This window comes from Dipodomys merriami, unplaced genomic scaffold (genome assembly GCF_024711535.1).
Source record: "Dipodomys merriami isolate MVZ:Mamm:240054 unplaced genomic scaffold, mDipMer1.0.p SCAF_148, whole genome shotgun sequence".
Lineage (NCBI taxonomy): Eukaryota > Metazoa > Chordata > Mammalia > Rodentia > Heteromyidae > Dipodomys > Dipodomys merriami.
In genome coordinates this window covers 1,843,348-1,987,526 of record NW_027202804.1, presented here as the reverse complement: position 1 = coordinate 1,987,526, position 144,179 = coordinate 1,843,348, and the positions used below count along the sequence as shown (strand labels likewise).

Sequence of the window (144,179 nt, the reverse complement as noted above, 5' to 3'; positions counted from 1 at the left end):
GTCACCACTTCCAACAGAGCTGAAGTTCCTTGGTGCCTGGTCCCCCTCGCCAGCCATCTCTTTGATCAACCTAGTCACCATTCTAGCCCTTTCCACTTCCACTTGGGTAATTCTTATTCTCAGCTTAAATGTCCTGGCCTAACTCAAATGACACCTTGAACTTAACTTTCCAGAACAATCTTGCATGGTAGAGTAATGGAATGAACACCTGTGCACCTGCTCTGTGAGGACAGACAGAAAAGAAGCCATCTTTATTCCAGTAGCTCCAGTACCCAGCTTAGATCAGGGTCATGCTCCTGGCCCAACGAAATGTCTATTGGTGAATGAATGAATGAATGAATGAACGAATGAATGAACACACAAGTGCTTACATAGCCTTGACCGTGGCATTTTGTCACTTGTTTTTTTTTTGTAACTGGTGTCTTCACACAATTTTGTTTAAACACCTAGACTGGCAAAAACTTTCTCACTGGTAAATAGCCCACAGTTAAGTCTCTGGGTGACAGAAATGGAGGCTTCCTTAGGCACCATTATTTTGAAGCCAAGAATAAAATAAGGTTTAGATTGGTAAAAGCATCTGCCCAAGTCTAACCACTAGTTTGAAAAGTTGGAGCTAGGATCTCAATCCCTCAACTCGGACCTGGGTTCATCCAAGTTAATTACACTGTAATCTGTTTTGGTTTTGTTTTTTTTTTTTGAAAATACAGAAACCTAGGAAAATACAGAAATCCTTGAAACCTAGCATATAGCCATGCCCATCTAGGTGTGCTGATTCGAGCTACCTCGAAATAAACTCTCCAGATGGCATTGCAGACACATGCACTTCTAATAACATTCAAATAATGCAACTCATGCTATTTCCCCAGTTCTCAATTCTCTTGCTTCCAGTGCCTCAGGCCCTCTTTAAATGCATTTATTTTTCTGTGATTCCAGCAGGAATTTTTCCATCTCTGGGCTGTAGAGCTATCCCCATGTGCATCTTTATACCAATGTGCAATCAATCAGAGTTTGTTCTTTTCAAAATAGTTTTCTTTCTAAAGACCCAAAGTCATTTTGGACATTTTTTTCCCTCAAGCTCTTAAGTTTTGAATTGCTGGTTTGAATGCATTGGTCACTTAGAAAGGAAATTAACAATCTTTCTAAGGGTAGCAAGATTTTCTTTTTGTGCTGTAATTGCTATTATTTTATCCTGAATGCAAACGTATTCTAGTGCTGTCAAATTATAAAACAACAGTTTGGTAATGAATTTTATATGAATTGCTGATACACGGCATGGGGAAGGAACTTCTGAGAGAACAACTCTTCTAAAGAGAGCAAGAGTTGAATAAGAAACAATAATAAGATGCAGATGTGACTGGAATACATTATGCATGTGAAATATTGTGATCAAAATATTATGCATCCATGTGCATTATGAATGAAGGCTCAATAATTACCCACATTAACCATCAATAAAAATATTACTATGTTGCTTGACATTGAGAGCCCTGTGAAATTGTATTTTTAACACCTCTGAATTTCTAGAATTGTTTGGATGTTTGCATTTGCATTTCTGCAGCTTCTCATCTTTATTTCAATCTTAAAAAATGTACATGTATTTGTCTAAGCTATAAAAGCAGAGGAGAGGAGTAGTATCTAATGAAGTAGGGAATCCGCTTGGATGAAATTTTCACAAGTGAAAAACAAGGTGGGCATAAAAAAAGGATGTGTTCCTGTGTGAAGCTGTCACCCAGGCTCCGTTTACAGTGAGCCTGCTGGGGTCAGTGAGGGATCATTAAATGCTCAGATCCACAACAAGAGCTTCTTTTCTGGGGTTAGAGTGTCTGCTTGTAATTTTACACTTATTTGACTATTAGTAAATCTGGATTACTTTTGAAATACTGGACATGTACTCAAGGACAATAAGCTATCATAGAGCCTCCCTCATTTCTTAGACCTTAAAAGGAATGCATATTTAACTTACCTTCTAATACCTTCATGCCCTTTTTCATGTATACATGCATGTGTACATATAGCCTATATAAGTGTATGTAGGACACATACACGTCTATGTATACATATACTGACACACCTATGCATACAAGGCAAATCTTCATATATACACATGTATGCATATATGTATGAGAATGTGAATGTTTATATGTAGATATACATACATGTGTACATATGTATATTTGAATGCTTGCAATATGCATATTTATGTATATGTATTTGCATGTATATACATATACTTGTGTATATACAGATATATAGTTATATGTATGTACGTTTTAGATAGAAAGATACATCCTATGACAAGCCACAAGGCGTATATTCTTTCTCTTGGATCTCTTTATGCAAAAATAAGAGGGGAAAATAGCCTGAGAAAGAGAATGGAATGCTTTGCCTTGACTGTCTTCCCCTGGTGCAGATCTGGAATCTTGCAGAATGTGCACACATCTTTCCCGTGGGGAGTCTTGTAGCTCTCCATGCATTCCTCCTGAGGAGCTTCTGACTTCCTCCCAGGGATGCTGAAGCATGCATCCGGGAAGCTTCTGATCAATCGCCACAGGTATAACAGAAAGGAGACTGAGAAGGGTGTGGACAACAAGGTCTTGCTGGAAAGCAATAATCCTGTCTAACCAACTGAAGGGAGATGTCCTAGAGACTGCTGGGATCTTGAAAAAACACCATAAAGACTAAAAACATGAACCAGTTACCATACAATCAGAGCCTCCTAGGGCCCCTGTTTAGTTTTGGCCACACACATATTTTAAGCAAAGACAGATCTCATATGTGACTTGATGAAAAACAGTCCCTGAAATGTACTATGGAGAATTGAAGCACCAACAACAGAGATGAGTTTCTGGCATGGAGAAGAATCCTTACAGAACTCTGCTCGCTGATCTACTGGGTTTTATTTTCCCTAGAAACAATTCTGCAGTTGGTTCTTTTCAGATAAGGGTGCTTCTTAGAATTTTCTTTGTTGCAATTACAATTGTGGTTTTTTTTTAAATGTTTATTTCCATGCTCGGAAAACTGGTAATGTGGCCAAACTCGTCATCTCTTTGTGTCTGCAAGAAATGGAGTGAGACCATTATGAAGTGTGGAAGGGCAATTATTTGCCAACAAGAACTTGAATACATTTAGTCAGCTTTTGATTGATGGCCAGGTCTTGCCTGGGAAGCAGGAAAGCGGGGAAATGCACGGAGCTGGACCCTGGCAGGCATCATCCGGGATTCAGGACTACAAAACGGAGGCTAACCGGAGGTGTGCTTGGGAAACAGAACCATCCTCACTCTGTCAACAACAACAATAGTAAAGACACTACGTCAAAGCGATTTCAGCATATTGGCGGTGATGATGAAATAGAAATTATCTCCTGAATATGAGGCACGTGATTAGTTATATAATAAGGGTAAAACTAGGCCTGATAAGCCATCTGACGTAAGAAGCTCTAAATCCTTCAACCTTAGCGGGAGAGGGGGAAGGGAAACAAAAGAGGCTGAGTAAATCACCAAAACATACACGGACATGCAATTTTATGGTCCTCTGGGCTGCATACCTTCCACTACTCTGTTATACATTTTATTCCATTGGAAAAAGAACTCAGTAGTGAGACCCGCCTGGTTCTGACTCATTACCTGGGGGTGATGTTATTTCAAAAATATTCGGTCACCAACGTTTGGGAGGCTGGTCAGCTCTGTGGGCCAGACCTGATAACGGTCATCAAAGGAGCAGTCCTGCCATGCCAGGAGCAGGGACAAATGCTACTTGCTTGTTTTGTACACGGTGGGGCCTTTGTTCAATAATGCTTACACGGCAGGTAGTCGTGAGGCCTGCTCCAAGAATTGTCATCTGAGTGCCAGGCAGGCTTTCTGCATTCTGAACTTGGAATGTCTTGAATAAGAAATGCTGTCGACCTCCTCATTTGTGGTAGTATCTTAAAGCAGAAATTCAAACCCAGAAACAAAGGCCAGCCTGACCGGATGGTTTCAAACTGGTATTCCTGTGGCCATTTTAATTATGTTTGGGAGTCAGGCTTTCATTTTGACTAGGCCCTGCTCCTGCTGATATTGGGACAAAGATCAAAATGATCTCCCCAGCTTCCACACTGACAGACTGACACGCTCTGCAGCTATCTACCTCCTATCCTGACCTCTAGCTCCTTCTGTCTCGGGCTTGTGTGATCTGTTTGTGGGTGCAGACAAGCCTTTGGCCACCTGGTCCAAGTCATCTAGTCACAAAACCACGGCTCCTTTTCCCCAGCTACCACAAATATCCCTTCTTTCCATCCTTCTTCCTTTGCCGGTGCACCTGTGTATCTGACTGTAAATAGGTAGAATCAGTCATTAAGTCATTTGGAGATGGCATTTCTCCCTCCTCTTACAAGGAAAGCTCCATCAGGAAAAGGATGCGTTTTGAGGATCAGGATAAATGCATGGCTCTGCTAGCAGCAGGGTTGTAAGTGTCTCTCCCTCTGGGGCAGACCACGCCCACTCTCACATCACATCCTAAGATGACCAATCATGTCTGTGGATAAACTTTGTGCACTCCTGTCTGTCTACTTAGAGGTCGACATAGACCTACTCTGTTTTTTTCCCAAGTAACCAAATCCAGTGTTTCCCCATAACTATCCCATAATGTCCTTGAAACACTTCACCTCCAGTATTATTCTATAATTTTTTTTAGCATTCTTGGTCTACATGTTGTTTTTTTATTCCCCCTTATTCTTCAGCATTCATTCCTAATAAATTGAAAGATTTAAAATGAAAAAAATAGCCAGACTGACTTCAGTGTTCTCTTGTCACAAGAGGACAGGATATTGCCTTAGAAAATACAGATACCTGTATAAGCAGCACAGGTAGGAAGGCAGCCCGTGGCCAGTCAGCACCGCCTCCAGCTATCCTGAGATGACTGTTATGATGCCAGATGGAGCAGGCCTGTGTGTTGGTCCCCAAAGAGCCATGTGTGGAGTTAGTAGAGAAGAATTCATTACTGATTTTTGTGTGTGTGTGTGTGTGTGTGTGTGTGTGTGTGTGTGTGTGGTTGTTATCGGTGCATAGTTAGAACAATTGTTTTCATAGGTTTCCTGGAACTAGGGCAGCACCACATCCTCCTTGGCAAGTCTAGGGCCATTTATCAATGCGAAGAAAGTGTGTTTTCTCCCAAGCTCCAGGTCCTGGACAGGCCCTTGGGTGACTCTACTACTTGGGCCATCCATCTTGCTCACCATAGAAGAATAGGACCTACCAGCTCGGTTTGCATTTATCACTAAAGTTCTAGCTCATTGTCTTCACTCATATTCTTGCTCACTACCTTTAAAAAAAAGGCTTCCTATTGCTTTCATTCTGTGCCTTGCCCTGCACAAATAACATGTCTTGAGCCGTTTTTTTCTGTCTTCTTTGATACTTTTCTCACCTTGGATACTGAAGCTGATCCTACACAAAATGAATGGGATGGGATGGGATGGGATGGGTAACCTAAGGACTCTAATACCCACCCCAGCTTCAGGAGAGCAAGGACCAACCAAGGATAGTTATCTATTGTTTGGTCTTCCTTTATGTACGTCAGTCCTGTGCAATGTGGTTTTATATGCACGTGCATGAATATAAATGTGCATGCATCTGAAATGCAGACTTGATTTTAAATGGCCATAGTTTTACAGGATAACATTTGTCATCACAAGAATACATTGTTTATTGTTATTAGTGTTGTTGTTGTTGTTTACAAACTCAAACTGAGGAGTCAAGCCAAAAAGGAGCATCCTTCATATTACAGAATGGTCAATCATTTCCAAGGTCGCATGACACAGTATCCCTGAGAGCAGCTATTCTTACCATCAGTGTCTGGGCTGATGCTTTTCTTTTCCTTTGCTCTCAACTTGGCAATGAGCTTCTCTGATACAATAAAGGGTAAAGAGACAGCCAACTCTACTGAGAGGTTCCTTGATGGATTTTCACCTTTAGTAACATTCTGAGAAAGGTTTTTCCTCACCCCTCAACTGCACAGCCAACTCTATTAATTTCAGAGTGTCTTCTAGGTCTGTGTTCTGTCTGTATTTCATGGTGAATTCCACAAGGGCTCCCTGGGGCTCAGTGTTCCCATGCAGTGCTCATTCAGAACACATCTGCTTTGGAGCATATGCCATGACCACGTCTCCCTCTGGTTTCAGCAGGGCTTGGAAGTGTCAATGTGTCTCACGGCCAGTACACAGTCACACTGTCAATCAGTAGGTCTTTATGGAACATCTGATTTCTAGAAAACACTGAAGCAGAGGCCAGGGGACCAACTGATTTCACTCCCTATTCTGTGAATGCAAACGTTGAGTAGGAGGATGAAAGATGTTTGAAAGATATTTTGCTAATGAGTCTGTTGTCAGATGAGTTGCGTCCCTTGGACCAAACTCAAAGATATTTTGGAGTTTTTACCCCTGACCCCTGGGATTGTAGCCTTCTTTGGAAATCAGATCTTTAAAGATGTAAAGAAAGGAAGACAAGGTCATTCAGAAGAAAACTAGCCAAATGAAACAAAAGAAATGACACCAAGTATACCATGCAACCCTTCCCTGAGAAGTTAGCCAGCAATGCACCAAATGCTGACTGAGAGTTGTAAGTGAAGAGACAAAAATCCCAAAGCTTAAAACAGAGCATTCTGAACACCATCCCCAACCACATATGACTAAAGAGACTTGATCCTTTAGAAGTTTAATTTTTTTCTAGACAGTTGGTTTTTGCCACCGTTCCTTCTGAGAACTCAGTAAACAAATTATCCTGATGAGATTGTTTTTTCTTGCTGGAGTCTGCAGCCTCATGAAACAGCAGCACCCACCGTGCGAGCCAGTGCACCCCACAGAACATCTTGGCCACACTCCAATAAATTCCCTAATTCTGTAACCAGGATATTTGGCTTCTTTGAATTAATGATTCCATATCTAAAAATGGTGGGCTTGGGATACATATTCTTTCTCTCATCTTACCTCTTGTAGCTTTCTATTCTTTCTGTTCTGGCTCGCAGAAATAGAAAGTGCTCTTCATGTCAAAGTCTTTCTATGGATGATGTATACAAGTCTGGCCACGCCCTGGTGGCTCACACTTGCAATCCAAAAGATTACTATTTGAAACCAGCCAGAGAAGAAAAAATTCTTGAGAACCCCATCTGTAACAAGCCAGCCAAAAGCTGGGCTGGAAACATGGCTCAAGAGGTAGAGCATGCACATTGTGAGCAAGAAAACCAAGCAAGAACATAAGACTTTGAGCTCAAGCCCCAATACTACCAATACATACATATATATATATAATTATATATATAACTATATATCTTGATAAATACACATAAATAATAGATAAGTATAAACAAGATAAATATATATCAAGATATATATATATCTTGATAAATAAGGATATAGATGAATTCTCAAACTGCAACTAGAATAAAAGATTGCTAATGTTCTCACTGTACTACAGTACAGATGTGGTGTAGACAGGGGAAATATAGATTTTTCAGTTGTCACTAATGATTGCCTACTACATGCCTGTACAACATTTCCAAAACTATCTACAAACTGTGTCTTCTAAACTGCATCGAGGAATAGAAAAGCAAGTTCGAGTTTGGGCTAAGTTTTAAATATGGCTCCATTGTTTCTCCTTAATCAATATAAATTGAAAATAGATTAATCTAGTTCATTTCAAGAACCTGGTAATGGATTTAGAAAGCCAATTGCAGGTCTTTCAGGCATTGAGCAAAAAATAAAGCATGAATGGTCTTCTGTCAATGAAGTGGAGCTGTGAAACAACACTGTGACACACGACAGAAAACTGAGACAATGCCCACCAAAGAGCACATGGACTCCAGCGACTACATGTTGTCACTAAGCCTAGGGAACATAGAAGGAGCACCAGGAAAAGTCCTCCATGGTTTCCAGAAAACAGGAAGTAAAGACTAAGAGATCACTAAGAGCAAAACTAGCTAGTACTGGGCAGTCAGCTCTCCAACATGGTATAATGGCTGACTGAATGCTGGCCGTATGGGTTTTTCTTACACCTAATGCTAAAATCACTCAGTTTGGCCTAAATTTGTGTTGCATCCAAAACCAAAAAAAAAAAGTATTTTCCAATGACTTCTTGTTGCCTAACAATTGTCACACAAAAGATGTAGTTTACAGCCATACTTTCTGTTACTTGTGAGTCTGGCTATTGACTAGAATAATCTAGAATGTTCTTGCTCAGGTTCTTTTCCTGGCTATGCACAAAGGGTAGTTAGAACTAGGGTCATCTTGAAAGTTTTGTCTCTCTCTCTCTCTCTCTCTCTCTCTCTCTCTCTCTCTCTCTCTCTCTCTCTCTCTCTCTCTCTCTCTCTCTCTCTCTCACACACACACACACACACACACACACACACACACACACATGATCTAGAACCTCATGAGGGCTGGAGTCAGCCTGGGTATCTGTTAAGACCTCTCTATCCTTACATGGAAGTTCCACATGGTTGTCTCTCTTCTGAATAGCCAGGCATCTTCCATGATGGCTGACAGCTCCCCAAGCAAACGTTGGAAGAGAGCCTGTCTGAAGCCTTTCTTGACTTAGTCCTGGAAATTATGCATTACCATTTCTGCCAAATTCCTTTCCTGGTGATGATCCAAAAAGTTCACCCCTAGCCAATCTTTCTCCCAATTCTCCATCTGAAGAAGGCAAGCTCTGTCAACTACATGGGGCTTGAGCTTCTCTAAGAGCCCTAAGGCTGCAGGCTATAGGTGGAATGTGTTTGATTAAATCCAGACCATGGTGATGGAATTAAAGAAATTGGTGCTAAAAATTCAATGATCCCAGAGATTCCATTAGGCAACTCCACATCCATTAAGCAGGTCTATTTCCCTTCTCACATGTGGTCAGAAGCGTACAGCTTTCAAGAGCCATCCCCCTAGGGTCATGAGACTTCCTCAGCCGAATGACCTTCTCACTAAAATTTAATTAGCTTAAATTATTTTATATGCAATTGTAATAAAGTTTCCTTGGGTTCACAGCTCACCCTAGCCCAGCAGTAACAAATTAGAAGTGGTAAATACCAACCACACTGACATTTGACATCTGGCAAAAAAACATAGACGAAACCAAGAAATGATCATGGTGGGGGGGTGGGTCGGCGGAGGGAAAGAAAATCTACAATCTCTACCAATCACTCACCACCCCCAAATAGCATTTGAAAACCATTTGCTTGTGGGGCTCCACCAGTGTGTGTGACTGAGCTAGGCGTCATGAAGAAATGGATGAGGTGTTGTCAGAATATTCTTTTTTTTCTTGATGCATTTATAGCATCAACATGTTTACATCATCAGGAAACACTAATTTAGAACAAATTCAGACAAGGTGACACGCAGCGAGGCTGACACAGCCCCATGCTGAGCTATTTCCAACATGCTGGGAAGGAAATGGACCATAAGACCACCCACCCCGGCCATGTGTGTTGCTCCAGAGGAAGAGTGACCTGGGCTGGGAAGGTCAGTATCTCTCTTCCTCAGAGGCCGTGGACCAGGAGAGAGGACTTCACAGCAACTCAGACAGGTGACACCTGCCTGACTCCTACTTCCTGCAGGCTCTTTCTCGCCTGCTCTCTGAAGAAAACCCAGGAACTCGGTGAGTCCTCCCAATCATTTTTTTTAATTTTTCTTTTATTTTGACCTAACCCAGTTGCAGTGAATTTCTCTTCCTGGTGACCAAACAATTCATCACTAAGACAAATGGACAAGATCTCCGTCCTCTGAAAAACAATCCAGCTGTCATGTTACACGGTTCGTGTGCTTTACCAAAGTGCTTTTTTCTTCCATAGGAATGTGTTTCCATACTCTCTCCAAGCTTTCATTAGAACAATTGGGTTTGTTACCTCAATAACTAGCTTTGCATAAAACAGACGTCTATAATTTGATTTTGAGATGACCCAATAAGGAAATTTGATCACAATTAGTTGAAATATAGTGAGGATTTTTTTTCTTTATTCAAATAGTATGCTTATACTTGGTCTTCATGTGTCTCAACACCTGCCTTCTTGAAGAGGAAATAATTAAATCACTGAAGGAATTATAGGCTTCAAAGAAAGCCTGATAATTTTCTTGTATCAGATCATCTATATTTTTAGAAAAATAATATTATATTAGCCCGATAACACTAGATTTTGCTCCTGGAGTGGGAGAATAGGGAGGAGTTACTAAGGTTACTAAGGTTACAATTTTTATGATTTTGAAGTTCCATGATTTATAACCACTAGGGTCAAAGTGAGAATAAAACCCCCCACCCTCCCACCCACCTAACATACTGCAATAAGGGGAAATTAATATGGAAGACTATTGACAATCATGTCACCATCCATATGAGTGTGAAGGTTGATTTCCTTATTTACGTGACCAATTTCATTGGATTGGGGTTTTTTTTGGGGGGGGTGAGATTGCATTGAGTAGATAGCTCATTTCCAGTAGTATAATTATTTTTCACACTATGGATTCTGCCAATACGTGAGCCTGAGAGTTCTTTCCACCTTCTAGTGCCTTCTTCAGTGGCTTTCGTCAGTATTTTAAATTTTCATTGTGATGGGCTTTCACCTCCTTAGTCTATTTCTAAGCAATTTTTTATTTTGGTCAGCCATAGGGCTTGAACTCTGGGCCTAGGTGCTGTCCCTCAGCTCTTCAGCTCAAGGCAAGCACTCTACCACTTGAGCCACAGCACCACTTGCGGTTTTCTGGTGGTTCACTGGAGATGAGAGTGTCATGGACTTTCCTGCCTGGGCTGGCTTTGAACCGTGATCCTCAGATCTCAGCCTCCTGAGTAGCTAGGATTACAGACATGAGCCACTGGTGCCCAGCTCTAGGCAATTTTTTTACGATATTGTGGATGTTGATTTGTATATTATTACTTCTCTGAAGGCTTTTGTTTGTTTGTTTTTTGTCAGTTGTGGGGCCATGAACTCTGGGCCTGGGTGCTGTCCCTCAGCTTTCAGCTCAAGGTTGGAGCTCTATCACTGCGCCACAGCGCCACTTTCAGCTTTTTTCTGCTTATGTGGTGCTGAGGAATCGAACCCAGGGCCTCATGCATGGGAGACAAGCACTCTACAACTAACCTACCTTCCCAGCCCCAACTTCTCTGAAAGTTTTTTATCAAACTGAATGGTTTCCTTTTCCTTCCTTCCTCCCTTCCTTCCCTCCTTCCTTCCTTCCTTCCTTCCTTCCTTCCTTCCTTCCTTCCTTCCTTCCTTCCTTCCTTCCTTCCTTCCTTCCTTCCTTCCTTCCTGTGAAATTTTTAGGATCTTTTAATGGGAGCATGCCACCTACTAATGGATAAACTGGCTTCTTACTTTCTGCTATGTGTCCATTTTATTTCTTTCTCTTGCCTGATCACTCTGGCCTAGAATTCAAGGATTTTCAGGAGTTGTTTTTAATTTTTCTCTGTGTAATATGATGTTGGCTTTTCGTTAGTCATGCATAGCCTTTACAATGTGGAGGCCTGTTTTCCTTCCTAGTTTCCTCAGGGCTTTTATCATGAAAGGAAGTTGGATTTTTACTAAAGGCATCTGTTGAGACAATCCTGTGGTTTTCGCATAGCATGAGGACTGTTGCTGCTGTGAATTGGCAAAGGCATTACAAAATACCAGCTCTTTGCCTCCTTGCTGTAGAAACGTGTTTTTCCCTTTGGAAAACGTCCTGCCTGAGGAACCAGGTAGGAACTATTCCTGGCAAGATTTAAGTTTTTTCTCTCGACATATTATGGCCATTGTGACACCACTGTGCATTTGCTAACACAAGGTCGGCCTTGAATCTTTCAAAAAGAGAGAAAAAGATATAGAAGCTTCCAACCTGGTCTTGATAAGTCCAGCTATAAAAACAAAAAGCTAGGAAAGAATGTTTCCTGGGTGATATGTTTCCTACTTGAAGAAGTAACAATTTAAGTCTAATTCCACTAAATCCTACATCAGCAGCAATTAGTTAAATGAGGCCATTTCTGCCCACCTGGTTGGGTGTGTGGGTGTGCCCAAAGTTTCATTTCCCACTGCCAGCCAATCTCCATGCAGAAATAGACCCTGAGACCCACTCAGGTCTTGATAAAGAAAGATCCTGAAGGCCATTTCCCATGGCCTACACTGTGGGTAAACTTGGTTCTTAGCAAATATGCCATTTAGACAAAAGTTGAACCTCAAAGTAATCTGACAATTAATTTAGACATGTTTTGGTAAGATTTCCTGAAGAGTCGAGAAAAACCTAGAATAGGAAATTATCCAAAAATAAGCAGAAGGATCTGGTCCTGGGGGTCCAGTAGACTTAATCTGAGCCCTGGGTTTGCTACCTGTGTTTAGCCATGCCACATCACACAATCTTCTAACTGTCTTCACTACGCTCTGCTGTCTTCAGTTTCGGAATGGGACAGATGCCTACCTCTAAGTGGAAAGTCAAAAGAACAAAAGAAAATCTGTTAGAATCTCACTGCTGAAATATCTGAAAATTCCCCTGGTAGTGTAGAAAGCCCACATTTGAGAGATGACCAGACTGTGTGCAACTACACAGAGACCATCTTACACACCAGCTTGTTGAGTTTACAATGCCAGCTCAAATACTGGTATAGGCGCCTGGGAGCTGGTGGTTCACACCTATAGTCCTAACTACTCAGGAGGCTGAGATCTCAGGATCATGATTTGAAGCCAGCCTAGTCAGGAAAGTCCCTGAGGCCCTTGTCTCCAATTAACCAGCAAAAGGCCAGCAGTGGAACTGTGGCTCAAGTGGTTGGATATCAGCATAGAATGAAAAACCCAAACAAGACTCTAAGACCCTGAGTTTAAGACCCAGGAAGTTTTTATAGAGAAAAGAGTTAATTCAGCTTATGAAAGTGTAGGATCATCTACCATCAGGCAAACTCTATTTGTTCAGCCTTTGGAGTAACCAAGACCTAAGTCTCCTTTCAAAAGCAGGATCCATCCTTTCTAAAAGCAACACCCCCTACTGAACTCCCATTGGACCCTACATCTTTAGGATCACAGGAAACTTTGGGGGTGGAGAACATTCAAACCTTTGAAACAGAGCCATGCAAGTAGTCATTTCCTCCACCTGACCAAGTGCTTCTAAATAAAGGAAACCCAACATGGCTTACCTGCTCTTGATGACGTTGTATTTATCAGGAAATACATGTGACAAAGACTAGAATGCAAATGTTGCCGGAGTTAATGCTGTAACTTTTCTTCCCTTTTCTTCATTTTCTCTGCCACTTTTTGCGCAGGACTGCATTTTTCACTAGGCTTCCTAGATTAGCTTTCCTCCCTACACCTTCTGTCAATACTAGCCTAAGATATTTTGACATTGATTATCAACATCAATTTCAGTTTGACGCCATCTGTTAGGCACCGTGGGACTCACATGTGTCTCTGTGCTCCTCCCTTCTTTCGCCCTAAGCTCATTTGAATTCCTGCAACTCCTGACATGACCGAACATTGTGCCACTACAAAGCATTTTCAAACAGAAGGAAATCAGACTTTATTGGAGCTCCTCCACTCTTCTGCCCCCAGGAATCCATCTCCCTTGCTTTTAATAACTTGCTAGTGAACCAAAGGTCTAAAACCAGGGACTCCGAGGACAGCCGTGGGCTGTCTTTAGCACTGCAATAGAAAGTACACAAGCTACTCCCAGGCTGAATTCTCAGGAGAGAGCTTTCCAGTATTTGCCAATGATCAGGGTTCCTTCCAGGTGTATTGGTGAGTATACATCTAGTCATTTCTCATCATCCTTCTCTTGGACTTCGATGTCTTTATAGGTAAAAATGATTCCCTTCTCCAAATGGCCTATCTTCAAATAGATGCAACCCTACTCCCCCCTAGTCTCCACTCCTATCAAAAAAATGATCCAAAGGCTTGCCAGTTGTGAGCAACTCACATCTGGTCATCCTCCTCCTGACATTATGGGATGTGTGTGTGTGTGTGTGTGTGTGTGTGTGTGTGTGTGTGTGTGTGTGTGTGTAGCGGTATAGTTGTTGTTGTTCTGTTGTTCTTGTTGTTACTGGAGAAGCAGCAGCCCATTATCATCCAGTACTGTAAAATTCCTGCAAGAAAGAAACTCCATCATTTAGTCCATCCTGTGGCACGGCTTCCAGCCCTCTGTCTTTGCACACAAATGCAGGCTTTGCTATTTATATAATGCTCCAGGGAGATGGTGTTTGTGGAGTTTGGAAGGTGGCGTCATGTTTCTCCTGAAGTGTTATTCTGTCACCCATCAATATTCAGATGCTACAGATAGCAGAGAGGATTTCAAATTTGAAGTTAACAGAAATGACTGAGACCCTGTAATTACTCATTGGACTGCTGCCACGTGTCGTCAGATATCCACGCACCTGGGGCTGCATCTCGGCGAGGACACACGCGGTCTGTCACTCAAGTGTCAGTCAGCAAAGTCCGTGTGCCTAGGAATGCACGCGCAGAGTTATTTCCACTTGTTCTCTGACAGAATCTAAATTATCAAGGTTATATTAGTTCTCAAGAGTGTAGGTATTGAAGCCAAGTGCCTGTGGCTCATGCTATTCAGGAAACTGAGATCAAGGTTAAAAAAAAAGTTCCCTAGACTCCATCACTAAAATAACCAGCAAAAAGCAGAGCTAGGATATGGGTCAAGTGGTAGAACACCAGCCAAGTGAGCAAGCAAGCTGAACAAGCACAAGGTTCTCATTTCAAACTCCAATAGCAAACATACAAACATACGTATACATGTGCATATATGTACATACACACAGATGTTTACAAACAAATAGTAACTGTTATAAAGTCAAGATATAGCCACCTTCTGGACCATCTGAAATATTGCTGTCTTACTCACTTCTGAGAAAGCTGCACTCTCTTATTACAGCCGGTAGGCCCCAAGGTCTTCTACGATTTCAAGTCTCAAGATGGCCCAACACGCTGATAATGTTTTGAGACCAAACACCCTGACATGAAGCTAATCAATAATAACATTTACAAGGAATGATGGCTGATGCCTCCCGATAGCCACACAGCTTTCCAGTGAGAATGGAAAGCTGAGATTCTCTTTGTGTATTAGCACTTATTAATCATATAAAGCGTTGCCATTGTCATCATATCCCATAGCTAGCTAATATATGTTGATTGTATTTATGCTCTTCTTATTCTTTCTTACACATTCTTCCCCCATCCTTCTTTTCAACAATTTTTGATGGGTTTTATTATTCTATCCCCACACAGGCATTTATTGTTCTTTGATCAGATTTATTCCATCTGCGACTCAGAAAAGCTTATTTTTTTGCATGCTAAACAACCAGTCTTGTGGTTCTCCACTTCTATAAAACTTATTTAAACACATTCCACATGTTTCATTTAGAAGAACATAAAAACAGTAGAATGTTAATGCTTAATCCTTTCCTTAATGGAACTTGATTAGGCAAGAAAAAAATATTACATCCTTCTAAAAGCCATCTTTAAGTTTTAGTCATCTGATGGTGAAGCACTATAATTCTAGTCACCTGGGTAGACAGATGCAGCCTTGGAAGTTGTAACTTCATCTACGGTGAGTTGCATTCACATTTGAGGGAAATGGTCAGTTTGTTTTCAATGTCCTTGCTCTTCCCCATGTTTTAAATATGAATGTCCATATACTTTGCAAAGTAACACCTGGGATTGTCCTGGATTCTCTATACTTTAAGTCATAATAAAATAGAGAAAGAGAAAAGTGCATGTGTGTACCAAAATGCAAATATGACTGACCCCTTAAAATATTAAGATCACCGTTTCAGCCTGGTGTGCTCATCACCGCCACTGATTTTCAGAGAATACTGCTTTCTCCCTAACGTCTCCATGTAGTTATGACCAGATGTTCTTCTCGTTTAAGTGTCTGACAGGAAAATACCTGGGAATAAATGACTTCTATGGGGAAACATGTTTCACAGTTTCCAAAACAACAACAATGAAAAGGAAGAAAAGGAAAAAGGAGGAACACGAATGGCTACAAGTGAATACTCTTTGCCTAAACAGTATTTTACAGATCTCTTACTTATAGAACATTTCACTTCTTAAGAGTTATATGCTTTTCATAAGAATACTATCCGTAGTTACTTGTGAGGTTTTATTTTTGGTTGTTTTTGCAGTGCTAGAGTTTGGACTCAGAACCTCACTTTTCTTTCTTTCTTTTTTTTTTTTAAAGGTGAAATGCACTCACATTTTTTTCTTTCTTTCTTTTTTAAGGTGAAATGCATTCTTTCATTCTTTTAACTAGGGGCTAACCATAGACCACAGTCCACGCAGACTTCCTCCCACGCAGCTGAGATTACAGATGTGCACCACAAAGCCCTAGGGGTTGGAATTGCATAGAGTAAAGTAGAACAGAAGCTGCATTTTTCTCTTCCTTGGCTTTTCTGCTGTGTTTCACATTTAAAATAACCATCCAAGAAAACCACGAAGGAAAATGACTCATTTTGCAGCAGATAGACACACAATGCAAGATTGTGCTTGTGACAAATGACCGTGCCTTCCTCCCTGGGCCTGAGATGCTGAGTCCCCGGCTGACAGGTGCCTTCTCACATCTCATTGCCAGAATTCCTGTGACGGCTCTGCAGTCGGTGCATGTATATTCTCATTTCCCCCTTTCCTGACTGACAGCGGGCCTCAGACTAACTCCAGTAAAGGCGAACACCGTTTCATACAGAGACACGATAAAAAGGAGTGGAACCCAAGCACGTGACATGGCTGCTTCTAAAGCCTGCTGCTAAAAGAAAGCAATGCATCTTGCTGGACACAGTCCACCTTACAAAAGCAGGGTAGGGGGCTGGGAAGGTGGCTCAGTGGTAGAGTGCTTGCCCAGCATGCTTGATGCCCAGGGTTCCATTCCTCAGCACCACATAAGCAGAAAAAGCCGGAAGTGGCGCTGTGGCTCCAGTGGGTGGAGTGCTAGCCTTGAGCAAAAAGAAGCTGGGTAATCAAATCAATGGCCATTTCAAAGTCTTTTGGGAGAAGCACCATACACTAAGATAGATTGAACCTAGATCATTATTTCTAGAGCCCAGTATGGAGGAATCTAGTTTCACAATCTCAGTGTATCTTTCTAGAGCTTTAGACCGCAGGCCCAAACTCCTGGGCTTTCATATAACAATCTGGCCTCTTTCTTGTACGTCAGAAGAAAAAGGGATACAGTGAAGGGCAAAGAAAGGAGGCTTGCAAGCAGCCTCAAGGAGACAGCACCTGAGTTCTCCATTGGCAGGAGGCAATAGACAAACATAATTACCAGTCCATGTAATAGATGTGTGAGATGGCCTCAGGCTGGCATCTTCCCGTCTCAGGACGGGTCAGTTAGGGACTAGTTGGTCATTACCTAAATCCTTGCTCTTGGAGTGTTACTATTCCAGAGAAAAAAATTGTTGTCACTGTCATCACTTGAGGGGACAATGCAGTGCACAGGAGATAATTTCTCCTGCTCCAAGGAGTAGCCTCTTCTTTGTGGGTATTTGTCCTCATTTGGGGCCAGGGGAAAGAGGGTCTGCTCTGCAAAGTTTTGCTGTTCCTTAGGGGTAGTTTTAGTCCTTTGTCATGAAGGCGTTATCAATCTATACGATCCTGCCCACAATCCAAGGTGATTGCAAAGTGACTGCAGAAAGAATGGCTGAAAGATGCGTGAAAAGTTAAGGCGGGGATGCCAAGCTTTTCTCCTGCCTTTAATTAATTCATAGCCTAAGTAAGAAGTCAATGCTTCCCAGCAAAAGCAACTTGGAAGCACCTGTTCATACTATTGCCAATTCCAGTATTCACATCCGCTTCCCTGAATTTATTATTGTTGTTGTTGTTGTTATTGTTATTTATTGTGTGCTTCCTACCTTCTTATTTCAGGTTAAGAATATCTTTAAATTGTTTCGCTTAGTTGTTATTTTTTTGGTAATTTATCCCTTTTATCCCAGCCATCCCTTGCTTTGCCCTTTGATTTTTCTATCAGGTTTTCAATCACACAAAGATTCATTGTCTCTTCACTGTGTAATTAGTCACCATGCAATTTCTGTTGTCTGCGAGTAGTCTGAAATATTCATAGCGTGTTAATTGCTTTATCTGGGTAAGAGCTCACAGCAATAGTACATTCTGATGAGGGTGATCGCTCAAGTTTATTACATACCCTATATGTTTTAAACACTAACTAAAACCGGGCATGGCAGAATGGGTATGAAATGGTCTACGGCTCTCTTTGTTTCACAGAAACAAACCAAGTCATAGAAATTAAGTATTGATCACAGAGCAGGTGCCAAAACACATATCAAAATAATGAGATGATTATATACCAGTGGTATGTTTTTTTGACATGAGGTCACATGTCAAAAAAATAGCCAGTAAAAGATAAGTTATTGTGTACCTCTTCTACCGGGCCCTGAGTGGCGCGTGGACACACAAAGGTACACATGTTGATGCACAATAGCTCTAAGAGCCCAGACTTCAAAAAAATTGGGATCCAAAGCACACAAAGAAGCGTTTCTGTAAAGCCAAGATCCTTGATAAACAAGGATGCTTTGATTGAGAATTCGGTGTGGTCAGAAAACCACCGGGCAAGGTGACCGTCTAGGAGAAAGGAAACCTGAGCCAAGGCGGTCAGGATGAGGAGGGACTGGACAAACGACCTTAGAACTAGAGGTCAAAGTGTCTATAACTTTCCTTCCTTACGGTTTCCTGGATATTGGGGGGGGGGGGGGGGCGGAGGAAGGCCTATTTCTGTAGACTTGATAATAAGGAATTACTGAGTACCTTTTAAAAATTTTAAGTTGATACAGGAAAATCGTATCTTACTTTGCATTTGTTTTCTTTTGCTTTGTTGTTGTTGTTGTTGTTATTGTGAAGGTGCTGTATGGAGGGCTCACTTTGAGTGTTAGTATGTAAATGTCAGACTCTTTTCTATTATCTTTATGTAGTTGTATAAAGGACTTGCCATTTAACAAAGCAATTTATAGCTATAATGCATCTTGATCAATATTCTCTTTCAACATTCTTATCCATCCTGCCCCATCCATCCCTTCCCTCACTTTTCTTAAATTTTGTAGGCTATACACTAAATTATTGACTACATTCTTCCCCCTTCTCCTCTTCACCCACCTCCCCCTGTCCTCTTAATCCCACACTCATTTTGAGGATGACATGTATCTGAAGAAAAGCTAAGGCTGCACTCGAAAGGAAACAGTTCACTACCCTGCTAGGGAAAGAGGCTGGCAGCCAAGGAGCCAGACGAGGTCAGAGTGCTGCCCCTAAATCCAACAGCTTCCAGCAGCTTACACAAGTCTCATCCTAGAAGTGATCTAGTAAAGACTGGCAAAATGAAACCAAGACAAACTTTCCATTAAACCTAGATTGTACTCATAAGCTAATTTTTAACGCATATCTCTTTTTATCCTTTTTTTTTTTTTTTTTTTTGCTTGGCCTGGAGCTTGAACTCTGGGCCTAGGCACTGCCCCTGAGCTATTTGGTTCAAGGCCAGCACTCTGCCACTTGAGCCACAGCTCCACTTTTAGCTTTTTTGGTGCTTAACTGGAGATAAGAGTTTCACAGACTTTATTGTCCAGGTTGGCTTTGAACCATGATCCTTAGAGCTCAGCCTCCTGGGTAGCTAGGAATATAGGCATAAGCCACCAACACCCAGCTAAAGCATATCTTATATAACAGAATCTTTAAAATGATTCATGCTAAAGACTAAAATTCACATTACTGAAGAATTACATTCTATATATGTTATAATATATAATATATTCAATAATATATGATGTATAATATATACCATATAATATGCATTACATATAATTATTTTTGTCAGTTGTGGGGCTTGAACTCAGGCCCTGGGTGCTGTCCCTGAGCTCGTTTGCTCAAGACTAGCACTTTACCACTTTGAGTCACTGCTCTACTTCTGGCTTTCTGGTGGTTACTTGGAGATAAGAGTCTTGCAGACTTTCCTGCTCGGGCTGGCTTTAAACAATGGTCCTCAGATCTCAACCTCCTGAGTAGCTAGGATGACAGGAGCAAGCCATTGGTGCCCGACTATCATAATATATTATTATAATAAAGTATATAATTATAGTATATTGCGTATTATATATTACATGTATATGTTATCTAGTATCTAGTATATAGTCTCTCGTATACAGTAAAATATAATATATAAATTATATATAATATATGATAACATATGAATAACACATATAAATTATAATATACAATATAATAGTACACAATAATATATATTATATACTAAATTATATATGAAAGTATATATAATATATGATACAATATATTTATGTTATATATTAATATATTATACTACATTTTGTATCATTAATGTGATATATAATCATCTACTATAATATATCATATAATTCCATATTTTATATAGAATTCTATATTCTATATTTTATATATTATATAACATGATATTATATATAGATGAGCATGTATGTGTGAAAATAGTCACTAGAGTGGTTCTAAATAATGAAGAAAATATCTTTTTTCTGCTGACTATAATGGACAACCTGGCTTGGTAACCATTACAATCATTACCATTGAGCAATCTTGGACAATGCAACTTTCAAATGCTAACACCGGAGGTACCAGGCTAAGAAAGAGATCTCTAAGTCAAGGCTCTCCAAGGCCCACCCAGCTGTCACCAGTCACTGCTTCCTGCTTGTGGCCAGGTCCATTCTGGGTAGGGCCAAAATCAATACCTACCTGGAGAGCTGTAAGAACGAGGTCCATCCCACTGGGCTGAGAAAGAGCAGGCCTTGGACAGATTGTAGAGATAGAACTCTTGAAGATTAACACAGCCCCTGTGCAGAAGAGCTCACACAATTAGTCATGTTAAATTGCCAAGGTGCATTCCCAGCGTGAGCCCACAGCTGTCCGTCCCAGTGCCAGGGAGTGTTATTTTTACTCTTACAGTTGCAGCAAGACTCTAATTACTGAAAATGCCGATGTCACCTTAATTACAGTTTTATTTAATGATCACATTGGGCACTGCTCTATGATGTCGATTTTATTTTTCCCAAAGTAAAATATGGCAGGAAAGTAGAGGAGAAGCATTCAAGCTCATTGGGGTGCATAAACTTAGGGGAAGTTGGCAAAGAGCTCCAATTCATGAGTAATGCTTTAGAATATCAGTTTGGCACTTAAAAGAGAGAGGAAATAGCACTTTGTAAAATAAAAACGCAAGTTCATGCTTTTCTAGCCAGTCATTATTGCAAATAATAATCATTCATATTTGGGTATCTCAGTACACAGAACTCTATTAGAAACATCACCGATATGCTCACAACTGGCACAATTTCTGAATGCTCACTGCAGGACTGAAGAGCTAGGTGACCTCCAGGAGCTTGCAATTTAATAGTGGCAAGTGATAAAGGCATACATCAATTGCACATAAACATCTGGGCGTTAAGCAGTCACTGGAATAGTGTGCAGAGAGAGAGAGAGAGAGAGAGAGAGAGCAGCCGGTGTAATTAGTCCAATCAAGATTTCTTATTGCAATGCAAGTCTTCAAAGGTTCTGTGTGGAATCCGCCTTAGGCGTTATCTCTTTCCTCCCTTTCCTTCTACAGGCAAGGACAGAGGGGCACCTGGAGGTCAAGGCCCTTCCAAATGACACAGTAAATTAGTGACAGAGCTGGCATTATAATCTGGTGGCTCTGAGACTCACTGCTGTTCAGGGTCAGCTCTTTAGCAGCCTGGAGAGGAAGAAATGGAGAGAGCTTGTATGAACTCCTGAACACCCATGTGATAAGAGTCCTAAATACAGAAATTTCCAATATGCTCAAAGACAGATGCAAGTGTACACATAAATGGTTCATTGCGCAAGTAGAAGACAGCCACACAGAGAAGAGAGACAACTTAGCAAATGAGGATCAGAGAAAGGTACCATAAACAATGGGTGGAGAACTCCATTCCTGACCCTCAAGAACTGGAAACCATTTCAAACTGACCAAAAGCAAGAAAGCAAAGCCCTTTCTCTGATCCAAAGTCCTGTGGTTGATTAATCACCCTACTGAAAGTAGGACAGATTACAGTTGGGAAAATGTATAACAACCCAATCCTAGAATCAAGGTTTTCCCTGCCAGCTAGGTGCATGACTGGGAAACAAGAATCATACAGGGATTTGGGTGGCAGAATAAATTAGTATGTTCTGGCGATTTTACTCCATATTCAAGGACAAATAAATATACACCTAAATAAAAACAAACTCTCTAATACATCTTGCATAGTAAAATGCATCCCAAGTGGGGACATCATGTCAAGAAAAGCAAAAATTAAATGTCAAATTCAGTGGTCAGCAAACACCAGGAGATGCGAGAGAGAATTTCTTATATAGGATCTATTTAAAAAGAAAGAAAGAAAGAAGAAAAAAAAGAAATAGTTTTCAAAAGCCCCAATTACTCTACCCAATAAAAATACTGAATATCAAAGCTGAATTTGGCTAAATAACGAACACATTATCTTGGCCAAAGTGTGATTTATTGTATTCCAGTAGCTCTTAAAAATTGGAAAATAATAAAGGTCTTTCTCACCCTGATTAGGATACTGAAGAATCATCCTTAAGATGATCAGAAATCGCCTGTTTCTCTGTGAGGCTAATGTTGCTTTTTATGGAGCATAAAGCTGCCCTAGCATCAGGCTTATTGCAGCAGGCAGCTTGAAGAGACATATTTGCCCTGCTTAAGCCTTTAAAATCTTATAAAAATAGCAAGTGCAGCTCATCTGGCTCCACTGAAATAACACCCCTAAGAAGGAAAAGCATTTCAACGAGTTTGAAAAACAAATGCCTCCCCGGAGATCAGCCCTCGCTTTGCAAAAGAGACTTCTTGTCAAAGCTCTTGGGACGTTTTATGTGGAACCAGATGGGGTAAATTCTTCCTTTCATTGCCTTCACCTCTAATTGATGGGTGCCCAGAGACGCCTGACTCATAAAGTACTGGAAGCCATCTTCACCAGTTGGTTGTTTTTTTGTTTTTTTTAATCCAAGAGGTTTATTTTCAGGAAATCTACTCTATTGACAAGAATGGGATCAATGCAATTAAAATGAACAAATCCATCTTCAAATCACCACCTCTAATTTTGACTAGGAGCCTCCTTTGTAAACTCACCAAGGCTTTTAAGTCTGGCCATTTTCCTCATTCTTCTCAAATTACTGTTTATCTATGGAAGTGTAGGTTAAGTTGGAGATAAACTGAACCTTTGGGATCCACGTATGCAACTACTCTTAAAGTCCAGCCACCAACAGAATATAAAGGCAGGAGTCCTTTCATCTCTCCACATCCTCCCCGACCTTGGTTGTGTTTTCTTTGTGATGAGAGGGAATGAGAGGGGATGAGAGGGAATCTTAATCATAATGATTTGCATTCCTCTGATGGCTCAAGATTAGACCCGTTTTTGTGTGTTCATTGGCCATTTATATGTCACTTGAAAAGTGTTTGAGTCATTGTCGTTTTGCTGATTGGATTATTTGATCTTTTGTTGTTTAATTTTTTGAGCTCTCGGGTAGTAATCCCCTATCAGATGAGTGGCTGAAAGGTTTCCTCCCATTCTGAAAGCTGTCTTCACTCTGTTAAGATGTTTTTCCTGTGTGGTGCAGAAGCTTAGTGCTTTGCGTGCAAAGACGTTTGCCAATTCTTATTCTTCCCTGAGCGATTGGAGTCCATTCAGAAAGCCATTGCCTGGGCTAGATCCTTTCCTCATGCTGCCACTATGGCTATCAGTATGGTGGTTCCTCAAAGAATAAAAATAGAACAACCATTTAGTCTAGCTATATCCCTCCTGGGCATATATCCAAAAGACTGTAAATGAGAATACAATAGAATCAGATTTATGCATCACTGTTGATAATAGCCAAGTCATGGAATCCACCTCAGGCCCACCAAGGTGTGAATGGGTATAGAAGAGGCGGCATATATACACAACACAGTTATTTAGAAATAAAGAAAGCTGAACTCATGTCATTTGAAGGGAAATGGATGGAACTCGAGGTCCTATTACGTGAATAAAACCAGACCCTGAAAAAAAGCATATTATATGTTGTTTTTCTCATTTTTAAAATCAGATATGAAAAAGACAGACAGACAGGCTGTTTGTATGGCTAATCAGAAGCAAATGATAATTGTATTTGCAAGGAAATTGTTTTGTATGTTAGGAAATAATTTCTTGAAGACAAAAAGTCTACACCTCAGATCAACCTCTCATAGCAGCTTGTGTAAGAGAACTTCACATTTGGAGACTGGCATTTGTCACCATTTTGCATCTGCCTAAAGCAACTGAAATTGACTTACTTCAAGTGTGAGCTGATATGCTTGTTGAAGCAAATATTTTCAGGGTGTATATAAATGTCATCCAAAGTTAACACCAAAACAACAACAATCTTTCTTTGTCAGGGAAGGGTGGGTTTTGTTTTATTGAACATTGTTTGATGCTCAAAAGATTTCCAGAATCATCCAAAGACTTTTCCACTTATCAAGAACAGTCGACTGCCTTGTATCTGTTTGTTGATGGATTTCACACCCAGTGCCTAATTATGAGTTGATTATGTCTTCAGCAGCCTCCTCCCAGCCATATCATCTCCTTCCAACTCTTTCTCCTCTGGCTGAACTTTGTAATCAAAGTGAAATTTATCTGCTTAATTTAATACCTCCTTTGCTCAATTCATTTATCAAAGTGTGGTTGATTTCTTTCCACATGGCAGATATTCAGGCGTAAATATTTTGTCTTCCACATGTAATATGTAGCCCTGGTAACGTTCATCAGGGATGGCAGTAGGCGATGGGGAATGATGGACTGTTTGCCTTCACCTTCACTTCCTCCAGGTAAACTCCTCTGTAGATTAGGAACTGGTTTGCCTTGATTTATTTTTGAAGGTTACTTCATATTCCTTTACCCAGTACTTTTGAATGAATTATGCATTCTGCTAAGGTCCAACAGCCAGCAAAGGCAGTAGACTATAATTTCTTCTCTGATAATTTACATTACACCACCATAAATGACTTAAGCTTCTAAATTTTTTTTACCCAGCAGATACAGCTTGATACTCCAATGGAAGGCTTTGAAACTGCCTCGATAATACTGCATTTGAGTACTAGTGGTTTGATTTGGAGTGGAATACTTATGTATGCTTCAAAAATAAGCTGTCTATACAGACAGAAACATTCACATGACATTGAGTCCCCCAAATCTAAGACATCTAAAAGATGACTGCCTATGTCTTTTCTCTCTGAAGCAATAGGGTTCATTGAGAATCAAAAAGTAGGAGGGATATGAATTGTGAAAAGAGATAAATGGGAACGTGAATGTGAGAGACATTCAACTTCATCCTAAGTTGCTATGGCTTGTAACTCAACCCGACCTAAATGTAGTCTTGTCTTTTATCCCTTTGTTATTTGTTTCAATGAGCTCTGTTTTTACCCACGTGTACCATTCTCCATGTTAACTCCTCCATGTCATTTTCTCCTTTCATTCTTGAAATCATAGCTTAAAGGACAGTTAAGATTTGGGGTGTCACCTCAAGCCAGGAGTTCCCCAAAGTGTATAAAAGAGGATGAATGTGATTGAAGTTGATTGTTTGAATGTAAGCAAAAAAGTCAGTGCAACCTGTTGGAATTATTTCAGGAAGTGGGAAGGAGGGAAGAGGGAAAGGAGAGTGGGGGAGGGTGTTAGATTGACGGGAGTGTTTGTAAACATGTGTGGAAATGTCATAAAGTGCCCCCACAACTGATGTGGGCCAAGGAAACAACTTTTAAGAATTTTTATCACCCGCACTCCATCCCTGCATTCAGAACCAATGCTTTCATATGTGTGTGTGTGAGAGAGAGAGTGTATGTGCATACGTTATGTTTTATTAAGCTGCCTTAGTTCTGTAAGATGGGAGATGCGCCTTGGAATGGTATAATTTGACCCTGGACCCTTCTTATCTACCATTGTTTCTGGGCATCCATAAGGTAAGCAACTGTGCTCCATCACACTCGAGCCACTATGAGATCCTTCCTCATCTTCAGCCCAAAGCAATGGAGCCAACTAGCCATGGATATTTATTCTTTCCTGGCTACTCCCGTCGTCTGGAGAGGAAGAAGGAAATACCATGTTTCTGTTTAAAATTGCTGGGGTTTGGGGCTGGGGAGCTGGCTCATTGGTAGAGTGCTTGTCATGCATGCATGAGGCCCTGGGTTTGCTTCCTCAGCACCACATAAGCAGAAAAAGAAGGAAATGGAGCTGCGGCTCAAGTGGTAAAACGCTAGCCCTGAGCTGAAGAGCTGAGGGACAGCGTCCAGGCCCAGAGTTCAGGCCCACGACTGACAAAAAAATAAATGAATAAAATTGCTGGGGTTTGAGTTGCGTGTCTCTTGTCTTTCTTTTCTTCCAACAGTGAGGCTTAAAATGAGCACTGCATTCTTCAACAAAGCAAGGAGATAAAGCCAACTTAGTCCCCCAAACACACTCAAGCTTTAGCAATTTTTTTTAAAACACATTTGCCTCTAACTTTCCAGAGAACTGAGTCTTTCTATGATTTAACTGGGAGAAGGGTTAGAAGAACCACGTGGTGTAAGCTTTGATTCATTAGCTCCCAGAAGCATTAACTTCTATGCAAATGGTGTTTGAAATTTGGGTATGTAGGGGTGTGGGTGGTAGGAAACATTTCCTGCCACCGTTCTACCCACCCCCCCACCCTTTCCCAAAAAGAAAAAAATGGGACTAAGTAGGAAGAGAAGAAAAACAGATGTGAGTCTTGCTATTAACTTAATGCATCATGAAAATGACTTCACCTAAGCGTGTATTCTGCCTTATTTTCTAACATCTGAAGCACAATTATAATAATAAGCTTCTTACAGAAGGAAATATTTTTCCTTCCTGAAAATTATTTTGCCCTCAATCATGAATATTGTCTCAAGATTCATGTTTACACTCTGTCTGTGAAGTTATTTTTCTAAATACTTTTTCAACCCATACATCACACAAATGCTTTCAAATCACCAGTGAAAAGCATTTATGTCCAAATCAGTAAGATAGTTCCACAGAGTATGTGCCTTTGTGATTTTTTTCTCCTTTTTCATTCATATCTACAGTATTTTAAAAACATGATTATCTCTGAAATGATCATTCTTAAATGGCATATTTGATTTAGCAATGTATTTGAATAAAAATAAAGGGAGGGGAAGAAAGTGCATTATTCTTACTTATTTATACAATGAGAAGTAGTTAACTCAAAGGAAGAAATTATTTTATCTAAATAAACTAGACATAAATTATGCATTTCCAATCAGTCCACACTTTCTTCTTTGTTTTCAGTGTTTTTCACAGACAACATTCTACTTTTTTTATAGCATCATGCTCAAATTATTAGAATTAAGTGATTCAAATTGCAATAATCAGGTTGTAAGTAAACATAATCAGTTGAGGGTTTAATTATTTTATGTTTTTAATACTTTTGTCTTGGAAAACGTCAGAATTAATTTTTAATTCAAGCAATATTCTGTGGATGGAGCATGAACTATTCTCTCTCAGCTTTCTAGCCTGTTCAGGAAATATTTGAAATTTTGACTCAGTCCCTACAAATGAATACGTTGTGAATTACGATTGACCCTTAGGAAGTGAATGAGGCTGGTTGGAGAATGCTTTATGCATATGGGATTTTAAAATCACTTAAAAAAAATTCAGATTATAGAAATTCCCTTCAAGTCCATCTGGAGATGGAGATGTCAGTAGGAATCATGAATATTTTATAGAAGTCAATGTGATAGAGAGGCCAAATTGACAGTGAAGTCAATAATACACCCAAACAAGTGTGTGTGTGTGTGTGTGTGTGTGTGTGTGTGTGTGTGTGTGTACCTTAGTACTTACAGAAAGCCATTTATGATGGTTTAGTTCCTTAACAGCAGCATGTCCAGTCCCTTCTTCACTACAAATACTGGTATAAGGTGATCCTGCCATTTGGGGAAACCTTAAAATGGTGTCATATTATTGTAGTTAAAGATGTGGTTTCTAGGGCTGAGGACAAGGCCCGGAGGGCCATTTTACCAAACACAAGGTCTGGAATACAAATCTCCAGTTCCACCCAAAGGAACCGAAAAGAGAGAGATGTTAGCTGTCACATTATTGCCTGTAGGCAATAATGACCCTGGCTATCAAAGTCAAGGACTTTTAATTCAAGTAACAACGATTCTTTTATGGTACTGGGGTTTGAACTCAGAGCTTACGCGTGCTAGGCAGGTGTTCTATCACTTGAGTTACACATACAACCATCCCTCTTTTGGCTCTGGTGACTTTTTTGACTAGGGTCTCACATTTTCCCCATGCCACAGCATGGATCACAGATCACCCCGCCCATTTATCCTTCCCACCACTGCTGACATAACAGGAGAATGCCACCATGCCCCGCTTTTCTGTTTGAGATGTGAGACAGGGGCTCATAAACTTCTTTCCCCATGACTCCAGGTCTTGCCTGGAACTATGACCATCCCAATCTTACCCTCCTGTATAGCTGGGATGAGCAGCATGTACCACCATGCCCAGTCATTAACTGAGAACTGGTATCTTACAACAACCTAGATGAGTTTGGAGACAGATTCCACCCCAGATCCTTGAGACAGACCTGGGATCCATCAACACCTTAGTGACTGCCTTGTGAGGCCATTTGCAAAGGACAAATTTAAAGCCCACCTGGACGTCTGGACCATTGGACTATATAGGTGATGTTTTCAGCCACCAGATCACAGTAGATTAACACCGCCATAGAAAACAAGTACAGCGATTGCAAGCGAGTGAGAGGCTTGTCCTCCCTGGCATGAGAAACTCTGACAGAATTCTGAAGACTGAGCGCAAAGCAAGCATTGTGCTCTAATTATTATTTTGTTTTACTCAGGGGTCAACGCTAGGAACTGGGAAACTATTTTCATGCGTACTGGAATTAAACAAGTAAACAAATAGTTTGTATATAACAGGAACCAGGTTTCTTACAATTCCAGAAATCGATCCCAAAATAACAAGAAAAGTCTGCGCTAGATTAGCACAGATATGGATATTAACTTGGGCTCACAGGAAACTGTGGACATGTAGATGCGTGAGTTGATGCGTATTCATTCCCAACTCGGTTCACTGAGGAGGCCTACAGTCAGCTAGTGGTACCTCAATGGCCAGGAGCATACCTGGTACCCAAACTTTGGTTTCTAAATACCATTCACCCATCAAAGGAAGCAATGGTCTCCAGAGAGATCGCTGGGACAGGAAAGAGAGGTGGGGGGGGACAAATCTTCCAGGAGAATCTCAGATAAACATAGAAGCAATGAGAGATGGACAATTATTACTTTTTTTTAAAATCAGAGTAATAATTACTATAGGTATAAAACCATGGAAGAATGCTCAAGTTAGTGGGTCAAACTTTCAGGAGAAATGAGGTATGCACGTAGCCCTACCTATCCCTTCCAGAATATCTACTGATTATGTAAATCCACAAATTTTATCGATACTCCTTCACATTTCATTCTGTCTCAAGCTACACATCAGACTCTTCAAAACAGTAAAAATAATATCTTGACCTTTTTTTTTTTGCTTTGCTTATTTCTGTAGACAACCTCTTTCTTGTATTTTGAATGAATGGTACCAAAAAATTTAATGACTTGGTATCTTACTGGAAATAATGGTGGTATCTTGATTTGAGAAATAAATTATTCTTTTTTTGGGGGGGGTGTCTGGTCCTAGGCCTGAACTCTGGGCCTGGGCGCTGTCCCTCAGCTCTTCAGCTCAAGGCTAGCACTCTACCACTTGAGCCACAGTGCCACTTCCGGCTTTTTTTTCCTGCTTATGTGGTGCTGAGGAATCGAACCCAGGGCCTCATGCATGCAAGGCAAGCGCTCTACCACTGAGCCACCTTCCCAGCCCAGAAATAAATTATTCTTCAAAACTGAGCCTTCAGGTAAGCTGAGCCACCATTATTTATAGGCAATTACTCCCTAGTTCAGCACAGAATGTTCTTACCATAGTTTTCCCCTCTTAAGTCTGTGGTTTATCCCTGCAATCTTGCATGCTATTTGATCTTATCTAGTTTGACATTTGTCTAGATTTTTCATAATTTCATAGAGCACGATTTTAATACGTGCGCTCATGTGAATTATACCAGGTTTGGAAGCACAGCATCGTCCTTCTGGCTTCTTCCAGAACCTGCAAAGGACGTGTCTGAGCTCCCAAGTGTGAGAGCACAGAGCTTTCCTGAAATATGCAATCAAAGCCACAAGACAGCTAGCTGAGAACTCACTCCCTTTTCCAAGCAGGAGAGAGACATGGTGTAATTAACACCTCCCGTTCAAGGCCAGCACACAGGGCCCTTGCTGATAAAATAGAGCGCTCTGTGACTGGAACAGCTAAGGACAGTGACCTCAGCAGGTCCTGGGCATGAGGGGGAGGGCACCATGCTCCATGTATGCGGGGCACTTGGTACCCTGTTTGCTGTCTGTGCTTTGCCTTGGGAAGAGCTATGAAACAGCCCAGCTTCCAGACACACAAGCAGAGAGGATCCTGGGAAATGGCAGGCCAAACCATTCCTAGCTAGTGATGCAAAGTTAAGTATGAGGAGACAGAGGAGCTGGAATACATTTGCTACAGAGGCTTTGTCATTTATTGTGTGTGTAAATCTCCTTTTATTTCACTCCCGTATTTAATGTCTTCTGGTTTTATTATAAAATAAACCTTTGACATCAGTGGGCTTAAAAAAATGCACATTTAATTTTGAAACATCAAGAAAGTGGATGTTACATGTTGTACAATATTTAGATTTCAGCAGGCTAGGGGAAAACCACAGGTCACAAATGTGCTGAAAAACAACAATAACAACAAAATGTACATCCATTCCAAGACAGTTGTTATTTTGAGACAGCAGTGTCCCAAAGTCATGAATCCTTGTTGAGTTGCAGAAAACATTAGACTTTCTGACTCACTGTCTCCATTAACTTTGTTCTCTTGATTGCAATATTTTGTGCATACAGAGGAGTCAGAACAGCTAAGACTACTATGTCAGCTCCATTTGCAAAATAATAGTAATATCGTGGTGGTAGCAACATTGTCTCAGAAGTTAAATGATGCCATTTTATATCAGAGCCATTGCCTATTTTAATGCAAAATTATTTGTTAAGCCATTGTAGTAAATAGTCCATTTCTTCTAAGAATTGCAATCAAATTTAAACATTGGGAAGCTTATTGGAGTGGAAGGTAAAATATTTATCATCATTGCAGATGGCATTGTAAATTCAGTAAAAATCCATTTTGAAGAAAATGTTATTTAATTTCATAGCAATAATACAAATAGAAATTTTGAAGAAGTTCAGCATCCTGGTTAAAAAAAATGTCCTTAATACAGTGGGACATACAGTTTCAATGTGACTACAAAGCACATACTATTCCTAATGAACAGCCTATGATAATGCAGTCTTGAAAGATTTCAATCTTTCAGGACCTTGACACTTACTGATATACAAATTACTCAAAGTGGAGGTTCCTCATAAAACTAAAAATAGAAATACCATGCAATCCAGCCAGACCACTTTTGGACAGATATCTGAAGGAATGTAAGTCAGGATACAAAAAGACAATTGCACAGCCATAATCACTGTAGCACTGTTCACAATAACTAGGCTATAAAAATAGCCCGGATGCCCTGCAACCGATGAATGGACTGAGAAAACATAGTATGGCTATACAATGGAGTATCATATAGCCATGAAAGAAGAATGAAATCATGCCATTTGCAGAGAAATGAATGGAACTAGAGATCATCACATTAAGCCAAGCAAACCAGGTTCAGAAGAACAAAGATTGCATGCTTTCTCTCACACACGAATGCTAGACCTAAATGATAAACATGTAAGTAAACCCACACAGACTCTCATGTGTGAATGTGTATGTGTATGTTTTTGCCTTTATAATCTGTAATTGTGGGGCTGTTTGAAGGCGTTTGGTGAATGCGAACATGTTGGAGAGCGAGTGACACATGTGAATTAAGATACCAAGATGAAACTCAAGGACAAAAATAACATAAACTACAAGAAAATACTGTTTTATGCAGATGCTGACATACCACAGTGAAATCCTTCTGAACATGGAGCATACACTAAGAGTAATGAGGGACAGAGTGGGCTGCACCCCCTGTCTATTGGGGAGGAGGGTGGTTGTGAATGAAGAAGTATGAGGAGCAAAGGACAACGAATATGGTCACAGTGCTTTATGTATATGGGTGAAAAGGGAAGAATTAATCTTATTGAGGAAATGGGACCGGGGAAATGAGTAAGAAAAATGGAGAAGATGAGTCCAATGAAGGTATTTCATATACATGTGCAGACAGATCATAGTGAACCCCCTTTGTCCAACTAGTTGATGCCAGTGAAATATCTTTTAACATGCACAGAGAATGGTTATGATGCGCATGTTCTCCATACAATGAGGGAAACGTCCAGAGAGATGGTGGTGAGAATGCGAGGTGAGATTCCGTTCTGTGCTTGTCTTGCTGTGTGGTTCCTGTTGGTCACGGGGAGATTTTTCTGTTCTTTGTTATCAGAACTGTAATGAGCAAGCCTGTCACGCGGAGAGCTCATCAAGCTCAGCGACCCCTTCCAACTGGACATACATGGAAACGTGGTGTTGACAAGATTTGCTTTATGAGGGCAGAGTGGCAGTACCTGGGAGAATCCTTGAGCTGAAATTTTCTTATGCTTCAGTGTGAAACAAATAGACTGGAAATGCCCTATTTAGCAGAACTTGCTCTCCATGTTTTTTTAACCTAGTGACTAGGTATTTACAATATCTTCCTTGGATTTCAAAATATTATGGTTTCTGGAAACAAATGACTTAAATATACGACTACGTTAAATTTCTTTACCATTTCTTTACACTTGGGAAGTAAAATGCAGATACTTACAAAAATGAAGAGTATTTTTAGAAACAAGAGGACAAAAAAGGATCTGATCTACATTGCTAAGAATAAACAGATACAAGACAAGAACCATACCACTTAATTCTTTTTTGTTAATGTTCAGATACTATGAAAAGTTGTGTTTGAATAGACACAAATTAAGCCAAGTATTATTGATGTATTATTTTTAGTTGGATAGAAAAGACTTCATTTGAGGACATGGTCTTGGTATAAAACCGCTTTTGGCAGGGTATGGTAGCTCAAGCCTGTAATCCCAGCATTCAGAAATGAGGCAAGTTCAAAGTCAATGTGAGATACTTCTCTGTGAGACCCTGTCTCAAAAAAAAAAAAGCCACTAGAAGAACAGCACCGAATTGTATGTCAGTCAGTATGTCAGGCATATTAAAAATGAGATGTTTGACTATTTTTAAATTTTTACTCTCCAAGCTGTATTTTAAAAGGTTAGATGAGACATAAAAGAAGATTAGGAGCCCTTTAAGATGAACATAACAGGATAATGCCATTCGCTTGTATGACTTCCTCCAAGTCATCTAAAGAACCAGTCTGAAGAGCCACATACACGCCAACACACCAAGCTTCACAAACATGGGGCATTTGAGCAATGGAAGATTCTTGATGAAAAAGTTAGTAAACAAGGTGAAACAATGCCAATGCTGTACTAGTAAGACTGACCTGACTTTTTTTTTTTGTCGGTCGTGGAGGCTGAACTCTGGGCTTGGGCGCTGTCCCTCAGCTCTTCAGCTCAAGGCTCGCACCCTACCACTTGAGCCACAGCACCACTTCTGGCTTTTATCTGCTTATGTGACGCAGAGGAATCGAACCCAGGGCCTCATGCATGTGAGGCAAGCGCTCTACCACTAAGCCACCTTCCCAGCCCTGGCAATTTTGGAATTAGGGAGCTCAGACTTTCATGGATTTGGATTTAAATCCCAGGTGTTACCAACATAACTTTGGTCCATTTAACCTCCCTGAGTTCCCATCCCTGTCTGGTGCATAGTATACACGAACGCATAGGAAGTGCAGTAACAGAGCGAGTGGGAGCGCACCTGCATCCCTAGGCCTGGGTTCAATCCCTAGCCTGGCAAAACCAAAACCAAAACCAAAATGAGGACAGTTAAAAAGTACACAACAATTCCCACAGCCATTCTAGAATAAATCTATAGATTCTTTGTGCCGAGTGTACATGAAATGGGTGTGTGGTCATATTTGTGCATATATTTTATATATAATACAGCTGTATAATATGGCTAATGAATATATGTATGTGCACATCACGATGATAGATGTTTGAGAAGCGATTGATAAATGATTGATGATGGGTGGATAAATGATTGATGATTGACAGAAGATGGATGATTGTGAAAGATAGATGATAGATGTTTTATTGATAAGTAATAGATAATTGTTAGATGGTAAAGAGAGAGAAAGGAAGGAAAGAAGGAGAGAGGGAGAATGGGAAAGAGGGAGGGAGGGAGGGAGGATGAAAAGAAGGAAGAAAGAGTGAGAGGGAGAGAGAAAGAAATTTTCAGTGCTAGAGATCAAAATCAAGTCCAGGTCCTGGTGCATATTAGGCAAAGCTCTGCTTCTAAGCTTTGCCCATTTCCCTGTATATGTATTATTAATTGAACTACAAGCAGGAAGAATATTTTTATTTTATAATAAATACCAAATATGAATAGTTTATCTTCCTCTGACTTTTAGGCTCCACATCAGTCAATGAATATTTATTAAGTGTTTAAGGTAGAGACATTAAATACTAAAAGGACAATGGACGTGATAGGTGTAGGTGCGTGATGGGTTTTTTTATTATATTTTCACATGCTGTCTATAATGAGTTTAAACTACTTTTTTAAGTGCAAAAAATATTTTAATATAATATCTTGTTCTTTCAAAAATGATATTAAATTTGTTCTTTCTAGAAATTGCTAGAAAGTGGTTATACAAATAGGAAATACCAACGAGATAAAAGGCAGTATCAAAGAAATAAGTAAATAAAAACTACAAGGCATTGGACTCCATCCAAAACAAAACTAAATCATGCTGAATCTGTCTCGGAAGTGCTTCTTTCTGATCTGAGCGTGTTGGATTTGGGGTGGTGTTTTGTTGTGAGCGTGTTGGATTTGGGGTGGTGTTTTGTTGTGAGCGTGTTAGATTTGGGGTGGTGTTTTGTTGTGAGCGTGTTGGATTTGGGGTGGTGTTGTTTTGTTGTTTTCGTTTTGTGCCAGTACTGGGTCTTGAACTCAGGGTCTCGCACTCTTGCTTGACTTATTCCACGCAAGGCTGGTGCACTACCACTTGAGCCACCCATCAGTTTCTGACTTTTTGCTGATTAATAGGAGACAAGATTCTCATAGACTTTGGTGCTTGGCTGGCTTTCCATTGTGATCCTCGGGCCTCAGCCTCCTGAGTAGCTAGGATGGCAGGTGTGAGTCACCAGCACCCAGCAGATTCAACCTGCTCACGTGTTGAAACCTATTGTTACTTGTTCATGATCTCATGGCTCCATTTCCTTGCACATTAGCCTCCAGAGTACTGTGGACAGATTGCCTCTGATCACAAGGTTCTAAGCAGGTATCCCCAGTAGGAGTTACCTTTTGAGAACCTGCCATATCTGTGCTCCCGGGTGTGTGATTGGATTCCCCATTCTACTGCCTTCTGTTGCCTGGCTGAAAGAGGAATTACAAGATATTTATTCTTCCCTGGCTCTCCCTCGTGGATGCTTTCCAGGTGCTCATTTCTGTCTCTGTAATACCCTTCTCCTTTCCCCGAGTAAAACACACTAGCGATTATTAAGGGGCTTCAGCAATGCAGACGGCCCCTTCTGAAAGAATGGTGTGAGGACCAAGGGCGTGGACATCTAAGAAAAGCATTATCCTTTGGGGCCATCACTGAGATAGCTCGCCAATACCTGGGCCAGGGTCTCATAGCCATTACGAGGTTCATCTCACATGTGATGGTGAAGCCTACTGGAAAATTATCCTCCCCCCACAAAAAAATGTCAATTTAAGTGCTTATTGATAGTGATTTGAAATACACAGGATGTCAGGGGGAACTATGTACCGGAGTCTTTTCCCAATGAAATACACCGCCTGAGTTCAACAGCGTTTATTCAGCTGCCTCTCCTGAGAGGTGAACATGGCTGCTGCTGCTAGAACATTCCATACCCTGGATGCAGGGAGCCCCAGGCGCCTGTGACTCTGCCAGAAGATTAAGGAGCCTCTGCTCCAGGTGTCATTGCCAGTTCTGAGAACTGTCATCCATCTCCCCAGCCTGCCCGGGAAGCACGGCTTTCTTCCTGCAGTTTTATAAACAGGAGCAGGTGAGCTACCGTTGCACTATCCACTCATGCCCGACTACAGGAAGATAAATACGTCCACTCACAAGTGTTGGGGAGCAGAAAATGTGGCTAACTGTGGGAAGAGTGAAGGGAAGTAGGCCACTGGGCATCCACAGAAATGATTTCACAGACTCTTCCTCCCGCTGCAGACTCTGCACGGTGTCACGGCCCCCAGACATCAAAGGGACACACTGCCAAAACCTGCAGGAAGATGGCCGCTCAGAATGCATTATTGATTGCGGAAGATGGGTTGTCAATTGCATTTATGTTTTATTTCTGTGGCATTCCCTTTTCTGTGTGAGGTGTGTGTCAGAATTAATCTTCTCTCCCCCGCCCCCAGGTTCCCAGCAGGTCGGCTGTGTATCACTCTGTCCTAAGTATACACCAGCTGTTCTCCATCTAGTCCCCTCCCTAGGACACCCCCAAACTGGACACCCCATGGCTGGCACCCCGTGGGTACACCAAAATAGGACACTGGGTCCAGTTCTACAACATTCTGCCATAGAGATCATCTTGAATATCACAAGCAATATACATACAATACTATGTACTATTATACATATGTGTATGATATATTATACATAACTGACTATTCTTGTACATATAATTGTTATATAGTAACTATGTATTATTATATATGTGGAATCCACAGAACAGCCCACTGCAGACACCAGGATCCTACTTAAGGATTTGCCAGGGCCCCACTTTGAAACTTTGGAGGTTCTCCAAGCTTGAGGGGCTTGGGAATATTTTATCCTACTCAGGAGCCAGCGGGTCCAGCTTTTAGAAACACAGAACCAAGTATATTTTAGATATTTTAGTATATTTAAGAGCCACAGAGCCAAGTATATTTATCCGTTGCATGGCTAGTGAAGATCTCCCAATCCGTGGGCTTTCTATTGCTCTTGCTAGCTATGTCCTTTGCCATGCAGAAGCTCTGCACTTCATGCAATCCCATTTGTCCACCCTTTCTTTGATTTGTTTTGCTTCTGGGTCTCTATTGAGAAAATTTCAGCCAAGGAGACCTAGGGTTTCTCCTATTCCTTCCTGTAATGTTTTCAGGGTGTCTGCTTTGACTTCAAGGTCTTTGATCCATTTGGAGTTGATTCTAGTGCAGGGTGATATATAAGGATCTATCCTTAGTTTTCCACAGGTATTTAGCCAATTTTACCAGCACCAATTACTGAAGAGGCTGTCTTTCTTCCATTCTATTGTTTTAGCTCCCTTATCAAAGATTAGGTGGCTATAGGTCTGTGGGTTCATTTCTGGGTCTTCAATTCTATTCCATTGGTCCTCAGGTCTGTTCTTGTGCCAGTACCAAGCTGTTTTGATTACTATGGCTTTGTAGTAAAGTTTGAAATTTGATATTGGTAGTCCTCCAGCAGTGTTCTTTCCGTTGAGGAGCGTTTTTGCTATTCAGGGTCTTTTATTGTTCCATATGAATTTTTGGATTACCTCTTATATTTCCTTGAAGAATGAGGTTGGAATATTGAGCAGTATCGCATTGAATTTGTAGATTGGCTTGGGAAGTGTTGCCATTTTCACGATGTTGATCCTTCCGATCCAGGAGCATGGGAGGTTTTTCCACTTCCTAAGACCCAGTGGCTTCCACTGGTAACACCGGATGACCCAACCCATGTGCATTCTGTGGTGGAAATTCCTGTTGGATCTATTGCACTAAGAGGCAGTTACAACCTTGCCTGAGATACACAGTTGATCGCATCCACCGTTGTGACTCCACTGTGCTAGAGCATTGGCCTGTACTCCTCACCGCTGTCACCATGCTGTCTCTGCCACTGCCCCAGTCTCGAGCAATCTCTGTTCTTCTCACGACTTCTACAAGATTAGCATTCTTAGTCTCTACATGAGTGAGAACAAGCAATGTTGGATTTTCTGTGTCTCTGTCCTAGCGTACTAGCACCCCCTTCCATCTCTGTTGTTTGCTCCGCAATCAGTAAGATTTCATTCTGTTGCTGGTTAAATAATATTCCACTGTGTCTGCGTGCTACATAGTCCTCGTGTGCTCCATCTGTTGATAAACACCCATCCTGGCGATGGTGACTATCGACTGCTCTTTTCCAAAAGAGGTCTGCCCCAGATTTTGGTAAATGTCACTCCGGTTGTCCCTGTGACTGGAGTCTCTGAAGACATTTATAAGAGGAGCACAGAAGGACATATAAGACTTGTGTCCATGAATGGACATATCTCGGGAGAGTGCTAAGTGTGGGAGACGACCAGGGCTCTCTCCCCTCAGCACTGGTTTCTTCAAAGTCTTGTCCTGGACGGCAGGAACTCAGAGAACTCATCCTAGCCATTGGGCCCTGGCTGTGCAAAGTAGCAGGCAGGCTGGTGACGTTCCTTGAAGGCATACTTTAGAGGGAAATGACTCACCCAGCCTGGCAATGGCCCTCTGCCCCCCAGCAGCCCATGGAGCTACAGCACTGCCTAAGCCTTCTCATGAGGCCTGGGAACGTGGGTTTGAAAAGGAAACTGTTTGCAAAGCCTCCTGCAGCTCCCCCTGGCTCTGCAGGGGGAATGGATCCCATGGTCCTAGGCAGGCCTCTCCAGGTGTCAGGGAGAAGGAAGACTGACTGCAGGGTGGCTTCAGGCCATCTCCACCCTCAAGCCATCCCCAGGGCTCGCTCAAGGGAGAAGTCTGCCTGTCAGCATGGCTCTGCCTGTAACAGGCACAGTTCTAATCTGAGCCCTCATGGCACCTGTCTTGAGGATGGTAGGGAAGGACCCGTGTATAATCCCTCTGATAGCAAGCCCAGACGGACAAACACCAAGTGCAGGAAGGCAAATGGCAAAGCTCTGGCTCCTGTGCGGAATCTACACCTAAGTAGTAATCATCACTATAACAATCACTATAAAAGGCAGGCTTGGGGGGTGGCGGAGGTAGGACCAGAGGGAAGGGAGCAGACAGGAGAAAGCAGTCAAGGTAGAGTATAGGCATGCGTGAAAAACCAGCACAGTGAAACCCAGCAAACACTGTTTAACATGGGGGAGAGGAAGGAAAACGGGAAAGTAAAAGAGTAATCGAGGGGTGGAATTGTTGTTGGTTTGTATCACTTACATGGGGGAGGGGGAGGTTTCATCGTGGCATCTCCACAAGAGAGTGTGAATTTAATCTAAATGTGTTAGAGGCACCTATGGAAATGTCACAATGAAACAATTGCCCAATTAATGTATCTTAACTTTAAAAAAAAAAAAGGAGTTAGAAAGTACACCCCGTGGATGGGCTCGTTCTTTGTGTGACACCTTTGTGTGTTGTGAACCTTGACTTTACCCTTTTCTAACTGTGCTGTGTGTCGCTGCAAACTATGTAATGAAGCTTTCCAGGCCTCCGTTCGCTGCTGCTTCTCTAAAATGGGCCCAGGCAGATCACGTCCTCTGGAGATCTGCTCCCGTCTGCAATGCCAAAAGCATCATGCCGGGTGCTGAGTGTGCAGCCTGACAAGTCGGCTAGAGAAATGTTCGCTATTATTATTATGAAACAATAAGCAGCTCCGCAGCATCGGGTTCCATCGCGGATCTATTTGTCATTCTGGTGCCACGAAAAGAGTATAAATGTCGTCTCCAAGGACCTCTGCCCTGTATTGTGGCAATAACTTCATTTGGCAATTGTCATGCTGTCTAAAAGAAAAACTAGCATCACTCCAGGATAGAGCCACCATCCCCGAGCCAGCACCCTCTCAGTCCCCGGAGCACAGTGCAGTCAGGCGGTACAAGGTGACGGACAGAGGAGACAGTAGCTGGGAATGATGGCCGGGGTGCTCAAGACACAGAGAACAGAAAGAGGCCATGCTGTGTGTGTGAATCAGCCACAGGCATTACTCCAGAGGGAAGACGAGGGGGTACGTGGTCAAGGGTAGAGGGGGAGAGAGAGACACAGAGAGAGAGAGAGAAGAAAAGAGGGGGAGGAGAGAGATGAGAGAGAGAGAGAGAGAGAGAGAGAGAGAGAGAGAAGGAAGGAGAGAGCAAAAGAGAGGGAGGAAGGGAGACAGAGGCAGGAGCCAAGAAGGAAAGGGCAAAGGGTGGGAAAACTAGAGCAGGAAGTGAATGTTTTTCCCATTTCCTCCAAAACAACAACAACAAAAAAAGCAAAGGAAATCGGAAACACTACAGCCATTGCATGCCCTCTGCTGTTCCAAGCCCTTCTCCTCCCTCTTTCTTTCCAGAAAACCCAAGCTGTGGAGTTATTGTCAACAGAGATTTGGGACAGATTTTCCACAAAATTCTACTTAAGACTCAATGGCTTAGCTCTGTGGGTCCCTGTTGATAGAATGGAAGAGAGTTCTCCCAGGAGAAAAGCTGCTCGGGAAATTGCTCCGTGACTGGAACTGCTCAGTTCTAACAACTTAGGGCCCATTGGACAGAAGGACAAGTCCTAATTGAGGTTGCTAGCTCGTGCCCAATGCTGCCCTGGGCTCTATCCCTCCAGGTAGAGTCAGTCTGCAGGTAGGAACTGATAGAACACCCTTCTTACAAGATAAGGAAACAGACATAGGTGGTTTGCATCTCTTAGACAAGGAGTTGGAATATCAATCCAGGTCTATGTAATACCAAGGTTATCATAAAAGAAAATGTGGGTGGCAATAACAATTTGACTGTATAAAAAAATAATAGGACCTTAGAACACCCCAGTCCCTAAGTCACATAGGAAATCAAGAGAATTCGTTCACCTACCACAGGCCAGACATTTGACTGCCTAGGTTTATCCCAGTTGTTGGTTTTGTTTTTATAACCTTGCAAGAGGATACCATTGTCTTTTCTACTTCAGTGTGAGAGAAACTGGGGCACACAGAGTTCAAGTCTCTGACTATCACAAGAACAGACTCAGTGTCCCTCACAACTCTGTTATCCTGGAGCTCAAACCCATTGTTACCCTCTCGATATTGGGGATGCTGGGACTAACTGGTGCCATCTTGGCCACGTGGTAGATAGAGAATTGGGTTTAACTGGTGCCATCTTGTCTTCATGGTGGAGGAAGTTTAAAGTCCCACCTCTCCAATGATGAGTGTGCCTGAATGCCTAGAGGCAGGTGTGGGAACTTGGACAATAGGTTACTGGACCTGTCAGTCCTGTGCCTTGAACTTGGGAGACTCTCCAGTTTCCTGTGACCCCACCCCCCTGACCATGACACTATTTAGGCCAAGACCAGCTTGGGCGCCATGATGCCATGCCTCCTGCTCCTGGTTCTCCTCTAGTCCATGGTAGCCCACCTCAGCACTCCATTGGAGCTGATCCGGTTTGTTGGTATTGTTTTTCTGCTCTTTCTTTCCTCTCTGGCTCTCATGGCTCCGTTTTCTAACAGTGTTACGTGTATTCGCCAGGCTGCAGGTCTCTGAGACAGAAGTCCCCCTGCAGACTCGGGCTTTCTAATAAAGACTCCTGATTCGTTCTCTCAAAATGTGGCTTCTCTGTTCCTCGTGGCTGGATTTGCCTTACAAAAGTTGGATACAACAGTTAGTAAACCAGAAGAGCACAATGGTAAATATTAGAAATATATCGAACAAGGGTTTGACTATTTCTGGCTTAACTCTAAAGCTCTCTTCCTGCATCTTGTGACCCTCTCTTGGGGGAAAGCGTTTTGATTTCCATTGTAAATGTTTATGTAAGATTGTTTGGAATGCAAGCCAGCCTGGCCTTCTACAATATGAATGGACATTTTGCAGAGCTAGGTCTAGAATTGTATATTTTTTTCTCGGGGTAGAATGGTAATAAAAAACAACAACAAAGGAAATCTCTGCTTCAGACATAAGTGAATAAAAGACCTTGATTAAAATCCAGGGGTTGTACAGTATGATAAAGCTGACATGAGAAATCTAAGGAGAAAGTATGAGTTCGTGAATAAATAGTGTTCACAGATCTGGAGAATCATTGCAAAAAACAAATTGCATCCCTACTTCAAATAATAAAACAAGAAACATTTCAAGTGCATCAAAGATTTAGGGGAATGTATGAAAATCATTTAAAAAATTATGCAATAACAATATCTTCCGCCACTTAACCCTGACTATCACAGCCTCTCTCAACGTCATTTATAAATGCTCAGGAAATACTGCTATAGCATCATTATACGCAGAAGCAGATTTTCCCAACAAGCTTTATTTATAAAAATCTTAAACCAATGTATATGGGTTTCAGATTGAGCATCCACAGCAACTAGACTCAATCAAACTGGTCAGGGAAGTATCAGCATTAATGTTTACAAATATATAAAAGATTCTGTGAACATATCATGAGTACAATTCTGTGAACATATCATAAGTAAAATAAGACAGTAAACTATATGCCATGATTATTTACTCTGCTTTCATGACTTATACTGTCTTTTGACAACCTTGAGACATAGGGCATTTATTTATTTAGCCAGATTTCTGAAGGCTTAGAGGAGGTGGTAGGAAAAGGAGACTGAATGACTGTGAAATTAGCTAATCACTAGGCTAGACTGTGTTGGATAACTCTGACTTGCTTCTTTCTACTAGGCCTTCAGTTAATCTCTTTTTTTAATTACATTGCAGAGTTTGTGGCATTCATGTTCTTCTGAGCTCAAAAAGTTCCCTGTGTCTCCATCTGTCACTATCTTGGCACTTTTTTTAAAATACCCTTCAAACAATATTCTTGATGACAAATTTCACTTTTCCTGAAGGCCAAAGGAGGTATTTAACATTTCTACAAAAAACATTCTAATTGAAAGCCGGGCTCTGGTGGCCTGTAATTCTAGCTCTCAGGAGGCTGATATCTGAGGATCCCAGTTCAAAGCCAGCAGGGGCAGGAAAGTCTGTGAGATTCTTACATCCAATAAACCACCAGAAAACCAGAAGTGGTGCATTGGTTCAAATGGTAGAGCTCTAGCCTTGAGCTGAAGAGCTGAGGGACAGCGCCTAGGCTCAGAGTTCAAGCCCCACAAACAACCAAAACACAAAAAAACAAAAAAACAAAAACTCCAATTGAAATATTCAATTTGTAAAGAAAGTATTTCTAGATTTCTGCTGCACCTGAGACGTATTGGTAGGTGCTGGAGAGATGAAAGAAAAGGCAAATTTCCTGGACTCACTGTCCTAGGAGACCAGAAGTCAAAAATGGAAAAAAAATTAGTCTCTGCTAGGATTAGTCAAATCAGCTGATGGAGAAGGGCAAACGATTAAGAATTCTTTACTTGTCTGTGTTCTTAAAACTTGCTATTTACACTACATTTGGTGGATTTTTAAAATATAGCTATTTGTGTAGGTAAAGTATCTGCATGAGCTTAGCTTTGTCTTTAGGCTGCTTTTCCTAATGTAAGTCAACAGAGACAGAAACAGAGACAGAGTGTTCAGGAAAGCTTGTCGGAAGTCCATCCTCTATTCCCTGGTCTTTCTTCCTCCATAGGATGTTCTTCCACTTGCTAGAGAAATGAATGCTCCACATGAATGAGATATTGTCACACAAGGGGAAATAGGTACTTAGCAAACAGCTCCATGGCCCTTTGAGATCCTGGGAGCCATCCCCATAAGAGACCTGTGATAAAGAACGTCCTACTGAAGACAGTCCATGGACACAATGACTCCTTTTTTTTTTTTCCAGAGAGCTATTGGGGCTTGAACTCTGGGCCTCACGCTTGTTAGGCAGGAGTTTTCCCACGTGAGATGTGCCCAGCCCTTTTCTTGTTTAAGTTTTGGGTAAGGTCTCCCACTGTTTTTTTTTGTCCGGGGACACCCTCAGACCACCATCCTCCTCTCTACACCTCCTATTCAGCTGGAGTTGCAAATGTTCTTTATTACGCTCTGCTTACTTGTTGAGAGAAGTCTCAGTAATGTTTTGCCCAGGTGAACCTCAAACCACGATCCTCCTATCTCTAACTTTTGAGTGATTGGGATTACAGATGTGAGCCACTTGCCACTTTTAATTCTACCTTTGCAATCAGCATGCCAGATAGATCTCATTATACCCACTTTACAGATGAGAACATGGCCACAGGTGGCCATACATGAGAGGCATGGCCAGGCCTCGGGCTGAGGTTGAAGGCAGATGCTTCTGTGTTGAATCACAGCTTGATAATAATTGTACAGCTGTCAATCATCACCTGCTGCATCGTGCCGGCTCTGCAGGAGTCGCTGAGGGCTGACTTTAACTGTGCAGTGTGCCACTACAGAGCAAAGCATGAGGAGTGGCAGATTTGTTCTTACTCTCTTTTTTTTGCAATAATTTGATATTCATGCAAACAAAGCAGTCCCTGTGGGCCTGAATGCACACATATTACATTCCAAATGCATTTGAACCCTGGCAATATCTCCATAATAGCTTTTGCCCTTGAATGCCTTATTTGAACATTGGAGGCCATTCCTTATACGGGGAATGTATTGAAATACAAGATGAGGGCTCCTGGCCTTCATTTTACTTGGTGGATCTTGACGTGAACTTTAGAATCACATGATATAAGTGATAGAGAATCCTATGGTCTTGCAGAAAAGTAATGATGCAAGGCTGGAGCTAATTTTACGATATCCCTCTTTAACAATCTTAGGGCTGTTCACCCTTAGAGAGAACTCTGTAGGACTTTTTCTTTCTTTCTTTCTTTCTTTCTTCCTTTCTTTTTTTTTACCTTTGATGTGGACCATTTCATTCTGTGCTCCATTTTCCAAGCCAGTGTATTTTATAATGATATCCATCATGTCTGTTTGTCAGTTTATGGCAGCTTAAAAAATTGCCTCAAGGCCAGTAATGAGAAGAAATCTTTCCCACTTCCTGTATATTGTTTTATGTGCTTCACAGTTTTCTGCACCAAATAATAAAAAATAACATTGCTTTCAAAACTGCCCTTTATCTTGCCTTTCTCTCCTCCTTTTAATCCTTTATTGTTCTTTCCCTTGCTTTGCGGCATTTATGCTGCTGTTTTGTGTTCATAATTAACAAGAGGTAAAAGACAAAACAATATATTTTCAAGATGGTTTCCAAAGGCTTTATTTCAGTTGGCCTTTGATCCAATATAAAGGGAACTATTTGAAGTTCTAAGTAAAATATAAATATATATGTATATGTACATATATATATATATACACACATACAGACACATATACATGTATTCATGTTTTATCTATTCCTTAAGAGAGTCTGTGTGTGCGTGTGCGTGTGCGTGTGTGCGTGTGTGTGTGTGTGTGTGTGTGTGTGTGTGTGTCCTGAGGTATGAATTCAGGGCCCGGGTGGTGTCTCTGAGCTTTTTCACTCAAGGCTAGCACTCTACCACTTGATCTACAGCTCCACTGCCAGATTTTTAGTGATTAATTGGCAATAAGAATATCACGGACTTTCCTGATTGGACTAGCTTTAAACCATGATTCTCCGCTCTCAGCTTTCTGAGTAGCTAAGATAATAGGCATGAGCCACTGTTGATTCATATTTTAAGAACTGTCCTTTGAAATAAAGATGGCAAAACTTACGAAGTTCCATACTTTTATTAACCTTACTTTTATTAATTTTGTAAACTAATGAAATTATTAATAAAACATAGAATTCATGTGTGAATTAATAAAAATAAAAATAAGCACTGGAGATTGAATTTGGGGCCTCATGCATTGCAATCTAGGCAAGACCTCTTTCACAGAGCTACATCTCCTACCTATAGGTGAACTATGATGTGGAAGAAAACTGTAGGTCCCTCCGATTTATTATATTATATATTAATATTAATATATTGATATTATGTATTAGCACAGGGGAGTACCAATAAGTCTTATTTCTGCTGTTATTAGAAAAGAAGGAAGCCAAAACGCTTTCCACAATTGACTTCTTTTACTGTCTTTCATCTCAAAACTCTCCCTGACTCTAACACTTCAAGTTATGCAATAATTCCATGCACTAATTCCCCCTTAGTAGTAACTGGAATTCCCCAAAATATACTTCCATTGCCCTTCCACTGTGCAAGAGATTTAAGTCATCTCATCAGGTAGAAGGTGATAAAAGTTACCCAAAGATGAAAACTTGCTGAAGAATATTCCTATATCTTCCCTTTTCAACGTAGAATAAATTGCATAAATCCCTTATGTTGTGTTATTTTCTTTTCTAGAATCTATAGGACAATTGTATTACATATGTCAAGTATCCATTCTTGATTACCCAGCATTTAAGAGCAGGGGAAAATGTGGAATATAAGTCTTTCATAATTGAAAATAGTCAGTAGGTAAAATATATTTTTATTTGCTTTTGATCTCAACCCACATTGGCTTACAGGAATGAGTGAATGAATGAATGGGTAAATAGACATCAGTGAACAAACAAGCATATAGACATAAGAAGGAAGGAAAGAAGAAAGGAGGGAGGGAGAGAGAGAGGGAAGAAAGGAAGGAGGGAGGGAAGAAAAGGAAGGAAGGAACGAACAAACGAAATTGATGGATGGATGGATGGATATGGTTTAATTGCTTTCCTAGGAAGAGCCCAGATTTTAAATAAAATTGGAAAACACACTGGTGTGTTAGAATTTAAACTCTACCTAATATTTCTCTATTTCTGTCCTTAAGAGAAATAAATGTGACCATCTTTCACCTTTGTGCCCAGCTCTACTTTTCCCTTTCCTTAAGGCCAAAACCGATTTGCATACATTTTCCCTGGGATCAAGGAAGAACTCTGATAGACTTCAATTGCTTTGATCTCCAAATGCTCATTAGAGTATCACTAAATTTAGCAAAAGAAAGAAGATAGGCTCTCTGAGACTTTTAAGAACCATGTTGGCAGAACAATGGTTTCATAGGGTAGTCATAAAGAGAGCTGATACAGCTGAAATTTTTAGTTGTGGGTCCCCACAAACAATCTTTGGTTGCCCATTAAGATACAAAGTGTGCCATCAGAACCCCAAGGACCAAAGTAGAATCAGTGACCTATAGAAAAATATCGACAAAAGCCTGGACGGCGGAGAAAATAATACCCGTCATGAGATGAAATGATTTATGTAGGTCTAGATGAACTGAGTTCTAGAAAGATAACAAGAAGACCTTGTACTTGCCCACAGAACCTATCCATATTATATATTGTATATTACATATTATAGTGTACCAACAATATAATAATACAAAGCCTCATTGAGACAAGACATGGAGAGAGAGACAGAGATAGCTATCTTAGACAAAGTATCATAGTGTGGGTAGATCAGCTAAACAACTAATGTCTCAGAGATTTAGAAGCCTGGGAAATCCAAGGAAGGTTAAAGTGTTGGTAGGGCCAACCTCTGATAAGAACTTGCTTCCTGGTTTATACAAGTCATTTCTTAATGTAGCCTCAGGAAACAGCGAAAGAGCTAGAAACTCTCTGGCCTCTCCTTGTAAGGGCATTAATTATATTCATGAAGGCTTTGCCCCAGGACTTAACTGCTTCCCAAGGACTCTATCTCTAAATGCTATGACCTTGAGATTAGGGTTTCAACATGTGCATTTAGTGGGGAAACCAACATGCAGTTCTTTGTTTTACACACACACACACACACACACACACACACACACACACACACACACACACACACACACACACACACACACACACACACACACACACACACACACACACACACACACACACACACACACACACACACACACACACACACACACCTAACTTTTCACTCCATCATTTTGGAAAACTCACCTATCCACCCATTATATTTGATCAATTCTTAGTTTCTATTCATCACTGGGGTTTTTTTTTCATCTCTATTAACCATTCACACACACAAGATTATTCATATATGTATTGTTTTATTCAGAGAAAAAGACTTGCTTAGACAAAGGAAAGTTCAGTGTCTGTGTGTAAGTCAATAGAACTTATTACAAGTAATTGTTCAATAAGAAAGCTCCCTCAGTTGGGTGTGGGACTCCCTGAAGCACCTCATCACTCACGGTTACCAGGAAACATGGATAACAAGCTAGGGACAGGACCGCATGCTGCCCACAGCAGCTGGTTGTAACTAGCCCCTCTGTTGTACGCATTCGGAATAGGAGATCCTGGGTAATTTGTGCCTCTAGCAAGCCAAATATCCATCCAATAATTTGTCATGCTTTGGACTCTGGCTTAGGGATATTTTCTCTCTTTTTGGGTGGTTTGTGGTCTGTATGGTCACATTTCTGTGAGTCACCAGAGCACTAGCAGGTGATGGAAACAAAATTAGCCACCACCACCCCCCCACAATCCCTTGCAACCACATGGCCCTGTGGCAAATGAACCCTGCCTTAGTCTTCACAAGGTAACTTGCTGCACTGCTCCTAATTAATCCACAAAGGATGGAGAGATGTTACTTGCAGCAATGTCTCCATAGTCTGATGACTGGGACCACTGGATTACAAAAGATGAAGCAGATTTATTTTCCTGAGCCTTTCAGGAGTTGTTAAGGCCCCAAGGCTCCATGGGGAGGGGTGGTATTTGTGAGCTTTTCTCACACATTTAAACATAGGAGTCTCCATTTATGAATTACCTCCTGGAAACAGTGTATTTGAAATAACACAGTGAAACATTGGTTCAAAATATCATTCCTAAAGCTTCCTGTAGTTTAGAGTATCCCTAGATAAAAGCAAGAAAACACCTTTGGAAATTAATAATAGTGATGATGATGGTGGTGATGATGATGATGATGATGATGATGATGATGATGATGATGATGATGATGATGATGATTAGCAGCAGCTATCAGTGAGAATCTACTGTATACCAGATATGGTTTGCTATAGACGAAATACGTGTGGTCCTCCCTTCTATCTTCATAGCGTGAAACGCTCTCTCATGTGGTAGTGGAGTCTTTGGAAGGGAATTAGGGTTAAGTGAGATCATGAGGGTGAGGTCTTCATGGTGTAATTAGTACCTTTAAAAAAAAAAAAGAAGAAGAAAGCCAGGTGTGGGTGGCTCACACCTGTAATCCTAGCTACTCAGGAGGCTGAGATCTGAGAAGGGAGGTGCAAAGTCAACCCTGGGAAGAAAAGTCCCTACGAGACTCCAATTAACCACTCGAAAGCTGGAAGTAGAGCTGTGGCTCAAACTAGTAGAACTCTAGCCTTGAATGAAAAAGCTCAAGGACAGCACGAAAACAAGGAGGAAACATGAGATGTTGCCCTCTCTTCACACATGCATCAAGGATAAGAACATAAGGACACAACCTGAAAGGGATCCCTCTCCAAAAACCCAAACATACTGCAGCCGAGTCTCGGAATTCCAGCTCCTGGAACTAGTCCAGCACTAGATGTCTGATGCGCAAGCCTCTGAGTGATCCTGCTTCTGTCATCCTTGCAGCTTAAGACATACTGAGATCGAAGGATCCCAGTTCAGAGCCAGCCTGGGCAGGCAAGTCCGTAGGACTCTTATCTCCAATGAACCAGCAAAAAGCCAGAAATGGAGCTGTAACTCAAGTTGTAGAGTGCTAGTCTTGTTTTCCCACAAAAGCTCAGCGACAGTGCCCAGGCCCTGAGTTCAAGTCCCAGGACCAGCACAAAAAGAAAATATAACTAAATAAATAAAACAGAGCACTTGGAGTAGGCATAAGGGAACAGGGGCGGGGAGCAGTAGGGGTGAGAATGACTCCAAGGTAGAAGCATCCATCTGGGAGCTGGGTTGAGGGACAAGGCCTTTCAGTGAATGCGTCATTGGAAAGATGAACTTCAACTTTGCCAGTGTGGGCGCGTTGACTGATTTCTTTCCAGAGGAAGAGGGGAGGCACTTGGGAGTATGCGTCTCAAGTGCACAGAAAGCCTAGGTGTCTGGTCCAGGTTTGCACATGGGGTGGTTTATAACCCAGTGTTGCGTTCATGAACCAAGACCACGGAGGAAGAGGCGGTGAGAGCCACGAGGAACACGTGGCGATGCAAACAAGGGTGTGAGTGTGTCCTGTTCCCAGGGAGACCCACGCAGAGGGCAGGGGGCGACCAGGCAACATGGAAAAGAACGTGGAGGAGCCAAGTGAAACGGAACCAGAAGTGCCTCCTGGGCGCCAGGAGGGAGATGGTTCTGGGTGCCCCAGTTGAGGTGCTTTGGCAGAGTGATGAACACAGTGGACGTGGGGGGTGTGGAAGGAAACACATCACACTGCCTGTCCAAGGTGTGCAGACTGACGCAGGCAGAGGCTCTGGTGAGGAGCGTTGAGGGAGTCTCCTTCTGTTTGGTGTTGCTTCCCCTGAAAAACCTGGGCTCATGTAGAACCTGGAGACGGTGAGGGAGGGAGGACTCGACGGAGGAGGGGGAGGCCCGCCACCCAGGCCAAGGCTGTGTTCATTGGGGGGCTAACGCATCTCTGCACATGGAGAACAGGGGTTCCAGTGCAGGTGGAGAGATTGCTGCTGGATGGAGGTGCAGGTCATTTGCTTCTTTCACCTAATAAGATAGAAAGAGGACAGAGCCAGAACAAATGCAAACAAGCTCGAACCGTTGGGATCTAACCTTCATGAGTTCCTGTCTGGTTTTCTCAGGAGAGAAAGTAGAGGTCAGGCTGACACCATGAATACTTATTTAACTAAAGATTGCGTGCCATCAGATTGGATGAGAGAGAGAGAGAGAGACAGACAGAGAGAGAGAGAGAGAGAGAGAGAGAGAGAGAGAGAGAGAGGGAGATTGAGATTGACCCAAATAAAATGAACAGAATAAATGCGACATGAAAAGCAGAGAAGCACCCAGAAAAAAAAAGAGAGGAGGAAAGAAAAGCAATTGAACCCCAAGAATTATAAGAGAATTGTCCCTGAATTGATTTTCCTTTACCTGTTCAAAGCTTCTTGGTACTACTTTGGAGAAACCAGATACCCCCAGGCTGGTAGACCTTGCCACCAAGCCAAGATCTTACATCATCTTCCCCCAACTGTTGCAACTTGTGCTGAAAAACTAAATCAGCATTTCTTAGAGTAGCCAGCTTTGAAAGACATAGGATGAATTGTTCTCCAGGGCCTGCTTAAGAATTTGGAGAAAATATAAGGCAATTTAAAAAGCAATAAGCTATTTTTCTCAGCAGTTTGGCCATCTCAAGATGCATCCTGCCCTAGCTTTCAACTGCCTCCTGCATCTCTGCTTTTCATCATCGAGAAATAACATCTCAGTGCTTCTCTCCAAATGAATAAGTTGCTGGCAGGGTCTGTAGTCAGAAAAGAACATTGGAAAATATATTTAAGTTTCCTTGTATACTTCTGCATGGATGAGAAATTTAATTTGCAAGACTAAAGCCGTTTGATTTTACCTGAGCATCTTAACACGTATATGAGCGGTTGAGACTCTTAGCAAGGAACACCATCTACAAAATAATGCAATACTTGTAATTCAGGTAGTAGGATTTTAAATTTTTGCATTTGATGTTTAATTGGCTATGTGTTTTGTTTTATGATGATAATCCAAGATTTCTCAGTCACAACACTCTGCATTTCCAATTACATATTGTTTTCTATTTTTTGGTTTTTTGTTACAGTGGATGTGTTAATTCAGAGAAGTTAAAAATAGTGATCATTAGTTCTAGGTTTCTATGGGAGATTTGAAAAGGCTTTTAAGGCTCTTGCAAATATATGTCTTCCCAAATGGAAGTGTTTTTTTAAATAAAATGACTGAGATACAGCCTTTAAGCACTATGGTGTAGATATAATCATTGACAGAAAAATTATGGATTCCAATATTTAACAACCAGCAGGATAAAGATGATGAGCTAAACATTCTGAAAGATTTGGGAGCCTGGCACTGGTTTCTACACCTGTAATCCTAGCTACTCAGAAAGCTGATATCTGGAGGATCATAGTTCAAAACCAGCCATGTATAGAAGTTTTTATTGTATCAGAGAAAACAGGTGGAATGTGAACCCAGAACCCCAAGCCAGGACATGAACATAGAAAGGCAGGGGAAGAGAAGTGAAATATGAGCTAAAACTCTGTGAAGGAAGTACTGACCCTCAATACATACTTGCAGAAAGACCAAAGCTTTCTGCCCTCTGAGAAGTGTAAGATCAGATGGGGACACAAAACCTTCAAATCTACACAACCATTATATCCCATGAGAGTCATGGAATATAGCAAAAGAGTGAGAAACAAAGACGGAATGAAAGAGGGCATGTTGGCATATGGACGGCCTATACCAAATAAAACTATGGAGAACTCAAGAAAAAATGAGGAATTAGATAAAGACATTTCTTAGAAATCAGAACACTTCAAAAGAGAAATTGGGGGTGGAGAGGGGGGAGAATAATTAGAAAAAGGAAAATGCACAATAACTAAATGGGACTTTCAGATGTGAAAAACCGCAAGATTCTGTGGATTCATCAGCAAATTAGATGAGAGAGAGAGAGAAAGAAAGAGAGAGAGAGAGAGAAAGAAAGAGAGAGAGATCTATGAACTTGTAGTTATAGCAACAGAAATTATCCAAGCCTTAAAAGTTCCTGTAAATTCATCCTTCATGTTTTTAGGAGCATAGAGACCATGTATTAAGTCCAGAGCTCCTGTATAGGTATGGAGTGGAGAGGCTCATGGAGAGGAGGAGAGGAGGGGCAAGGGTTATACAGGCGGTGAACCTGGTTGCCCTACCATCTCCATGTACCCTGATCCGATGGATTGGATTCCATGTGACCACAGCTACATCATCTCTGCAAAAGACTGCCCAATTGAGTCCAATTAATCCATACCACTGTGAGAGGTAACAAAATAGTTGCTAGGTGAAGCCAAGAAAGAAAGAAAGAAAGAAAGAAAGAAAGAAAGAAAGAAAGAAAGAAAGAAAGAAAGAAAGAAAGAAAGAAAGAAAGAAAGAAAGAAAGAAAGAAAGAAAGAAAGAAAGAAGGGAAAGAAAGAAAGAAAGAAGGGAAAGAAAAGAAAGAAAGAAAGAAAGAAAGAAAGAAAGAAAGAAAGAAAGAAAGAAAGAAAGAAAGAAAGAAAGAAAGAAAGAAAGAAAGAAAGAAAGAAAGAAAGGAAGAAAGAAAGGAAGGAAGGAAGGGAGAAAAAGAAAAGAAAGATAAAAAACGTGTAGATCAAGAGAAATGCTCTCAATCTGAACTCAGTCCTGTCTTTCCAACAAAGTTAACCCATTGTGTTTCTCCAAGCTTTCCCTCTTCCATGCCCTGGCAGCTGCTTTACCACCCACAGCCTTCCACCAGCACTATTTTATTCATCACTACCTCCAGAAACAGAGTATGTGCTGGTGGTAAAGTAGAGATGACTCTATTTGAGTTGCAGAGCTAGTGGGGAAATGTGGGCAATGGAATGGGCCCTCTTATGGCCCAGGAGTAGGAAGGGAAGAAGGAAAGAGGAAACACTGTTGCATGACTGGGGAGGGAAGCAAATGAGCTCTAAAGCTGAGGAACATGCAGTAAAAAATGTCACCCACAAGTAACCCTGCAACCAGGTGACCTGAATGAAGTATGTATGCTAGATGGAATCTTTGAATGCATGGCTGTATGCATGCATGACTGTATGCATACATGAATGTATTTCCATTGTTTCTGAGTTAAATTGACTTCCAGAGGCCTAACCATCCTGTTTAGCATCTGTTTCCATGGGAAAATGTGTTTCACATTAAAGCAATCTATTAATGATTCTTTTACTAAGAAAGCTCCCATTTGTAACATCACGAAGCTCACTCGTACGTCAAGCTAGATGGCAAAATGTCACTCCTACAGATAACCACTTTTTCATAAATCAGGGTTAAATAAGACTAGAAAAGATGGCCCGAGAGTCTTCCATAAATCTCTCCCTCCTTATCACCTTCTTGTTGCTGCTGTCCTAATATATTGCTGTTGCTTTTCTCACTCATGGCCTATCTCTCTATCGGGGTAATAAGATTAGTGATAGCCAAGGACCATGACTCACACTCCTCCAGATGTTTTTAGGACAATGCTCGGCATCCCATAGGCTACCCTGACACTTATGATTTAATTTCTGCTTGGATTCATATCAGTTCCTATGATATCGTGGTAGTGGTACAAAAGCAGGGATCCTTCTCCCTCTGTGTTCACACACACCTCACCTGCCTGAGAAAACTCTCTTCTGGATGGGCCAATGTGCACTGTAGGAACTACTTAGGGGAGGAGCCATGGGCCAATGTGCATTGTGGGAATACTTGGGGGAGGAGCCAGCAGGAGGTGAGAAGAAGAGGGCAAGTGAGGGAGAGGATATAATCCAAGTACATCCATGGAAAAGATTAAAATGAAACTCATTTTTAGAAACTGTAAACAAATAAACAAGGATATGGGAGGGATGATCAGATAAAATAGTAGAGGGAAGAACACCATCAAAGTGTATCTTTTCTGTCCATGAAAATACCACAATGAAACTCTCCACCTTGCACAATTAATGTGTGCTAGTTAAAAAAGAAAAAAGTAAGTGTGTCAGGTGCCAGTGAGTCACACCTGTACCAGTTCCTTGGGAGATTGAGCGCCAGAGAACCACATTTCAAACCCAGCCTGGGCAGAGACATCTATAAGACGCCATTTGCAATCAACCAGCAAAAAGCCAGCTTGGAAATGTGGCTCAAGAGCTAAGGGTGTTAGCCAAGCAAGCAAGGAAGGCAGCCATGGAGGCTGAGTCAAACCTGTTATGCTCCCCTTCCCCCTTTCCCCAAAAAAATCTGAAAGGAGAGAAGACAAAGGAGTCTGAGGTTCTCAAACTCGAGACCTGTTCTTGTCAGCATAATCCAGAATACCTAGAACCATGTTGGAGCCACATTGGTTCCAATTGGACCAAGAGCTGCCTCCTAGTCATGAGCAGCCTTAAAGCAAAATACGTTGTAGTAAAGGAAATCATATGTTGGGGAACCACTGAGATTAGCTGGTATGTTCCAGGAAATGCCTAAAGGGTAAGACTTTCTGTCATGCTCTAGGGTGGCCCATGACGCCTCCTTGGTATCAGTACCCAAGTAAGCTGGAGAAGAGAGGGACAGGTAGACAGAGTTGATTGTTGAAGAACAGTCCTGGAGAATCTAGACACTGCAAGGGAGTCAGGAATATTTGTCTGACAGGCTCTGGGCTGAATTCCCTATTTCAGATGTTCTAAAAAGGCATGGTGAGGAAAATAGAGACAGCCCCTTATCTTCTCCCTTTATCCGCCCTCATGGCTTTGGTTTCTAGTGCTCAGCAAGTCACATTTACTCTGTGTTTGGCTCCTGACTTCATTGGCTCTCACTCCTGTCTCTGCCTTTGTTGTATACACTGGGTACTGAGCACTAATTTTTCCTTCACAATAATCCCAGTTCCCATCTATGGATTGACTATGATAGTGGGGGTACGGTGAGGAAGTGTAACCTAGCAAGTTACAGTTGAGAGCAAGGATGCCAAGAATAGAGGATTGGCGTGCCGTGTGAAAAATTCACCATCTGAAGCATTTGAAGAGGTCTGTAGGTTTACAGTATTCCAGTTCTTTCTAAAGTCCGTATTTGAACATGAAAATACCATTACATACAGAGCTTACAGAGTTCTAGCATAGAGTTGGATGCCACAGGTTAGAAGGTAAGAGGAAAAGCAGCAGTCCTTGTAAATTGAGTTCTGGGCTTGAAGTAGCACAGAGATCCGTGTGCGCTCATCAAGTGTGGGAAAGGGAGGTTGTGGCACACAACTCTGAATCGAGTTTATGAGTTTTGTAGAACTACATCGAATACTTCCATTGATGAAGCTTTAACACGATTATTTATGTCTGAGGTGGGCATGTTTGTAGACTTTTAGGAAGATTCCATACTTACGTTGAGAGTGGCCAAGAATCTAACTTAAATCTCAAGTCCTGAGTTTTGGGGGGTGAGGGGCAAAAAGAATAGTAGTTGAAATAAATTTGCCATGAGAAGTCATATGTGGAGTATATATTTTTTCACTCGGAAATGACTCTGTATGAGAGACATTGATTCTCAGAGAGCACTGAAGAAAAAAAAAATGACGATCCTTCTTGAAAATTTATGCTGCCATCTCTTGGTTCATCCTTCATCCTTCCCTTGTTCTCTCTCTTGTCCATGTATGAATTTACTGAGATGCGAATGCCAAATTGATTTGATATGTCTGCACGTCTCTTGGAAAACGGAGGAGGCTCAGAATACCACTGGAAGGGACACTAATATCACCACAAATCACCCAGGAAACACGAGATCAATGCAACATCCCAAGTACAAACTTCTGCAACCCAGATAAGCAAGAGACAAATTCCAGCAGGTGCTGCCCGGAGGGCTACAGGCCTCTCTGTTGGGCTTTGGCCTACATGGAGGGATATCGATAGGTAAACACAAATGCCTATAAATGTGCATCGTTGAACTCATTTGTGCATGGTTAAGAAGAGTAGACATAGGCAATTTGGAGATGAAGGACACCGATAAGAAACATGAGAAATATTCTCAATATTTGAAGGATTCCCCAGTTGTCAGTGTGACTATTTGTTTTGAGGTCCCCCAGATCATTAGAAAGGCAAATACAAAGGGAAGAATTCAAAGAGGTAAACTTGAGCCCCCTTCCCCCAAAAGAAATTTAGTTCTAATAACCTAAGATTGAAAAGCCCATTTGTTCAAAGCTGGTTTTATTTTGCTTCAAAAACTAAATGTAAAGAGCTCAATATTTAAAAAAAAACATATGTTCCGAATAAGCCACCATTTAACCTCACCCGGATAATTCCTGGAAAGTATAAAATAATCAGAATGCATTTTTCACAAACCTGTTTGTGAAATGCCAATGAAAAATATTCTATTAAAATGTAGAGGTGTATTTGCAAGAAGGGGGCCCACCAAGGGGAGAGAGTAGACAAATGGAGAGAAGGAGGAGATCTCAGTCAAGAATTCAGTGTAAATGGAGGAAAAATTCAACGTATAGTCTACCAGTTTCAAAAATAAGTAAGAGAAGAGGTGGTTTGGGGGGCAGGAAGAATGTTGAAAGGGGTGACACCAATCAAGATGCATTGTGTGGATAGTCTCCTTGGTTCAATGCTGTCTCCTCTGTACAACTACTTCCTCCTTCTCTAACACTTCTCTCCCCTCCATATACAAGTCTTAGAAAATAAAACTAGCGAACTAAGTTATTGAACTAGCTTATACTTGTGTAACCACTTAGGCCAATGGTAAGAGCCTGGAACAGAATAGTAAAGGTAAAATGGAACTCGTGAGTAGCCAATGTGACATCCACTATTCAGATGAAAAAAAAATCAGAATAAACACACTGGGCACTCTGAAGAAAAGCTCACAGAATCCATCTGACAAGCCCATCTTGATGTCCCTGCTGGGTCCCACGGGCCTCGGAACTCCCCCTGAAAACCTATTTTTTCCATAACCAGGTTAAGCATCATCGACAGGTGTATGCCCTAAGTACAGCAAAACCATCAAGGCTTGGGGGAGGGGAGGGGAGCCCACGGGGCCTCTTATTCGTTATGTCACAGTGGAGCTGTGATGTATTCCAAGGGCAGACCTTCACTCTAATCATTTGAAACAAAGGGACAGACTCATTCATCCAACTAATCAATATGAATCCCCTAGTCCAGAAAAGAAACATAAATCAGCAGCTGGTCCATGGTCCCTTTTCTCGTCTGCCCCTCCTCTGAGCCAAAGGAAGGGAAAAAATGGGACGAACGTGTCAGCAGGAAAGTGACTCGGGATTTTCTATCGACAGACGTTGCCGCTGGGCCACAAATTCTCCGAAGCAGCTGTGCTCAGATCGAAGATGGAAAGGTAAGGCAGGGGAGTTTTGTGGGGGGTTTGCGGGGTGGCAGCTTGGTGTACTGCAGAAGGCTGTAGTTTGTGAGGGGAATGTGGAAGCAAAGACCAATCATAGCCAGTCTAGATCTGCCTGTCTGGCAGTATGCACCATTCCCTTCAAAGAATGAGTTGACTCCTACCTGGTCCTGTTGAACTCTGACCAGCCACTGTGTTTCTGTTGAAAATGAACACCAATCGATGTCAGATACCATTCTACATTGATGCAAATGACATCATGAGTTTGTGGTGACGATGTCTGGGCAACATTTGGAGGTAGGTTTGAAGATACAATTGCCCAGACTTCACCCCCCACCCACGGGCTTTGCAAATGCTGGAGCCCATGGCTGTGACCCCAGTGAGGGACTCCGTGTCATAAGCTACCCAGATCATCCTGCAAGGGAGCATCCTTCTCCCCAGCCTCTACGGGGTGCTGCCAGTCTTGAAGGATGGCCTCAACCATGGGGCTGTCTCACCCCAGATCAGATCCCTGTGTCCCGTGGCTGATGATGTCCATGCTGATCATTCTGGCCCTCTAGCCCAAACTCAGCACAGTTCTGACTGAACCTCAGAACTTCCCAGGGCTTGAGGCAAGTATATCCCAGCCACCTCAGCTCAACTTCTGCAACTCCTGATTCTTCCCTGTCTTCAACACCTGCTGGTCCCACAGTCACTCCCCACGAAGGATCCTCCAGACTTGACTGTGACTTAGAATCTGTGTCCATCTGGACACCTCTCAGGATGCATCTCCAACAAGAGTCTATCCATGCTCAAGGCCAACAAGGGGCTGGAGCTCCCTAATTGGTAGCATTTGCCAGTTTCTCTGGTATAAATATTCCCATGTATGGCTGATGCCAAACTACTGGTGATCTACCCACAAACTCACAAAACTCCTGAAAAGGTATTCCTTCTCAAAAAAAAAAAAGGAGTCAGTTCTAACTCATCATTTTCTCTATGGTAGATGCATAAGCATTTATTTTGGTGGGGGGGAGAGGGGACAGATGGAAGAGTTCTTAAGTTCTTTACATGTTTTGTCTAAACCTCCTAGAAACTTTGTGATGTTGTATTTCCCATTTTACAAATGAGGAAATGGAGTTTTTCATCTGAAAAGAGAGAAATTGCCCCCACAGATTTGCTCACACTGTCAGGATTGGGCAGAGTATGCTAGGACCCATTTACCCATCCAACTATTTATTTTCTTATTAATAATTATCATTTTCAAACAGATCTACAGGAAGGTTAAAGTTAATGTGTCCATCTATGTATACAGCGCATATTGATCAGAGATACCTGTTCTGTCATTTCTTTCCCCTGGTCCTACCGACTCCTTCCCATCAGCCTCATCAGATTCCCCACTTCCATCTTCACATATGCATAGTAATATTAGGACTGTATTGGCCCACTATTCTTTTTATCATTTGTTCACTCCCTCTCTCACATTATTTCTCCCCATTCAAGACATTCAACCACATGTCAATATCAATTAGTGCCTTAATTTTTGTCAGCATTGCTTTAAAATGTGTGTGCAGGGTTTGGCCTAGTTGGTGATGGTGGCAAATGCACCACAATTGCAGTGATAAGAGACTAGTGCCAGTGATGTTGGTGGTGGGTGGCGTGGTGTTGAGCGATTGGGGAGGGGTGATGGCTGACAGGGAAATAAGCTTTGGTTAGGGCATAGGGTAACACATCTGGAAAATTGCAAGCAGCTGCAGCTAGGGAGAGATATAAAGGCCAAGAACGGAGTCCTGAGGTCATTGTTTTGGATTAACCTGTAACCACCAGATTGTGTTAAATCAAACATTTAAACATGTATATGTATATGTTTAGATATGTGTGAGTATATAGTATCCTCAGCAGTATAGTATCATCAGTATATAGTATATATATATATATATATATGTATATATATATATAGTATATATATAGTATATATATATAGTATAATCAGCGACCTATGAACTTTATATATAAAGTTATTGATTGCATAAAGTTGTGTGTGTGTGTGTGTGTGTGTGTATGTGAGTAGAGAGAGAGACAGACAGACAGAGGAAGAGAAATCATGAGTTGTTGATTACACTGGTATTATTTCAAGGAAACAAGGAATGTGTATGACCTTAAATTGATATCCCTATGATATTATTTGAAATTTCAGCATTATGGTAAAGAAGAGAGCAAGGTGACATAAATGCACACTTGCTAGAATGAAGAAGTATCTCCCTCAGATTGTAACCCATGGGTTATCTTGAGTTGCTCATGTAACTCAGTGGGTTTTCCACTCAGTTTGCTGCAGCAAATGATGTAAATACTGATAGGAAGCGCTCATTTCATTCTGCATGGTTATATACGTGTATATGCTCACACAGAGTGAACTATGCTGAAAGGAGCAAAGACATGGCACGGAGCACCCAGGCACCATTCCCATGTCCGCTCCTGAATTACATTATGACCCAGAATGAAACATCATCTGATGGTACTCAAGGTCCTTTTTAAGTTGATCTTGAAAGATTGCTTTCGAGATGGAAAAACATGCATACATACCCCGGAGCTCAGTAGTTACTCAGTACAGGGTAATGACACGATATAAGAAGAAATTGCTTTATATGACTCGAACTTTTTAGCATGTAAAAAAAGTATTGATACCCTTTTCCTAGCAAACAGCCAACCTTCAGTGAGCAGCCAACAACATCTAATCCTGTCGTGGTCTTAATTGAATCTCTGGAGTAGTTATTGAATTTTAGTCTTCAAGTTTCTGCTGTGCCTAAAACTTTGTCACAAAATACCCCAAATGCTTATCAACACTGACAATGAAATAAATGAACCAGAAAATATTAACCAGTACCTAACACCTTGTGATTGTGGACACATAGGTGACCAGCCAATATGCAAAGAAGTGATTTGGGGAAATAGCACTTGAGGAAATAGCCACGGGAAATGATCCCTTTGGCACTGTCTCCTAAAGTGATTACTTAGGAATTTCTCTGTAGGTAACTTGGGAAATGAGAAGAAAAGAAACGCACAGGGAGATGTCTAAACTTGAGCACTGATGAAGATTGGGAGACAAGAGAAGCAGTAGGCTGGTAATTTGTGTCCAAAGGTTTTCTTAGAGACACCTCAAGGTGACAAGAAGGCAGTTCAGTCTAGGTGCCATTGAATGCCGGATGTTCCTCACGATGTTGGCTGACAATACACATCCCGGGTATTCAGCCTTTCTTCTCTTAAAAATCACATAGAAGAAATCTTCCACTACTAGCCTACAGAAGAGCAAAACTAGATGAAGATAAAAATCACTGTGGGTTTGGTGAAAGCTTTGTCTAAAGATTGTTTCACAACACTGAGAGCCATGTCAACCACAAGTGACTTGGAAATTCTGTATTGTAAAGCAAAACAAAGGGGTGTTTTGTTTGTTGCTTTGTAACAGCACAAGGGCTTGAACTCAGGGCCTGCATGCTGTTCCTTAGCTTTCATGCTCAAGGCTAGTGCTCTACCACTTGAGCCACAGCTTCACTTTCAACTTTGTTGGTGGTTAACAGGAAATAAACAACTCGTGAACTTTCCTTTCAAGGCTTGCTTTAAACTTCAATCCTCAGATCTCCACCTCCTTAATAGCTAGGGTAACAGATATGAGCCACTGGTGCCTAACAAAATAGTTTTGACTTGGGAAACTATCACTTCCTGTTCCAGAGTTGGAAGTTAAAGCAAATCTCATCCAAAGAAAGATAGAAGAGATTACTTACACTAGGCAAATAATCTCACCATAAACTGGAGTTAAAGAATTATTCATTAGAAACTTGAGTAAAACTTGCTTCGAAAAGGAGAAATGCACAAGACAAATTTGTAGATGTTTTCTCATTCTGTACCTACCATTGACTCTGCCTTAATCAAGTGAAAAGGGTTTTTCTATATGGATTTTTCATGGCAAAGTAACAGGGACTCACTCCATGTAGAGTTCTTCAAAACAAATTGAAATACTCAGATGATAGATCAGTTTACCAGGGAAAAATGAAATGATCCTTGCCCTTCAATGTATTCTCCGGATCTCATGGGGAGAATATCACACGTAGGGGCAGCTCTAATTACAAGAAATAATTACAGGTGAATACAAGGCAGTTCCCGCCTCAGATGATAAATGATACAGAGAGACAAGGACACCCTGGGTGAAACGTTAATGCTTTCATCTCTGTGACATTGCAGGAAATGTCAGGTCCAAAAGAAAAATTCACCCAAGGAAAAGCATATTTGTTTATGACAAATTGACAGATACCGTTGAATAGGAATAAGTTTCCTAGTTGTGATTTTCAATGGAATATTAATAGGTAAATATGTACCATAGATTTAGTACCTGTAGGTACTATTTATTTGCTAATAATAGGTAAAAGCCTCAAAAATCAGGAAGTGAAGATGTCAGAAAGCATTTTTTCTTAACTTGGAACCATATACAGACAGGAGAGTTTTCTGAAAAATCCCTAATCTGTAATTCCTTGTGACTTGCTGGTCATTTCTGATTCCATTAGGCTTTAAGGTATCTTGGAATCCTGTGAGGAGCTCTAAGATCATAGTAATCTCCTCATCCATGGAGGGCCTGTTCTCTATCCCCACTGGCTGCCTGAATCCACGGCTACTGCTAAATTTCCTGTGTTTTTACCTGTACATCCATTCCTATGATTTACACATAAGGCATAGTGAGAGTTTAACAATGATTAGCCACAAAATACAACTATTATAACAATATGCTGTGAAGTTATGCGAATGTGTTTTCTCTCTCTGTTTCTCCCTTTCTGTCTAAATATCTCATTGTACTACACTTCCCTTTGCTTTGTTCTTGTGTTGATTGGAAATGATGCTTTAAAAAATTACCTCATAGTTTCTCTCTGGCATATATAAAATTAAGTTACAGAATAATGCACTATTCTCTCCATAATGAATCCAAAGTAAAAAATAAAATGTAAAATAAAATTCATGCTCTATGCATAAATGCATGTATAAACATATATGTGTGTGCAAATAGTACATTTGCACACACGTACATATGAGGGGAGCAAATACACATGCAACTGCATACAAAATCACATGGTAACGGTTACTAGTCACCCTCCAAACTATTGATATCCATTGCATATTGAAAGTCATGTAAAATTAACAGTAGGATGGGACAGAGGAAAACATATACATTTTATCTCACAGATTTTATCTCATAGATGCTATTATACTATTATATCTATTTGTATCTATCCTACTAACACTTCTACCTACATTTATAAGAATTGTTAGAATTTTATAATTGCATGAGAGAATTACCTACTGAATTCAGTAATTAGGCCACTGATGAAGCTGGAAAGAATTTCAGTGCAATGCTAATGGGAAAGGCCATTTCAAACCCTGTACTAATGAATCCATTGGTACCCACCCCAGCTCATGGAACCCATAATCTATACAACATTGATACAGATACATATTTATACATATATAATTATGTGAGGATAAGGAATCATCAATAACTGCTGATTCTCAAGCTCAGCTCTTAAGGCTGCATGATCTGGTCCTGTCCTAATATTCACATCGTGCCAGGAATGTCCTGGACCAACCCTGAGAGATTTACTTTGCAACCAAAATGCTCTTCCAGAGCCTACTGCTTTCCAAACTATTTGTCTTTTATTTTTCTTCTTTGCTTCAGTAAAATCAGAGCTATTACTATTACTGAACTAAATGCTGGTGTCTTTGTAAAGCCAAGCACATCCTGTTTCATTGGAATTCCTGCCAGTCCTTCAGCCACACAGGACATCTCGCATGGGGCTCTGTTATTACACATAGCATAACACATAGCGAAGTCAGGCTCAGAGTTGTAATTGTCCCCATGTGGATTCTCTGTGGCCAGGTGAATCTCATTGATCTCTGATCCACGTGTGTGGCACAAAAGCTCAATAAATCTTTGTGGACTTAAATTAGGCTGGATAATTGGAAAATTATGTCACTGAAAGTCGGTCTTGTTAGAAATGCCTGAGAAATGCCAAATGTGGCCTTTTCAAAAGGTTATATAAGAGAATTACTAAGCTTCTCGTATACCCTAGTCTTAAAAGATATTTATTTTTTAAGAGTTATCATTATGACGACCGTACACATCAACTGAACAGTTGTGATTTCAGCTAACTCGCTCATTATTAGTTCATCAATGACGAAGCCAGCAACAAGTGTTTATAGGAGTCTGAGAAGATATATCTATTTAGACAATTAGTAATGCTGAAATGAATTCACAAAGAGACACAACACTGAGGAGCAGCCACAGAGCAGCAATCAATCGTATAGTATCCAACAAAATTTATTTACAGTTTTATGGGCAGAAATCACGTGCATAATTATTAGTTTTCTACAACCCAGGGCTGCAGAACGGCTCAACACCAGGGAAAGACACAGCTAACATGAAAGAATATGCCAGGAAGAAGACCCATTTATCATTTTTGCTCACTTCATGGTCTTTCACAGTTTTTAACCACCAATTTCTCCCCTGTGGTCATAATAACTCTAGAAATTATTCTTGATCACACTAAAAGACAGGTCTCACAGAGATTGGCTGAGCAGCTCACTACCTTTTAATTACCTCTTGCCCTGCCCATTACTTTCAAGAAATTGTCAAGTTTCCAAGGAAAAACAACGAAAACGTGTCTTTGTTTTAAGTATAAATTCTGGCTCAACAAATTAATATTGGGCTTTCATGATAACATTTAGGTCAAGTAAAGCCACTACCATGCATTTTTTCCCTCAGGCATAATGTTTGTGAACTGTAGAAGTTAATGATATTTACTTTCTGAGGATGTGTTCGCTTTGGAGTCAGGCTCTTGGACATCAACAAGTAATGATTGTGTGTGCTATATTGTTGAATATCACTATGTTGAAGCAGTAAAGAGCCTGTGATATCTCCGTATGTTTGTTGAAATGTAGATAGATCATACTTACAGCTAAATCTACCTTTACTATCTAGCCCAAAAGAATCTCAACTACATTAATACCATCACTGATAAAAAAATATGTCAGCAATTTCCTACTCCTGTTTATAAAGAGACTGGGATAAAGACCCATGTATGAAATTTTTGCTGTGTTTCTCTAAAAGATTCCACACAAAGATGAACCAAACACTTCTACAAAAAAGTCCATGCTATATAGAATTATAATTTTTAAAAAATTGGAAAACTTTTAAGTGCCCAACCAATGGGAAATAGTTTAGGGAACATAGATTCATTAATTACGTGTGTTGCCACATGGTTATTTTTTTAAGGGATCATTTTGCAAACGCTGCTTCTAAGAGGAAGAGAAATATATGATCCATTAGAACGAAATAGAACATAAAAGGTTTATGCCTACTTAAAATATATATAATCACTGTACAAGGCTTGAACAGTAATGATGCATATTGAAAAGTACTGGATTATAGGACATGCTTTCTATTTTTGACATTTCCTTTGTGTTGTTACATCAATGACATTTTTTAGAAAAGAAGGAAGAAAGAAAGAAATGGTGTTCTGTAAAGTCTCTTCAGTAGCCTGTGATTTGGACGCTTGTAATTGAGTAAAGTAAAGGGTTTCATTATGCTTTGTTTTGCTAACAGATGTCTGATGTCCTTCTCCCGGTGTGATTTTCATTATAGCTATTTTCAAAGTGCTTGAATTGGGATTAGGTACTTAGTAAGAAAAAGTCTTTCTTGTTCTTTTAGCCACTGACACAATTTTTATGTGGCCTCAAAGGCAGAATTCATCTCTATGCCGATTTCTTTAAAGGCTGAGCACTATGACCTTGAAAAATCCCCCTGGAGAATGATCTTGATCTCAACAATGTCACCATTAAAATATGGTGGGGTCTAGGATGCCTCCTCTTCCCTTCAAGCCTGTTCTTTCCACAAGCAGGGCACCTGAGTTGGTTACTATGACTTCGCTCTGAGTAGACAGAGCAGTGAAGTTATTACATTGAAGCCCATTTGACTTATTCATGGAAGTTGGCAGGTACCAGGGAACAAGATTTGGGGCAGTGCTGTGTTCTTATTTTTAAAAATAAAAAAAAATCAGGCTTAGGAGAAAATATCCCCACTGGGTCAATGATATTTTATAGCAAAAAGAAACCCCCAAATTTACTTGGTGGTTTTTAATCATCATTTCTCACCTCCGCTCAAGTTCCAATAACATGTTAAACCAGACATGAGTGAGTCACACCTGTTATACCAACTACTCAAGAGGCTGAAGTCTGGGGAGTTGAGGTTCAAATCCAGTCTGAGCAGACAAATCTGAGAGATTCCTATCTCCGATAAACCAGCTAAAAGCTAGAAGTGGAGGTATGGCTTAAATGGCAAAGTGCCAGCCTTGAGCCAAAAAAGCCAAGCAAGAGCACAAGGCCCTGAGTTCAAGCCTCAGTACTGGAATCTGTTCTTCTTTGTATGCCCCCAGGTACTTCCTTGGAAATCATGTGACATGACATACTATTTGATTCTGGAGACGCGTGCTTTGAGAGATGTGGAAGGAAGTTTTAAGCCAAATCAAATGTTGAAACTAATTATGCCAGACACTTAACAAATGCACAATGTAGATGGATTTATTACACACATCATGAAGCACTCTGTGGAGAACTGGGTACTGACTTCTCAAATAAGTCTAGGAATTCTTTAAGAGAGAAAAGGAAAGGGGCCTGGATTGGTATTTTGGGTTGGTTCTCAGTTCCTAGGTCATCATTTGCATTAATTCCTCTGCTGGCATCCAAGAAGAGAAAGCTTTCTTATCACCTTCCTACATGTGAGGCAGAGGGTGGGAGAAGACTGATGGAAAATTCATGGCTGGCAGCAATTCAACAAAATGGAGCCAAGGGCTGGAGGTATGGCTTAAGTAGTAGAGCACCTGCCTAGCAAGTACAAGGCCCTGAGTTCAAGCCCTGGTACTGATAAGATATGGAGTCAAAATTCTTATAATACAGGTATAAAGAAGCTGGGATTCAAAATAAGTATGCTTTCTTTCTTCTTGTTGGTGGTGGTGGTGGTAGTGGTTGTTACGGGGCTTCTCAGGGCTTGGGCTCTGTCTCTGAGTTCTTTCTTTGCTCAATGCTAGCACTCTACCACTTGAGCTATGGTGCTACTTCCAGTTCTCTGGTGGTTAGTTGGAAATAAGAGTCTCACAGACTTTCCTGCCCAGGCTGGCTTTGAACTATGATCCTCAGATCTTAGCCTCCTGAGTAGCTACGATTACAAGCATGAGCCACCAGCTCCCGGTGTTAAAAGAAGTATACTTTATTACCTTGAAAAACTCTTAGCCAGGTACCTGTAGCTCACACCTGTAATCCTAGCTACTCAAGACATTGAGATCTGAGGATCACAATTTGAAACTAGCCCAGGATGAGATTGCAGATAAATAGAAGCAGGAACTTCAGAAGAGAACTTTGCTTTGGGGACATTACCTAAGACATAAAACAAGCCTAAGGTATCCATCTTCCTAGTTACTACTTAATTGAAAACAAATGGTCTCATTGCATGAAACAGTACAAAAGAGTAAGCAAAGAATAACCAGTCGCCTTCTCCATCCCAAATCCCAAGCCCCATTCTGTGGAGGCCAGGAGTATTGCCAACAGGATGTGTGCTATTTCTGAGGGCTGAATTGCTTTGGTGTGAGCGGAGCAGCTGGTGCTCCACCTCACCTTTCAAAAGGATGTACCTATGAAGAAATCTATTTTCCAGCCCCCTTTCCCACAGTGCCAGAACTGACCCCCCAAAAAAGCAAATTAGTCAACTGAGGGACAGATCAAAGTAACCAATGCCTCACAGACCCAGTTGAATCATTTTGTTTTCTTTTGACAAGTGCATGTTTTATTATCCGTTCTTCGTGGTCCTAGCTCCTGGGGCATCTCCTTTCGTTCCATCAGGTCCTGGGCTCCGGGTAGCCCCCTGTCTCCCCACAGAGTTTTGAAAATTGTCTTGCCTTGGAACCATCCAGAAGCTGCACTGCCTGCCTGGGAATACCCAGCAAGGGGGTTGCCTAGGTAAATTCCACTGTGACTTTCAGCTGGGGTAAGAATAATTGTCAGGAGAGAAAAATGGCTTGTACCTTGGTATCAAGAGACACCGGGAAATAAAGCATCAACACAAATACTTGCATCGTCAAATATCTTGGTTTGCTATCCTATAATCCTTTGAAATATGAGATACCCAGGTAAAGCATCATGTCTTTTAAAAACACAAAGTTTCCTGATTAGAAGACATATTGATATTTATTGTAGAAAACAGGGAAAGCCCTTAGAAGTAGAAAGAGCATTAAATAATCATTAAGCTACCATCTAAAGATAAATGATGTTAATATCTCCCAACACACACACATACACACACACACACACACCCAAACATATATATAACAATTTTTCTAAGGACCTTGATAGGATTTTTTAACCAGTATAGTAAATTTTCTTCAGACACAACTCAAAAGAGGTAACTCATTAAAGTAGGCTCTTTGTATCTCTGTCCCCAAGCAGAGAACCAGCTGTTTTAGCAGGTGTGGGAATGAAATGGAGTCCTCTCCAGCAGGTGTGTAATAATCTTTTCCTTTTACCTTCTATGTCCTCCAGCGGTGCTATGAGCAACAGAAACTTCTGAAAACCCACTCTGTGGAAGGTAGAGATTAAGCAAGAATGATTTACACCTACAAGAAAGATGGTTTCCTTTAAAACATGCTTTAAAATTGTGGCTAAGATAGATTTGCTTGAGAGCACTGTTGGTTCGGTGTTAGCATTTGGGAGGAATGTAATGCGGAAGATTATCTGAGCCTATTCGTTTAATGTCAAGCTGGCTTCTCCAGCATCAGGACTGTATAGGTTTCTCCTACCCCATGATGAGCTTGAAAAACAACAACAAATTAAATAGAAGGGCTCACACAGCCTGATATAGTTAGAAATCTTACTATTTAAATTCAAGTTTACCCTTTCATATTCCCATAAGTGAAAGTTCACTCTGAAAGAACAGTTTCTGATGAAACACTTGTGAACTTTTATTATCCCTTGAATGGTTGACAAATACTGTTCCAGGGTACTTCAGCCAATGGGTGATTTGTGATGTGTGAACCGCCAGAGGAAATGCAAGGGGTGTGGTCAGCCCTTATGATTAGTACCATATGCACTAATCAATTTGATTTCCTTCTGCTTACACAAGATTGGAAGGCCTTGTTGCTTTGCCTTGGTAGTTGTTGCCATATTGATGCCTTTTTCAAAATGACATTGATATCTTTGAACAGAAGGCGAAAACAAATGGATTTGCTAGTCAGGAAAGCAACTATGGAAGGAGATTTCTGCTAAAGCCTTTCATGTAGCAAAATGAGCAACAATATGTTTTTTGTTCCAGACAAAAACAAACCTTTCATATAGTCCCCAAAGAGAACAAGCTGTTAGTAATCAGATATTCTATTCTAACATCTTACATATTGTAGGATAGATGTCAAAAAATTATTTTTATTTGAGTGTGGCGGCTCATGCCAGTAATCCCAGCTACTTAAGGATGGATGAAGAGGATGGAGGTTTGAAGCTAGCCCCCCCCCAAAAGTTAGCAAGACCCCATCTCCACCAATAAAGCTGAGCATGGTAGCACCTACTGCTTGTCATCAGAGCTCCCTGAGAAGCATAAATAGGGTCACCAGCTAAGCTGGCCTGGACAAAAATAATACAAGACCCTATTATGAACAAAATGGGTTGGGGGCAGGGTGTGTGGTTCAAGTGGTAAAGCACTTGCCTAGCACGAGGCCTTGATTTCAAATAAGAACAACCAACTCACTTCCAATGTCTAATGTGGCTGGCTGATAGCCATCATAACAGGAGGTCAGGGAGGGTTAGAAATGGCTGAGTATGTACCTGGTGCTGATCACCAGGTTCCAGCCAGTTACGGGAGTGTAGTCATCCTGAGAGGATTTCCTCCAGCCACAAGTCAAGCCAACCCAGCCAATGTGGCAGGGAGCTGGGACAAGCCTAACCTGCCCAGTCCTGCCCAATTACCAGGTCTATGAGAGGATCACTATTCTTATTACCTCAAGCCACTGAGTACTAAGTCCCAGCAACAACTGTTATAGATACCTAGAACATCTGGGCCCAAGATGCTTCCTGCCCCTTTGTAGCCAACACACAAACCTTGCTCAGTACCTTTCTCCTTGCCCTCTAAGAACCCAGCTTCTGGGCCAAGCATATTGTCACTGTGCTATAAATATTTATGAAATGATTGGATTACACATCTTTGTAAATAGAGCAATGATACAGAGGACTTAAGGAACTTACAGAAGTGGGTCTTAGGCAGGGATGGAAATGAAAGGTTTTCTGATCCAAGTTGAACGCCTCATCTATCAGGCACTTCAAAACAGTCTCTTTGCATAAGGCAAAATCAAACCCGTCTCTTCCTCATGGAATCAGGTGCATGCTGGAAGTGCATTCTTTTCTAAGCTTTAAAAATAAGCATGTTGAAACGCTTGGAAGGAAATACTAAGCTCTCCAAAGAGAGAAGTCCTAGGATAAAAGAACCCAATCAATTCCTCCATTTCGTGCTGCTCATTTCTTACAAAGAATGTACAGTGATGTCTTACTTTTAAATGACATTAATTCAGATCTAATAAGGAAAGTCACCATAACGTTAGCACCAGTGTCTTAATTATAGCCTCATTTTGGTTTTACACTGACATGGATTACCTAAACCGTGTATCCATGGATGTGTGTGTGTGTGTGTGTGTGTGTGTGTGTGTGTGTGTGTGTGTGTGTGTGTGTGTGTATGTATTCTTCTCTAATTTCTGTAAAATTTCATCTCAAATTCTTGTCGGTGGAGATGATAAATTCTATAAAATAGGAAAAATGTGTCATGCAAAATCCACTGTAATAACTCAAGCCTGTAATTCACATATCAAGAGGAGAGTAACACATCTGGACACCCATTCTCCCCAGGCACCAGGAAACCATTAGAGTGCAGCTTTGCTCTAGGACATGAGGTCCTGGGAAGAACGTTTGGAATAACTCCCTTATTAGCCCTTTTGCTCTCCAAGCTTTTGTCTTGTTGCCACAGCTGCATTTCCATGAAGGAGGGCTTGCCACATGCCTTTGCTCAGCGCTTCCTAGTTAAGTGGGAAGATGGTTAAGAACCCATTTACAGCTACCTCGGAGGCTTGAGCGCTGAGAAGGGACACTAAATCTCTGACACTTTCCCAGCTTCCCTACTTAGGCAAAAGCTAGGAAATGAGCCAATGTGGGACTGTAGCTTCTCTTCAGTCACAACTGAACACTTTCTCTAGGCACAAAACCTCAGAGCAGTGACACTATGCTCCCTGCTTTTCGTATTTTATCAGTGTGTTGAATGCTTTGCAACCCAGATGACAAGTTATCAAAGACCAGGTTTTGTTGGGTTGTTTTTTTTTTTCATTCCTTTAGGCATCTAACCCCTAGCTAAAAGGCAAGGGCTTCAGCATCCCGCTGAGTACCAAAACAAAACAATAGGACAATAGAAGAGAAATAATGGTTAATTCTTTCTTTTGAATAAATGCCCCAAAGATATCTTCGATCTTCTTTAAATTCTCATGGTCATCCAGGGTTGGTTTTCTTCTACCATCCCAGGTACACACACCAATCCATTTTTCTTCTTTGCAACTACCTGTCACAGGGATTCTCATCCTTCTGGAATTTTCTACAAGGCCTAGACTTTAGAAAACTCAGCATGGGCCAATGTGTTCTATGTACAAGTGGTGTCAGGATCTGTGGGGGGAGCTGGTGACTCTGTAACCACGTTGTCCATGTCACCTCTGGGACCATGTATTATATTTCCATTTAATATTATCAAATGGCCATGTTGGAGGAGAGGTGAAATAGAGTCTCACTGTGTCGCCCAAGCTGGCCAAACACTCCGTATATAACCCAAGTTTGGCCTTGAATTCATGATCTTCTTGCCTCCACCTTCTGAGTGCTAGGATTACAGGCGAGTGCTCATCCTGGCTCACACCCCCTCTCCAGGGGTGAAATGGCATGTGAGTACACGGTTCTTACTAAACCTGTTCAACAACTACTGGTAGTAGTTATGGGAGGATAATTATTTAAGTCAAAATGATGATATTTATGATTATATAAGGGCTTTTCTCTTAGACAGATTGTCACTTTTTTAGAGTAGTCACATGAAATGCTGGCCTGATTCTGGAAGGTAAAAGTTCTTGCCTCCCATGCTGTGAACCAGTGGCTCATGCCTGTCATCTTAATGACACCAGAGGCTGAGATCTGAGGATCACGATTTGAAGCCAGCTTGGACATTGAAAGCCTGTGACTCTTTTTTTTTAAATAAGTTTTTTTGTTGTAAAAATACTGTATAGAGGGGTTACAGTTGCATGAGCAAAGTAACGGGTACATTTCTTGTCAAGCATTGTTCCCTCCTCCTTTGTTTTTCCCTCCCATCTCCACAACTACACTCCCCCACCCAGACTCTTATTGCTAATTAACTACCAAAAGCCAGAAGTGAAGCTATGGCTCAAGTGGTAGAGCGTTAGCTTTAAGTGAAAAAGCTAAGGGGGAGGGTTCAGGCTCTAAGTTCAAGCTCCAGTTCTGGCATACACAACAGCAACAACAACAAAAAACATTCTAATCTCCCATCTCCACTTGCCAGAATTCCCTCAGTAATTCAATTCGACAAGGAACTAGCAACAGGCAATTCTAGCAGCCCACTGTGGGTGCCCAATTAAGAAAAGAAATATAAAATGACAAGCACAGGAGTGTGTATAAATGGATGTGCTTACTCAAAATGAAAAGAGAAGTCACAAAACTATCTTATAAAAAACACCAACATTATCACCAACTCCAGACATGCAGCATTTCTTATTTATTGGATGTCTCACACATCTCCGGAAAATATTTTCTTACTTGTTAATTAACCTTTATGCTCTGCTTTCTCGTATGACAATTTTGTTTCCAGTTCTCTGGGAAGACCAAGATGATGATTTCATCTTCCCTCTAGCCTCGTTGATTGATTTTTTTTATTTTTATTTTTTAATTTGGATAGTTTGTGCTCATAAGTCATGCCAGTGTATACACAGGCATAACTTCTGTGTACAGCCCCAGTATATAAATATGCCCTGCAAACATAAGTACTGATAAATTCTATTTACACTGTTTCTATAAGAATGTAAAGCATATTTATAATTTCATATGCTGCATTGTATTTTTGAAAAAAATATTGAGAATCATGCCTGAGGTTTACCCAGCTGGCAGATTGCTGATCTGGGAGTCTATTCTCAACAGCTGGCATTCATTACCACTCACATTCCTACCCACCCATCCCCTCCACCCTCAGATCTACACCTCCTATGTCTTCCTCCACAGTGAGGAGGGAAGGGAGAGGGAACAGGACAATGACAGAGAAGCTGGAATACTCTCAAAGGTGAAGTGACTCAGTCTCTCTTGTTTGGGCTTTTCCCCCCATTTCTCATCCATATCTCTAAGAAACTCTGGAAGGCCCATACCATTTTTCCTGATTTGCAAGTGAGAATATGGAGACTGAGAGGTTCTAGGTTCAAAGAAAAGAGGGTTATCTCACTGGGTGTTGGCTGGATTTCCTGAGACACCTGCTCTTTCCTCAATCCACATCTGACCTTGTGAATGTCTGAGAGAAGGCTGTGGAGTGTCTGGAATGAAACCATGAAAGTAGACTTCAAGCTAACTCATTATGTTTATTTCCCCAATACTTTCGCTGGCTTCCTCTGCCTTCGCTGGTTGTAATTGGACTGAGGAAAGCACTTCCAGGGGCACACAGACACAGACACACAGACACACAGACACACAGACACACAGACACACACAGACACACACACACACACACACACAGACACACACACACAGACACACACACACACACACACACGGGATGGTTAACCTCTACGGGACTGAATGGAGACTTGGCAAATCCTTGTGGGAAAGAAAGGAAGGAAAGTATCACAGATACCCGGGAGCATACTTGAGTATTTATGGGATTTAAGTCTCTGCTTCCTGCCTATGCATTTTCCTCATTTTTATCAGTATCAGTCTCAAAAGACATCTCCAAACCCCTCACCACCAGCCACCTCTGCGTGTTCCTATTAGTGTCCTACACTAATACTCAATATATTTGTCCCCCGTACAAAAGTATTGAGGTTCCAATATAAACATATTCCATTTTTGGAACACACACACACACACACACACACACACACACACACACACACATATTCCATTTGTGGATTTTTTAGGGGGAAGATTAGAATCTTAGTACAATTTATTATAATAACAGATTGACTTCTCACCTCATCATTTTTGCTATTCTTTTATTCATAGAATTTATATATATATATATATATATATATATATATATATATATATATATATATATATATTGTTTTACTTTCTGTCAGGCCCCATATATTTTACTTATTTATTTTTCTTTATTAGCTAGGCATAGGTGGCTCACACCTGTAATCTTAGCTACTAAGGAGGCTGAGGATCTGAGGAATGCGGTTCAAAGCCAGCCTGGGCAGGAAAGGCTGTGAGATTCTAACCTCCAACTAACCACTTAAAGACTGGAAGTGAAGCTGTGGTCCAAAGTGGTAGAGTGCTATCCTTGAACAAAAGAGCTCAAGGATAGCACCCAGGCCCGGAGTTCAAAACCCTATGACCAACAACATCAACAACAAAATTCTGTTTTCTTTAAGTAGTTGTACAAAGGAGGTGCCAGATAACAAGGCCGTTTATGAATACAATGCTTCTTGATCAGTCACCCCTTTAATGTTCTCCCCACTTCCAACTCCTTCCCTCTTCTTCCTCTATGGCACATACAATTCTTGACTGCATTTTTCCCCTTATCCCCTTAAAACCTACATAATAAAAAATGGATGATGTGAATCATTTTAAGGGCACAGTTCAGTATTATTGAGTGTATTTGCATTGTACAAAGCACCATTACCATCCAACTCCAGACCTAGCTCATCTTCATGAACGGAAACTATAATCCTATTAAATAATAACCTTCATTCTTTTCTCCTGAGCCCCTGGCGGGCACCATCCCCCTTTCTGTCTAGGAATGAGATGCTTCTTGGTACTTCATGGTAAGTGCGGTCTTAAAGGGCTTGTCTTTTTGTCTCTGGCTGATTTAACTAACATGATTTCTTTGAGGTTCATCTGCATTGTAGTCATGTGTCAGCACTTTGGTCTTTTCTGAGGCTGAAAAAGACTCCATCATCTAGATGTGTGACATCTTACCCACCCATCAGCGGGCATCTGTGCCATCTTTACTTGAGGGCTGTACTGACATAATACTTCACAGAACATCCATGCACAGGTATCTGTTCTGTAATTTTGTTTTGGTCAGTCGTGGTTCTTGAACTTGTGGCCTGGGTGCTGTCCCAGAGTTCTTTTCCTCAAGGCTAGTGCTCTACCACTTGGAGCCACAGTGCCACTTTCGGTTTTTGAGTGGTTAATTGGAGATAAGAGTCTCGTGGACTTTTCTGCCTGGGCTGACTTCAAGCCTCCATACTCAGATCTCAGCCTCCTGAGTAATGGGGACGACAGGGATCGAGCCCAGCAACCAGGCCTGAAGGAGGGAGGGAGGGAGCACTCAGGCTTTGATTGGTCATTGCTTGTGGAGAAAAGTCGGAGGGAGGGGTGCTGGGGGAGGCGTGCTTTGGCTTTGGTCAAAATGACTCTGGGTAGTCTCACCCAGAGTCAAGGTTCAGATCAAAGGGAGGCAGTCAGGGTCAGGGAGTATGGGGGAGGGGGGGCAGTGCCCTGTTATTTGCCATCTTCAACCATGGTTGTCCATATCAGAGACAGAATGAAGTTACCTTCAGCTGCAGGAAGATTGAGGCTTGCCTTGCTTGGACACTGATTCCCCAGTGAGAATGGCAGAGGCTCATTCATTACCATCAGCTGGGAACTGAACACCCTGACTCTCCGGGGTCAGCAGTTCACCAAGCCAAATCAGAGGTGGTCTAGACTCAGAAACCAACTGGATCAAGTGGCCACTCCTTGATAAAATATTCTTGAGAAGTTCAGGATCACCAGCAACTATAACACCAAGCACAATCTCCACATGGCCTCACAATTCCACTGCACGAATATGCCTGCCCTAGTCCACAAGATAGCACAGAGATATTTGAAGACAGTCCTTGGGTGTGTATTGGAACTCAGCCAGTACATACTCAGTTTACTGCACACCCTTGCATGTGGGGCCCTGCTGTGAGCAGTCAGGAGCTCCAGCTACAGAAAAGGATCCTATCACTGGCAGCTACTTTGTATACAGCCTGCATTAGGAAATGAGAAAGAAGGCTAAATTAAGATTTCTTCCATCTTCCCTACAAGAACTCTCACCTATTTCAATCATGTCTCCTATTTGGCTTCTTAATCCCTGAGAAAATAAATGAAGCTTAACAGAGCAAACCTTTTTTAATAGGGAGCTCCGTATATATGTGTGTGTGTGTGTGTGTATACAGATACATACTTACACATGCAACCTCTTTATTTTATTTTATTTTTTTTTTTTGGTGGTTGTGGGGCTTGAACTCTGGGCCTGGGCGCTTGTCCCTCAGCTCTTCAGCTCAAGGCGAGCGCTCTACCACTTGAGCTACAGCGCCACTTCCGGTTTTCTAGTGGTTTATTGGAGATAGGAGTCTCACGGTCTCTCCTGCCCGGGCTGGCTTTGAACCGCGATCCTCAGATCTCAGCCTCCTGAGTAGCTAGGATTACAGGCGTGAGCCACCGGCGCCCGGCTGCAACCTCTTTATTAATGGAACTGTGGATAGGTATTTTTATCCTTACAAACCTTCATCCCACCCTGTGTGCATAGGTCATTGGAAAAATAAAATGGCATCAGTGGTTCCCACCTGTTATTCCAGCTACTCAGGAAGCTGAGATGTGAGGATCATGGTTCAAACCAACCCAGCAGGAAAGTCCTTGAGACCCTTATCTCCAATTAACCACCAAAAGGGCAGAAGTGAAGCTATGGCTCAAGTGATAGAGTGCCAAAGTTGAGCAAAAATGCTAAGGAATAGCACACAAACGCTAATTTCAAGCCTCATTACTGGTACCAAAATAAACAAATAAATAAAGGTAGGGCACATATAGATATTTAAACTTTTTTTACTTAAAATTTCATGAATTCCTACATCAATACTTTCATTGTCCAAATCTATTGTCTATTCAATTTTTTTGGAGGCACTGGGATTTGAACTTAGGACCTCGTACACACCAAGCAAGCACTCTACTGCTTGAACTCCACCCTCTAACCCATTTAGCTTTCGGTTATTTTTCAGATAAGGAGTCACATATTTTGCTTGGGATTGGCCTCACCTCACAATTTTCCTACCCAAACTTTCAGCAGAGCTGGAATTATGGATGTGGGGAGATTATCTTCACTAACTTTTTTTTCCTTGGGTTGCCTTGAACTGCCGACCTCCTGCTCTCTGCCTGCTGAGTACCCAGGATTAGAAGTATGAAGCAGTGTCAGGCCCTCTTTCATTCTGCAGCTTTATATAAATCAATAAATCCAAGTTAATTTTCCAGAAAACAACAAACAAATCCATACTTTGTTCAAAGGTAGCATTGAGAGTAAGATCTAACACTCTTTTCCTTATCTCCGATCAAGAGTCTGGCCATCAAGAGTCTGGCTGCAAAGATCCACACTTGCTTCTAATTTGCTTTTTTGTCCGCTTTATTGAAGCAAGTTTGACAATGGTTGTAGAGGTATGTAGTGAGGGTCTACCACTTGAAGTCTTGATATAGGTCTGCATTGGGAAATGATCACATGATTAAGCTAATTACTATAGGCATCACTTCACTTCTGCGATTGTGGATCTGTGTGTCTGTGGTGTTGAACACTTTTTTTTGAGATCTGATTTCATCATGTTCCAACATCACAAATATAGAGCAAATTTATGGAATCCCTTGCTTGCTCAGAAAGAATCTGAAGACATTCTGGCATGCGAGACCTCATCCTACACCCCAATGTATCTTGAGGGGGAAGGAGGAGCAGTCAGGAGACTAGACAACCCCAGGTCATTCTACCTCTACTGTGAGCATCATTGACATTTGACTTTCTTGGCCAAAGTCAACGTGCTGTGGTTTCTCCGTTTCCTTTAGGATTTCTGTCAACTCGCAGACTCGGCCTATATTTCCCACATTTCAGTGATCGGAAGACAGGCTTTTCAGTCCTAATGTCTCTGAAATCAGGATGTGTCTTGTGATTGATTGCAGTTGAACAGATTGCAGCTGTGACAGAATAAAGGAACCCAAGAGAATGGTCGCATTTTTTGAAGGGAAGAAAAGAAAGGATAAATAAAGGCTTTGAGTGCACTCTTCCAAGTGTTTCTTAGCCGCAGAATATACCAGAATGCCCCTGAGGGTGTGCTGAAAGAGATCACTGGACCCTTACACATTCGGGAGCACTAAGACTTTACATGGCTAACAGATCCCTATTCCTCTAGGTGCTGTGAACCGAATGCTGTGTACATCCTCTGAATGGTACTTGCAGTCTCTCGGGCAATTAAGTTTGCTTTCAGTGTAGCGAGATCCTTTCTGGCAAAGGCTGATGGAACATCCACACTGCCTCTGACAATCTTATTCTCGGCTTTCTTCTGTGAGCTGCTACCCTTCAGCTTTCATGCTGGAAAGCCTCCCCCCTAAAGAAGGTTGCCCAAGGGAGAGAACCATTGTCATTTCAGAGATGGAACAACACTTTCATTCCCTTTGCAATTACCAATTCCACAGCACGTCTCTCTGGTCTTGTGAATTCTTTGTACCTGATCTGGAATCATGCACCAGGGTTTAGCCCATTGGGATGCCGTTGTAGCACACATCCCCGTGTTTGTGTGTCCTGCTGGTGGCTTTCTCCCTCCGTGTGTTGTGCTTTTTTGCCCAGAATCCACCAGCAGGAGAGGATAATAAGAAGAAATGGATGCATTAGGACATAATCTTCAATTCTGCCTTCTGCCCACCAATAGATAGATGAGTCAGATCTTTTGATGTTAGTGTTCAATAGGGGAAAAAAACCTCACATATTTTAGATGTGGATTTAGAGGTAGGGATTCTCTTGTTTAATAACATAAATAATTAGAGTTGCACAAGGTAGAGAACTTTGAACTACTTAGAGAGAGTAGCTCTCTAAATGTAAGTCTGTCACCATTTCAACTGTCTGTAATGTCATCTGGGACTTTTGTTAACTGGTTCTAAAAAAAAATGTTTTATTAAGGTATGATTACCAAACTGTAAAATTCATCCATTGTAACGTACAGGTTGATGTTTTACTAAACCTGTTTAGTTATGGAACACTTCTAACATCCCAAAACTTTCCTTCATATCCACTTTAAGCCCAGCCCTCTACAAATAACCAGTCCCAGCCAACAGCAGCTTATTCTTATGTCTCTATAGTTTTGCCTTTTCTAGAAGTTTCAGGCAAACAGAATCAGAAAATACATAGTCTTTTGTGTCTCAGATGTGTGCATATATCAGTGATTTTGCCCCTTCTTGCTGAAGTGCCTCATTGTATGGATGCACCATATTTTGCCAATTCATTCCATCACCAATGAGACATTTGGATGGATTGCATTTCTTAGCTCTCATGAGCAATGCTGCTGAATGCATCTTTGTGTAGACATCTGTCTTTTTTTCCCCTGGAGTAGATTCCAAAAAGTAAACTCAACAAACTAGGAAAGAACTTCCCTGAACAAAATAAAGGCCATATGTGAAAGGCCCACAGCTAATATAGTACTCATTGCTTAAATTAAAAAATTGGAAGATTCTCCTCTAACATCATGAATAAGACAGAGATGTTCACTCTCACCAAGTATACTCAAATAGTTGTCCTTGCCAGAAATCAAGCAAGAAAAATAAATAGATGAAAGGCACTCAAATCAGAAAGGAAGATATAAAATTATCTCTGTTCACAGAAACACAGAGAGAGAACCAATAAGCAAATCTCCCAGTTATCTCTTATTAAATCAATATGCCAAACAAAAGTTGTGTTTTTACATGCTAGCAACCCAGCTATTTTAACTTACATTTACAGTAAGTAAAATATAAAATACTTAGCAACAAACTCAAGCAAGAGGGTGAATCACTTGTGCACTGAACAGTTCTCTTTGGTAACAAACAGGGAGTTGGGGGTTGTGTCCAGATGATCATTATAAGAACTAGCAGGAGAATTCCTTCTCATGTTTACCCTCACTTCTTTGTTTGTTTGTTTGATCATAAGAACTAGCAGGAGAATTCCTTCTCATATTTACCCTCAATTCTTTGTTGGTTTGTTTTTCATTTGGTTTTGTTTTTGGTCTTTCCCCCTTACCCTCCATTCTTGATGAACTTAAGTTTTTTTGGGTGCGTGTAGCATTAACTCATGTTTGCAAAACACCTGCCTTCCACATTTTTACACAAGAATGATGATAAACCATACTAGAAAATAGAAGCAGCTTTTAAAAAAAAAACCAAAGCAATACTTAGGAAGTGAAATTACAGGAATTTGCTACACTTGTCAGCGTACAATATTTATGTAAAGGTGAACCTAGAACTGCTTAATTGAAGTTTTGAAAATATGGTTTCGGTGTGTTGCTTCACATTTTAAGTAAGGGGTTTTTATGCAAGAGCTAAAATTCTAAGTGTCTAGCTCTTACCAAATGTAATTAGTTTCCAATTATATGCAAGCAAGGCAAACAAACCCTTTACTAAAAATTAAAATCTCCCCAAGATAGTGAGGGAAAAATATGGAGTCAACTGTTTTACAGGTATTTTGATAAATTATTTTTCTGCAACACAGAGTGTGGCATAACAGCTGGGCGTGTGAGAAAATTAGCTTAAATGCAAGAATACTGAACACCCTGAGAGATACAAGGAGGCCCGTTCTGGAAATTCTGTGCGTGCCTCTCTGATATTGTCTAGTCCACTTATTTAAGGCCACGAAAAAATTACCTTTATTCACTCATCATTTCATTCCTGTCTAGAGGCAATGGCCTTTCTTTCAAAGCAGTTAGAAATGCCTCCAATTCTAGATTCACTACTGAGGTGTGCTCTAACTCTATCAACTGAAAAACTGTGAAGGAAAACAGGCCTGGTGACCAAAGCTCATTAATCTCTCTCTATCTCTTTGTCTCTGTCTCTGTCTGTCTCTTCTCAACTGCTCTCTGCGTCTCTGGGTGTCTCTCACAATCTGTGTCTGCCTATCTCTGTCTCCCGATCTTTCTCAGATTCACTGTCTCTGCTCTCAATATCTCTCAGTCTCTCTCTCTTTCTCTCTCTCCAACTATATACAAGTTGGGAAGGAAAGAAAGGGGAACATCCCAAAGGGGGGAGGGGTAAAAAACTATCCATCAAACATTTCCTCCGTGCTCTGTTCTTTCTCCCGTCATTAGCTTTTATTTCCTCTTAAGCAAAACAAAACAAAAAATAATAATCACAGGAAGACAGCTTCCTGCCTGCCATTCCACTCCTTGCTCTTCAACTCCAGCTTCGATGCAATGCACAGCTGCCCTTTCATGGCCAGAGGCCTTCAAAAGCAGCACTTTGAGTCAGCATCTTGCTTCGTCTATCTACTTACTCCAAGCACTTATTAGGATGAGGAAAATAAGTGGTAGCGTTTCTTCCAGTAATAGGTACCTGGTCCTCCCTCTCCTCCCAGGCCAGACACCTAAAACCTTGAGTGGACATTCAAAGGTATTTTTTCTCTATATGACAGCCGGATTCCTTCCCAGGAACCTAATTGAAAACTACAGGGTTGCTCCCCGATGCTGTTCTCTGAAATATCAGTGCCACGTCTGCTGAGTTTTTTATTTTTTATCTATCTCAAGGGTAGATGCTCTCTCTGGGAGGTGAGCTGCACTAACCCTCATTTTGTAAGTAGAAGGAAAGTGGCCTAGAGCGGAGAAAGTAGATAGGCCACTCCACTGAAAACCGTGTATCAGCTCAGTCAATTTCAAGTTCTCCATCACCGAAGCCTAATTTTCCCTCTGAACTCAAAAGCAAGGGAAAGGCTCCTCTTTGCTGGGACACAAAAGAAGTATATAATACTGTTCCTGGGCACAAATCTGAGCTAGACCCCTAAAGCAAATAGGATGACAAAGGCCGATGGACCGGAAGTGAAAAGAAAGAAAAAATATATATATACATATATATATATATACACATATATATATATACATATATATATACATATATATATATATATATATATAAACATGAATAGGATCTCCACAAAGGAAAAGACTCAAGACCCCCTCAATAGTTGCTTTGATCAGTCCAGAGTTTTGGTTTCTTTCTAACAAAGGTTCTCTCTGTCGGAATTACATTAACACAGGTATGAATTACCAATGTTATTTCTTTCTTTCTTTCTTTTGGTCATGGGGCCTGAACTCTGGGCCTGGCCACTGTCCCTCAGCTCTTCAGTTCAAGGCTAGCGCTTTACCACTTGAGCCACAGTGCCACTTCTGGCTTTTTCTGCTTATGTGGTACTGAGGAATCGAACCCAGGGCCTCATGCATGTGAGGCAAGCACTCTACCACTGAGCCACCTACCCAAACCCACCATTGTATTTCTTAATGTCACTGTTTTCCAAACTTTGGTATAATTCTACAGAATGAGGACCCTGAGGCATTCTTCTTGGTCTTCCCCTCCCCCCACCAGCACCTGCCATGACATCTGAAAATATTTGTCCAAAATTATTACCAAGAGATGAGTACACGCAGGAGGAAGCACTCTGCTTCCACATAACTAAGCCCAGAAGACACTGGTCCACTCTCTGGAAATGCAGCAACATCTTCCAGATGTTTCCTTCCATATAAATGTTTTTGTAAATTTTTCTGAAGGTCCTTACCTCAATGAAGAGACTATTTAGAAGCTCTGGCAAAAGAAAGAAAGAGAGAAAGAGAGAAAGGAAGGAAGGAAAGAAGGAAGGAAGGAAGGAAGGAAGGAAGGAAGGAAGGAAGGAAGGAAGGAAGGAAAGAAGGAAAGAAAGAAAAGAAAGAAAGAAAGAAAGAAAGAAAGAAAGAAAGAAAGAAAGAAAGAAAGAAAGAAAGAAAGAAAGAAAGAGGGAGGGAGGGAGGAAGGAAGGAAGGAAGGAAGGAAGGAGGGAGGGAGGGAGGGAGGAAGAGAGAGAGAGAAGGAAGGAAGGGAGGGAGGGAGGGAGGAAGAGGGAGGTCAGAGCTGGACTCAGTGGCTCATACCTATAATCCTAGGGAGGCTGAGATCTGAGGATCCCAGGTCAAATCCAGGCCTGAAGAGACAAATCCATGAGATTCTTATCTCCAATTAACCAGCAAAATGCCAGAAGTGAAGGTGTGGCTCAAGCAGCAGGCAGCAGCCTTGAATAAAAAAGCCCAAGAACGGAAGTGGCGCTGTAGCTCAAGTGGTAGAGCGTTTGTCTTGAGTTGAAGAGCTGAGGGACAACGCCCAGGCCCAGAGTTCAAGCCCCACGACTGACAAAAAAAAAAAAAAAAAAAAAGCCCAAGAAGAGCATGAGGCCCTGAGTTCTAGTACCAGCACAGAAATTAAAAATTGATGAGTTTTTTAAAAAGTTTTTAAAAACTAGATTGCTCACCTTTTCATTTGAATTGGTTGAATAAGTTTCAGCCATTTGTTGTTGTTGTTTCATTGTTGCTGCTGTTAAGCAAAAAAAAAAAAAAAAATGCTAAGAAGAACTTAGATTCATAATAGTTGAGTAAAATAAGCCACTCCAATGCAGCCTCTGCCCCTCAGGAGGACCAAAGTGCTGGGGAACAACAGAAAGAAGTCGGCTATGCAACCAGCTCTTCTCTAGGTTCATGCTTCTCAAGCACAGGAGACTAAAAACACTAGTGATTAGAGCCCTGGTCCCCCCCCCCCCAAAAAAAAATGTCAGGGACATTTTACATTTGTCCTCTGAGGTACTAAATATCAGGCCTGCCATTAAGCAGGATTGTGATCAGAGACACAGATAATGGAGTGGACAAAGTGTGCAGTGAGGGGTATTTGTGGAAAGGTCAGGCCGCAGCTGTAGTGTATCAGAAGGACCCTGTGCCCTGGAGCTCTACCAAACGTCCTACAAAAGATGGCCCCGCCCACCCTGGGAGGGGAGGAGTCGACCCTTGCTTCCTCCAGACCTTCCACAAGCATCCTTTGACCCAGCACAGGCCTCATCAGCCAAACAAGACACCAACAACGCAAGTCCTTCTCTTTGTCCCTTCTTAGCTACAGACCCTCCTAGCCCACCCACCTGTATTACTGGAAGCCAAAACTCCCACTTGGTCGGAGTTCAGGTTTGTCCCTGATAGTAGTCAATGGCTGTAGGAATTGTTAGTATTCCTAGTATTCGGTGTTACCAACCTGCCTAAAACCAGCAGGTCCACTTGAAAGGGCTGGTTTATTCCCCCAAGGTGAGGATAAATCTAAAGTCACTCATCTCTTGGGCTGATTCACCAGAATCAACAAGATGGCCCCCATCAGGGAAGAATGGTCCACTGTTGGGATCCAGGGTGCAGATTCCTTTGTCTGGCTTTTTGGGGGGAGGGTGGGGAGTAGGAGGTGGATGTGACTCAGGTGCTGTAATCCTACCAACTCAGAAGGCTGAGATCTGAGAACCAAGGTCAAGGCCCAATCAAGTAATAACAAGGCCCTGAGTCCTCAATTGTTGTTGGTATATGAATAAGATAACCTAAGAAATCACCAGGCGCAAAGATGTCACAAACTAGGACTCTGCAGGGAACAGTTGGCCTCACAGAAGAACTCCAGAGCTGGGATTCAAATCCTGGCTCCTCTGTCTCCACATCCCAGCTCTTACCATGGGATAAAGCCTCATCCACACACCACAACAAGGACTCCTGTTCTTCACTGAGGTTTGGAGTGGGGTCTGGGCACAGCTCAGACTTACTGAGGGGCTACTCTACAGCCAGGCTTTCCCCTCCTGGATATCTCAACTTTCCTAACAACCTGGATCTGCGGCTCAGAAAGGTTATCTACCAGCCATGGCCGTGTAGTACCAAGATCCAAACTCTGTGCATCTGCCCTTGACCCTTGTCTGTGCATCTGACCTTCACCCTTGTGTTTGTCAGGCACGGTGAGCAGAGGGCCTCTCCTAGAGTCCTGCTTTTTGCAAGTTAATCCCCATCAAAAATAATTGAGAATAATATTTTGCCCAAATCTTAAAGCTTAATTAATAATCTATGCATGTGTAAAAAGAACCACAAGTAAGTTCATTAAGGGAAAAAAATCCCATAAAATAAAAACTAACATAAAAATGAATTCAAGCCTTGGGAACACCTTGGATAATACTAAGACTGGTTTTCTCACTGCCACCCCCAAATCTATATTTCTTTCCCCATGCCAACTCATGCATCAACTGATGAAGTACAACCTCCCATTTTCTACTCATTCATTCAATCCATCCATCAGTCCATATATCAAAATATCCTCTGACCACCTATTACTATGTTCCAAACATTATTCTTGGGGCTGAAGATATAAGGTCTAACAGGGCAGTGCTTCATCCATCAAGGAATTTACAGTCTACGAGGGGATGGTAGGGATAAATCAATAAGTCAATTGTTATAGTACAGTATAATATATTGCTATGTATTAGGGTAGGGTAAACTGGGAAGGAAAAGACAGGGAAGGATAGAATAGAATAGGACGATTCAGTAGTGGCTGGAGGAAAAAGTTGAACACAAGACAAGATGCAGAAAAGGTTTCCATCAAGCTGTGGTACCCAGCATCTTCTAGAGGAGATACCTGGGCTGAGTTCTTGTGAAGTGGAAACTCGGTAGGAAGAGCAATGCTAAAGAGTCTAGACTTTGTGCCCAGCTGCCCTATGTGCAATTCTATCCTCCATTCTCTGCTCCCTAGTACTGTTCCTAGAGCTGACCTCTTTAGACGAGTCACCTACTGGATGTCTTAGCCACTATCTCTGGTGACCCCGGGCTCTACTTAGGGTGTGTGTGTGTGTGTGTGTGTGTGTGTGTGTGTGTGTGTGTGTGTTTGTGTGTGTGTGTGTGTGTGTGTGTGTGAATGTGTGTGTCTTTATGTCTGTGCTGGGCTTCTGGTTTTAACTCAGGGCCTGGACACTGTCACTGAGCTTGCTCACAGTTAGAGCTCTACCACTTGAGCCACAGCTCAAAGAAAGTGTTAAAACCATGTTCCTGGCTCTCATACTCAAAATAAACTAATAAGAAATTAACATAAAATAATAGCATGAATTATATTCACATAAAATAAAAAAGCAGGACAAATAATTTTCAGTCTACATTCAACTTTGTTGAATAGCAACTGTTCATCTTTGGATCTTGCTCATACCCAGTTCCTAACATCTACCGGGATTCTGGGAAAAGTTGAATGCGTATTCTTTCAATTTGGTCTGAGTTAATTCTCCTATTGAGGGTCCTGGTGCGTCTTTTCTTTTAACGCTGATACGTTTTTCTAAGTATTTCTATTAATATTTTGTGGCTTTCTTTGTATGAACCTTCTAGTTATATGTATTTGTGTCTCTGTTGCTGTTCCAAGTGGAATTTATTCTTCAATTTCTATTTTTAATATCACAGACATAAAAAGTAATTTCAGATCTTTTGTTCACTACATAAATTGTCTTCTTAATTTACATCATTCATCATACACTTTTGTGGGGGCTTTGAACCCACGCATTAGCATGTCTTTGTCCTTTAATATTTACTGTAAATACTGCATTTTTAGGTTCATATTGTATGAGCTACTGCTTTGAAACTCAACACAGAATAAAGATGGAATCTACTTCCAGTTTTTTAATAGGGAATGGCCCTAGTATTTTATCCTCTACTGTATTGTTTTCTGTTTAAGGAAATAGCATTTATTTATTTCAGTACTTTCCTTCTAATTCTTCTTTGTAGTTATTCACAATGGCTCTGAATAGCTTTTCAGTATCTATTGATATCCTTTGCTTTGTTGATATAAAATATGGTGATAAAGTTCCTATTTCTAAAGTCCTTGTATTACTGGAATTAATTCCATTTGCCATATCATACAATTCTATAAATGGATATCTGGATTCAGACATCTAATAGTTTATTTGAAATATTTGCTTTTATATCTGTAATTGGAATCCATCTAATTTTCTCTGGTGGGCTGTCTTCGTGCTACTTTATTCAATGAATTGAGGATATTTCATCTTTTCCTGAGGACTGGAATTATTTAAATAACATAAGAATTACATGATGTTTGAATTTAGATTAAACGCAGCAGTAAAGCTATCTGAGCTGCCACAAATTTGGCTATGGTTATTGGTCTGTTCAGACTTTTCTTTCTCACATTTTGGGTCAAATTGGGGAACGTTTTATGTTTTGATAATAAGTTATCAATTTCTTTAAGATTTTCTAAATCTAGTGGCTTAAATATAAGTTCTTAAGATTTTCTGTATTCAAAAAATATAACTCATCATGAAAATTGTTTGTGTGTGCTCCTCTCCCCCTCCCTCTCTCTCAATTTCCGGGGATCCCGTTATATGTTATTCTTCTTGTCAAAGACCACAATTTGTATTATATGTCATATAGCATAGAATATATATGCCACAAAAATTTAAGTAGTGTCTTAAAATAGTATGTATTTTTCCCTTTGTATGAAAGAATCCAAGATGCACATTCTAAGACAGACTTGTCAGCCCCCAACATCACCAGAGTCCCAGACTTGATGTTCAGGTCTTGCTCTTCATCTCCTGCCTTCCATCCCTGCAGTCCTTGTCATTGGAGGGTCCATAGGAGCTCAAGGGAGGGATTCATGATATGACCTGGCTGGACAGCTGGTGGCAGGATGGAGAAAGAAAAGCATCACAATGATTCACTCCTCTTTCTTACTCTTCCCAGAATTTCTAGGCCTTCCATTTGTTTAGTAGCAGCTTCCAGAACCGGAAGCGAGGAAGATTTAGGGATACACTGAAGTAGCTTTCCATAATGATACCATTTCATGTGTGCTAGCAGAACCGATTCTGCTTTTGCAGATCTGCTTTACATTTTCAAAGCCTCAGCCTTCATCGGAATTAATTTTCCTTCCTACTTGCCGTTGGCTTGTCTTTCTTTTGGGATGATGTTGGGTACTGAGCTGGAGCCTGGGCCTTGCAGATGTCAAGAACCCACTTTGCCCCTGAGCTACAACCACCAGGCCCGTAGCTTATTTGGATCATCATTTTTCAGGTTTTGCATTCAAATAGTGGATATATTTGAGCTTTCAAAAAAATCTACAATAAAACATTTAACAATATAAATTTGAAATCTAGTGTTTCATAGGCTCATTTATTTTTTTAGATTCCAGACTCCTACCAGTGGGGCAAGTGTTTATTGACCTGCCTGGAGGCAGCTGGAAGTAAGAGCATTGGATTTTAGGGTTTATGATCTTTGAACATATATTCCCTGAGCCTGGTAGTTATTTGACATACTAAATATTTCTTCCCAAGCGCGTAGTCTCTCTGTATCATAAGTCACTTAACCAATTGCCTTTTGCCAGACATTTAGTAGTCTCCAATTCCTCAAGATTGTAACTAATGCAGTATCTGCTTTCCTTATGATATATCTTTGTCCATCTGTGTAATTACTTTCTGTAGGATTAATTTCTAAAAGTGGAATTGCTGTGTCAAAGGGCACGCGCATGTGCGATGAGCTACCTAGCACAAAAAAACTCTCATTAGTTTGGACTTGGTTTCCGAGCGTATTTTCTAGAAGACATACGATTGCTTTCTTTCCCGCATTTTTGGTGAGAGCATGCTTGTTAAAGCTGGTGGAGAAAGGAGCAAGGGAAAAGCAATGGAAATTGATGATGTTGGTCCAGGCTTCTCATATGTGTGCATTTGTGTCTACTTGGAGATAGAACATGAAGATATTAAAATGAAGTGAAAAATACTCTTTAAAGACATGTACTATACTATAAGTTCATTTTGTAAAAGAGAGAGAGAGAGAACTGTGCAAACATCAATGTGCATCAGTAATGCAAAGTGAACGGAAGAGAAGAGTATATACACAACTGTGAGCAGTGGTCATCTCTGAGGAGGGAAGGAAACTGGGCTCATAGATGCAAACCCTGGGTAAAAGGTTAAATAGATCTACTGCTTAACAAGAGGATATACTTTCCCTAAGGATATTTTTTTCACTTTGCTAGTGCAGGAATTAACATATGCAGTAAGTAAAAAAATATATACTGTAGGGATTTTACATTGTTTCTATTATTCAATTGTTCAGTTATTCATATGAGGTATGAGGTATTTGTATTTCAGTGTCTGGACTAAAGAAGCTGAACCACATCTTAATGCATCACCAAAGAGTGGAAATGAAATTTAAACTTTAGTTAGCTATTCAGCAGGTTGAGATCTGAGGATGGAGGTTTGAAGCCAGCCTGGGCAGGAAAGTCAGTGAGACTCTTATCACCAATGAACCATCCAAAAAGCCAGAAGTGGGGCTGTGGGCTCAAAGTGGTAGAGCGCTAGCCTTGAACAGAAAAAAGCTCAGGGACAGCGCCCAGAACTAGCACAAAGAGAGGGAGGGGCGGGGACAGGTGGTATAGAAAGGTGTACCTACATCCTCCCCTGTGGCACCAAACTCATAAGCAGTTGTGAAAAAGGAATGGAGAACTATCAATTCTAGCACATCCTGGGAGAGAGCTATCTTGTTAACCCTCCTTCCGCACATGTTCTGATTTCATCATGCATGCTTGTTTATAATCACATATTAATTTATCACCACTTCGTGTTCTATCTTTTATTAATTTGTGACTACCTTTAAGTTATAAAACATTTACTCTTCCAGCATACCTTAAATGACTACTGCCACCATCTCCTCAATCACAGGCAAAGCTTACTAAAGTTTAAATTTCATTTCCACTCTTTGGTGATGCTTGTTCTTTTTACTTTGAGTTGTCCTATGTTTGTCCTAGTTATTTATCTTTGAGATTATTTTATCCTGGAAATGCCTATTTCTGTCTGGGGTTACTTACTTTTAGCTTAGGAAACCCCACGCACACTGCCACCTTAGTATTTCTCATAGAATAGATACATCTATCTGTGATTGACTGCTAATGTCTCTATGTGATCTTCATTTTTGCAGATTATTTTTTAAGTACTAACATTCAGAATTTGTTTTTTTTCTTTTTGGCCCTATAAATATTCCATTCAATTTCATAACCACATGCTAGTGCTCAGAGCCCAAGTCTGGCCCACTTTTGTCTTTAAAATATTGAAATATGATGCCTTGAGTCAATATCTGTATTCTTCAATGTCTGTGTTCTTATTTCCCATTTACTCCTGAACTGCATCTTTCTCTCTTTAGCCACTTGAAGATTTCCAGCAAGATACTCAAGCCTGTCCCATGATAAGTGGCCCAAACTATGGGTCCAAAAGGAAAAACCATTAGACCAGCATGAAATAATTTTCTCTAGGCTTGTTTGTGGATTCCTCTGGGCTCATCTCTGTTTTTAACAATCCCTTTCAACCTGGCTTATAATTATGCAAGTACAGTACCTCCTAGAATCAATTGGTCTTCCAAACCCAAACACGTTTATCTTTTTTCTAAATGTAATTTATCTGAAATGCCATGTTGCTGTGAGCAGTCTGTATTACTGCATAGACTTCTATTTTCTTCTTAAATAATGAAACACCCTAATGGAAAATATTCCCTCTAAATAAATTTTAATGAGCACTTATTTGCTCAAATTGTCCTTTCTCTGAATGGCAGGAATTTAATAGGAACTTGAAATTATCAGGAGCATTTTGTTCTAATGGGCTTTGGGAATAAATCATGCAAAGTTGAATTATTTTCCTACATCTTTTTAAGCTGTAAGGGCTTCAGTTACAACTTCCTTCCAAATGCAACACGAATGTCAATGTTTTATCTTGCATCTATACAGGAGCGTGTCACTTCAAGAATCATGTCAAGGTGTAAGACATTGCTCGGGCTTGAAATGAACAAGAAAGAACCCAAATTGCTGTAGATGCACATACAGCCCAGATGTGGCTATTCCCGGGGATAATGCATGTGTCTGCCACCGACTTTCTTTCTTTTTTTTTATTCTATGCATCAAATCATTTATTCCTGAGAAAAGAAAGCAAATGGGTTATATTATCCTATATCCTGGGCAGGCTAGAGATTTGGAGCTTCATTGTGCTCACCAAGAATTAAAATAGGGACAGATGGAGAATTTGAGTAAGTGCCTTTCCAGAGAGTTCCAGTCCTAGGAAAAAAAAATTATGAGTCAGTGGAGGAAGAAGCCAGATTTGAGGAGTGCCCCCACAGACTCCAGAACTCACACTAATTGCTCCCCTAGACTTTCTCAGACTCTGAAAGACTGCCAAAGGGAGCCATTGCCATTTCTGAGTCTTCTTTTTTCTGTTTTATAATAGAAATGACACTGAGAGGGGCCATTTAGTTCCATTCCAGAAATACAGGTTGCATATCTACTAGAAGCTTCTGGGTATTAAAAATCAACAACCACATATATACCACAAACACACACACACACACACACACACACACACACACACACACACACGTGCAACAAAAAAGCATTTCCATCTTTCAAGGAGCTCTTCTTGGAAATGAGAGGCTAAGTCAAAAACACCCACGAGTGTCAGGCAAGCAGATCCATCTTTTTAAATCAGGACAGTGTCAGCTCATGGAGGATCTCCAGGAAATTAAAACACACCAAAACCCCCCTCTTAATGTGAGCAGGAATCTTCTGGGTATGGCTAGCTCCTGAACCCCAGGTTTCCAGCAGAGTGGCCATGACAAGGTCAACAAATGACCTAAAAACCCTGTTTCCTTGTCAAAAAAAAAAAGGAAAAGAAAACTCATACGGCGATTAGGAGGATGCTGACAGAGAGCAGGGATTCAAGGAGTGTGCTCCTGCAACCTCCCCTCTGCAATCTGAAGTTACCCCTTCCCCAGCTTGTCATTAACCTTCTGCCCTCAGCCACGTTCCTGGTTCAGGACTAGCTCCATCCACAGGAATGCCAAAATCAAGCCTCGAGGAATAGATGATGAAAGTTGAAATTATTTCACCTGTGAAAGGAATACAAAAGCAAGTTCAATGGGGTTCAAATGAACTCCTAATCCATAATGATAATATGCTTTTATCAATTTAGGTACACTAATAGTCATTTCTAGTTTGAAAAAATAACAGCAAAATTTCATAGGTACAAAATTTCATAGGATTTGATCTTCAGAACAATCTGATGTTATCAGCAAAACCACACCAATTTTACTACCAATTTTAAGATAAGGAGATCGGAGCTCTGAGGGTTTGTATAGCTTGACTCAGACTCATCGAGAATTGCTAGAAAAACGCAGCTCAGGGTCAATCTTTAATTCTGAAACATACTCATTTTTCAGCAATCAGAAAGTCTCACCCAAATAAATCTGTCCTGGACTCTTACTCCATATCAGTGTGTCTACTCAACAGCTCCTGAAGACATTCTTTCTTGCTGAAGATCACCCGGATGTTCACCTCTGGTCACCCGGATGTTCACACCAATAGCCCTGACATCTTCCTAACACCCTCCTTCCTCACCAATGGGGCATATTCTCCCACCTTTGTGAATCCTACCTCTTAAATATCCTCTAGCCCTGATTCCACCATCCTGAGCTAGCCACCACCCTCTCTTCGCTTGTTGCAATGGCCTCCCAGAATCCCTTTGATTCCCAGAGATTCATCCATCCTGTTTGTAGAATACAGAAGTGTACACTACAGAAGTGTGTCCATCACTGCCCTGTGTGCCCCCTCCTCCATCGCTTCCCTGACTGGATGCTTCCTTCACAGTCCTCTCAGAGAATCCAATCTTCTACCTGTTGGCCAGTATCTACTGTTCGGTCTCCGTTTCCTCCTCAAAGACCTCCATGTGCTAATCCCTGATGTTCGTATGAGGCCAGGGAGAACGTGGTGAATCAGTGAAGGATGGTGATTCTGGGTTACCCAGGTGGGCCCAATAAAATCACAAGGGTCCCTGTCCAGGCAAAGAGAAGACGGAGTGACAGGAGGATGTAATCATGGAAACAGAGGTCGGAGTGGTATATGTGCCAGCTAGGACCCATGAACCAAGGAAGGCAGGCAGCCGCTGAGAATCTGTGAAAGATAAAGGCGGTTGCTTCTTTCTCCAGAGCTACCCAAGAAAGACGCAGCCATGTCGACACCTTAATTTTAGTCCCGTAAGACACATTTCTGGCTTCTGATCTCCAGGACTGAATGATGATAAATTTGCTTTTTTTTTTCTTAAGCCAGAATGGATAATGCTATTGTTTGACACACCACAATAGGAAATTTATTTATTTATTTTCCACCTTCTTTGAAACAGACCTGATTTCCCTTGACAAATGAAGAACCAAATTCGTATAATTATCTCTGCATACAGTCCTGTCATCTTCTATATTGGCAGAGAGTGAAATTTAGTTTTAAATATAGGGAAAAAACAGAGATGCCCAAATGTGTATTATTCTCTCTGAATTCTAGGAATATGGCTGATTTTTGTATGTGTTTGTGATATAGACATACATTTTTCCCCCTAAACTCTCTACATTTGTCTCTGCTTTGTCATTAAGAGAAGATAGTGTTAAACAAAGTCTGTACATAGAGCCAGGAACCAGAGCCTCTCTGGATAATCCTCGCAACCCAGGAGGCTGACACTGGAGGATGGCAGTTCAAAACCAACACAGGCAGGAAAGTCTGTGAGACCCTTATCTCCAACAAGCTACCAAAAAGCTCAAGTGGTAGAGCTCCAGTCTTGAGGGGAAAAAATGCTCAGGAACAGCACCTAGGCCTTGAGTTCAGCCCTGGGACCTATACATACAATCAATCAATCCATCAGTCAATCAGTAAACCAATCAATCAGTCCTTGTCTATAAATGATCCACACTGGCCTATGAGCTAGGAGATAGTATTCATAGAGCCAAGAGTGTCCAATAAAAGCTTATTCTCCAAGCTCTCCTATACCCAGCAAGGTGGCATTCCTGTAAGGGAGAGAATGAACCATTTTAATGTGCACATCATCCAACTTTATTTTTAAATTGCTCGTGGGCTTGATTTCTGGGCCTGAGCGCTGTCCCTCAGCTCTTCAGCTCAATGAGCGCTCTCTACCACTTGAGCCACTGTGCCACTTCCAGTTTTCTGAGTGGTTTATTGGAGATAAGAGTCTCACGGACTTTGCTGTCTGGCCTGGATTTGAACCGAGATCTTCAGATCTCAGCCTCCTAAGTCTCTAGGATGACAGGCGTGAGCCGGTGCCTGGCCATCATCCAACATTTGACCCTTAGAGTGCCATGTTTTCGACACTGGCTGGACAGCTGCCTTTGTAAGTGTTAGACGGAGGTGGTTCTGAGCAGGGAAGAACTAACGCTTTCTTCTTCCCTGCCCTTTCTTTTGTTGTTCTTTCTCTCTGTTGCTTTGCATGTTGGTAAGACGATCACCTCCATCTCGATCTGCCCCGTGGCAGGCCACAGCTGGGAGCTGGGGGGATAATTAGCCTCTGTTGTACTCCTCTCATCATTAGCATCTGATTGACGGGGAAAGCTTTACTCCAGGTAAAATCGTTACCTGCCAGTGCGATGGGACTTCAGAGACAGCCTCTTCCTGCCCCAGAACACTTCCCTTGGATTAAGTCAATCATTGGACCCCAGACTTCTCTTCTGCAGTGGATTTCTCCAAGATAATCTGATTCATTTCCTCCGAAGACTTGAGTCTCCAGGGGAATGATACCTCATGGGAATGGAGCCAGAACAAAGGGGTGTCTGAATCAGTGTCCAAAGGCCAGAAGCCATGGCTCCGGCTAGGAGATCCTTGGAACTGCCCTTTGCCTTGGTTTTTCGCGCTTCTTGTGATTTCACCATCTAGCCCACAGTCTTGAAATAACCTCCTTGGTACAGAAGTTACCTGACTCATTCTCTGTTCTTTGTCCACGTAGCCCTCTGTGTTATTTTCCCGATTTTGCAAAAACAAACAAACAAACAGTCAAATGATGTAAAAAGCATTTAAGGACTGGCGTGCACTGGCTGTGCACTGCGCAGTGTCAGAACCAATAAAGCCTTGTCTTTGTTAAAATGTCAGTGGGCTGGCCTTGACCAGGTAGCTGAGTCTCAGTAAGGCCTGGAAGACCTCATCCTCACACAGGGGCCTGAGCTTTAGAACACAGAAGTACATGGCATGGGGTGACTTGATTTCTCCAAATCATTCCCCCCTTTTAAACACTGCTCTAGTGAGTTCTTCACACTGAGCTGACCTTATGACATCATCAAGTTTTTCTTGCTATTTTGTGCCACCTCTGAATCATTTTTAAAGTACGCCTTAAGTTCTACTCTTACACTGAGACCTATTTTCTCATGACTCGTATGTGCAACTTCAACGACCATTGTCATAAAGCAGAGTACTGGAGCTTTTGCCTGGCTTTCTGACTGATGCAACCACATGCCTGCTTTATTCCCAACACGTACCCAACTTCCCTCTTACTTGAGGGTTTTAAAGATTTGGTCATTATCTCTCATTGATTTTAATTGTTTCTTGGGTCACCCTCTCTAGTACTTGACAATTGAACGTTGGAAGGGGGTCAACTGAAGACTTAATCTAGGATTTGCAGCTGTGCACAGTGAATGTGCCATTCCTGAAATACACAGCACTTGCAAAATAAGTTACTGAGCAATGTGCAATTCCTTCATGAACTCTATATCCAAAAGTGACTTGCTAGACAAGTCACTGATGTATCTTGATATTGTAACCAAAGGGCTAAATCAGATTTATTTACCTCCCCCCAAAAAATTATTTATTGGTTGTATACTAAGTTTTAAACACTAAACTAGGATGTTTTTTTTCTTTTTGAATTTGCAATTTTACATATGAGGATGCCAAAATCCAAAAAACACTTAAGTTATCTGGCGAAGGTATCCCAGCTAAGAAATAGCAAATCAAGGGTTGACAATCTACCAGTATCTTAAGTTCAGATCCTCGTTGATTCCATGAGAACTTTCTTGCATCTTAGCTACTGTGACTGTTTCAGGAAAAATATTTATAGTAAAAAATAAAATGAAAACTTAGCTTTCTGTTTTATGATTTTTTAAATATCATCTTTAAACACTTAGCTTTCAATAAACATTCCCCGCTGCTTGGGTTTAACCTGACTTTTTATATGAAGTAAGAATTAAAGAAGCCGAGCACTGATAGCTGATACCTGTAAATCTTAACTACTCAGGAGGCTGAGATCTGAGGATTGTAGTTAAAGACAACCCAGGCAGGAAAGTCAGTAAGACTCTTATCTCTGATTAACTAGCAAAAAGCCAGAAGTGGAGCGCTGTGGCTCAAGTGATAGAGCTGTAAACTTTCAGCAAAAAAGGTCAGGGATAGGCAGCATCCCAGTACCACCTGGGCATCAGACTGAAGCCTTCAGAAGGAAGCCTTCATCCTCTGCACAGATGCAGTGGGTGGGGCACATTCTCTCTAGTCCTGCTTCCTGAGGCCTCTAGATCCAGAGACCCTTCCCCTGTGCCCTGCACTGTCCCATCCGGCAGGAGACAGCTGAGTATGCATTTCCTCCAGGATCTCCTTTGCCTACAGGTTCCTCCTCTTAACCTAACCTAACCAATCTAAAGCTAGACGCTCACTCCTTCACCAGCGATTGTCTTGCTCTTTACCCAGGATGAATCTCTTCTCAAAGGAGCTACACTCGCTCCTGACTCCTGACCAAACACTTGACATAACCACAGGACATTAAGTTTTGTGGTTATGTCCTAATAGTGTCAGTGTCACAGGTGCGTTTTTCATTTTTTTCATCTCCAATACCAAGCACTTCTGATTCCATATAATTTTCCAGCAGCTGCCCATGAGAAGGATCCATTTGGGATATTGTATGGAAAATGTTGGTTGTCCAATCCTTAGGCTTTCAAGTCCACTCCAACTCCTTTTCTACAATCGTGGATTACAGGCGGGGACAGGGGGATAGGTTAAGACATGTTCATAATGAAGGCTGGCATTTAATGTACCTTTCTTGTGCTCCAAACCAGAATGAGGTCTCTCTCCTGCACTTCTGTTGTTGTTTTCAATCACAATGACTCTATGAAGCAGATCCTGTTATCTGTATTTTATAGATGAGGAATATGAGCTCAATAAAGAAAGCAGTTTACCCAGAGGAGTTAGAATTTGGAGCTGAGGAAAATTGGCTGAGCATTGTCTAACCCACCGTGACTCCATCTGTTTCCTCCAGCCTCTTCTGATTGGCCGATGGGGTGCTCACGTCATACAAAAGGCGGGGCATCTCCCTGCAGCCTGAAAAGATGGGCTGGACCAGCCTCCATCTGACACCTATAAATGTAAACTAGCAACTGAGAATGTTCCAGATGGCATTGGAGCTAGTGTTTAAATGGTAAAGTCTTCGTGAATAGGCTGTAGAATACACAAATAAAGTTGGGCATCAAAAATATGGGCCGGCAGGAGAAAGAGCTAGCAAGGGAGATAGGGAAGAAGGGGGGTGGGGAATGGACTTTTCAGCCTGATAGTGCAGCACTGAGGAACTGACTGCAAGGCCAGCTCTCTGGCTCCGTTCCCCCATGTCCACCTCTGTATTTAGCAGAATTTCACATTGCCGCTGGGGACGTCCTTCTCCAATCCTCCAAACCATGAACATGATGGGACTATGACAGGCTAATAGCCAAGGGCATTTTTGCAAGTGTAATTCAGTTATTAATGAGTTGATCTTAAAATAGGAAGGTGACTTTGGATTTGGCTAGCCAAAACATCTCAATCATACAGGGTTGTCCACGCGGGATCACGCGAGAGCACTTTAAAAAGCACACACGGATGAAGCTAGAGAGGCTCGGTGTATGGGAAGAGCAAGAGTTGGTCTTGCTTCCTTGAGGAGGGAGGAAAGCTGAGGACACGCACTCAGAGCTGATAACCAACCACTGAACTTGGGAGAAAACCACGAGCCCCCGCTGAGAAGTCAGTTAGCCAGTAACCTAAGTATGAGACCAGAGCAGAGCTTAGTAGAATCCCAAAGACTTTACAGATAATAATGTGATCATTTGGGGCTCTTCTGGAGGAGGAACAATCATGAAGACAGGCAGCCAGCCCTGACTAAGGCTGATGACCATCGGGAGGCCTCTGCTGGATTGATACCGTTTACCCTGTTTAAAAGTTCATTCAAAGTAGATCAAAGATCTTAAGACTTCAACTTGGAAAGTCCTAGAGGAAGAGATAGTGGAAGCACTTTGAAAATCTGGGCATAGGTAATGCCATTCTCAATAGGCCTCTCAGAGCTCAGCAAAGAAGAGTTAAGAGTTGCCAAATGAGGTTGCATGAAAATAAAAAAGCTACAGAATGGATGGGGAAACTTTGCCTGCTATTAATCTAACAAATATATAAAGAACTCAAAAAATAAACACCCAAAGAGGAAATAATCTCATCAACATAGAGAAATCGACAGTTTTCAAGTGAAGAAGTTCAAATGGAAAAATATATATACACGAAAAGTGTTGAGCACCAATAGGTCAATGAAGTCAGAATCTCACTAAAGTCAAAATGTCTAGCATTAAAAAAACAAACACAACCAATCCTTCATTATGCTATTTCCATACACACCCACAACACACTTCAGACACGTTCTCCCCAAATGTAAGTGAAGACGCACTGTTGGTGGGATGTAAATTAGCTCCAGCAGTATGAAAGTCAGCATGGAGATTCCTTGGGGAAAAAAATGGAAAATAGAATTTCAACATGATGCAGCTGAGTCACTTCTGGGTAAATAACCAAAAGAGTCAAAGTCAGCACGCAGTGGCCGTGTGTACACGCCTCTATTGTCACATCCAAGTTATGCATGCCCATCAACTGATGAGTACATTTTTTTAATTGCAGCACACTGAAATTATACAGTGATAAGGAACAATAAAATTATGCTATTTGCAGGCAAGTGGATGGCACTGGATAGCACCGTGTGAAGTGAAATAAGCCAGTCTCATGCTGACAAGCAGCACATATTTTCTTTCACAGGTAGAATCTCTGGGAGAGAAAAAGGACATTAAAAAGTCATGGTGGGGGAGGGGCAGGCAGGGAAGGTGGCTCAGTGGTAGAGTGCTTGCTTTGCATGCATGAGGCCCTGGGTTCAATTCCTCAGCACCACATAAGCAGAAAAAGCCTGAAGTGGGACTGACACTCAAGTGGTAGAGCGCTAGCCTTGAGCTGAAGATCTGAGGGACAGCGCCCAGGCCCAGAGGTCAGGCCCCACAACCGAACAAAAAAAATAGAGAGAGGGAGCCAGGCACTGGTGGCTCACTCCTGAATCTTAGCTACTCGGGAGGCTGAGAGCTGAGGATCACAATTTGAAGCCAGCCCAGGTGGAAAAAGATCCATGAGACTCTTATCTCCAATTATCCACCTGAAAACCAGAAGTGGTGCTGTGGCTCTAAGTGGTAGAGCACTAGCCTTGAGCAAAACAGCTCAGGGACAGTGCACAGGCCTTGAGTTCAACCCCATGATGGAATTAATAATAACAACAACAACAACAACAACAATTTAGAAGAGAGAAATATTAGGAATGTGAAAAGAGAAAGGGAGAAAGAGAGAAGGAAGATAACAAAGAGCAATAGAAAGACTGAGTCGGATCAGGCACGTCATATGCTCGTATGGAAATGTCATCATGAAACCCTTGACGTTGTAAAGCTAGAATACACTAACCAAAAGATGAAGCATAACGTTAAATGATGCCATCTAGGGACATGGTTAACTGGAGATGTTCAAGGCATTACTGATGGTACACAGCTTATTGTTTCATAGAAACGTGTACGTGCATGTGTGTGTGCGTGCATGTGCAGGAATATACTCTAAAATAACGACAGAAACGTATTATATGGTGGATGTGTACATCCCTAACACTTATTTATTACGATCATCAGGTTTTATCTACTGTATGTGATTGCATTTCTATAACCAGCAGCACCACAGATCTGCTCCCAGTGTGGAGAAACATTGCTCTGGCAAAGGCCATTTGGCTATTATACTATCACCCACAGGCAGGCCAGACAGAATGACTGATGCAGACTCATGGGCCGCACACGGGCAGCTGATGAGAGCCAGTGAGGACAATTGCTACCTGTCCCGCCATGCACCAAATTGTGTAATGGGCCTTAACAAGCCCACAAGCCAGAGGTTCGTCATCCCTGGACCAGCCTAGACACAGGAGCCTCACGTTGCCCTCCAGTTACAGTGGCTCTGACGCCACTGTTATAATTGTATGGAACAGCTTTCCGACGTGTCCTCATAAGCCACATGAATCTATGTGTGTGGGTGCTTTCCTACAGGAATGGGAAAGGCGCATGGTCTGAGTCACCAGCCAATACCACATTCCCCCCTTCGGTATGCAACCCGTGACTTGTACTGTGTTACCCAGTACTTCTTGTGGATTTTCTGTCAATGGCGGTGGAAATCAATGAAAGAAAACCATTCCAACCTGTGACCAACCAAGCTACCACAGGACATTTGGGAAACATTACCACGTTGACACTTTTAAAATCAATCCTTCCAACAATTCTGTAAAAAGAAATCCTATGAGAGGAGGGAAAAAAACCATTATATTCCTAGAGGATTTCCCAAATCTCAGGTGGCATTGTACTAAATAACCTCTATGTTTTATATATAATACATTTTATATGTAACAATCGTGTTCGTAAGCCACAGAACTCTCAGGCTAACCAGCCAATCACCTGGGAATCTGTATCTTTTTTTAAATCAATGATGCACCAATGCGCTGGGAAGATGACTCAGTGGCAGAGTGCTTGCCTTGCATGCATGAGGCCCTGGGTTCGATTCCTCAGCACCACATAAGCAGAAAAAGCAGGAAGTGGCGCTGTGGCTCAAGTGGTAGAGTGCTCACCTTGAGCTGAAGAGCTGAGGGACAGCGCCCAGGCCCAGAGTTCAGACCCCATAACCAACAACAACAACAAAAGATGTACCAAGGAGGATGGCGTAAATAAGGTCACCGCACATCTCTCCAGTCCCAGGATAGAGGCATAGTGTCAACATCCGGTGGAATGTAAGTCAGCCTGCGTTCTCTCAGTAAGAACTGGGAGAATCCCTTCACAATAACTTCTTCATGTTTTTTTAAACAGAAGGTCTTCCTGAGGGTTCCAATCAGTACTTTCTCTCCAAACCTCCACCTCCAACATCACAGTGTGCCTCTCTGCTTCTATTTCAGAACTTCCTGGGCTTGTTTGTATGGCATCTGCTCTTCCCTTAGCAGCAGTACTCTCCCTTATTCCCCTAGGAATAGGAACTGCAGTGCACCTGCCTTAGTTGCTGATTTGTCAGCGGTATAATTAAAAAATGAATTAATTAATACATAAGAAAAGCCCATGACTGGGAGGATTCACTGCTGGATTTTCTACCAGACCTTTGAAGAAGGACTCCTCCAACCGACGCTGCTCCAACTATTCCAAAAGGAGAGAAGAGGAGGGATGCCGCCACACCCATCTGTGGGGTCAGATTCCCATCCTGCATTGATGGAAAATAAAAACAGTCGGGTACTCATGACCACCATGCTTCTGCAGACGGGTCATTCTTCAGACCCCACTCTCAAATGACGGGGTCGCCACCCACTCTTTCCTTTCTCTTCCCCTCCCCTTCCTTCCCCTTCTCTCCTTTTCCTTTCCTCTTCCCTCCCTCTCCTTCCCCTCTCATCTTCCTTTCCCACTCTCCTACCTTCTCTCCATCACTCTCCCTCCCTCCTTCCCTTGGGTAGCTTTATAAACCCTCAAGTTTGTGTCGCGGGTTACCCTCCTACACGGGGAGGGTGGGGATGGGGGATGATGCAAAGGTGAAAGGGCAGTAAGAACAAGAATGTGGGGTCCAGAGCCTTGGTTTACCTGACATGCACCTGCTCACTGGCTGAGAGAAATGAGGTGTGCTTGCGCCCCCTGCAGGACAGAGTCCCAGGTGCTCAGACGTCTCAGGTAATTCACACTGGCATTCAGAGCCACTTTTGATCACTCCTAAAAATAATTTTTAAAAACAGTTTAAAAGTTCTCACAGCTGAGCAGCTGGAGATAATGTTCATTAAAAAGCAACTAAAGCAGTCTCTATGTTGTCAAAGAGCAGTGTGACACCTGGAAAAATAGCATTCCGATAGTCAGAGGAAAAGTAAAGCAAAACAGAAGTTAAAAGGAACAAGAACAAAAAGAAAAGGGGGAAAAAAAAGAAAAAAAGAACAAGCCTTCTATCTCAAAAGACACAGATTTCTTCCCAACGCTGACAATGTTGAATAACAGCTCACTTTAAAAGCCCCTTGAAATTAACAGGTTGTAATACAAGAACAGGGAGAACCTTATCTAAAAGTCACCAAAAACTGCCCCATTGTGAAGGGGGAAAATCAAAACAAAACCAAACAAAAAGCACAGAAACCTCTACACTATGTGATGGCCTAAGACAAAGCAATATGAAGGTCCTTGTATGACAGTGTGTAAATTCCATCCTGTGGCAGACAGAACAAATGACAGAGAAGCGTGCGGAGCTGCGGGGAGCCAAGAATTGTGATCGAGCAACTAGAGTAATGAAAATACACAGAGAGAGGAGTTGAAGGGGGAGGGAGAAAAATAAGAGCAAATGATGTTAAGCCCTTCCTGTCCCCAAACTCTACCACCCTGTCTACCATAAGGTAAATGGACGTCCTGGCCATCTCTTGAGGAGCTGCCTAGAATCAGTTCTAGAGTTGTGCAGGAATCATAACCCTAGGGCGAGGTTTAGGATATGGACTGGTGACAGAGAGGCTGAGACCACACAGCACACAATAGACAGGTTCATTGTGTTCCAAGTGAGCTGAGCTATGGCCGAAAGCTACTGGGCATGGAGGTATGCCACCAGACACACAGCTGCTGAGAAGAATTTGAGTAGTGTCTTGCCCAGGCAGGGGTCAGGGGTCAGAGGTGAGCTGGTTCCCTGAAGCACTGGGGTGTATCATGTGGTTACCCAACCATTGGACCCTGTCACCCAGAGTCGCCAGGACAATCCTGCTTCGAAATACACTGTTCATCTTGGCCTACCTCTTGTCACAGTATTTCCTGAAACATTGACTCAGGGCAGCCTGACTGAGGGCTTCCCATAGCTGGTCTCCCCAGCGGGCTACTAACGAGATGCCAGACCCTGGGCCACTGGGTCGAGAGAGTAATCACGTCTCGTGTGAATGCACGCAGCCCAGCCTTGCTGTCATCATGGTGTTAATTCCATGTCACACAAATAAATGAAAGTCATTAGTCCTGTACGTTCTCCTAACTACCTGACCTTGAGTGTGTTCCTTGAATTCTCTGACCTCTGTCTACTCCCCTATCAGATTCAAAAAATCTAGCATACTACATGATTGTTGTGATAATTAGATAAAGGTAGCCATACAAAGGACTTAGCGTAGTGTCTGGATGAAGGGGCCAGCTGTTAATAAGAGAGGAGGACTTAGACCTTGCTGCCCTTCATGATTGGATTCCTGAGGCAGAATTCTCCTTTGTCATATATATTCATATATACATATATATATTCCATATGTTTCCTATACTAGAATAAATAAAATATATTCCATTAGAATATATAACCTATGGAATAGAATATATAGAGAAAATATAGAATACATAGAATATATATTCTTGAACACTTAGAGTATATATATTTTTTTCTAATGGAACATATATTCCATTAGAGAGAGATTTATAGTTTGAGGTTGTCAAATAATCTCCACTGTGATCCCAAAAAAATTTCTAATAGGAAACAGGAATTCTAATGAAACATGTGAAATCATAAAATCGTAAGATACATGGAATACCTAATTGTCATTCAAGCCTTTTATAAAATAGTTTTCAAGGTAGATGAGTTCCTCCTAATTGGTTCCAATAAAGAGAAGAATGAGATTAAGTGAAAGGGCTCTTGGGAGAGGCACAGATCTGGAGGATTTACGTGGAGTGGGCTGGCACCTCGATGATCCCTCGATGCTCGCTATTCACCAGGCAGATGAGCCTCCGTCCTGAGAGATGCTCAGAGCGCCAGATTCCCCGCAGCAGGTGCATGGTATCCGCTATGTGGGTGTTTTCTGCCATCTAGTGTTCAGTTTTGAGACCAGCAGCTACCTATGTGAGCAAAAGATCACCTACCCAGCTCCTATGTGGGAATCTCACAGGCCCTCAGGTGACTGCTTCTGCTCACCTTTGCAGAAAGTCTCCTTGGAGGAGTCCTGACCTTCCTGTGCGGTCACACAGGCCTGCGTCAGGCTGTTACAAAGCCAGGGATGCCGCTGAGTTTCTGTGGCCTCAGGCCAAGCCACGTCCCCCCAGACCGAGTTCACATCTCCTCTGGTCCCTGCCACTTTGCCATTCTGCAGCCCCTCTCTGATTTTAAATTCTGGTTTAAACAAGGATGCCCATACTTCCTTCATTACGAAAACTAAAATTAGGGGACATTTTAATGTCCACACAAGATTCCCTAAAATGACTGCCTGGTTCTGATGTTTCTCCCTCTCCCTGTCCCTTCCTCCCTCCCTCCTCTCTCTCTGTGCTAGTTCTGGGGCTTGAACTCAGGGCCTGGATGCTGTCTCTGAGCTTTTTCTGCTCATGGCTAGTGCTCTGTCGCTTGAGCCACAGCTCCACTTCCAGCATTTGGGGGTAGTTAATTGGAGATAAGAGTTTCTCAGACTTTACTGCATGAGCTGTCTTTGAACCGTGATCTTCAGATCAGCCTCCTAGTGTAGCTAGGATTACAGGCATGAGCCACTGGTACCAGGCAGGAACTATTCTTAATTACCTTATAGAGAGACTTCAAAGGTCATTAGTTCATGTACTGTAAAGTTCTTTAAGTGAAGTACAAATTAACAATGAGCAAGTTGCCTATTTGTCATATTTAGAGGGTTCTGGTCAATACTAGACAGGATTGTTTTTCCCACTGTGGAGCTTGAACTCAGGGCCTGGGTGCTGTCCTGAGCCTCTTTGTGTTCAAGGCTAGTGCTCTACCACTTTGAGCCACAGCACCACATCCAGTTTTTGAGTGATTAATTGGAGATAAGAGTCTCATGGGAACTTTTCTTCCCAGGCTGACTTCAAACCACAATCCTCATTTCTCAGCCTCCTGCATAGCTAGGATTACAGGCATGAACCACTGGCTCACCACAGAGAAATACCTGAGATGACGGATTTGCTGATAGCTGTGCTCTGCTCCACCCACAGTGTGTGGAAATACCCTCTGTAACCCGTAAGTGTGTGCAATTAACTGTTCATCAACCAAAAATAAGGCTTAAAAACAAAACAAAACAAGAAGACTCCTAAGTGCAACTTCATACCTGCTTCCGTTGAGTCAGAACACAATTAAATATGATTCTCTCGAAATCTGAGGGGCCGGCAGAGAAAGGGACAGCTGCTTTGCCACTTCTTGTTTCCTCTGATGACATTCAAGATGGACTGCCTGGGGGAAAAGGTGACTTTGCACCACTCTGCCACACAAATCTACATGTTCATTGCATTGTTTGCTTGTCTAAAGGAATTATTTCTCCTGAGGGTGGGGGAGGAGGGGGAGGAGTCATAGGGAAAATAGCTATTTAAAAAACAAAATTACCATCCACAATTGTTTCCAGTGTTAACGAGGGGGAAAGCATCAAAGGGCAAGTATTATTTCTACACAAGTAAGTAGTTCCCTATGCACTGCGAAAAGAAAATATGGGACAACCTAAGGCAGGCTTCTGCCAGCTGTTGGGGATTTGCATGAAAATGATCGAAGGGACTCTGCTCTACTTGAAGTGCAGCAAACCTCTGTCTGTCTTCCCTAAGAAGCTCTCTGAGTCGGCAGGTGTGGCTCATTCGTAACTACTTATACCTGTGGACGTTGTAATTCTCGTGACTGCTCGTATGAATTTTCCTAGCTGTCTGAATGAACAGGAATCGTTGGAGACATCAGACCATCCATGCAGACGTTGGTAAACTGGCAGCCGGTGACTTTGAACTCCTGCTATGCATACTCTTCTTCTCTAATCCTTCGGTGCTGACTGGCTCCATTATACCCACAGGAATTATACCTAGAATCTGGAGGCCTTTGAAATCACAAGAACTCACTCATCATCATCATCATCATCATGCAATATTGACGTTTTTAGTTTGGGAGTGGCCAGATTGAATTTATCTAGAAGAACAAAGAGGCAGTGTTGATCTTGAATTCTGGAAAATGGCTTCGTTTTGTATGCCAGCAGATGCATTCTGAGGAGGAGCAGAAGGGTGGAATGAGAGAGCAAGCATAGAGTTGAGCTTGGTGAAGTCTGAAGGGAATAACTGTCCTTCCTGGCCTGGCCTGGCCTGGTAGCCTTTATTTCTGTGCGGATCTGTGAGTTCGGATTTGTGCTCTGACCTAGGGAGGGACATGTGGGGAGGAAGAACCTAGAGGTTTGTCATAACCGGAAGAGGAAGATGGAATCATTTGTTGACCATGTGTCCCCAAGCTAAGAGGGCAGCCTGTCTGGCCATGTGCGCTGCTTGCTGGGTTTGATCCCGTATTAGGGAGGGGAGGGGGATGGACGCTTGGAGGGAAGGGGTGGGAAGATTGTACGGCATCTTAAGAGAATGGAGTCCACCTGAGTGGGTGCTTTCCCAGTCTAGAGACACAGAAGCAAAGAGCCCCCCCTCCTCCACAAGAACCACTCTGGAGGTGAATTAAGAATTCCCAACAAGCCATTACTTAGGGACAGCCAGGCAGCCTTCGGGAGTGGTGGGTGATGCCAGAGCACACGGCGGTATGTTGGATTTGTAGGGCACACATTCTATTCCCCCCTGCAGAGGTCCGTACCTGACCAGTACCCGGCGTCCCCAGCTCCTGGGGAAATCAATTTTAAGATGGCAAACATCCCTCCAACGATGAGGAGAGGAAAAGAGGGAAATCAACGATTTTTGATCACTTACAGACTGAGTACATAATCCTGGCACTCCTGGAGTCTTACACAGCAAATGAGAGACACAGACAGACAGACAGACAAAGACAAAGAGCAGAGACAGAGAGAGGGAGGAAGAGAAGGAGGGGAGAGGAAGAGGAGAGAGAACGTGGAAAACACAGAAAGAGAAAGAGAAATAGGAGAGAAAAGCCAGGCAGTGGCTTTTCATCCTAGCTACTCAGGAGGCTGAGATCTGAGGATCCCAGTTCAAAGCCAGCCCGGGCTGAAAAGTTTGTCCAAGTAACGACCAGAAAACTGGAAGTGGCGCTGTGGCTCAAGTGGTAGAATGCTCGCCTTGAGCTGAAGAGCTGAGGGACAGCGCCCAGGCCCAGAGTTCAAGCCCCACGACCGACAACAACAACAAAAAAGCTAGTGGCACCAGTCCTGCAATGACCATAAAAGCAGTCACCAAGCCATGTCTGCACAGCCCTCACCCGATGTGAGCTTCCATGGCCCATTCAGGTTGGTAATATGTGGATGGACCCATCCCACAGCAAGTAGTCACCAGCAAGCATTTGGGCAGGATTGGCATCTGTACCCACCACCCAGAGGAACTAAAAAACTAGAGACCAGGTACTGGGTGACTAGGTGCCGCCTCTGGCCTACAGAAAGTCCAACAAAGATTCAAAATGGGTAGCGAAGCAACATGAAATTCTAAGGCTTTACTAATTTGTCTCGTGTAAAATCCAGAGTTTTGTCAATTTAGGCCATGTGTGGCCATTAAAACACCCAGATTTAGAATATTTTCACCGCCACAGAAAGTTGTCTCAAGCCGGTTTTACAAGTAATCAGCCACAGGCAAAACCTGCTCACATTTCTTTCATCTATTTATCAATCCACCTATCACTTATCTGTCATCTACCTATCTGTCTGGCATGTACATATCAATCATCTATCTGTCTGATCCATCTAATCCATTACCTATCAGACAGGTTAGAGATTTTGCATAAAAAGAGTTAGGCCATGTGAAGTCTTTTTTGCCCAGCTTCTTTCACTTACCATGTTATTAAAGCACATTCATGTCAGAGTATCTGTTCCCATTAACTGGGATAGAAAATACACACCATTTAATAGCATGGCACATTTTATCTACCCATTTATGTCACAGGCTACATCCATCATGGCAGGTCCTAGAAGCAACCAGAATTCTGCAGTGTCTGGAGAGAGGAGTTTGAAGTTCCTCAGGTGTGGGATCCAGGTTCTGTGGTCTGGAGGCCAGAAGTGATCCAGATGTGCTGTCGTAGAAGCCGTTGGTGCAGAGTCTGTGGTGGGGATGGGCAGCCCTGGTGTGGCTCTGCTCTGGACCTTTCATGTCACCACCTGGGTTAGCATTCGATGCCCATCCATTCCACACGCTATGAAAGCAAACAACGAGGTTCATCACTACAAGGTGGGAAGGTGAAGACTAGAATTCTAGCTATGGAAATTCTTCTTAACCTTTCCTCAAATTATTATTTCAGAACCTGCAAGAACTTGACTGGTAGTATTCCTATCAAATGAGTGAGATTCCCTGAGAGCAACTCAGCTACCAGACATCCTCGGCCCTCACGCCCAGATCACCTCAGCCCTCAGAGGAGACTGTGGAAGGAAGGACATGCCCCACCCAGGAAAACACAAACAATATTATTATGCATGTGGAGAACTCAAAAGAATAACTTGAAACTCACACGGAGAAATCATCATATTTCATAACCGAGCCATTGGTGGAATGGAGTTGTAAAAATCCATACATTGTATACATCTACATGTAAACCAATATGATATTTAGTGAAGGAGAATTCTCTATTTATAATCATTAAACTCATAAGAAAACAGATTTTTTTTTAAAAAATGCTTGGGTATAAATGTACAAAGAATGAGCCGATAGTAGAATGCAATTACTTTATCTTTGTTCTTGCAGAAAGAGGAGATAGAGAGAGAGACAGACAGACAGACAGACAGAGACAGAGAGACAGAGAGAGACAGAGAGAGAGAGACAGAGAGAGAGAGAGAGAGAGAGAGGAGAGAGAGGCTCTAGGAAGGCACAGAGCAGTCTGTATAATCCCTGTACCTCCAGGATCTTGCCCTTCATGAAGTTCAACCTTCAACCTTAGACCCAGAGGATTCTGGGAGAGGTCACAGATTTTGCACAAGGAGCTCTTCTGTGGCCAGATACTATGGGTACAGATACTATGACTCTTTTACTCAAAGATGGAAACTCAAGAAACAAAGAAAGGTCACCCAAGTTGCTTTTAATGGTCCATTAATAAATCCAACAGCGTTTGCCTATCCGTGTCACATGCTTAGGAGAGCAAACAAAGTGGTTCATCTCTACAAGATGGGAGAGTGAAGGCTAGAATTCTATCTACTGAAATTCTTTTTAACCTTTCCTCAAATAATATTATTTCAGAAGCTTGGGAAACAAAGATTTCGATCTCAGCAAATAGCACTTCAATTCTAATTGTTTACATTCACCAGGGACAGAGTGAAGTCAAGAATTCCTTTTCTATTAAATAGAAGATCATCAAATTTCCCTGAAACACCTTCCCAAAGTGACAAATATTCATGAAGTAAAAAAAAAACTTACACAAACCCTCTCCACAAGAAGAAAAGCTTGGGTTGTCGGATAGCATCCTGAATACAGTGTCGTCAGCAACAGCCTTTTTTGGTGTGTGAAATGTCAGAAATACTAACAAAAACTGTCAATATTTAAAAAGTATCACCTTTTCTTTCCTGATGATAAAAAAATCAATATATGTTTCATTGCTGGCAGAAAAACTTAGGAAAAGCATTCTCCATCCTGTTTTGATATTTTCAAAAAAGAACTACTCTCAATATTATTGTCTTTTATTGTTATTCAGCTCCGTTACGTAAGTGCATAAGTGCTCTGTGCTTGGGGGAGGGGGAACAAACTCACCTGTCACTATTGAGTTCAAAGCCCCCTCATCCATTACTGAGAAAATGCATCTGCCCCACAGAGACACAAGAATCACCATTCCTGATAGGAGGGAATTTGGCCAGGATACACATTGCCAGCACTGGTGTTCTATGGTCCCTCGGTATGCCAACAAGCACCTTCTCATTGAGTCCATGGTTTCCATCACTATTTGTAAACAGAAAAAAATAACTACAATAAGGGAGGGGTAACACTATTCAAAATGAAATGTCCTCATTATCTTACTTAGGTAACTTCACATCCCCTTTACAATAATTTTTTTAACTGAACTTACAAATGAAGAATAGACTGCTGGTTTTCTGGAAAAGAGATGGAATGAGAGGGCCGAAGTGTGATTCACGCGGTAGAGGCCTGCCTAGCAGGAGCAAAGCCCTGAGTTCAAACTCTGATCTTGTAGAGACAGGCAGGAGGGAGAGGAAGAGAAAGGGAGGAGGCAAGGAAGAAGAAGGAGGGAGAAGGAAAGGGAGGGAGAAGGAGAGAGAGAGAGAAGAGGAACTGAAGGATGAGAATGTAGCGATTAAAGAGCAGTAGAAGAGAGCTCACATAGATGGAATTATATCGCATGCTAATTGTATCACTGTCCATTTCCTGGTTGCTATGGGCTACATTCATGTCTTCATATCACATGCTCTGTAAGTGGCAGGAGTCATTATTACTGCTATAATACCATAGTTCTCATTCTGTGCTGAGACTTGGGAAGACAATACAACTACTGAGTGTTTTACAGGCCATGTCCTGCAGTTGTAATCACAGCTGCCATCCTGTGCTTTCTCTACAACCCACAGACGTGGAAGCCTCAGCCTTTTTGGGCAAAGGACCCACAGCCTCGCATTGTGTGTGCGGTGTGTGTGGGCATCTGGCCACTGCCAGGGGTCCCTCTCAGGGAGGACTTCGACATCCTTCTCTCTGGGGAGAGAATAATCAATCCACCCGCAGAGACACTGTTCAGAGAATTCTGACACGAGCCAAATGCCTGAGAAAATGAAATTGGCAAGCCTCACTGCTGACAATCACACCTCGATCAACAGGAGAGAAGGGCGTGAGAAAGTTCTTTTCTGTTCCCCATCTTCTGTGAAACAGAGTTGATGTCCCTTGGATAAATGGAGAGTTGGATTTCTCTGATTTCCTGTGCATGCAAATCCTATGGTTTTCTGCATTTGTTCAAAGGACACTTTAGGGTTTCCAGAGGAAAGAAAAGACAGCGATGCCAAATTGTGTGTGTTAGCAAGCCAAAACGTGTCTCTCCTTATTTCTCTGCAGCAGTCATCAGCACAATGGGGTATCCTGAATTTCAGCAATAGGTCAACATATCTGGGAAAGACAGCTAGTGAGAGAAATCTGATGGGAAAATAGCACAAATTGCCTCCTGTTTCTTGGGAGAAGGAAATTCAGGGTCTCTCCTCTTTGTCATCCTCCTCCTCCTCCTCTTCCTCTTTCTCCTCTGCTCCTCTTCCTCTCCTCTCTCCTCTCTCTCTTCTCTTCCTCTCTTCCCCTTCTAAATTTGTCATTTACAAGATAGATAGATAGATAGATAGATAGATAGATAGATAGATAGACAGACACACATATGTCTTAATGATAAAGCTCAAAAGAATCATACATGCCTCTTATCTAACCCCAGACCAAGAAGCAGAACACACAACAAAAGTGTTGATGTAAGTGAAAGCTGAGAGAGTATTTTGAGTGTTCTTTTAAAATGACTATTCGTAGTGATTAAAGATCTAAGTAGTGATCTTCTCTCTGAAAGCTACAAAAAACGACAAAAGCATGATATGTATTTACACCTTGCTCCAGCTCATGTTAAAAAAAAGAAAGAAAAGTGGAGTTAAAATGAAGATAGGAGAAGAGTGCTGGAGCAAATACAAGAAGCACGGAGCAGAGGAAGGAAAACAACACAGCAAGAGAAGGCAGGGCAAACAATGGCAAGTAGAAATAATTAGCGATGCTAGACTAAATCAAAATAGAGGAGGCTCGTGGAATTGGAAGAGCCAAATCAAAGCTCAGGACAAAGGAAAGGGGGTGGGAGCAGCAGCAGCAAGATTCAGGAATTGAAAAGTAAGCAACATATCTTTGGCTTAAACAGGTAGGCTGCTCATGGTAACACTTGCTCTGGGAGGATGACAAACGCAGCTCCTTTTCCCTTCTTCTTGTGTGTGGTTAGGGGGTTTGTTTGCTTTTTTTTAGTAGTCCACACTTCATTAGCTCAGTGTCAATTTATTGATATTTAAAACTTGCTGCAGAGATAAAAGTCATTCTCTGAATGTCAGTACACTGTATCTTCTGGAAGGTCTGTGTAGATTCACAGCCATCGGACACATTGGGCAGACAAGCCACGAAGAAGAAATCCTGGAGGCACAGTGGCCTCTGTGTATGGTCTGTTATTGATTGCTCCACAGAGAGGATCAGAAAAGGCAAGAGGCTCAACCTACAGGGAATAATTTTTATGGAACATATCCACTCATGAATGTTATAACCATAACCATTGATTGGTTGTTGTTGTGGTGGTGGTGGTTGTAAAGGTTGTTTTGTTGTTGTTATTGTAAAGGTGATGCACAGAGGGGTTTGCAGTTACTTAAGTCAGGTAACAAGTACTAAGGAGTACTAATGAGTGACCCCACTCCACAAGTTCATTTTCAACATAGTGTCTAGTGAGTATCCCTGATGCATCTGTTCACCCTTTGTCCCACTATTTCTGTGCTCCCCCTTACCCTCCAAAGACAGATACACAAACAAGAATAAAAGAAAAAAAAACAATAGCCAATAACAAAAAGAAACCCCTTATTTCCATTTCCTGGAGTTCATTTCAACAAATAGCATTTTAAATGATCATATGCACATAGCTATTGAGCCCTTGTGATCCTCTCCTAAGGATATCCTCCTCGGTCTCACTGTGTGAATCATGACCATTAATTGCATAGATAAATGAGGAGAACTTGGGTATGTTTGTGAGCTGGGGGAGGGCAGGGAGGGCAGTTTGACGTCTTGGTATTGCGCATGCTTTTCCAGTCCAACAGCCCCTTCATTCCCCAACAGCAGGTAGAGAGTCTTTTGTTTGGGTGAGGAGATATGGCTGGAGAAGAGCTGGTGGGTTTACCTTGACATTGAGCTCGTACAGTGACATTTTCCTGTTGGCATAGCCAGCCCCTTGGCATGAAGGTTCACGAGGATGGAAAGAGAGGTGTGGGCACCCTCATGTGTGGGTATCCAAGATGCAACTGAGTAACAAAATAAACCTCTCCAATGTTTCCACACCCAGAAGCACCCCCCAAGCCCTGCAGGGACCAGAGCAGTCACCCACTTCATAACTGCCCCATTGCACTAAGATGCCACCATGGGGAGGAGTCTAAATTTCCGTAAGACTTGTCAGCTCTCCCATATCCATCTGGTGGAGTCATAGCACACAGTAGGCCTGTCCATACACAGGGCAGAGAACTGAGGAACAGGAGAGCAGGGTGCCAGTAGTTCACGCCTGTAATCCTAGCTATGCAGTAGGCTGAGATCTGAGGATTGTGGTTCAGAGCTAGCCCAGGTAGGAAGGTTCATGAGACTCTTATTTCCAATTAACCACCTGAAAATTGGAAGTGGTACTGTAGCTCAAAGTGGTAGAACACTAGCCTTGAGCAAAAGATCTCAGGGGCAGGGCCCAGGCCCTGAGTTCAAGCTCCATGAGAGCCAGATGGGAGCCAGGAAATAGGAAAGGATCTAGGAAAAGACCTTGGTTTTCTGTCTTCCTTGACAGAACATATTATTGAAAAAGAAAATGTGGATTAAACTGACATGATTCCTTAATTGCCATAGAAGTTAACTACATAGAGCTTGGGCTCTTGGCACTTGGGTTAAAATCCAAGTTCTTTTTATTTATGGCTGTGGTATCTCAAGGGGAGCGACTCAGCCTTGAGTTCTTCAACTGTGACAGGCTAAGACTCAGATTAAATATTTAACACATGAAAGACACTTGACATACTTGAGAGATCAAGGAAGCACTCAATAAGTTTTGTATTTGTATTGTTTGCATTATCATTACTTATGGTTGGTATTTATCATCACTAACACATTAGTAATAATTAGCAGTGCTTTAATGAATGAGAATCCACTTCCTTCCAACTGCACAGTATCCATTAAAATATGGATTTATCCTCCTGTTTACAAGGAACTCTTCGTTCTTAATTATGGTATTAGTTTTAATTATACTGTTAGTATAATCATATGAATGATGTATCATAACTATCCCAATAGATTAAGAAGGAACAACAGGACCCGCCAGGGTCATATTAATCATGATAATAATATTATGTGAATGAAAACTCGCAGTGTACTGAAGGCTTTCCCAAAGGGAAACCAATAGTTCCCAAGAGAAATTTACCAAAGGGAAAATCAATAATCTCATGACTACTCCACAGGCCTTGAAAGGTCCTGGGATATGAAAAAAGCCCTAGGGGACATCACAAAATGCTCTGGGATTAGCCTCCATGGTCATTATCCTGCTTTGTCCTTCCAAGGTGGCCATGATTCTTCTTGGCCCCAGGTTATGACCTGTGCCTTCTTTTCCAAGTGACAACTCATCAGGGTGCCCAGACCGCCATATAGCTGCAATTTACTTGCAGATTAACAACCCAAACAATGGCCCCAACACAATCCATCTCCTTGCATAGGAATATGCTTAAGATGTAAGTCATGAATCTAACCACATGAGTCTAACCAGCCCTTACCTACAAGAGTATAAAACAAATAGATCAGGGCCACTTGCTGATTCCCTTAGTGTCACCAGAGCCTCTTCATGTCCTTCTCCATTTCTATGTCATCAAGAGGGAGAAAGACTGTATTCTATCCTCCAATGATGTTAAGATAGTGCAGGGGGGATTCATTCATTATTATTGTACATCATTTATTACTATTGTATATTCATTTGTTATTGTATCTCCAGATACCTGTGGCTCAGTAATGATAGACATTCATATATACAAATGTTTTTCATAGATGCCTTGGTGGCTTTTCATGAACTTGCTGTGTGGCCGTAGGCATGTTAGTCTCTCTATCATTCACCTCTATCTCTTATAAAATGGGTATGAGCTGTGATCAACTTATTTCCCCTTAAACACATCATCCTCATCTTTACCCACTGGGTTTTCAAAGACAGAGTCAAATCATATGTTGAATTTTAATTTTCCAAGATTTCAAAGTAGGATATTGTTCGGAAAAGGCATGGCTGATTGACTGGAAAGTTAAATTGTGTAAAATGCTGGTACCATGTGATACTGGCACATAAAGTGTGTGTGCTTGTGTGTGTGAGTGTGTGTGTGTGTGTGTGTGTGTGTCCTGTTGAGAAACTTGATCACCAGTAGGCTGTAAAGAGATTATTTTTGAGATTACTATTACGTTTGAATTCATACACTTACCCAGAATCTACTATAAATTAATTTTACAGTATAAGAAAGAGGCTTTAGTAAACAGCAACTGATTGCTATTAAGATAAAGGCTCCAGGGCTGGGAATATGGCTCAGTGATAGAGTGCTTGCCTTGCATGCATGAGGCCCTGGGTTCAATTCCTCAGCACCACATAAACAGAAAAAGCCGGAAGTGGTGCTGTGGCTCAAGTGGTAGAGTGCTCACCTTGAGCTGAAGAGCTGAAGGACAGTGCCCAGGCCCAGAGTTCAGGCCCCACAACTGGCAAAAAGAAAAAAGAAAACATAAAGTCTTCAAAAAAAAAAAAAAAAGACTCCTGTTCAGAAGCTTCCTACTGCACCATGTGACACACACACACACACACACACACACACACACACACACACACACACACACACACACACACACACACACACACACACACACACACACACACACACACACACACACACACTACTTCAAGGCCCCCAGGCTGCCCCCTTCCTTCCTCTACCGGTCTCTGTTCTCTCTCTGGCTCTTCCAGCTCGTTCCCTGGATAATCAGATATCCTTCCAGGGCATGAAATGGCCTATTTGTCTTTCTGAAGCTTCCTGGTCTGTCTAAAGTAAGGAGCCTCTGTAAACAGCCCCACACAGTCTTTATAAAGCACTTGACAAACCATTGGGGTGGTTAGATGGAAATCACAATGAGGAAAGCTGCAGCACACCCAACCCATGTTTGCCATCTTTAGCTTTGCCAGGCTGCATAGAGAATGAAAATGGAGTGATGACTGGGGAAGCAGAAATAGCTTGGAGTCTTCTAAGGGTATGGGGCCTGACCCTAGCTGTTTGGTTTCTGCTTGCCTTAAACAAACAAACAAACAAAAAACCCTCAGCTTTGGGGTTACCTTAGACAGCCACCTACCATTATCTTGGGAGAAGGGGAGGAAAGGGAAGGGCCTTCAGAGAAGGGAGGGCCAGAGGGAAGACCAATAGTTGGAGTCTAAGGAGTGCTAGCACCTCTTAGAGGACAGTACCCAGTGCTCAGCAAGGTTCCTACATTTCCTATGTGCATCTTACAAGAAGCTTTCAGTCAGGGCTAAAAATAAAAATAAAATTACATTGTCTCCAACTGAGCAGCTAGAGACCATGTTCATTATATACAACTAAAGTGGGCTGTGTATTGTGAAAGTACCTGGAAGAATAGCATTGCATGATTTTTAGAGACAAAAAAATAATAATAGTAAAAGTAAAGAAGGGGGGGAAAGAAAAGGAAAAAGAGCCCTTCTATCTCAAAAGGCACAGATGTTTCCTAATGCGAAAGATGTGGACTGCAGCCAGTTTTCAAAGTCCCTTGAAATTAACAGGTTATATTGAAGGTGCTGCTGCAGCCTTTTCTAATAAATAAGAGTAGCCTCCTGTGACTGGTAAAGAACCTCTAAAGTCTGATTCTTAAATCCATTTCTAGAAGCCAATGAGGTGAAAATAACATGAAATTTAAATGGTCAGAATTCGATACAATTAAAAAGGGCCAGCCATTAGCTGGAAGACAATAGAATACATGGTATGATGGAGAGTCCATTATAGATAAACATATTTTTCTACCTGTGCAAGAAATACCTAATACATGTGGCTTGAAATGTTTTTGTTGACTTCTCCTCCCTCAAGTTTAAGCAATTATCCTGATAAAATTATTTCATAGCTGAACACTCGTGCTGTAATCCTAGCTACTCATGAGGCTGAGATCTGAGGATTATGATTCAACACCAGCCCAGACAGGAAAGTCTATGAGACTCCAATTAATCAGCAAAAAGCTGGAAGTAGAGCTAGGGCTCAAATGGTAAAGTACCAGCCCTGGAGTCCAGGCCTGAGTTCAAGTTCCAGTGCCAGTACAAAGATAGATAGATAGATAGATAGATAGATAGATAGATAGATAGATAGATAGATAGATAGATAGATAGATCTTGTTTCCTGAGGGAAAAAAGTAGACAATATCAATACAATATTCCTAAACATATCAATTATTTCTTGAAGCGACACCCAATATTAATGGTGGCAGCACCAACTACAGAAGCTACTTTGAAGTAATGAACGGTGATACTCTGTAGATTTGTGGCCATCTTCTTTGAAGATCTTCGTAAATAATCTATCATTGACAGAATGTTGAAATGGTTCAGCAAGTGTTGCAGCGGAAGCGCACAGGCCAGGGTGTGGGGTTAGAAGTATAGTACAGCAGCTCAAAAGTAAACAAGAGACTTGAGGGACTCTTTGTTCTTAAGCAGAAAGAAAATCATAGAGACACAGAAATAGAGATTGTAGAACTACACCTGGTTTTCATACTGACATGTCAGACTCAGTGCTTTGGGGCTCTTGGTGTCTTCAGCTCACAGCCCTTCTGGCACCATTCCCCCTACAGTCTTCCTCTGTTTGAATCAGCTAGGTTGGCATCCATTAGTTCCCCCACTAAAGAGTTAGCCTTTTCATTTCTCATGCATTAAAAAAAAAAAAAAACTCCCAAGGAAGTCTCCTATTGGTCCACCCAGGATCACATGTCCTTGCCAGAACCAATCACTGTGGCCTAGCTGCTTACTCTGATTGGGTAGCTCAGGTCTTCCTTCTGAGTCCAGACAAGGATGGGATTGGTCAGGACGGTTCCATGGATGAAAGAGGAGAAGTTGCTGAAAGAGGAACAGCAACTTTCAGAAGGCAGGATGGAAATTACAGCTCACTCAGCCAAGTCTGGCTGTAAGTGATCTTCCTCAGAAAGAATGAGGTCAGTGGAAATATTCCGCAGAGTCTATCCAGGTGGGCTGCAGATAGCTCCTCCCACCCCTTTCTCCCTGAGTAAGCTCTACTCAAAGATAAACTAGGAAAAGAAGGGGGACTGAAGGTGTAGCTCAGCAGTACAGCATGTGCCTGGCACACAGTAGGCCCTGATTTGATCTTTGGTAATGCCAGAAACAATACAACAAAAATCATCATCAGGTACATGCTGAGAGATTTGGGATGAGAGTTAATTATTCTCTCTCTCTTTTTCTTTTGTCCTTTGATGTTATTGTTGCTGTTTTGTTTTCAAATGACCCTGAGGTTTCAACTCAAGATCTGGTCCTTGCTAGGCAAGTGCCACTTGACCCAAGCCTCCAACTCTTTAAACTTTACTTTATTTTCCAATAGGGTCTCAAGTTTGGATCCTCCTACTTATGCCTTCTGAATAACCTGGATTACAGGTATGATTTCCCCCATGCCTGGCCCATGTAATGGCTCGCTAAATATGGACATTGTATTATGTTCCAACCAGCGTTTCAGATACTACATTGGGCCAAGCTGATCTCAGAAAGTCTGTAGGTTCTCACAAGTCCGAAATGTTTAAAGCACCTACCTGTCACCCAGCAGAACACACACACATAGAAAAACAAAACAACGCAGGGTTTTGTCTGCCATCTACTGGTTGTTGGTGAGAAAGACGATCATCTTTATGTGTGTAAAAGACCTTATCCTTCCATTTTCTGTGTATGGGCATCACAAAGACTCTAGGCATTTTCTTCAACTTACTGAGGCATGCCCCCCCAAGTTGCCTCTGGGCTGAGAACAAAAGCAAATTCTCCAGAGCTTTCAGGTCCTAGGCTGATCCCTGTAACAGGTGTTTCAAAGCTGCTTTTGCTAAGGAAGCAACGATTTCTGACTTGGACCTACAAATTAACTGAAAGCCAGAGAAAAGTATGGCATCCCAAATCGGAAGCTGGCATCTCACACCTGTAATCCTAGTTACTCAGGAGACTGAGATCTGAGGATCATGTTTCAAAGCCAGCCCAGACAGGAAAGCCATGAGACTCTGACCTTCAATTAAATATCAAAAAAGCCCGAAGTGGAGCTGTGGCTCAAGTGACAGTGCACCAGTCTGAGTGAAAACTTCAAGAAATAGTACCCAGGTCCTGAGTTCAAGCCCCAGTACTAGCACTAATTAAATATGACATCAAGGTTAGCCTACCATTGGAATGTCTTGTCTCTAGGATCTCTTTCGATTCTGATGCTGGTAATCTTTCTCCTCTGTTTTATCATTTAAGTACAAATTTTAGTTATTTTCCTGACCTTTGCAAAAACATTAAATATTTTAGACTGATTGTATCTCTTGGTTGTATGTCTCCTTTTACAGGATTCTACTGCTATCATTATTATTCCCGTATTTCTCACTTGCTTCAAGTGTAATTTCTCTTCATTTTCCAGCTTCATCGGTGATGAAGAACATTTCATCATATCGACCTGGCATGTGTAGAACTATAAACTTCCTTATGAACTGTAAAAAATGAGTGGCGAGCGAGAGCAACCAATGCGAACTTAAAGCTTTCTTGGTGGGACAGACCTGCCAGGCTGCTTCAAGCAGAATGGAGGCAGCAGCCATGGACAGGTGTGGATTTAAACACAATTTCAGGGGACAGTCCCATAGGTCACTTGGGAAGTCCCATGGGGCACATTGTGTAGACTATGGGAATTTGGGGGTGGGGTCAGTTCCGAGCAGAGGTGTTATGAAGGTGTTATGTGGACCACAGGAATTGGGAGGAGAGTCACATTCTGAGGAGTATAGTGAGACTGTTGTAACTGGGGTGGGAATTTGTATGTCACTCCAGGAAAACAATACAACATTGGGGAAATAGAAACTTAACAGATTTTTGTAAACAGGTAGGGACACCAGTCAGCAAGCTGACTCTGAGACCTTAAATGAACACCAGTTTCGGCTCTGCAATTTTTATTTGTTGTACTTTCATGTTCATACAATCAATGATACTAATATATCATGGGATTTATTATATAATTTGTGGGTTAATATGCAGCAGATTGGATTAGTTTATAAAATTGGAACCATTCCCAGACAGCTTGGGTTAACAGTTTCTATTTTCATTCTGTTGTAATCAGGAAACGTATTCTGATTTACTTTAAAAAAAGAAGTTTCATGGTCCCATTTATTGAGTGTAGCTGGTTATAATGTTTTCACAAATGTCAATTAAATCAATTAAATAGCTGCACATGTCTTCTGCATCCATATTTCTTTCTGTCTACAGGCACTGCCAATTGTTGCGCCTTGTATTATGACTTCCATATTTTCTCCTGAGTTTTGCCAAATTAAGAGTGACAGATACACTTTGTTGGGGTTTCGTTGTTGTCGTTTCGGTTTGGTTTGGTTTTGGTGGCACCTGGGTTTGAAATCAAGGCCTTGAGCCTGCTCTCTGCCACTTAAGCTGCGACTCCAGCCTTTTACACTGTGCATCATCATTATTATTATGTTAACATGGGGTCTTGAGTTTTTGCTCAGGGCTTGCCTGACTTCTGTCCTACTTATATTTCCTTAGCTGGAATTACGGGCCTACCGTCACGGTGGAGTTGGAGTTAGATGCCCGAAGTGTGATCCTCGTGGTCGCTTCCTGCATGGGGATGTGCCTGGAAGTTTCGTGTGTCAATGTGCGCACATTTAGAACTGCCGCGTCTTCTGGACGGAAACGTCTTCTTGACTTTTAAGCCGTCGTGACGTAACCCACTTCCCTCTCCCTTACCTTGAAGTGGGTTTTCTCTGAGCATAAATACAAGAACGGGGCATTCTACTTGGCAGCACCATCGAGTCAGGCGAATCCTGTGAGGCCAGCGGGGTCTACACTGTGCTGTCACCGTCACGCTCGTGAAGTGGGGACCCCGAGCCCTGGGGGTGAGGGGTCCTGTCCGGGGAGTCCGCTCGACTCCTCCAAACTTACCATCCAGGAGAGGCTGGCTGGCGGGACCGAGGTCCCCGCCAGCCCAGGAGCGCTGGGGAATTGGGTGGAGGATGGAGTCCTAGGCCCAACCTAGGGGACTTCTCCCGATAGGGGCAGGGCTGGTGCCATTCATCCGGAAAGGGGGTAGCCAGCGGTGACCACAGATGCAGAGACAGAACTTGAGATGAGAGGGAACGGGGAGGAAGGGAGGAGAGCATTCTCCCGAGGGAAAGGACGGTCTCGTCCCACCACTGAGCTTCTCTTTGTAGAGTGGATCCTGAGCAGCCCTTCGGCTAATGGCAGAAACCTACGAAAAATTCCCAGTTCCGAGAAGCCCGCCTCTTACTGGAGGATCGGAGTCCTATTGGCTGGCCAGTCTGCGCGCGGCACTCCGATTGGAAGCGGTGACTGCCCATCAAGCTTCCACCCCACGAATCCCAGCACTTCTCGGGGGTTGAGAAGGGGTCTCAGGTCCGAGGGAGCACACTTGCGGGTGCTACAGACCTATCGATTAAGGCTGCAAAACCCTCCTGTGCAAAGAACAGACTGAGACCTGTGGTTCTGACCAGGGAAACGTCAGTCAAGCGGTGGGCGGGTGCAAACAGCAGCCCAAGCACAGGGAAGGTACAAACTGGGCGGAGGAGGGGGGGAGGGAGCGGCCGGATTCCTCCTGATTGGTCCAAAAAGGGGGTGGGCCCTCCCTCTCGACTCTGGGATTGGCTGAGCGCGGGCCACGCCCCCGCACGCCAGCAGCCCTCCGCGCGAAGCGGTTCGTGCTCGGTCCGCTTCACGTCTGCGGCGGGTTCGGCGGGAAGTGGCTGCTGACGAAAATCGTCGAATACCGGGTCAGCTCCGACGCGGACCCAGGAGAGACACGGGGAGGGACGGGCCGCGGCGGGAGTCGGGCGCCCCCGCGAGCACAGAACGCTCCCTCGCCGCCGGAAGTGCTTGCGGCGTGCGGCGTCCCAGCCGGAAGTGTGGCAAATTCCCAGCAGGACCCGGAAGTGTGGAGCAGGTGCGGCTCCGGGAAGTACCGGTGGCCGGCCGGTGGAGATTCGGGGTGGACACAGGTGTTTGTGTGTCTTCATCTGTGAGCCGCGGCGCGCCCGGAGCCCCCGCGTGTCCGCGGAGGGTGTGAGGGGTGCGGGTTATTGCGAAGGTCCCACTGTCTGGGGAAAGCCTGCGCTGGGGACGCGTGTGATGGGGGGGGGGGGGTCCCCTGTAAAAGCATCTAAGAAGTTTCTTTTGCTGCCCCTCAACCCCTGCAGGGATGTGCAGATGGAGGCCGGAGGAGACACTGCTGTCCCGGGCCCCGGGGGCGCCGAGGACGTGGAGGACACGCGGGGCCCCAGTGAGGAGACCGGGAACGCTGCCGGGGATCACCCGGGCCCACCCGATCCTGGAGACCCGGCCCCGGGGGAGCCAGGTACAGCCCCCTCCTCGCCCCCCACCCTCACACACACACAGACGGGGGTCCTAGGAGCAACCCCGGGGGGTTGTCATTGTTAGGCGAGGTGGGGAGTTCGTGGGAGACCCGTGAGGAGCCTCAGGGGCTGAAAGAAGGAGCTTGGACCGCAGCTGAGTCCGTAAGAGGTCAGGGTAGACTCACCGAGAAAGGAAAAGGGGAGAGAAGAAAATCAGAGTGTTGTCAGTCGATGTTCACTCCCCTACACAGTGCCATGGTCCTGCTTGGATCAGTGAATGAGTAAAAGACTGGGGACAGAGGAGGGACTATTCATTAATGAAGTGATAGGGAGAAATAGGAAGTTAAGTCATTGCATCGGGAAAAGGGATCCCCTGGAGGTCAGGGACCATTCATATTTTACATCATCAGAGATACTGGGGCGGGCGGCAAGTGTTAGAGGGTGTTTATAGTGATTGATAGGACAGGAGAATTAAAAGGATATTTGGAGAATCAGATGATCAGTAGGGGAAGATTTGACCTGCTTAGTGGATACGTACCAGTTGTCATTGGGGAAGTTGATGGGAGTGATTGAGAATCCTTGCTCATTTATTATTTTGGAATGAGTGGATGTTGATGGGACCATTGGAAAGGATTAGTAGGTATCACTGAAAACAAATCGGAAGCCCTTTCAGGACTTGGGAATTGACAGGTAAAGGCAATGACTGAGGGAGGTAGTTGGGTTTTTTGTTGTTGTTATTTGTTTTGTTTTGTTTTTGTAACAGGCGTTGTCCATGAATAACATTGAGAGAATATGAGGTCATATGGGATTTCCTGGGCAAATTACAGCAACATATCTTCTAATGGATAATAAATGACAGCTCTTGATGAGCAGTAAACATCAGTAGGAATAAATGATAGTGTAAGGGGAAGAAGAGGTGGGAATCTTTGAAGCAGTGGGTTGTATGAAAGCTACTGACAGTCATAGAGAAGGGCAGTGGAGGTCATCATAGCCCTGTGTGTTAGTGCTAGTTCATGGTTGTCATTAGTAGAAGAAAGGGTAGATAATGGTGTTAGCTAATTTGTAGATGTGGCAGTCAGTGAAAGTCATTCATATGGGTTTGGTTGGGATGTTATAATGTATCTGTGGAAGCAAATAGGGTTCAGTGACTGGGGATGGGGGGGACTCGACGATCTGGGTGACATCAAGAGAACTAACATCGCTGAAAATATATAAATGCTTGACTGCAAGAGTCAGTGGGAGGAGACTCATTAGCGATCAGTGGACATCAGTGGGAATAAAGGGGTTAGGGAAATCAGAAGTTGGGGAAATGATATAGAGAGAGATAGTCATAGTGGTCAGTGGTATAGATATCAGGAGATAGGGGACCAAGGGGACTATTGAAGGCAAAGGAATCCATGTTCAATCAGAAGCAATGGAACGCTTTAAAGACTTGGGGGTAGCCATTGTTGCCAAGGGAATAATTAGATTGAGACACAGTGGTGAGTGACAGTGAGTGCCAGTGACAGCATATTGGATCACTTGGCCACTGGAACCTTCAGTGTGAGTGGACATCATTTCCAAGGTCCCAGTCATCAATTGCTGGGAGTCACAGCCCACTGAGTGTCAAGGGAGATACCCCTCAGCAGGCTGAAGTTGGTGGGGGGCTGGAAACAATTGATGGATTCGGGGGAACATGGGGGTCAGTGGGAATCCACCTGCAGATGACTCGCCTTTCAGAGTCCGAGGCCAAGGATGAGCTGTCCAACCTCCTGTCGCCACTGCCCATGTCAGAGGCCCCAGCAGACACCTTTGAGCCAGAAAGGACTGCGGCCTCCGACAGGGTTCCTGTTCACAGCCCTGACATTGGCTCTGGAGGCCAGGGCGGGGACCCCAGTGACGAGGACTGGCGCTGCCAACGGAAGCATGTGTTTGTACTGAGCGAGGCTGGCAAGCCGATCTACTCACGCTACGGCAGCGTGGAGGCCTTGTCGGCCACCATGGGGGTGATGACAGCCCTGGTGTCCTTTGTGCAGAGCGCCGGAGATGCCATCCGTGCCATCTATGCCGGTAAGTGAAGGGTGGGGGGTGTGACTGGGAATGTGTCTGGGAGGGCTGGGGATCTGTCTAACGAGCCGTGGCTAGATCTGCCTGCCTACCTGAGCCACTGTCTGGCCACCAGAGGTGAGCTGGAGTGAGTATGCAGTCTGCCAGGGGTCTTCACTGAAGCACCCCTCTCCCCGCCATAGGCCTTTCCTGATCTGTCTCTCCCCTGACCTGCTCCTTCCCTCCCCCAGAGGACCACAAGTTGGTGTTCCTACAGCAGGGCCCACTGCTGCTGGTGGCCGTGTCTCGGACTTCACAGTCAGCAGCACAGCTGCGGGGGGAGCTGCTGGCTGTGCACGCACAGATTGTGAGCACATTGACACGAGCAAGTGTGGCTCGCATCTTCGCGCACAAGCAGAACTACGATCTCCGCCGCCTGCTGGCAGGCTCAGAGCGCACCCTGGACCGGCTTCTGGACAGCGTAGAGCGAGACCCAGGCGCCCTGCTCCTGGGTGCTGTGCGCTGTGTGCCCCTGGCCCGGCCGCTGCGGGAAGCACTGGGCACACTGCTGCGGCGTTGCACAACACCGGGCCTGGCCCTGTCAGTGTTGGCAGTTGGTGGCCAGCTGATAACAGCAGCTCAGGAGCGCAATGTGCTGGCCGAGTGCCGGCTGGACCCCGCAGACCTTCAGCTGCTGCTTGATTGGGTGGGTGCCCCAGCCTTTGCTGCTGGTGAGGCTTGGGCACCAGTGTGCCTGCCCCGCTTCAACCCCGATGGTTTCTTCTATGCCTACGTGGCACGCCTGGATTCTATGCCAGTCTGCCTGCTTCTGCTTGGCACCCAGCGGGAAGCCTTCCATGCCATGGCTGCCTGCCGGCGAATGGTGGAAGACGGGATGCGTGCCCTCGGGGCCCTGCGAGCCCTTGGAGAAGCTGCCAGCAACCCCAGCACCCACTGGTTAGGTGCCTCGGCCTACAGCGTGCAGGCTGTGGGGGCGCCCGGCCTCCGGCACTTCCTCTACAAACCACTGGACATCCCTGACCACCACCGCCAGCTGCCTCAGTTTACCAGGTGGGCCCTGTGCAGTTGGCCAGGTGGGGAGACATCCTGTAACTGGGGGGGCCAGCCTCGTTTGCATGTCTCATGGGAGACAGCTAGTTGTGTCCTGGGGTTGGGAACCCTTTTCCTTGCCAAGGACTGTCGTGTGGATATTGATAATGTCAGTTATGGGCCATACAGGATGATCAGTACAGGCAGATAGCCTTGGTTAGCTGACAGGAAATAACAGAACAATCCTGTGTCTGCTCCGTCATGCACCAAATGATTTCTAGTGGTTTCCCCACCCTTACCCGAGGGAAAGAATAGTTCTCTGATAATGGAGGTTCGACCACCAATGGAAAGGAGTCCCAGTCTAGTGGCACAAAGGGCCTAGTACTTAGGGAACCCCTGCTTCACGGGGAAAGCTTGGCCTCCAGGCTGCTGAGAATCCTCCAGTCTAGTGGTGGAGGCTCAGCCCCTCTCCCCCCCCTACTTAACTGAAAGCTCTAGATGGAGAAGAGATAAGCCAGCCAAGAAGGCCCCTGACTCACCTTGCCCTCTTCCTCCCTCCATCATGGCAGCCCTGAGCTGGAGGCTCCCTACAGCAAAGAGGAGGAGCGGCAGCGGCTGTCCGACCTGTACCACCGGCTGCACGCCCGCCTCCACAGCTCCTCCCGACCCCTGCGCCTCATTTACCACGTGGCCCAGAATGAGACACTGCTGGCCTGGGTGAGTTGCGTCGGAGCCTCACATGATGCATTCCCCACTTTCCCTGTAATACATTAATGACGTCATTCAGATTCCACCAACTGCTCCATGACCGTGGTCATTTTACTGGTCCAGTGTCCAGTCCAGCATCATCAGCAAAAGCTTAGCCGACAACACCATCCTACTACTACGTACTTTCCACCACCTAAGACCTTGCTGCTGTGTGCAGCTTCTATATTCATTTTGCTTTTCCCCCTTCAGTAGGCAGAAGCCTTTTAGCAAACATCCCTTGAATTTTCCCATTCAAGTCCAGGAATTTTCCCATTCAAGTCCATGACTGAGTCACCCAGTCTGACTACTATGGGTTGGGTCTCATGTTGTGTGCTCTATCTGGAGTTTCCTTTCTGAGTTCCTGCCTCCTTCTCTTGTGGCTCTGTTCAAGAGTAGTTCCCAAGGAAGCCCAGTCAAGGTGACCCCATTGGGAAACGAAGTCTCTGGTAGTTTATTAAGTAACTCATTGTACATTTGTCGGGGGCGGGGGGGGGGGAGCGGGGGGGGGGGCCTTGTTTTAGGCTGGGGATTTTATTTTGATTTTTAAAACTTTCACTTCAAGTAATTTTCCACTTAAGAAGTTGCCGGTCTAGTTTTCAAAAATTAACACGAAGAGGCCCTTTCACTTCATTTCTCCAAAAGTCAACATCTTACAAAATCACAGTAACTTACCCAACCAGGAAGTTCCCATGGCTGCAGTTCACAGTCAATCTACACACTTCATTTACATTCCACAACTGACCATTTGTGTCATTTTAATGGTCCAGAATGTGATCCTGGGAGCACATACGGGGATTTACTTATGGTGCCTCCCTTGTCTCATTTATTCTGGAACAGTTCCCAGTCTTTTTGTCTCATGGCATTGGAACTGATGAAAGTCAGTTTGTAGAGTGCCCCTCAGTGGTGTTTTTCTCATAGTATGTCATGATCTTATTGAGATCTGCCTTTGGGCAGAAATCACCCCAAAGTGATGTGTACCTTTCTGTACATCTTGTTGAGAACATATGATGTCAGTATGTCCTGTGGATGATATATTATGTCAGTGTGTCCTGTGGATGATGTCAGGCCTGGCCACTTTGTCAAGGTGGTGTGCTTCACATTTCTCCACTGCAAAGTTAGTATTTTCCTCCTTGTAATTAGTACATGCTTGTCAGTTATGATTACTATACCAATGTCATGTCTTTCATCATTCTTTTCACTCACTCATTGTAAGTCATTACTTACTTGGACTTGAAATGGTTAACAGTCTCATGTTTCCCCAATGTTGCTTTCTAACTCTACCCTCTTTTCTAATTTTATACTTTGAGATTCTAAGAAGGAAGAATTTTCCTTCTTCTGTTTATTTGTTAAGATTTTCATGCTATATAAATGTGGTTTCATGGATTTGTGCTTAATTTAGCGGGCTAGAATATCTTTTCTAACATGTATTTTGGTGCTGAATTTGTCTCTGATTTAGCTAGTGGGAGTCCTGCATTAGCCAAAATGGGACCTGTGTCTCTCTTAACGCATTCCTGTTAGCTTACATGCAGTCCTAGACTCTGCCATTTTTCCAAGAATCTTCATGCTTTTTAGTAGAGAATAACATTCAGAGAGCAAAATATTGTCAGGTGGTCAGGAGAGACCTCCGTAATGGGCGGGCCTCCAAGTGGAGAAAAGAGGTAGCGGGCCACATGGTTATCTGCAGGAAGAGGACACCTAGCAAAGGGAAAGGACTCTGCCAATGCTGCCAGGATTGCCAAGGCCCCCTGTGCTTGAGGGACAGGATGAGCTGCAGCAGGAGAGAAGGGCGGCAGGTGAATAGGGGCAGGGGAAAAGTACTGCTGACCCATGGAATCGGGTCTTTCAAGTTGTTGTGAAGATAGAACTTGTGTTCCTCTTAGATTACTCCTTGGCTATAAATAATGAAAACTGAGATGTGTAGAGCAGGAATTGTTCACTCACTGTGCAGCTCTATGACTTTTATCCCTTTCTCACAGATAAGCAAACCAAGGGCTCTCAACAGTAACATATAGCACCTGGCTTACTCTGTTTTTTAAATTTGTTTTCTTTTTTCCAGTCCTGGGGCCTGGAACTCAGGGCCTGGGCTCTGTCCCTGAGCCTCTCTGTGCTCAAGGCTAGTGTTCTACCACTTGAAACACAGCACCACTTCTAGCCTTTTCTGTTTATGTGGTACTAAAGAATCAAACCCAGGGCTTCATGCATGCTAGGCAAGCACTCTACCACTAAGCCACATTCCCAGCCCCCTGGCTTACTCTTGCCACAATATTACCCACTAACCTGCCTTAGTTGAGAGTCCATTCAGCCCCAGGTCGGAGTTGATGCCATCTTCATCTCCCAAGCTTCAGGATGCAAACCTAGGACTGGGTTCCAGGGGACAGGACTGTCCATGGCTCACTCTAGCCCATCTGATTCTGTCTCCTCCCAATCCCTCCAGGTGACTTCCAAATTCGAGCTTTATACATGCCTCAGCCCCTTGGTGACCAAGGCAGGTGCCATCTTGGTTGTGACTAAACTGCTGCGCTGGGTGAGGAAAGAGGAGGACAGGCTCTTCATTCGTTACCCACCCAAATACTCCACACCTCCAGCCCCGTCTGCAGACCACGCTCCCCACAATGGCTTCTTCACGGGACTCTAAATGATGGAGCTCCCAGACTGTTGGGAGCGACTATTTTTGTCTGTTACCTTCTGTCTCCACCCTGGAAACGTGGATGGGGATCCATCTGTGGCTAGTCCCTATCTCCATGGACAGCTGGGGACAAATCTGAGGATGTTCCCACACCTGGGAGATGGGCAGCAGCAGCCAGGGGCACAGGCTGCCTGCCTTCTTCCACCCTTCATGTATCTGCACCTCTGGGAAAGCCTTCAGTCCTTTTCCCCTCCCTCTCCTGGACCTGCTGGACTTGGATGTTACTCTAGCCTGCCAAGGGCTTCCCCTCCAACATGCTTCAGAAGTCTGGGACTCCGAGGGTGATCCACAGAGGTTCTAGAAGGGGGAGAACAGAGGCCTGAGAGTATTTTAAAGAGAAAATGACACAAAAGGCCTAAAATCCAAGCCCCACTAAGTTTTTCCTTGCCCTCCCTGTATTTCAGTTCATTTTTTACCCTTCCACAAAAACTGGGCCCCATCATCTTGAGGAGGAGGCTGGCTGTCAACTAGGACACAGAGCACATGGCTTCTCCCTACAGTGGCTGAGATCTGGACTCTACAAAGTAGAGAGGTGTACGTAGCTTGTAAAGCCCTTCTTCCCCGTGAAACCGAAGTGACTTTTTCTTCTAGGCTCCTTAAAGAAGATTTATAAACAGAAAGGGTTGAAACTCTCAAGTACCACATGGTTCATTCACATTGTCCCCAACCTAGCCTACAACAAAATAAGCGGTCTAAAGAGGGTGAGGCCTTCCTAGACTGGTGTGTGTGTGTGCCTAACTCTCACTCCCCCACCGCTCCATACCCTACCACTGCCCTAGTTCATACAGTCAATGGCGCGTGCGCATACGCACGTGTAAGGTCAGCCGGGGCGTGGGATGTTCTGCGCCTGCTCAGAGCAGAGCATCCGGTTTCCTGGACGCTGGTATTTCTGGACTACGTGAGCCTAGCACGCATGCGCGCTGCCTCCCACCGTCACGTGCCCCACCAGCACTCCTCCGTAAGGCGCCTGCGCAAGCCCCCTGCTGGAAAACGGCGGGGAAGCCGGAGCCTTCAGAGGAGGAGAAGTGGCGGGAATCCCCGGAGGAGGCGTCCACGGAGGAGGCGGCGGCCGCAGGTACCGGGGGACAGTGGGCTGAGCCCCTCTCCCGGCAGAGGGGAGGGAGGGCCTTGTTGTTGTTGTTTTAAATAAGTTTTTAAGCGTTTTAATATCAACACTTTTAACCGTTCCACGAGGTGGAAATAAATGAGAAGCACCTTGTGATGTGGCCCGGATGGACTCGAGGGAGGGCTGCCGGGATCCACTGTCTACGCCGGTCCCTCCACGTGCCTCGCTTTCAGCCGGGGAGGGCGGGGTGCGCGTGCGCACACACACACACACACACACACACACACACGGGGTGCGTGCACACACACACACACGGGATGCGCGTGCACACACACACACGGGGTGCGCGCACACACACACACGGGGTGCGTGCACACACACACACACACACACACACACCGTGGTCCAGCCCCCAGCCTGGACTCCGCTTCACTCAACATCTCCATCCTCCAGGTGTCTGTGACTTGTTTGCCCTGAGCAGGGCCAGGAAGGGGCGTCCGGCCTAGAATCCAGCCGAAAGATCTCCCAGCGCAGGGCCCACTGGGTGCCGCGCTAGCCTACGGTTTTCTTCTTCTCTCTTTCCATTCTAGAAAGCTTCTCAGTGTACAGAAGTAGAGGAAAAGTAGCGTGAACACCCAGCACGCTTCTCTCTGCTTCAACAGAGGACCTTGTCTGCCTCTTTTGTCTCCCTCTTCCCACATGTTCTTTAAACCACTATATTCACAAACACGGAAGGTTGCATCTGGTAAGACCTATCGATGCAAAAATCAAAATAATGATGGGCTGTTTGTGTAATTTCCAGTCCTTGGATGTGAGCTCTATTAGAACAGAGACTTGATCACTATTTCCTCAACCAAGACCTGATGAGTATATAGACGATGCTCAGGAATTTCATAATGTGTAACTAATGCAGTCACTTTAATCCAGAGTTTGTCTTAGATTAGAGCCACAGGTGACAGACTGTCAAAAAAAATGATACAGATGAAATACAAAAGAGATCCCATTAAATGGGTCTCCAAGAATGTTAAAACAAATTTTGATGAAGACCTTGAGGATTCCTCACAGCCAAAGTTAGGATTACTTTCCTCAGCAATAGAGAAAAAAAAAATATATATATATATATATCAAATTACCAATACTAATCCATCAGATTGGTGTTGTATAAAGGGAGGGATAATACCAGCTCTGATGACTGGTGAAGCAGGTCATCCCTTGCCTCACTGAGACTGGACCAGCGAAGGATTCACTAGGGGCAGGCTGACAGGGTATTTTGGTATCTGAAGTGCCACTCCACACCTGCAGCCACCATGCTAGGTCATCAAGAGAGTTCACAAATGTGAGCACCGGGTGTGGTCGGTGGCGTGTCAAGGAAGACTAAACACAAGGAGGAACCAAGAGAAATGGCCAAGTTTCAGGACCCCCGTGCCTGCAGCAGAAGGCCTGTGAGCTAGACTTGTGCTAGTCATAAAAGTTAATTGTAAGTGGATAAGATCATTTTCCCAGGCACAGAATGAGAACTCATATTTTTATTAGTGAAAGGCTAGCTGAGATTGAAAAAAAGGAAGAAAAGAGATTACTCAGTACAGCCTTAGAGCATTACACAGTATAAAGTGTCTGAATGATCAAGGCGTAACAGCTATGGACAGTGGACAGGGATGGGGGAGGAAGGGAGCAGGACTGAAGGCATTTTTTTTTGTGTGATATATCATTTTATTTTTCCTTAAGGAAAATATGGGTAGTGCTATCTATGTTACTTTAAACTCTAAGGGGAAAAGAGGGCAATTTTTGTCATCTGAGGATTACAGGTTAATAGCAAGTGATATTAAAAATCTGATTTTTGTTGTTTGTCCGGCTCTTGCTTGGTAGATTTCCCTCTGTAATAGGAAATGCACACTAGTAAATTAAATAATTATTAGTGAATCACAATGTCTGAAACTCGGGGGTTAGGGACAGATGGAGTATCTGTCCCAAATGGGAGCAATGTAGCCTATTTCTACAACTTTTGTGTACATCTGAAGTTATTTCAAAATAAAATGTTTAAAAAGGGGCTTGTACTCCCCAGGTGGTTGTGTAACATGGAATTTTTTAAAATTTGTATCACAATAGTAGGTTTTTTAAAGGTGTACTCATTCACCCATGGCCTTCTCATGATTAGTCCAGAAGGGGAAAAAAGCAGTAGAGAGGAAAAACACAGAAGGAGCTCTTTCAGAAATAGTTTGAAAAGCTAGCTGCAAAAGACAGGTAGGGGCAATTAGGGAAATTCTGTCTGATGATCATTAACCTTTCTCTAACAGTAAATGACAGGAAACAAATGTTCACCAGCAGGAGACTGCTTTGAAACCATTGTATATATGTGCAATGGAACCTTTTGTCACTGGTAAAATGAACAACTAAAAATGTCACCGGTATACGTGGTCAAGTGCAAAATACAAGATTGTATAACACAGTACTATTTACTTAGAAGGAAAACAGCTGAGGAACTTGGGGTAGAGGGAGGTTTTCCCAGTCCACAAGTGCAGAAGCACTTCTGCAGTCACTTTGGCAACTATATGCATTTGTAGACTCTGCCCAATTTTCACTGGAGTGGAGTGGCTCGTTGGCATTGGACCTTTACTTTAACGGTCTAAGATTTTCCTGTGTTTTGTAGCTTGAATTTTAGAAGTAACACGGGCTTATGTTGTATATTTAGTTAACAAAATGCACCTTGTTCTCAATCAGGATTTAAAGAAGACCTATACACAGTAATTATTTGAGGTAGACATGAAGCCCTTTTTAATATAAGGGTCTCCCTCTCCCCCATTTTCTCCTTTACAGTTTCTTTGTTGAAGAAACCAGGCTGTGCTGAGCATTTCCAGGGGCATAATTTGACATGTTCATCAGCCCTTTGGAACCTGCCTGGCATAGTTCCATTTTTGTGTTTGTGTTTGTGTGGAAAAGACACCTCTCATAAGAAGTGTCGAGATTCTTCCATCTAAAGGTTTGTAACATCCAGTTGTCCTTTTTCTTTTTTCTTTTTCTGGTCCTGGGACTTGAACTCTGGGCCTGGGCGCTGTCCCTGAGCTCCTTTTGCTCAAGGCTAGCACTCTACTACTTGAGCCACAATACCATGTCTGGCTTTTTCTGTGACTAATTGGAGATAAGAGTCTCATGGACTTTCTGGGCTTCATATATCAGTTTCCTGAATAGCTAGAATTATAGGCATGAGCCACTGGTATCCGGCCCTTTTTCATGTTTTAATGTTAGTAGCTGTGAATAGCCATTCGATGTGAAGTCTTTCTGCCCTATTGCATTGGTAAGAACTTCATATTGACCTTCAGTAATGACAGCAGCAATAATGCATCCTCTCCCTGCACCCCTGAGTTTTATGAAGGAGATTCTGGGAGTGTTGTCTTTTGACCCCTCCTGAATGATTAAGAGCCTGATTCATCAGTCACACCATGAACTTCAGAGAACAAAAAAAGGTTCTTAAAGGCTCTTGCTCTGGCTGGAAACCAAAATCTTTACTTGGCTTGAAGTCTAGCGTAGAGGTGTGCACTGAGATCATAGGGACTTCCTGCCATTCCAGTGGCCCTGGGTCTTTTCCTCTGTCACTTCTCATTCCCAATGAGTCCTATAATCTGGGTTTTCCTCTCCACAGGGCAGGCCAAGTCTTCGAAGATGAATGAAGACTTGCTGGCCACGGTGAAAAAGCTGCAGAAAGGTCCTGTGTCTTGTGTCTGTGTCTTGCTCTGGTGTATTGGGTCCAATGGCTCAAAACCCAGCCTCCTCAACCCATATACGGGGGGCGGGGTGGGGAGGTGGGGGGGGGGGGGAAATGATCCCATTTCCTTTACTCCCTCATAATTCCATCCTGTAAGCCCAAACACAGACAGCCCATGGTTCCTGATGTTTAAGAGGATCACACACACACACACACACACACACACACACACACACACACACACTGCACAACCACCACCACACACCATATCATCCATTTTCCTGACTTGCTGTTTTTAAATTCTTAACTTTTTAGATTTTTTTTTTTTTTTTTTTTTGGTTTGTGTTGTTTAAGAATACATTCATGGGCTGGGAAGGTGGCTCAGTGGTAGAGCGCTTGCCTTGCATGCATGAGACCCTGGTTCGATTCCTCAGCCCCACATAAGCAGAAAAAGCTGGAAGTGGCGCTGTGGTTCAAGTGGTAGAGCTTTAGCCTTGAGCTGAAATGCTGAGGGACAGCGCTCAGGCCCAGAGTTCAGGCCCACGACAGACCAAAAAAAAAAAAAAAAAAAAAGGAATACATTCATGGATGTAGATTCTTTCTTCCTATGGCAAAGGGCAATGCAGATGGCTTTGACCTTGGCGTGCCCTTGGCTTTGCTGGGGAGATGGCTGGCCTCCAGGCTGGAGCAGAGTACAGCTGGTGCTGGAGGTTGGTTAAAGCTTAGCTTCCTCAGCTTCACCTGCTGTCATCCATGGCTCCAAACAAAAGGGAACCTCCCCCTCCACGCTCCCCCCCCCCCCCCCCCCGCCGACTCGCACTGTGGCTGCACGTGGGATGGTTGCCTGCATTAGAGTTCACAAAGAGATTGCTGGAAGCAAATCAGAAACCGACCCTGACCATCAGCAGTAAAACAAAAGACCAGTCATGATCGGCACCATGGACAGAGCTCTGTCTTTAGAAGTATGCAGAGTTGATGACCTGGGAAAAAGCAGGATGGGAGCTGATTAACTCCAGAATGTTTTAGGGGTTGACAGTGAGACCCAGCAGGGGTGGGGTGGCTATAAGCCCCACCTCTGTCACCAACCTGGAGAGGGACGAGGAGAAAGGCTTCTCCCTACAGTGACAACTCTGTCGCTGGGGAATATACAGGGTGCCTCCAGCCACATAAAGCAGAGTTTCCTTCGGTTCAAGCGGATTCCACATTGCCCGGATGACAGTTGTTCTGCCCAACTCAGACTGCCTGGGGGCGGATGGGAGGTCACTGCTGTGATCACATCCCGCACTGATCTGTGAGCTTCTCACTCTGGCCCAAGAAGCTGCCCAGACTGGCCTCCAGCCAGGCCAGCCCCTCGCCTCGCGTCTTAGAAGGTGCCCATTACCTTCCTGCTCTTTACACCCATCTCCCCTTCGCAGCAGGCACTGCCACCCAGATTGACTTCCATCTCTTCGTTGGACATCCATCTCCCTACCCAGAATACAACTCCGGCCCGGCCTCTCCCAGGCCCCAAGCCACAGCTCAATAAATAACAAGTGGTTGACAGCGACAGAGCCCCAGTACCAGCATACAGCCCTCCTCCCTCTGCCTGGGCCACAGGGCCTCTGCCTTTTCTGGCTCAATCTGTTTTTCTTCTCTCCAGAGGGAAGCCTGGAGCCTCAGATCAAGGACCTGATTAACCGTATTAATGAGCTACAGCAAGGTAAACTTGGGGCCTCCCCCTGCCCTTGCAGACTGGCCAACAGGAAGGCCCTAGACTTTGAATGCCTCCAACTCCTCATCTCTAAAATCCAAGAGCCCCACCCCTACCCAGGCTGCTAGAAGATGAACACACAGTGTCAGCCTTCCCCAGAGAGCAGTGAGGCCGGACCTGTGCTCACTCTGTCTTCTTCCCTTTGGCTCAGCAAAGCAGACATCCAACAAGGAACTAGGAGAGGGCCAAACTCTCCAGGAGATCCTGCTTCAACAGCTAGACTCCTGTAAGTGAGATCAGAAGAGGCAGGGACTCTTCTGACCACTGCTGACGGGGCTGTGGGGCCACGCCCTCTCCCTGCAATGCTCCGAACCCACACAATCCAGACTGCCTCTTGCTGTGGGAAATCATCTCAGCCTTCAGCGCAATCCTGACAAGGCTGCTTTGATGGTCCCACTCTCTTTCTGTCCCTCTCACTCTCCTGCTTGCTTTTGGATTTTCTTCCAGAACCTCTATTTTTTTCTTTATTTCCTCTAATGGGACACTTATTTCTTTTTAGACATCCTGTGATGTGTGCATCTAGCATCGAGGGCTGTCCCTTCTCTCACTGGCCACAGCCACAGAACTGATTTTTTTTCTCCCTGACTTTTTGGAAAGCTGAGGAGTATATGGAACTCAGGATTCAAATGTCAAAATAGAACACTCAGAATTTGGGGGCTTTAAGACAAATTCATCTTTGTTGGGATGTCTATCCTTGTGTTAATGAGTAGAGCGCTCAGAATTTGGGGGCATTAATGCTCTACTTTATCATTTGTATCCTGAATTCAATACATTCCTCAGCTTTCCAGGAAATCAGGGGGAAAAAAACCCAGTTCTGTGGCTGTGGCCAGTGAGAGGAGAAGGGACAGCCCTCGATGCTAGGATGAACACAGGAGCTGCTTCTGACAGAAGCTGTGCATTTATCTTTGTTGGGATGTCTTTGTGTTAGTCGTCTCCTCCACATAATATTTGTATATTCTTCAGCACATTGACTCCTGGCAGGGAAGGGTGGAGGGTAGGGGAGGAGGGGTCAGGATGGCCCCCATGGGAGGTGAGGCAAGGCTAGCATGAAGTCTCTTCACCTGGGCTGAACAGAGCATTCTGGGTGCACTTGGACCCCTTCCATCAATTCCCTGGGGGCTGAATGTGCCACTGTGTTTTCCAGTGAATGGAGAGGAAGCACACCTGGAGGAGGTCTTGAGAAAGAAACAAGGTATTTGCCACTTCCTGTATCCTGCCCTGCACCTCACATGGGAACCCACTCTTCCTGAGCAGCCACATGAGAAGCCCTGAAACCTGAGCTCTTGTCTGTGTGTGTGTGTGGGGGGGGTGTCTTACCTCTCCTTAGATGTCTCCTTCAGCTGCTTGTTCATTTCCAGGAGACACCCAGACTCTCCCAGGGCACTCCACTACCCATTGCAATGTGGGGCTCCTTTCTTTGCCCACCCCCTGTCTCATCAAGAGCTCCTCACGGCACCTCCTTGGTTTCCTTCTCTCCACAGAGGCACTGAAGATCCTGCAAGATCACTGGCACAAAAAGAAAAGCAAGGCTCAGTGGTAAGAGGCCCTTCCCAGGCTCTTCCTCACCTCCCCCTCCAGCAGAGGAGAAAGCATCTTGGTAGGACACACACTCCTCATCTCCTTCTCCAGAAAGTAGAGAGGGAAATTCCTTCTGGCCAGGCACTTGTCCAGTTGCCTCTTATTTTAGTGGTGGTAAGATTCACTCAAGAGCATAGTCACTCATTGCTGATCATTATTATGTCATCTTTCCCCACTGATCATCAGCTTCTATGTGCCCTCCACCTATCCCTCTAGTTTAAGGTCAGTCATCCACTAACTTTCCCATTCATCTACACCCATTCATCCATTCACCTACCCATATATCTGCTCAACTATGCGACTAAGTCACCAGCCAAGTTAGCCATGTCTTCAACTTTCCATCTATCCAACCGTGCATTCCATCTTTTCTCCCTTTCTTCTTTTTTCTCTTAGTAAGCCATTCTTTCTTATTTTTTCCCTAACCATCCATCCAGACATGTGGCCATCCTTCTAAAAGTCCTTCCATTGTTTTTCCATCCAACCATCATCTCTACTCAGCCATCATTCCTCTAGCCAATCACTCATCCAATCAACTGTTCTTTTCACTGTCTGTCCACCCTTGTCTTCATCCTTTGAGCCTTTGCTTAGCACATTTCTAGGGTCAGAGGCTGATGTTCTCATGCTGCCTGACTTTGTGTGGAGAACTTTGATGAGAGGTAGTGACTGTGTGTACATGATTAACCACGACACATGCATGCTCTGATGGATGTTTGTGTTCATGTATTTACTTGCTCTCACAATGACCCTCATAGGAGTTAATGTCACCCTCCCGTTGCTATACCATTTTATGTACGAGGAAACTGAGAACCATGGGTGGATTATATCTAGCCTTCAGATCATGGCTGTAGAATCTATGATGAAAAAAAATCACACCTCTTAGGAATTTTTCTTGGGAAGGCATGAAATGGATAGAGTAGACAACTTGACAGGTTCACACTCACCTGAAGAAAGGTGATGGATGAAGATTGTGAGCAGAGCGCCAACCCCCACTCCCACTGGAGACTCGGGGCTCATCAGGGTGTGCCTTAGGGTGGTCTTTCCCTCCCCAGGAAGCACTTGGTGCAGAACAATGCAGAGCACCTCCCTGACAAGAACACTCAGATGGCAGAGACCCATAGAGAGGATGCTGGGACACCCCCCAAGCCTGGGTGTGGTGGGCCTCTGGGGGGAGGAGCGTGGGAGTGGGCTGCACAGCTTGTGGGAAGGAGGGGGCACGAATGAGGAACCCCAGATCCAGAGGCTCTGGGGGGCTGGGTATCAGCTCTAAACTGTGATGTCTTGTTCTTGGATGTGGGCCCCAGGTTGGATATGGGAGAGCAGCTGGAGGATCTGATGTACCAGCACAAGGACCTCTGGGAGTTACAGGTGAGCCCGGCTTCTATGTGCCCGCTGCTCAGGCCCAGCACTGTGGAGAGCCGGGGCTCCTTTCTTCCTGCCACCTTTGGTTTTGAATCAGGGCAACCCGCCTCCCCCCAGCTTGCTGAAGATGGAGCTGTGGGAAAGCCTTGCTCCAACTGTGGCATTTGCAGCGGGCAGCGCTGTAGCAGGGAGAGGCAACAGTGACCCTCAGGGCAGGGCACAGCTGTTACACACACACACACACACACACACACACACACACACACACACACACACACACACACACACACACACACACACACACACACACACGGGGAGGCAAACCCAGACGCTAACTGAGAAACCGTGGGGCAGGCCAGGAGCGGGTGACACGTGACTAGAGGGGCGAAGCTGTGCCTTGTGGGTGTGGTGTGTGGCCTCGGCATTTCCCCAGAAGCTGCCCGAACGTAAGTGGGAAGAGGTGAATTCTGAGCTGTTCACAGGGCCTCCTTCTGCAGCAGAAGCAGTGCATGCGTTCATAGTTGAATGAATGAGCTGATGTAGTGCAAATTGCCCGAAGCGCAAAGGGGGAGGGCGGTCGGTGTAGCCAGCCAGACGGACAGATGGACGGGCCAGGGGCCTCTGACCTCACAGGTGCTGGAACAGCGGCTGACCCAGGAGATACGGGCCCTGGAGAGAAGCCTGCAGCACCTGCTGTCTGAGAGTGAGGCGGGCGCGGGGCGTGGTATGGGCGTGGCCCGCGCTCCAGGGGGCGGATGGGCGTGTTCATCTCGGGAGAACGGGGTTGGATGTTGTCAGAGCTCGGGGGCGTGGTCTGAGCTCTAGGGGGCGGGGGCGTGGCCAGCTCGCGGGCGGGCAGCGGGGTTGGGCGTTGTCAGGGCTCTGGGGCCGTGGTCTGAGCTCTAGGGGCGGGGGGCGTGCCCGGAGCTCGGGTTGGGCGTGGCCTCGCTGACACCCCGCCCCCGCAGGGCAGCAGCTCAGCGCGCGGCTGTTGGAGGTGGAGCGCTCGCCGGGGGAGTCGCTGGGCGCTTGCGCGGAGAACAGGTGAGGTTAGGGCCGCGTCCTGTGCGGCGTTCCCCAGGCCTCTGTGGCTTCCTCTGTGCCCCCCGCCGACCCCCGCTGTCTTCCCTCTGCGCCTCTCCACAGGCTGCAAGCGGAGCCCGAGTCCGCAGAGGAGAGGTAGGCGCCCAGGGGACGCCGAGGCGCGCGGGGGCCCCGGGGGGCCCCGGAGGGAGGCCTGGGCAGCAGGGGTCGGACACCGGGCCCCGGCCCGCAGCCTGACCCCGCTGCCCGCAGGCCGGCCGTCGGCGCCCCCGCGCCCGCCTCGAGGAGCGGCTGGAGCCGCAGGTGGAGCTGGCCCTGAGCGCGGCCCGGACCCGCCCGCCCGCCCACCCCGGAAATAAAGACCGCGATTCCCAGGCCCCCGAGTCCGTGCTCCCGGCGCCGCTGGGGGTGGGAGCCAGGGCGGGGAGCCGGGCCCCGAACGATGCTCCCGAATCCGGGCGGGGTGCCAGGGCCCCCGCGCCGCCTGGCCGCGGGGCCGGGGCTTCCCGGGGTCCCGCGGCACCCCCCCGCGATTTGCTCCCCGGAGCTCGGCCCCACGGTGGGGTCGGCCCGCGCAGTGTCCTCCTCCCACACTGCGGGCACCCGAGCCCGGGCCCACCTTCCGGGCCGCCAGGGCGTTCCGCTCCACCCCTGTGCTGTGCTGTTGGAATGAATGGGCTAGAAAGAAAGCAGCGTGACCAACAGGAGAGTCGTGGGCCGGGGCGGGGGGGGGGGGGGTCTGGGGGGGCGGAGTGGAGCCGCGCGGGGCCTCCTTTGAATCAAGGCTTACACAGCGCTTGGCACAGCTTGTGTTGGCCTTGGCCATCCTAAACGAACCAGGGAATAAAGTATATTCAAGACCTCCAACTCCTTCCCCTTCTCCAGCCCACATCACCCTGAGAAAGCATGCCAAGCTGCCCTCCCCAGCCCCCCTTCATTTCCTTTACTAAATATAGGATTGTTTTTTTTAATGAAAAGCAAAATATTCAAGGCTGGAGAGCTTTATAAAGAAGAAAGGTTTATTTCGGGTCCTGGCTCTAAATGTACAGGTGTCAGAGGCCACAGATGGTGGTAGCTGCTTGGCTGTGTCACCACAGGATTCACATGGCAACTTAATCATGGGGTCTCCACTCAGAGGCCCACCTCCTCACAATGTGGTCAGATTAAGTTGCTGCCTGGAGGTGGGTATTCAGTTTCAAAGCATGGAAACTTGGGAGATGTGTAGCACCATAGCAGTGAGTTAAGATCAAAAATCCATTTCATTCTTCCAAGTCAGATAGCATTTGTTGAGTGTTTACCCTAGCCTTGGCCTCTGGAAAGTCATTGAGAAAGTAGTAGAAACTGTCATGTCAACTTCTGCCATCAGAGCTTAGGCAAGTCACACTGCCCTGTGAAAAGACCAGCTCAGTAAATAATAGCAGACACACAATGCACCAGTGGGAACTACCAGGCCTGAACTGAGGCCGTTAGTGTTTTTCTTGGATTCAGTTCCCGTTCTCTGTGTGACCCTCTTGGGAAAATAAAAAATCTCCTACCAACCCAAGAAACTTCCCTATGAAAAGTAGAAGACAAAGAAGAGATTCAAACACAGAAGACGAAATTAGAATGGCCAATAGACACCTGAAGAGATGTTCAGCATCTCTGGCAATAAAAGAAATGCTGACCAAAACAACACTGAGATTCCATCTCACCCCAGTTAGAATGGCCATTATCAAGGAAATAAATAATAACAGATGCTGGCAGGGATGTGACCTAAAGGGACACTTTTACACTGTTGGTGGGAATGTAAACTTGTTCAACCACTCTGGAAAGCAATATGGAGGTTCCTCAACAAACTAAGCACATAGCTTCCCTAGGACCCAGCAATTCCACTCCTGGACTATTTATACAATTGACCACAAACCAGGCCACACAAAAGCCACCAACACAACCAAGTTCATTGCAGAGTTGTTTACAATAGCCAAGATATGGAATCAACCTAGATGTCCCTCGCTGGATAAACGATCAAGAAAATGTGGTATGTATACACAATGGAATTCTATGTTTCCATCAGAAAGAATAATATTGTCCCATTTGTAAGGAAATGGAAAGACTTTGAAAACATTGTATTAAGCGAAGTAAGCCAGGCCCAAAGAAACAGGCTGCATGGTTTCTCTCATACGTAGTAATTAGAATGTGCCTATAAATCTACATGTAAACACAATGGATAGTAAAAGACAAATAATTACACTTGGACATGATTAATTAAACAGGACTTTAAACATTCATACCAAAGGAGGATATTCTTAGGAGAGGATCACAGAGGCTCAATAGCTATGTGCATATAATCATACAAAATTATGTTTATCGAAATGAACTCCAAGAAATGGAAATGAGTTTTTATTTTACTTCTTGTGTTGTTTTCTTTTTTTTTTTGTCATTTGTTTATTCTCTTTTGCCGCTGTTTTTGATCTCTGTACTTTTTGTCTTGTAGATAAGTTTTATCTGTTTTGGTGAAGGTAAGGGAAAGCACAGAAATGGTGGGACAAAGGTGAACTACTTCATTAGGGATACACACTAGACACTATGTTGAAAATGAAGTATACAACTTGTGGGGAGGAGGGTTGGGAGAGAAAGAAAAACGGAGAAAATAAGGGAAAAGGTGACACTTTTCAAAAAGAAATGTGCTTAGTACCTTACCTATGTAACTGTGACCCCTCTGTACATCACCTTTACAATAAAAACCAATAAAATAATTTGGGTGTCGGTGACTCACACCTGTAATCCTAGCTACTCAGGAGGCTGAGCTCTGAAGATCGCAGTTCAAAGCCAGCCCAGCAGGAAAGTCTGTGAGACTCTTACCTCCAACTAACTACCAGAAAAACGGAAGTGGCACTGTGGCTCAAGTGGTAGAGCACTTGTCTTGAGCTGAAGAGGTCAGGGACAGCGCCTAGGCTCAGAGTTCAATAAAATAAATGAAACAACAAAAACAGAACCCGAGCCCACTGTGCTGAACAACAACTTGTCCTAAAATAAGCAGACTTGGCGCGGTCACATACAATTCACCCCAAATTAGGGCAATTGTTTTAATTTGCTTTCTCCCAAGGAAAGCCACATGATAAGTGGCAGCTTTGGATCAGGACAACTGCTGTAGATAGGTTGCTACCCCTCTTTGAGATGAGGGTGTAAACAACCCTGAAGGGATTATTTCAGAGAGATGGTTTCTCAGCCTATAAGGGACTTTACAGGGTCAGAAAGGTTGCAAGAGGCAACCTTTTAGCTTTTGAAAAGATCTGTATGCATTTCAGAGAGAGAGATCAGGAAAGAAGTTAGGGAAGGATGGCGTAGGAAGGCTCTCATTTTAAACAAGGAGAATCCAGCCTTTTCTAGTTCATATTTGCTCTTACAATCATAGGTCAATCATGTCTTTTAAGGCCTCACCTTTTCTGCTGTGTAGGGAGACTGCAGTGCATATCATTTGTTCACAATTGGGCACTCATTTTCAGTCCTGATCTTCCACCTTCAGTCTATCAAAGCTTCTCTTCCCCGGACTATTGTTTGCAATTTGGCTCCCAGTTTCTCATTCCACTGATCCCAAACCCAGTACCCGCACAGCTCCGGACCCCAGCAAAACCAAATGATCAACAGCACAGTCCTGAGAATCATTTCTCTGCTTTGCACGTGGTCTTTTTGAAGTGCCCCTGTCTCCTGTGTGTACCACCACAGAGAGCATGCATAACCACGCTGGGATCCTGTTAGTGTGACGTTTCTGAACGTGGCTCTCCTAGAGAGCGGACACCTTGGTAGGAATAAACTGGAGCCTTCTGGTCTAGAGAAGTCTCGTGTGTGAGAGAATTGCTTCTGGGTCAGGTATTTAGGCACAAGGTCATCCACCAGGATAAAGAAGTATCCTGAAAGATATACTGTCTTGAGATGAGGATGAACTAGGAAGTGTTTTTTTTTTTTAAATACCTGTTTTAAGACCTCCACCTGTCCCCATCACAGAAAAGATAGAATTTGTAGCCACATGGTTGCTATTCTACAAGGTGTAGACCTCAAGACTTAATTAGAGAACATCGGTTATTCATCTATAGGATGGGGAAGGGATAAAGATGCCAAATGGGACCTGGGTGTTTGCTCCATCCCGGGTCTCCACACGGGTGCCTGCAGAGAGGAGAGTTCAGTCAATTTGGGATGGTGTCCACCCTTGAATCTGCATTGAAATTTTCTTCTGGTTGATAATGTACTCTTGGCATTCTAAACCACCTGCCCCCGTCCCTCCCCCCCCCCCGAGATAAGAACGTCTTGGCTCAGGGAAAGGGGCATGGGATGCCCAGCTTGTGGCATCCACACATCATTTAGGAACTTACTAGAAATACACTTGAGGGATCCTAACCCACCCCCTTGAACCGGATGGAGCCAGGTAGGGTTTCACCAGGCCACCAGCTGGTTCGAATACTGAAGCTTGAGAATCTGTAAACTGTCACAAGAACAGCTGCTGAATGTTCCTTTTTAAAAATCCATTCTGTGGCTTAAGAAAAGAACTGTCAGGTTCAGGCCTGAGATCCTCCTGTCTAGAAGTGTGAATTGGGACACGTAACCTTTCTGACTTCCCAATGAACTCATTGCAAATCTGAAATTAAAATGCTAGTTGTTTTTTTTTTTTTTTTGTCAGTCATGGGGCTTGAACTCTGGGTGTGGGTGCTGTCCCTCAGCTCTTCAGCTCAAGGCTAGCACTCTACCACTTGAGCCACTGCACTACTTCCAGTTTTCTGAGTGGTTTATTGGAGATAAGAGTCTCGTGGACTTCCCTGCCCGGGCTTTGAACCATGATCCTCAGATCTCAGCCTCCTGAGTAGCTAGGGTTACAGGCTTAAAATGCTAGTTTTAATATAAGAGTTGCTGGGTCAAATAAGACATCAGTTTCCTTCTCCTCACTGAAGGAATTGGGAAGTATATGCTCTCATGG

The 144,179-nt window shown here is 43.2% G+C and overlaps 2 protein-coding genes and 1 long non-coding RNA gene across 14 annotated transcripts; all 3 read left to right on the top strand.

Moving 5' to 3' along the window:
* Positions 1–57,794: 57,794 nt before the first annotated feature.
* Positions 57,795–119,463, top strand: LOC138826692 (uncharacterized). Its single transcript, XR_011371812.1, has 3 exons — positions 57,795–57,829; positions 118,236–118,288; positions 119,286–119,463. It is a non-coding gene; the product is annotated as an uncharacterized lncRNA (long non-coding RNA).
* Positions 119,464–121,390: 1,927 nt separating this feature from the next.
* Positions 121,391–129,953, top strand: LOC138826689 (vacuolar fusion protein MON1 homolog B-like). Of its 10 annotated transcripts, none has more exons than XM_070021928.1 (6): positions 121,391–121,426; positions 122,071–122,228; positions 123,946–124,275; positions 124,503–125,322; positions 125,871–126,018; positions 128,483–129,953. In XM_070021928.1, the coding sequence occupies exons 2-6, from the start codon at positions 122,081–122,083 to the stop codon at positions 128,681–128,683; spliced, it is 1,647 nt and encodes a 548-aa protein (XP_069878029.1). In that variant the 5' UTR covers positions 121,391–121,426; positions 122,071–122,080; the 3' UTR covers positions 128,684–129,953. The 10 variants fall into 10 exon arrangements, with proteins under 10 accessions (XP_069878029.1, XP_069878026.1, XP_069878022.1 ...); XM_070021925.1 differs by lacking the exon at positions 121,391–121,426 and adding an exon at positions 121,584–121,817; XM_070021921.1 differs by lacking the exon at positions 121,391–121,426 and adding an exon at positions 121,584–121,817 and having other exon boundaries at positions 123,930–124,275.
* Positions 129,732–139,600, top strand: LOC138826690 (synaptonemal complex central element protein 1-like). Of its 3 annotated transcripts, XM_070021929.1 has the most exons (11): positions 129,732–129,809; positions 133,438–133,500; positions 135,140–135,199; positions 135,402–135,476; positions 136,395–136,442; positions 136,732–136,786; positions 138,130–138,193; positions 138,821–138,890; positions 139,156–139,231; positions 139,334–139,366; positions 139,484–139,600. In XM_070021929.1, the coding sequence occupies exons 2-11, from the start codon at positions 133,458–133,460 to the stop codon at positions 139,548–139,550; spliced, it is 591 nt and encodes a 196-aa protein (XP_069878030.1). In that variant the 5' UTR covers positions 129,732–129,809; positions 133,438–133,457; the 3' UTR covers positions 139,551–139,600. The 3 variants fall into 3 exon arrangements, with proteins under 3 accessions (XP_069878030.1, XP_069878031.1, XP_069878032.1); XM_070021930.1 differs by lacking the exon at positions 135,402–135,476; XM_070021931.1 differs by lacking the exon at positions 129,732–129,809 and having other exon boundaries at positions 135,407–135,476.
* The last annotated feature ends 4,579 nt before the right edge of the window (positions 139,601–144,179 follow it).

Excerpts from the sequence above, each read along its gene's own strand:
- LOC138826690 (XM_070021929.1), top strand. The coding sequence starts at position 133,458 with ATGAATGAAGACTTGCTGGCCACGGTGAAAAAGCTGCAGAAAG. Across the intron at positions 135,200-135,401 it reads TATTAATGAGCTACAGCAAG|CAAAGCAGACATCCAACAAG; the intron begins GTAAACTTGGGG and ends CCTTTGGCTCAG. Across the intron at positions 138,891-139,155 it reads GCAGCACCTGCTGTCTGAGA|GGCAGCAGCTCAGCGCGCGG; the intron begins GTGAGGCGGGCG and ends CCGCCCCCGCAG.
- LOC138826689 (XM_070021921.1), top strand. The coding sequence starts at position 122,073 with ATGTGCAGATGGAGGCCGGAGGAGACACTGCTGTCCCGGGCCCCGGGG. Across the intron at positions 124,276-124,502 it reads CATCCGTGCCATCTATGCCG|AGGACCACAAGTTGGTGTTC; the intron begins GTAAGTGAAGGG and ends TCCCTCCCCCAG. Across the intron at positions 125,323-125,870 it reads CAGCTGCCTCAGTTTACCAG|CCCTGAGCTGGAGGCTCCCT; the intron begins GTGGGCCCTGTG and ends CCATCATGGCAG.